The 144,179-nt window shown below is 43.9% G+C and overlaps 1 protein-coding gene across 1 annotated transcript; it reads right to left on the minus strand.

Annotated features, from left to right (window-relative positions):
• Window positions 1-10,824: 10,824 nt before the first annotated feature.
• LOC127184017 (60S ribosomal protein L36-like) lies at window positions 10,825-11,223 on the minus strand. The gene has a single exon (XM_051140228.1). The coding sequence runs from the start codon at window positions 11,194-11,196 to the stop codon at window positions 10,879-10,881; it is 318 nt and encodes a 105-aa protein (XP_050996185.1). The 5' UTR covers window positions 11,197-11,223; the 3' UTR covers window positions 10,825-10,878.
• Between the last annotated feature and the right edge of the window lie 132,956 nt (window positions 11,224-144,179).

Genomic DNA, 144,179 nt, shown 5'->3' on the forward strand with positions numbered 1-144,179 from the left:
CTATTTTCAGTTTTTTGAGGGTCCTTCATACCGGTTTCCATAGTAGCCATGGAGGTTTATATTCTTTTTTTTTTTTTTTTTGGTTTTTCGAGACAGGGTTTCTCTGTGTAGCCTTGGCCATCATGGACTCGCTTTGTAGACCAGGCTGGCCTCGAACTCACAGCGATCCGCCTGCCTCTGCCTCCCGAGTGCTGGGATTAAAGGCGTGCGCCACCACGCCTGGCTTGGAGGTTTATATTCTTACCAGAAGTGAGTATGGCTTTTCTTTTCACTGTTAGAATCTTTCTTCCTTCCTTCCTTCCTTCCTTCCTTCCTTTCTTCCTTCCTTCCTTCCTTCATTTCCTTCTTTCTTTCTTAAGACAGGGTTTCTCTGTATAACCTTGGTTGTCCTGCACTCACTTTGTAGACCAGGTTGGCCTTGAACTCACAGAGATCCTCCTGCCAATTACAGGTGTATGCCATCATGCCCGGTTATCATTTATTTCCTCTTCCTCTTCCTCTTCTTCTTCCTTCTCCTCCTCCTCCTCTTCTTCCTTCTCCTTCTCCTTTTGATTTTTCAAAACAGGATCTCTCTGTGGCTGCCCTGGAGTTCACTCTGTAGATCAAGCTGGCCTCAAACTCACAGAGATCCATCTGCCTCTGTCTCCCGAGTGCTGGGATTCAAGGCGTGCGCCGCCACCACCTGGCTGCCATTCTTTTTCTTGATGATAGAGGTTCTGACTGGGAAGGGATGGAATCTCTAAACGGTTTTAGTATGCATCTCACCAAATGCTAAGGACATCACACACATTTCCAGTTATGTGCTGGTCACTTGTATTCCTCCTTTCAAGAACTATCTACTCCATTTTTTTTTTTTTTTAGCCCATTTCTTGATGAGATGATTTCCTTTTTGTGCATGCCTCAGCTTTGCAGTTCCTTGTGTGTCTCGGATATCACACACCCTTTGATATTATATTTTGCAGATCCTTTGTTTATTCTATAAGCTGTCTTTACTTTGGTGGTTTCTTATTTTGTTGTGCAGAAGTATTTTACTTTCATGTAATAGCATTTGTCAATTCTCGGAAATTTCTGGTTCCATGGGAGCTTTGGTTCTGCCTGAATGTTGAAATGTTTTCCTTTAACATTTTCAAAGTTTCAATTCTTGAATTAAGATCCTTGGTCCATTCTAGAAATTATTTTTTTTCAGTCATAGGGGAGGGGAGTAAGGGGAAAATGGGAGGGAGGGAGGAATGGGAGGACACAAGGGATGGGGTAACCATTGAGATGTAACAAGAATAAATTAATAAGAAATGTTAAATCTAAAAAAAAAAAAGTTTGGTTGCTGTGTGGGTGTATTTCTGGGTCTTCTATTCTATTTCATTGGCCTGCGGGTCTGTTTTCATGCTGGTACCATGTTGTTTTTGTTACTATACATCTGTAGTTTGAGATTAGGTATTATAATAATCCTACAATTGCTTTCTGCTGTGAGCTGCTTTGGCTCTGTAGAGTCTTTTGTGCTTCTGATGAATTTTAGAAGTCTTTTTCTACATCTGTGAAGAACGTCATTGGCGTTGGTCAACTCTTTCTGTAATTTAATCTTTTCTTCTTTTCTTTTTTTATTTTTTTGGTTTTCTGAGACAGAGTTTCTTTGTGTAATGGTTCTGATTGTCTTGGACTCTATTTGTAGACCAGGCTGGCCTCAAACTCACAGAGATCCACCTGTGTCTGCTTCTGGAGTGCTGGGATTAAAGGCATGGACCCCCACGCCCAGATGATGAGGATGATGATGATGATGATGATGATGATTTTACTAGTTCCTTCTTCAACTTTTTTTTTTCCAGACAGGGTTTCTCTGTGTAGCCTTGGCTGTCCTGGACTCTCTTTGTTGACCAGCCTAGCGTTGAACTCACAGAGATCTGCCTGCCTCTGCCTCCCTAGTGCTGGGATTAAAGGTGTGTGCTACCATACCTGGCTCCTTCTTCAACTTCTTGTTCTCTGGAACTGCCTCTCTTGGACTCCCCTCATGTTGGGGCGTCGCAAGCTGAGCTGACTCCCTGACTTGTGGATGTTTCTTGATTTTAGGCTTCTGAGATGTTTCAGTTTTAGACAGTGGGTTTCCTCTCAGGATGGCACTTGTCTATCCCTGAGTGATATAGCGTGAGGATGGGACAGCGCTGGAGGAGACAGTGTCTCACAGAAGCCCAAACTGGATTTGAGACTCGTTAGGCTTGTGCGCGGGGTCCTGAGGATAGGCTAATGGGGCTTTCCACTTAGAAGCAACTTGTTTCCTCTCCCTGAATCTCCTCCACGTTGTGCCCCACCTTCTTTCTCTTTCTGGTCCTTTCTAGAATTCTTTCATTTCTTTGTGGATTTCTTTCTGTGGAAGCGTTTCCTCTGTGTCTCTCTTTGGAATAGAGTCAATTTTTCCCCCCTTTCTTATTCTGACTCTTCTCTTTTACCAGCTCACACACAGGCCGCCTCTATCTGCCATCTACCCAGAAGTCCGCTGTGGTCTTCGCCAGCCTTTTGTAACAGGGTCATGCTGACCTTATAGAATGAGTTTGCAACAATTTTATTTTTTAGTTTTTCTCTTGAGTTTCTTTTAGGCTATCCAGTTTGATACCATTTAATTGTTTATAGTGTTATTATTTTATGAGCCTATTTACATCAGGTGTAATGTCTTCTTTCTGGACTTCTTTTTCCTTAGTTAAATATTTGTCAATTTTGTTTATCTTTTCATAAAAACTTTAAGTTCACCATATTTTCTTTTCTTTTCTTTCTTTTTTTTTTGACAATTTCTGTCTATATTTTTTATCCTGCAAACTTGAGGATTAATTTGCTCTTCTCTCTTTCTCTATTCCCTGAAGTGTGTCATTAGAAGTTGTATGCATGTATGTATGCATGTGTATGTGTGTGTGTGTGTGTGTGTGTGTGTGTGTGTGTGAGAGAGAGAGAGAGAGAGAGAGAGAGAGGTATGTGTAGGCAGTTATTGCAATAAACGTCTTACTGCTGCTCTCGTTGTACCTGTGGTTTTTAATGATGTGGTTTTCATTTTCATTGGTCTCCATGCATTTTCTGATTTCATTTTTTATTTCTCTTTTGACCCAAATGGTTGTTCTCAAATGCGTTGTTTAGTTCACACATGTTTGTAAAATTTCCAGTTTTTCCTTGGCTATTGGTTTCCAGTTTCACTCTGCTGTGGTCAGTAAAGCTACTTGGAATGATCTCCATCTTGTGTAACACCTTTTTGTGTCCCAATACGTGGTCTATTCTGAAGTACGTTCCCTGAGTGAGTCAGGGGAATGTTTTCTGGGGCTGCTGAGTAGGATGTGTGTCTAGCTGTTAAGTTCATTGTCTACAGGGCTGTTCAGGTCCTCAGTCTTTTTTAAAAATTGGTTTCTGAAGGATGTTATAACCATTATTAAAAGTGGGTTGTTGAAGTATCTTACTATTATTTTCATGTCTATTCTTCCTTCAGTTCTAGCGATGCTTGTTGTGTATTTTTATGCCTTCTGTTGGTGCTAATAACAATCGATACGTCTTCCAGATAGAAGACGCATCATTACAGAATTTCCTTGCCCTTTGTGACAGTTTTGGTTTGAACTTTGTTTTGGTTGAGGTAAGTATAGCTTCTGGTTGCTATTATGTGGAATGTCGTTTCTCATCCTGTTACCTTCAGCCTAGGTGTTTCTTTAAAGCAAAAGTGCATTTCCCATAGATGATGTATAGTTAGGTTTTCCTTTTACGTTCTATTCAGCTACTTCGTGTCTCCCCGACTCCAACCTTGACTTTATTTGTAAAAACATTGTGGGACACCGCTCGTCTCTAAACAGCGTGTAGCCATGTCACCTTAGCCCATCTGCCTTCACATTGGCAGATAGAAACCTTTTCTATGGGGTCTTCACAGGAGCCTGGGCCTGAGTTGGAGCTTCAGCCTTTGGCTATGGTTGTCTGAGCCTGTGACCCTTGGACATTTAGCCACAGGCCTGTTTCCTAAGGCTTAGGTGGGCAGGGCAGTGAAAGCAAGTCAGCAGAGCTTACAGCTGGGCCCTTGGACATCTTGGGTTTAAGTGCCTTGGGCTTCACAAAGGCATTGATGGCCTCTGCACATGCGCACTCATTGCCTTTGCGTTGTTTGCCTGTATCTGCTTCAGGCCTTTCTCGTGCTTATTGACAAACTCCATGTTCCTCAGGAACTTGGAGTCAACCCCCTTATGAGATTTATTGGTGTAATTGGGATTTCTTGATGTCATTTCTGTGTCATTTTCAGGACTAGCTATGTGTGCCATATATATATATATATATATATATATATATATATGCAAATATATGGTATACACACATATGGTGTGTATATATCATATATCATATGTATACTATATATACACAGTTCTGAAAATGACACAGAAATGACATTGATATATGACATTATATATATGAATATATGTTTATATTTATAATTTTGTTTTATGTGTGTGGGTGTTTTGTATGCATTATGTCTGTACACTATGTATGTGCCTGGTGCCGGTGGAGACCAGGAAAGAGCATTGGATTCCCTGGAAGTGGAGTTACAGGTGGTTGTGAGTTGCCATGTGAGCACTGGGAATCAAACTTGAATCCTCTGGAAGAGCAGCCGGTGGTCTTACTGTCTGAGTCATCTCTTTAGGTCCATCTTTGGTAATCTCTATCATCATGACATATGGTTGGGTGATTGTTTAGATCTGGAATATATTGCCTAACAAAGCCTTAGTGGGAGAGAGAATTGGGTGAGGGCACACATGGGCATGGGGAGGGAACTGGAAATATTTGTCCCAGTTATTTTAGGTAGCTGTGTCTGATGGACGTAGGGAAGTTTAAGGAAAATAAAGCTAAGTGAATGGGTGAAGGAAATGGTGCACTAGAGTCGAAGTTCTTCCATGAGGTTAACGCAAAATAAGGACAAGTGACAGGCCTCTGGGTGCTCATACCCACAGTGGTCCTGGTGAGCAGAGGGAAGCGAGGATGGCTGAAAGAATGAATGGACGTTGTCAGTACACACCTATGTATCTGAGCGTGCAAAGACGGGTGAGTCAGCTATTAATACAAACAGTTGTGGTGGCAACTGTGTGTCCTAGTGATGGTCCTATCTTAAAAACCAACCACAAAGATCTATTTCCAAATGTTATTCTAAATTCCTGTGTATGTCCTCCTTTGCATTTCTTTAAGGAGTCAAATCTGTTTCTTACAGTGTTTATTGCTTTTAAACATATGTGAGTACAGCTGATATCTGTCCACTTCTCCCTAGAGCTAGTAAACAGACTGGGACCAGAACCATTATGCTGTCCTCATTGGGCCATTGACCTTGTGCAGGCTCTCCAAGGTCAGGGATGACAGTTGGATTTATGTCAGGATTGGCTTGTGTTTTGCAAGAGCTGGGTCTCCTGCCTGCTAACATTTGTAATCTTTCCTTACTATCTAGCCTGCTGTAAAATTACTAGTACAGCTTCCCCAGGCAATGACTTTGTGATTTCCTACTTTTTTTTATTGATCAATAAACAGTTTTAAACCAAAAAACCCCACAGTGAGAATAGAAGCTTATTTGGTACTTGTAACTACCTGCCTTGGAGAAGAAAGAAGGATTGGAAAGATGAGAGCCTCAGGCATCTGCTGCCTCCTTGATGCAAGCTCTGCTAGATGAAAATGAAAAGACAATGCCATAGGTTAACAAGATGTGTGTCTACACTGTGCTTAGTAACCTATTGCTTCCTATGGAATTAGCCCATTGTATCCATGACCTGTGGATGCAAGCATCCTCTTCTACACACTTCGGTCCTCCTAATGTTATGCACAGGACTTGAAATAGACTTATTATCTAAGAACTATCTGTTGAGTAAGTGGTCGAGTAAGCAATGTGGCTACCAGGCTGAAGACTAACAGGGTGAATTTACTTATGCATTCCACTGTGGCTGTTTTCTAGTAATTTCCTTGCATAGGAGATCACTGGGCCCTGTATTTTCTATTTCCCATGACATCAAGCTTAGGTTATGGTCATAAAGATCTTGTAGTTACTAATGATCATGCCCTTGGTAGTTACACTATCCAGTGCCATGTTTGTTTTCTTTTGGCTTTGTTTTTTAGGACATAGGCTTTAAAAAATAAGTTTCAAAAACAAAGCAATATTTTTAGTAAAACCAAATCAACAGGAAAGTGGATGATTTGTGATTTGAACTGATCATTCCTCATGGTGGGCTTATTTTGAAAGCTGAAAGAGGTATCAACCATATTTTAAAAGTCAAGGAACATTTAGAGACAGGATGCAAAGAATTATTATTTTTTAAAAATAGAATTACATTATTTTCCTTTCCAGATATAAATGTGAAGAAACAGTAATCTTCTAGGTCTCCTGTTTCCCATGGTGGCATCAACTGATCGACTTTGCTGTTGGTTTGATGGTCATGACCAGGGTTGGAAAATTCAATGGTGACCAGGGCAGGATCACAGGAAGAAAGGAAGGATAGCTAGTTTGTAGTTCATCAAAGCAGGAGCATTCTTTAGCTCTCATGTGTGTGTGTGTGTGTTGCATATGCGTGTGTGCGCATGTATACCTTTGCCATAGAAGGCATAAGGAAGTCAGAGGACAACTTTCAGGAGTAAGTTCCTGGAGATTGCTTTGTCCCTGTTTCCTGTCTTGCCTTAGGAGTGTTGGGGTTACCAATGAGTGCTACCCATCTGGCTTTGTTTGTTTGTTTTTTTGAGACAGGGTTTCTCTGTGTAGTTTTGGCTATCCTAGACTCACTTTGTAGACCAGGCTGGCCTCGAACTCACAGTGATCCACCTACCTCTACCTCCCGAGTGCTGGGATTAAAGGTGTGCGTCACCATGCCCAGCCCATCTGGCTTTTTACATGAGTTCTAGGGTTTTGAACTCAGGTTGTCTGGCTTGTATGGTAAGCTCTTTTTACCCACTGAACCATCTTCCTGGCCTCATAAATCTTTTAAGTAATAAAAAAAGTTCCTTTTGTTTGCTAAGCCTGTATATGGAGGCTGAGACCCAGCTTGAGACTATCTGAGATGAGAGAAGGAGCCCAACTCCAATTTGGACCTTGACCGTGAGTCCTGCCTACTGCTGTGCCTCTGTAACTATTCTAGATGACCGGGCCTCTCAGCCCCTGTGTTATCCTCCCTAGTCTATCCACAGGAAATAGATGTGTTCAGTTGCTGGTAGGTCCTCAAATGAACCTTTCCTCTAATATCTTCTCTGGCTTATTCTCTCCTCTGCAGCCTCTTCGGGTTGCCTGGCTGCTCAGGACCTTCCCAGGATGCTGACACGGTGCTGGAGTGTGGCTGGGTGTGTGGCTCACTGCCATGAGGGTCTAGATATAGTCCTACATAAGGGAGGTTACCCAGTGCCCATTGGCTCCATTTGTGATGCTTCCAGATTGGCAGACCTCAGTAGCAGTGAGGCATAAGGCCGTTTGCTCAGCCATGATGCAATTGATGAAAACCCTGTCCTTTTCAAAATGTCCCAGGAAGCCAAAATAACTCATATTTCCCACATAACATCTGAGCAGATTTATGTCCCTTTAAGAACACATGTAGTGTAAAAAGATAGAAGGGGAGCGGGCCTAAAGCTTTACATATGGTCGTAAGGTAATCCTAGCCGAGTTGGCGTCTCTCTGGAAAGAGCCTGCAGGGTATAATTAGAGTGGTGCTAGCCATCCCGACCGATCTATATTTGAGGCAAATTGTGGCTAAGACAAAATTGGAACCAAGGCTAAATTTATCAATAACAAGATTAAAAAAAAAAAAAAAAGAAAGAGAAGACAATTGAAGTTGAATTTTCTCTTTGTTTGTTTTAATGTCCAGAACATTTCCTAGCTGACTCATCGAACAACTTTGGTGAATTTTTTTTTTTTTTTAAATTTTTATTTATTTTGCAGTTAATTGGATTTCCAGGTCTTGCAGCCAGTCACCACGATTGATCCCTCAAAAGATGGATTTATTGCTTAGCCAGGCAGAATTCTGACAATCTTCCGAGGACAGAAAATAGAAAGCAGCCTAGACAGAGAGTACTGTGGGCCGTCATTGGGTCAGACCAGCAAGATATGTTACAGCTGGCAGGTTTATGCTAGAACCTCAGCACAAGCAGTCTCCCTGCTAAATGTGTGGCACCAGAGCCCAGCGGAATATTTTTGTAAGATGCTGTTGGTGATTCATGTTTAGGAGGAAATGTACCTCAGGGTGACATCCCGAGACATGTCAAATCCCAGACAGGTCAGATCTGCGAGTAGAGAGGGGACTAAACCTGAAATGGCTCACGTCTTTGTTGTCTCTAGCTAGATCAGAACCTTATTTTCCCCGGTGCGTGGCTCTCCTGAAGTGCCATGCTGGCTCAGTGGGCAGAAACAACACAGAACTAAGCCCTCAGCTATTTTTTTTTTTTTTTTTTTTTTTTTTTTTTTTTTTTTGTAGAGGGTTCTGGGAATTTCTTAGTTGAAAAGCAGCAGAACTTTGCACTCAGCTTGCAAATATCCGATATCTATGTCACCTGTCATCCGGTCACACATCCATTCCTGCAGCCATCCGTGTAATAAGTTTTGTTTCTACTGAGCCCCCTTACTGTATGCTTAGCATGTTACCTGGTGCTGGAAAGAAAGAAATGAAGAAGAAATAGTTCCTGTCCATGTGCGGCTTGCAGTCTGTTGGGCGAATGATTACACATTTGCAAGCCCAGGAAAGAAGTTCAGGGAGTTCCAAGAACAACTCAGGTAGACCCAACCTCACCTGGGAGCAGGAAGGACCTAGTCCCAGATGAAATTTAGAGGGATCTGCTCCCTTCAACTAGCCTCTCCACAATGGCGGTCTTCATTTGAGAGGGAGCCAAGGTTTTCCTTTATCCGAATATAAGTAAAGCCTTCTTCCTCTCCCGCCTGCCTCTGTCTATCAGAACTAAGCAATGGTGGGTGGCTGCCTTGCTATAACAGGCTCAGAACAAGTGGATTTGGTTCTCCTTTGGCTGGTCCTCATCTATTCCACAGCCCCAAAAGGTGAGAATGCGTAGGTCAGACAGGGTGTGGTCGGGAGGGAAGGGTGTTCTAGGAGATAGACCAGCATATACAAAAGCTATAGGGCAAGGTGTACTAAGATATTATCTTTCAAGCTGAAAGGTTGAGTGTGACTAAAATGAGGAAAGAGAGAAGGGACTCTGGCATAAGGTCGCTGGGACTAAGGCCATGGTGAGGTTAGGCTAGGGATTCTGTATCCATGCGAGTGGTTTTGGCCTGGATCCTAAGCACAGCCTTATTTTGGTTTGTGTCTGGCACTTTTCCCTTTGAAATCGTATGCTTCCATTGTGGTTGCTTTCAGTCCTGTCTGCGATGCCTTATGTGAACTTCCACTTTGCTTGTTTTCCATGCACAGCAAAACATTTTGCTATGTGTGAGCCTTACTCCTTGCCAGGGCTGGCTCCTCTGGCCTCTTGGGAACTGGTGATGTAAGCTCCATCTTGCCCAAGCTCTCTACTCAGGCATGTGCTCCGCAGAACTTACAAAGAAAGGGCAGTGCAGCCAAGAGTGGCAACCATGCCCAGATGAAGAGACCTCACAGACTCCTTTACAATACTATAATACATTTTTATTCACAGTTGGACCATGAAGGCACTCTTTTTATTTTTTATTTTTTTGAGACAGGGTATCTCTGTGTTAGCCTTGGCTATCCTAGACTCACTTTGTAGACCAGGCTGGCCTCGAAGTCACATTGATCCACCTGCCTCTGCCTCTCGAGTGCTGGGATTAAAGGTGTGCTCCACCACGCCCGGCTCATAAAGGCGCTCTTTAAAGAGTAAGGCTCACTCTCCTTTCTGTTGCCAGGGATACAGAGATGGCTTTGGATCAGGTTGCCATTTTGTACCATCTGACCAGGATGATAATATCCCCAGGAAGGATGCCATAAGGATGGGGCTGAGAGGTGCCACTCATTTCTGGAAATCACAAAAAGAAATATACTTTTATCTTATTCAAGACACTGTCGTTTCTGTCTCTGTGACCACAGGTGATGTATACTCTACCCAGGCAGTTCACAAAGTGTGATCTACCCATGGGGAATCTCTGACACATTTTCACAGAGTCCACAAGGCCAACTCTATTCTCATAAGCATGCTACAATGTTTGTCCCCTGCCACCACTTTCACTCTCATTTATTTACCAGTGGATAGTCCCTGTGTCTCCATCAATGACACAGTGACTCAGTCACACTATGGCAGACTGACTGCAGGCAGATTCAGAGATGTCCATTTCCTGTGGCTCTAGGTATTAAAAACTCTTGTAGCGGTACAAAGCAAGGTGGCACCCCTCAACAGAGGTGTTTCTGAAGGCAATGATTTCAAATGTTTTTTTGTTTTATTATGTGAGCATATATGTGTGTTCATGTGTGTATGTATGTGTACATCTGTGTGCACGCACATGGAGGTTGGAGGTCAATGTTGGGTGCCTTCTTCAGTTGCTGTCCACCTTAACTTTTGAGACAAAGGTCTCTCATTGGATCTGGAGCTTTACCAAGAAAGCTAGATTAGCCCCAGGAATCTTCCTGTCTCTGCCCACACTAGTGGGGATTGGAGGCATATGTCTAGTTTTTAATGTGAATGTTGGGGACCCAAATTCTGCTCCATGTGTTTGTACAGAAAGCACTTCAATGACTGAGTCATCTTCCACACTCCATTCTATTTTAAAATGAGTGAAGAAATAATTAACATTTTTTTCATTTCAATTTCATTTAGTAAATATTGAAAGTTGGCGGTCATATACATAAAAGCACTTTTGGGCTTGTCAGTCATTTTGAAGGACACAAAGACGCTCTGAGGTCAAAATGTTTTTTTTTTTTTTTTTTTTAAACTGTGCACAAACGTTTATTGAGGGAGGGGGCGTCAATCCTTCTTGGCCGGGGCCTTCCTCATGGCTGCCAGCACGTTGCTAAGCTCCTCCCGCTTCCTCTTGGCCCGGATGTGCGTGCCCACCCGCTTCTTGATGAACTTGAGCGCGCGCTTGTCCTTGGACACCTTGAGCAGCTCCATGGCGCGCCACTCGTAGGGCGTGAAGCCGCACACCTCCCTGATCATGTCCCGCACGAACTTGGTGTGCTTGGTGAGGCGCCCGCAGCGCCGGCTGTGCCTCGGCTTGCTGACATTCTTTGTCACTTTGTGGCCCTTGTTGAGGCCCACGGCCATGGGGTAGCGCAGGGCCATGGCTGCTGCTCTCCGATGGCGGCCGCGACAGGACGGTCAAAATGTTTTGAGAGCGGTCACTTAACTAGTATAGGCAGCTAGGCTTTCTTGCTGATCTACAGCCACCAGCTCTCAGGCCTGCGCACATGCTCATATCTGAACCACCTGTCACGGCCACTGCTTTCCTCTTCTGTACCCTGCCCTGGTTCTCATCTGTCCTGCTTCTTCCTGGTCCTCCAGGAATTGGCTGTGGTTTGCAGATTCACAATCCACTGGGCGCTTCTCTCTCCTCTGTCCTTCACTGGTTACACTGCCCATGGAGCCTCAGCTATGATAGTTTAGGCACCATGCTCTGTGTGGGCATCCAGCTCTGGCGTGGCTCACAGTAATGAGGTGGAGGGAGGCTGCTACAGACAATGGAACTTGGTACTCCTCCTCAGCACAATAGTGGGTTACTTGGCAGAAGGATAAAACAGAGAAAGAACGACAAATTTCTCCGTGGGGATGTGGGGCCAGAAGGCCACGGAGGTTCAAAGACAGACATGGCTGAGCGAATCTTAAAAATGAACATGATTGTATTGAGTGTGGACTTTAGCAGAAGGAAAGGCACCGAGATAGAGACCAGAACAGGGCTAGAATCACTGTGATTTTATAGGAAAGGGTGATTTTGGGAAACGTCTAAGTGGTTCATGATGGAATAAAAAGCAGAAAAGGGACAGAAGCTATTAATCCACGATAAACAATTTGCTTTCTGTTTTGTGGGTGGTGGCAAATTGTGAACTAGTTTAATACAGCCTGATGTAATTGTACTGGGCTTGAGCGCTGTACCGTGGTCCTTCACCTCCAGGAGATGCTGCGATCCTTGGGCATGTTTGGGAGCATCCTCTGTCAGATTCAGTGGTTTGTGAAAAACTCTTTGAAGAGAAAAGGGACAAGTAGTTCTGAGTATAAAGAACAAAGCGCATTTCCTTCTACCCATCTATCTGCAGGAACCCTAGATGTTGGTGTCTAGGGAAAGAAGGGCTCTAGAAATTACAGCTGTTTATTCCCTGCAGTTATGACTAATTTATTACAATGCTATGTGTCTGTGACTAATTGTAAGTACTTTTGATCCATTTTTTTTCTATTTATCATTTTTATTTATGCGCTTTTACGGTGCTTCTGTCACAAGTAGGGAGCTCCACAAAACAGAAGTTGGAGATCCCAGGTGGCCAAGTTCATTGCTGTGATGATAGCTTCCCCCTGCCCACTAAGACAGCGAGGCGAGAGTACCATGGATTAGAAGCCCCAGCAGCTGTGGCATCACCCAGGAACTTGCTAGAAAGGCAAATTCTATGCTGCTCCAGATCTTTCAATCAGGTCTATGTCAAGGCTCAGCAAATGATTTTAACAAGCTCTGCAGTCATTTGGGTGTGTGGCAAAGTGTGAGACCTTTCTAGGGCTGAGTAAATCCCTGAGTGGTGTGTGAGGAGTGAAGAGGGTAAGGACAGACCAGAAAAGACTGGAAACCAAGTGTCTATTTCAGAGGTTGTTGCCGTTCCCAGAGTGAGAAATCAGAATCTGAATCTAAGCCAGAAAACAAACAACAACAAATGCTGGTGAAGATGTGGGAAAAACGAAGCTTTATTCACTGTTGATAGTGCTGTAAACCAGAGCAACTAGTATGGAAATCATTGTAGAGGTTACAAAAAAACAAAAACAAAAACAAAAACAAAACAAAAACAAAACAAAACAAAAAAACCCCCAAAAAACCAAAAACAAAAACAAAAAAAACCCCTAAAAATACCGTTACCATATGACTCCACTATAACTTTTCCGGGTATATAACTGAAGGCATCCAAGTTGGGTATCACAGAGATAATGGTGCATAATGCGCTTTTTGCGATAGCCAAGTTGTGGAATCAGCCTAGATGCCAATCTGCAGATGAATTGATAAGGAAAATGTGGTACATATAAATACACATGGAATGGGATGTTACTCAGCCATAAAGAACAAAATCATGCCATGTCATAAGCCAGATCCAGAAAGAAAAATATTGCATGTTTTCTCTGATATGTACGATCTAGATTTTTTTTTAAGGGCTCTGGAAGTAGAGGGTATCTATTTGGGAGGGGATAGAGGGAGGAAGACAGGGAACAAGAGAAAACAGTGATGGTGATTAAAAATACATTGCATATCTGTATGAAAATGCATGGTAAAGTTCATTAGCTTTTACAGAAAGTATATACTAATTGATTATAGAAGAAAGGAAGGAAGAAAAGAAAGAGAAACCACAGCCTGAATCAGACTCAGCCCAATTGTGTCTGTAATCACTGGAAACTTTGAACACGTATCAGCACAATGACCTTGCCTAAGTCTGCTAAGTCAGACTTTTAGGGGGATGGAGCCCTTACTTGAGTTCTTAAAAATACTTTCTTCAGGTGACGGAAACGGGAAGCCAAGGTTGAGAGTCAGTGGCTTTCAAACTTGAGGACGCATCAGAATTTTCTGGAAAGCTTGCTGCATTGGAGCTACTGAGGTGTCACCTCCAGTTTCTGAGTGCATAGTCTGGGTCTGGACCTTGTGAATGTCCATTTTTCCAGATGCTGCTGACACTGCTGCTCCAGGGAGCTCTTTGGAGGGGGCACATTGCCTAATGTTTTCACTGATACCTTAGCTGGGGAGAGGCTGAGAGGATCAAGCCCTGGACAGGACATAACCCTCTGAGGTTAACTGAGCCAAGTTCAGCTGTGACCAGGGATATACAAATGTCATTTACATAGCTGAAGAAGTAAAATATTTACACAATTTTATGACTTAAAAAGTTAATGAGGCTTACTGCCGCTTTCATAAGCCTTTGTGATTTTAACTGCATTCTTAATACCTACTCTTATATCCAAAGATAAGTGTAGCTCTCACTCCTCATCAGAGGTCTCTTTTCTGCAGCAGATGGACACGGTCACAGAAATGTACAACTGGTCAAAAGGCAAAGAACAACTGAGCATAGTGCACCCAACCCTAACTGATGCATCTACAACCAACCCTTACATCTAAGGCTCAGGGAACATTATGGAAGAAGGGGCAGAAAGATCGGAAGAGCCAGAGGGCCAGGATATTTTCCATGAGAAAATTGTCTTCTGTGTGTGACAGGGAAACCACACCTGTGAAATTACAAGGGTATAGTCACCTAAATAAGATTTGTACAATGACACCAGTTGACACTTCAACACTAATGGGGGGAAAAAATCTCACAAGGTTCTAGCCCTTGATGAAGAGTTACAGGGAGTTAATTATTACAGACAATTATTTTTAGGCAATTAAGAGCCCCTAGATAGGTTATCTGATCCCAAGTGGTCAGCTCTAAACATATACACATATGAACAAAAACTAAATGGACTCAGCAGACTATACATTAAATAAAGAGATTATTGTGCTGGCTAGTTTTATGTCAACATGACACAAGCTAGATTGATGTGAAAGGAGGTTATGTCAATTGAGAAGATGCCTCTATATTAGATGCAGCTGTAAGGCATTTTCTTAACTAGTGATTGATGGGGGAGAGACTGGTTCATTGTGGGCGGTGCCATCCCTGGTCTAATGGTCCTAGGTTTTTATAAGAAAGCAGGCTGAGCAAGTTATGGAGAACAAGCCAGTAAGCAGCACTCCTCCATGGCCTCTCCATCAGCTCCTGCCTCCAGGTCCTGCCCTGTTTGAGTTCCTGTCCTGACTCCCTTTGATGATGAACAGTGATGTGGAAGTGTGAGCCAAATAAACTCTTTTTCTCTCCAGGTTGCTTTGGTCACGGTGTTTTATCACAGCAAGAATAAACCTAACTAAGACAATTATATTTAAAGACTAGGACATGAACATAAAAAGGAGTGGGGAGGGGATATGAAAGGAGTTGGAGGGGGTAGAAGATGAGTTGAAGTAATATAAATGCAGTATATAAGCATGAAATGCTCAAAAAATTTAATTTAATAAATTAATGTCTAGAATCTATAGACTCTAGAGGACATAGCTCCATGGTAGAAGGCTTGCGTAAGTCCCTGGATTCAATCCCCAGTACCACATAAACACATTTTTTTTTAAAGGCTTAAAGCTTGCTTTTTCTCTAGACGGTAGTTATTTGAGACTTGATTAAGAAGACATAATTTGTAGACATGTCTCGGCTTTTCTCCTTCAAAGATTTCCCAACTCGTGCACACACAGAACATGAATGCTCTGAGGGGAAAGCAAGGTTTGAGTTATCACTTCAGATCCATCTTCAGAAATCAGGTCTTTAGAATGATCACAGACACAGGGCACTCAATAATACACTCATTGCGCAAACAACTTCTGAAAATAGTCCGAGGCAATTTAACTTTTATTCCCTCTCTAGAGCTGTCACCATTTATTAATCTTAATTTCCCTCAACATTGCATATGTGATGAAAGACAGTTTTTTTCCTCTTCTGTTTCCATAATATTAATATTTAAGTGACAGAGTGTGATACTCAAAACAGCTGTGGAGGAGTGGCATGATACTCAAGAAAGGCAATTCTAAATGCTAAATGCTGTAGCAAGGCTTCTTGCTTAAAAAAAAAAAAAAAAAAAAGCCTGAAATAAAGACATGAAGGCACACGGGCGCTCCTGGCAGTATGGGGTGGAAAGATGACGATGGCTAGCCCAGTGGTGACTTCCGTAAGAGGAATGACACTATTTGGAGACTTCCTCTATAGTACCAAAGCATTCCTGGGATGGAGGCCCAAGGGCCCAAGGATGTGTACGTAGGTCGAGATGCTGGCAGAAGCATCCACCGTGTTGAACACTCACTGCTCACAAAAGAATCCAAAGCATGCTCTCTGCTGGTTTGTGGCTCCAGGGGAGAATTCACTTTGACTACTCTAGGTGTCCAGGCATTGGTGTCTGGGCTAGGCTCTGGTATACAGTAGTCAGGGTACCAAGATGGCAGAGGCACAACCCCAGCCTTGGAGAAGCCGGTGGAGAAGAGAAGGTTAGACAAAAGGCCAAGTCTTGTGGGATACCTTCCAGGGAGAGCTGCAAACAAAGTGCTAGGACACACCATGTGGAGAGAGACTAGGAAGCCATGAGGAAGAGCTTTTAAAAGCAGGATTTTATTTTATTTTACTTTATGTGTGTGTTTGCTTTGTCTGCATGTATGGCTGTGTACTGTTTATGTGCCTAGTGCCTGAAGAGGCCAGGAGAGGGCGCTGGGTTCCCTGGGACTGGAGGTCTCAGCTGGGAATTGAACTCCAGTCGGCTGAATGATCAGCCAGTGCTCCTAGCTACTGAGCCGTCTCTCTAGTCCCCTGAAGCAGGACTTTTAACAAACGAAGATCAGAAATCTGAGTGACAGGATGACTCTGATATACTAACTAGTTTCTAAAGCTTTTATCCTGCCCTTTCTTTGTGTCATGTCCCTGCTGGCCTCTGGGGCTACACTTAGGAGCATAGTCAAGCCTCCTCTCGGTCTCAAGGAGAGGAAGAAAACAGGGACGGCTAAACACAACACAGGGACAACCTTCCTGGAGGAGGCAGTGTGGAGGATGATCGATGAAGCTGAGCAGACCTGTCTAGGCAGGAATGAAGGCAGTGGAACAGGCAAGTGCCGTGGGAGAGGTGTGACAGACAGCACATACAAAAGCGTTCCAAAGAGGAATATGAGCCTCGTAGGGCCCAAGATGGCCAGAGGATGGAGTCAGGTTAGGGAGAAGAGGAGACAAAGCTGAGGTGCTATGGGAACCGTGTCAGAAGGGACCTGACTGAAGATGTTTGTGAAACAGACTCAGGATTTTTTTTCCCTCCATCTTGGAGAACCACCAGAGGGTTTTACCGTAAGTCCAGCATGACAGATTTGAGGTTTAGAGAGTCTGTTCTGGCTGGGTATGGTAGGGAATGTGGAAGGCAGACCCGGATGCAGTTGATCACATAGGAACACATGAAAGATCACAAGATAATAAGAATGGCTGGGAAGGAGGTTGACTATGAAACAAACCAGAATCAATACACTCAGCAGAGAGGGCATTTGGTAGGAGAGACAGGCTTAAAGAGATTCTTGTTTCTCCACTTGGTTCTATTATATGCATGGTGGTGTATGCCCAGTTATGAGATGAAGGAGGGGACGGCGTGGGGTGAGAGATGAGAAGAGGTGATGAGTAGACGTGTGGGATTTTTAGCTGTTTGATGAATGGTGAGATCAGTAGATCCAGGTGGCAGGAAATACGTTGTCAGGATAAGTTCTGAGAGTGTTGGAGTAAGTCGCAGAACTGAAGAGGCTACCGAGGATATGTGCTAGAGCAGGAAGACACTGGAAAAACGATACACACTCTCTATTAGTCCGTCTCCTTAACACTATACTGATGGCTCTGGACAGCTCAATAAGGCGAGAAAGGATATCAGAAACATAAGAGTGGGAATGGAGGTAATAAAAACAGTCGCTGTTTGCAGTTAGTGATAATTTACGCTGAAAATTCAAATTATCTACAAATTATTACAAGTAATAAGAGACTCTAATAAGGTGGCTTGGTATAAGAACAATGCCACTTACTTGGATTTCTCCGTATAACTATAAAGCAAACTAAGGAGAAAACAAGTGTATAAAATCCTGCTGATCGAATACAATGCATCTGGAGCAATCTAGTGAGAGATCTCTTTAGAGAAAATTTGGAAGACCTTATTAAGAGGTAGCTGTGGAAGGAAGAATCACTGCCTGAGGCTGGGGCCCCTGGTGGGTTTTTTTGTGACGGTGGATGGCCTCACACCCATGGACATATGGACAGCACTAGGGAGACTTGGTGGGTTATAAAAAACAAAAAGAAGTCGTGGGGGAGCTGTTGGGAAGATATGAGAAATTTGGAAGGGAGAAATATAGGGTTTATATGTTCATATTTCATTACATATGTATTTCATTATATATATGAACTTGTCAAAGAATTTTGAAAAAAATCTTAGAAATCCCCCGGAATTTGATTTCACCTATAGACACAAGATGCTTGAAAACTGACACTTTACAGTATGGTTTCAGACTTTACAGGAAGAGGCAAAGAACCAAGTAGTTAGACTATTTCTGAAAAATAGGAGCAAAAGGCAAGGCATTATGGGCCGGTGCATGGATAGACAGGAAGACAAAGGGAATAGAGAGCAACATGACGCATAGGTCAGTATGGAAAAAGGCCACCAGAAAGTGGTTATCCGCTATCTACAATAGAAGTGAAGTTGCTTGCTTCCCCCCGTATCCACTCGAAATCAATTGAGCATCTAGTGACAGTAAGAACACTGAAAGCAAGTTTTAAACGTAAAGATTTCATGATATACAGAACTCTGAGGGATTAACATTAAAATACGTAAATAATTCTTTCAAGTTAAGAACATGGGCGCATAACCCAGTAGAAAATTGGAAAGAACACACAGGCAACACTTGCCTGTCATATGTATGGCCAATGTGTGTGTACAGGGATGTCCAAGTAGCATTAGTGACCAGGAAAAGGAAAATCAGAACTGTAATGAGAGGTCATTTTATACATTTATTTAGGTAAAAACGCAAGTGCCCGACACTGCTAATTAGGAATACAATAACCTTGGGAAAGTGTGACATCATCTTCTGATGTTGGGGATGTGACTGTGTTTGGAAACAGATGATTCATGTCATCTCCAGCCTGCAATTTATCTCCTAGAGATCCTCAGAGAAAGTTTGGTCATGTGCAGTAGGAATGCATATCACAGCAGCATTGCTTACAATAGCAAAATCCTGGAAGCAACTTGCAGTGCCTAAGCCTGGGACACAGAGGAACAGCAGTAGCATAGTCACTGTACAGATGATCACAGAAGCCCAAGCAAGCGAGCCAGAGCAAGTTCCAACAATGTGGATAAATGATAGCACATTTATAATAAAGCATGTCTCTAAATGTTACTTAAGTCTCTGTGCTAAAATTAAGTTAAAATGCTAATGAAGAATATGTGTATACATATTAATGTTTAGTGTGTGAAACCATGTGCAAAGCAAAGTAAAGCAAAGCAAAGGAATTGACCGAAGATTCAAAAGGATGCTTATCCAACGGGGAAAGGAGGCAGGATGGTGGAGTGGGATGGAGGGAAGCATATGGCTGGGTGGAGATCCTTTTAGTGTTTGGATGATGCCTTCATGAATTCCTAATTACTTATTAAAAATAACTAAGTGAAAGCAGCCAGGCACTGACCAATGACAAGAGTGTCATCAATCAAGGCCTGTGATGAAACTAGTTCCGTGCATCTGAGGTCCGATTGCAGAGAAACAGTTTTTTTGAGTTAATGGATAAATAAACAGAAAGTCACCAGAGACAACAATGAGGGAGAGACTGGATGCAAGCAGCATGGCATCACACTGCAGCTACACACCACGATGTGCATCACACTGCAGCTACACAACAGGATGTGCATCACACTGTAGCTACACAACATGATGCACATTACACTGCAGCTACACAACACGATGCGCTTAACACTGCAGCTACACACCACGATGTGCATCTCACTGCAGCTACACAACAGGATGTACATCACACTGCAACTACACAAGATGTGCATCACACTGCAGCTACACAACAGGATGTGCATCACACTGCAGCTACACAACATGATGCACTTCACACTGCAGCTACACAATACGATGTGCATCACTCTGCAGCTACACAACATGATGCGCTTCACACTGCAGCTACACAATACGATGTGCTTCACACTGCAGCTACACAATACGATGTGCTTCACACTGCAGCTACACAACAGGATGCACTTCACACTGCAGCTACACACATGATGCGCTTCACACTGCAGCTACACAACACGATGCGCTTCACACTGCAGCTACACACCACGATGCGCTTCACACTGCAGCTACACAACAGGATGTGCATCACACTGCAGCTACACAACAGGATGTGCATCACACTGCAGCTACACAACACGATGCGCTTCACACTGCAGCTGCACAACACGATGTGCATCACACTGCAGCTACACAACACAATGCGCTTCACATTGCAGCTACACACCACGATGCGCTTCACACTGCAGCTACACACCACGATGCGCTTCACACTGCAGCTACACAACACAATGCGCTTCACACTGCAGCTACACACCACGATGCGCTTCACACTGCAGCTACACAACACGATGCGCTTCACAGTGCAGCTGCACAACACGATGTGCATCACACTGCAGCTACACAACACGATGCGCTTCACACTGCAGCTACACACCACGATACGCTTCACACTGCAGCTACACACCACGATGCGCTTCACACTGCAGCTACACACCACGATGCGCTTCACACTGCAGCTACACAACACGATGCGCTTCACACTGCAGCTACACAACACGATGCGCTTCACACTGCAGCTACACAACACGATGCGCTTCACACTGCAGCTACACAACACGATGCGCTTCACACTGCAGCTACACAACACGATGTGCTTCACAGTGCAGCTACACAACACGATGCGCTTCACACTGCAGCTACACAACACGATGCGCTTCACACTGCAGCTACACAACACGATGCGCTTCACACTGCAGCTACACAACACGATGCGCTTCACACTGCAGCTACACACATGATGCGCTTCACACTGCAGCTACACAACACGATGCGCTTCACACTGCAGCTACACAACACGATGCGCTTCACATTGCAGCTACACAACATGATGCGCTTCACATTGCAGCTACACACCACGATGTGCATCACACTGCAGCTACACACCATGATGTGCATCACACTGCAGCTACACAACAGGATGTGCATCACACTACAGCTACACAACAGGATGTGCATCACACTGCAGCTACACACCATGATGTGCTTCACACTGCAGCTACACAACAGGATGTGCTTCACACTGCAGCTACACAACACGGTGTGCTTCACACTGCAGCTACACAACACGATGCGCTTCACAGTGCAGCTACACAACACGATGAGCATCACACTGCAGCTACACAACGCGATGTGCTTGCCTTGAGCTCTCTTCAGAGGATCACAACTGAACCCAAGAAATAAAGAAAAAAATTAGGGACTTCCTAAAATTCAATGAAAATGAAGGTACAACATACCCAAACTTATGGGACACAATGAAAACAGTACCAAGAGGAACGTCCATAGCACTAAGGGCCTTCATAAAGAGATTGGAAACATCTCACACAAGCAGCTTAACCCAAGAAGAGTAGATCGCTGGAAATAATAAAACTCAGTGCTGAACAACCAACCAACCAACCTAAGTGATTAGGGAAGGTTATTCCTTACTTAAAATTGTTCCGGGACCATTCCTTAAAAAGAGGGTATAGCCTTCCAGGCCATCAGAGCTTTATGGGTGCAGGTCTTTTATACTTTCCTATTGTATTTTTGCCACAAAGCTTAAATGGGCTGCTATTTGATGAGTTTTAATTGAATTATATGCCATAAGTCACATGGACTAAAAGAGACACATCTAAGACACAACCTTGTTACTTAAAAATTTGACGGCTCCTGGTGGGGGTGCAGTGGGGAAGGACTCAGCTTTCCTTAGGGGACTGGCCACTGGGACTTTGACCATGCTCCAGTGAATGTACAGGCAGCACAAACTGGAGTTTTGTTTTTTGTTTTTCTTCTTCTTTTATGGAAGGGTGTGGTCACAAGGGCGATGGCGGGGGCAGATCTTGGAGGACTAGGAAGTGAGTGTGATCGTGGTGCATTATGTGAAATTCCTAAATTACAACAAAAATATTATGGTGGAAACCCCCAAAATTATTTAAAATAGCTAAAGCATTTAAAGAATGAGCAAACTCCCCAGTTTCAAACCTGCTATTTGAGAGTATTTAAAATTCTATACAAATCATTTATTCCCCCTCTTCTCATTGCTACCAACTAAAATTTAATCCCACTCAAATCCTGCTTCAGCGTTTTACTGGACACTTCTTTCCTCGCTCAGCTTAATCTTGTAAGGTCGCAGTTGGACTGCTTAGCTTGAGCCACCCACTGTGGCCTGCCCGTTTTATGTGACCAGCAGAGCCCCTGGTAATGGGATTTTCTCTGCTCACAGAAGAACAGGCTAACTGTGTTTGACTGCTGACCCAACTTTATGAGAACAATTCAGAAACAACATTCTTGTTATACAGCAAACTTGCCCTTTTACCTGCCCTAAACTTGTTCAAGAGAATAAGGGGTGAGACATGAAAACTCTCCCAAAGAAATTGGCTTTGAATGTCCATGCGCGTCACCCCCTCACGGCTTCATTTCAAGTAGGAACGTGGACTTTATGACTATAATGTAAGCTAATGAACCCCACTTCTCCAATCTGAGCTGTGTGTGTGTGTGTGTGTGTGTGTGGCGAGGGGGGGGGGAGCAGAAAGAGTCTTCTGGCTGTGGGTAGGGTCTCCTGGCACTTTTTACAGGCAAGCCAGTCAAGCCACAGCTGGAGGTTTCATCCTCACCAGAAATGCACGTGGACGTGGTAGGCTTGTGGGAGAATAATTTCCTTTACTTTCCCCATTTAATGCCTCCCCTTCTTTAGTGAATACACCCCCCCCCCGAGGTTCCTCTGCAAAAACAAAGGCTTCCTACAACTTGTTGCTCAGTCACCCTGACCTCATTGTTACAAATGTCTGTAATGAAATCCCTTTTAAACCTCACAGACTTCATCTCAAATGTTCTCTCATAGCAGACACAATTTCCTTCAGATTGTGACGATAGAGACTTACCTCGCAAAGTAGGCAAAATGCTCTTCCAGATCATGAGCCCCTTTGAGGGGCTGCTTGTCTTTTCACACCAAGCCCCGGACTCAAGGAACAATGAGTTTTGGATAAAGGAGGATGTCTAGTGACTTTGGTTATTGTGACAATTCCATGGCTTGATAGCCAAATCATAGCCTGTCTAACTTTTCTATCTCCCTGAGATTTTTACAGGGAAGCTAACTACATAGTGAATAGCAGCTACACTGGAATCCAGCGTCTGACCCAGGCAGGTGGCTAGTAATGGTGATTTAGGACTGATAAAAACTGTTTGGGAGAATGGCTTAAGTTGGAGGATAAAGTGAATCTCACATCCCCAGCACCCCTAACCCAGGTGTTCAGGCATGGCTATGTGGAGGTGAAAAAGAACAGATAAAGATGGCCCATTCCCAGAGATGCCCTGCTAACATTTCCCAGGCAATCCTGAAAGGAGCAGAGAGTGCCTAATATGAGCGGGTGGCTCATCTCTAGGTCCTGGGTCTGAGGCAGGAAGGGAAGGGCTCTTGACTCGTAAAGCAAAACCAAGGACATCTTGCCTGCTAGTGCAATGTGTTCCCACTGAGAGTCCTCATCAGTCAAAAGAGGGTGTTTTCTTCTTCTAGGAGAGATGAGGACCAGGAAAAAAAGATGGTGGAGCCTCCTTGCCCACAGTGGGCAGTACGGTGTGTGTTAAAAGAATAAGTGGAATCAGGTGGCGTTGCCGGGGAGTTGTTATTGTCATAAACTGCTGTTGGCATGCTTGCAACTGTCCATAACTGCAGTCCGAGAGGATGTGATGACTTCTTCCAGTGCTCTTGGGCACCAAGAATGCAATTGGTAGACTGACATACATGTAGACAGAGCAGTCATACATTTAAACTAAAACAATCAATTAAAAAAAAAAAGGAAAGAGAAATGTAGTCCCAAGTTCTTGTGAGATACCAAATTAAGCCAGGGCAGTTTGTGGTGTTTGATTTCCGTATTTTAAAAAACCAATAGACACAGGAGGCAAATCAGAAAAAAAATTACTAAAAAATTGGGAAGTATTTGGGAGCTGAAGTGTTATTCAAAGGAGAGAGTCACTGTGTATGTTTATTTGTGTGTACGTGTGGAAGTGCATATGTGTAAGTGGTCATGCATGTGTGTATGTAGAGGACAAAAGACAACCCTGAGTGGTAGTTCTAAGAAGGCTAGGCTGGCAGGCCAGTGAACCTCAGAATCCACCTCCCAATATGGCACCACGCAGGATTTCTGACATGACTTAGAGAGATTGAGCTCAAGTTCTTGCGGTTGCAAAGTAAACGCTTTGCTGACTGATCAATCTCTATAGCCCAGCTGAGAGTCTTTATCACAGCTAAGACACAGTAAAGTTCAGTTGGGTGTTTTAGTTGGCTTTAACAAAACTCCAGAGGCTAGGTACTTTATAAAGAAAAGAGGTTTGTTTAGTTCATTGGCTTGTGGGGTCTGACACCCACATCTAGTCGGGTCTGATGAGGGTTCTGTGCATGACAGTGGCAGAATTATGTGTAAAGAGCGGAGTGGCACTTATGGGAGAAGGGTTCAGGTGAGCTATCAGACTTCTTGAAAATAACCCAATTATTTTATTTTATTAATTTATTCATATTACATCTCGATTGTTAGCCTTTTCCCTGTTTCCTCCCATTCTTCCCTCCCTCCCTCCCATTTCTCCCCTTCTTCCCTCCCCTATGTCTGTGACTGAGGGAGACCTCCTCCCCCTATATATGCTCTCAGAATATCAAGTCTCTTCTTGGTAACTAGCTATCCTTCCTCTGAGTGCGACCAGGTCTCCCCATCCGGGGGACATGGTCAGAAAAGGAGCACCAGAGTTCGTGTGAGAGTCAGATCTCACTCTCCACTCAACGGTGGAGAATATCATGTTCGTCGGCTAGGTCTTGGTAGGGGTTCAAAGCTTACTGCCTATATTCTCCTTGGCTGGTGCCTTAGTTTGAGGAGGATCCCAGGATCCAGATCTGCCTGTCATAAAGTTCTTCTTGTAGGTTTCCAGGACCCTGTGGCTCCTACTATTTCCTCTTTCTTCCATGCTACTCTTGCCTAAAGTCTCAATAGGATGTCCTCTCCTCTGACCCACTTTCTTGGTAGGTAAAGATTTTCATGGCACGTATCCCTTGGACTAGTGTTTTGATATAAGTGAGTATATACCATTTGTCTCTTTTTGCTTCTGGGTGAACTCACTCATTATGATAATTTCTAGATCAATCCATTTGTCCACAAATTTTGGGAATTCCTCATTTTTAATAGCTGAGTAGTATTCTATTGTGTAAATATATCACAGTTTCTTAGTCCATTCTTCTACTGAGGGACACTTAGGCTGTTTCCATGTTCTGGCTATTATGTATAGAGCAGCTATGAACATGGTTGAGCATATGTCCCTGTTATGTGGTAGGGCATTTTCTGGGTATATTCCAAGGAATGGGATGACTGGGTCTTGAGGAAGCCCTATTCCCATTTTTCTGAGAAAGCGCCAGATAGCTTTCCAAAGTGGTTGTACTAGTTTGCATTCCCACCAGCAATGAAGGAGTGTTCCTCTCTCTCCACATCCTCACCAATATGTGGTGTCATTTGAGTTTTTGATCTTAGCCATTCTGATGGGTGTAAGATGGAATCTCAGTGTCGTTTTGATTTGCATTTCTCTGATGACTAACGAGGACGAGCATTTCTTTAAGTGTTTCTCGGCCATTTGATATTCCTCTGTTGAGAATTCTCTGTTAAGTTCCAAGCCCCATTTCGCAATTGGGTTGTTTAGTTTTGTGGTGTTTAATTTCTTGAGTTCTTTATATATTTTGGATAGTAAACCTTTGTCAGATGAAGGGTTGGTGAGGATCTTTTCCCATTCTGTAGGCTGTCGCTTTGTTCTCTTGACAGTGTCTCCTGCCTTACAGAAGCTTCTCAGCCTCATGAGGTCCCATTTATTAATTGTCGACATTAAGGCCTGGGCTGTTGGTGTACTGTTCAGGAAGTTGTTTCCTGTGCCTATGTGTCCCAGGCTCTTCTCCACTTTTTCCTCTAACTGAATTAATGTCTCTGGTTTTACATTGAGGTCTTTAATCCACTTGGACTTGAGTTTTGTGCAGGGTGACAAATAAGGGTCTAATTGCATTTTTCTACATGTAGACATCCAGTTAGACCAGCACCATTTGTTGAAGATGCTATCCTTTTTCCATTTAATAGATTTGGCTTCTTTGTCAAAAATCAAGTGAGCAAATGTGTGTGGATTCATCTCTGGGTCTTCGATTCGATTCCATTGATCCACCAGTCTATTGCTTTGCCAGTACCATGCTGTTTTAATTACTGTTGCTCTGTAGTACAGCTTGAGATCAGGTATGGAGATTCCTCCAGAGGATCTTTTGTTGTATAGGATTGTTTTTGCTATTCTGATAACCCAATTCTTTAAGACCACCACTAATCCCACCTGAGAGTGGTGACCTTTGACCTAATTACCTTCTTTAGGCTTGTTCTCTTAAAGGTTCTACAATCTTAGCACTCCACACTCTACACCCAACTCCAGCATATAATTCTCTAGGGGACAAACCATATCCATACCCCAGCAGTCTTTTTTTTTTATTATTAATTTATTCTTGTTACATCTCAATGTTTATCCCATCCCTTGTATCCTCCCATTCCTCCCCCCCTATTTTCCCATTATTCCCCTCCCCTATGACTGTTCCTGAGGGGGATTACCTCCCCCTGAATATGCTCATAGGGTATCAAGTCTCTTCTTGGCTACCTGCTGTCCTTCCTCTGAGTGCCCCCAGGTCTCCCCCTCCAGGGGACATGGTCAAATGTGAGGCACCATAATACGTGAGAAAGTCATATCACACTCTCCACTCAACTGTGGAGAATATTCTGACCACTGGCTAGATCTGGGAAGGGGTTTAAAGTTTACCTCCTGTATTGTCCTTGGCTGGTGCCTTAGTTTGAGCGGGACCCCTGGGCCCAAATCTGCCTATCATATTGTTCCACTTGTAGATTTCTAGGACCCTCTGGATCCTTTTATTTTGCTATTCTCCCATGCGTCTCTCATTTAGAGTCCCAATAGGATGCCTTCCCCTCTGTCCCAGTTTCCTGGTAAGTGAAGGCTTTCGTGGGACATGCCCCTTGGGCTAGTATGCAGATATAAGTGAGTATATACCATTTGATTCTTTCTGCTTCTGGGTTAACTCACTCATTATGATCATTTCTAGCTCAATCCATTTATCCACAAATTGCGGGAATTCCTTGTTTTTAATAGCTGAGTAGTATTCCATAGTGTATATGTACCACAGTTTCTTTATCCATTCTTCTACTGAGGGACACTTAGGCTGTTTCCATGTTCTGGCTATTATGAATAAGGCTGCTATGAACATAGTTGAGCAAAGTTTCTTGTTGTGTGCTAGAGCATCTTCTGGGTATATTCCAAGGAGTGGAATAGCTGGGTCTTGAGGAAGCCCTATTCCCATTTTTTTGAGATAGCACCAGATAGATTTCCAAAGTGGCTGTACTAATTTGCATTCCCACCAGCAATGAAGGAGTGTTCCTCTCTCCCCACATCCTCGCCAGCATGTGGTGTCGCTTGAGTTTTTGATCTTAGCCATTCTGATGGGTGTAAGATGGAATCTCAGAGTTGTTTTGATTTGCATTTCCCTGATGACTAAGGAGGTTGAGTATTTCTTTAAGTGTTTCTCAGCCATTTGATACTCCTCTGTTGAGAATTCTCTGTTTAGTTCCAAGCCCCATTTCTCAATTGGGTTATTCGGTTTGGTGGTGTTTAATTTCTTGAGTTCTTTATATATTTTGGATATTAGACCTTTGTCAGATGTAGGGTTGGTGAAGATTTTTTCCCAGTCTGTAGGCTGTCGCTTTGTTCTCTTGACAGTGTCTCCTGCCTTACAGAAGCTTCTCAGCCTCATGAGGTCCCATTTATTAATGGTTAACATTAAGGCCTGGGCCGTTGGTGTTCTGTTCAGGAAGTTGTCTCCTGTGCCAATATGTTCCAGGCTCTTTCCCACTTTTTCCTCTAAATGGCTTAGTGTCTCTGGTTTTATGTTGAGGTCTTTAATCCACTTGGATTTGAGTTTTGTGCAAGGTGACAAATATTACCCCAGCAGTCTTAGAACTGCATTAAAATTTAGGATTGGAAAGACGACAGAAAGTCAGGATGCTTGTGTGCACAACCCTGCTCAGTGCACTGTGTCTTTGAAAGGATAAGGAATATTTTCTGAATGAACGACCAAACCATAGCATTGTCAGTTGTGAGGGTCTCACAGTCGGAACACCTCGCTTTGCATCTTGAATAGTGAAAAATGATGGCCATTGATTGGCTGAGCACTCTCATCTTTTTCATTCCTTAGCTCTATACACCACCCAGTTTGATTATTTATACTAAAACACTTCTTAGCTGTGTCTGGAGGCCACAGGTAACCTCATCCATGCAACGCCGACACGTGCTCACCCCCCTAACCCCCACCCTCTGGATTTTCCCTAGAAACATTTAGGCTCCGTTTTTGTTGGTAAATTGTTGTCATTATTTCTTTTGATCACATTGCTCTCTCTTTGAATCACCGAGGTTGTGTTACACCGCTGTGAGTGATCCACGTGCTGTGGACCAAGAAAGGAGAACAGACTTCCAAGCACTCATCAAGCGGGCTCCCTGAATGATGTCCCATGCTTTAACTGGAATTTGTGTAGTATTCTAGTGGAAAAAAGAAAAAAGGATGGGGGTAGAGGGGACGGTTCCTTTGGTTTTCAGGCTGTTAACTGTAATTAGCCTGGTTTCTGAGATGTAATTATCTTGCAATCTCAAAGCAAACACCCCGGAGGAAATTGCTCTGTTAAAGGCAGCATGGCATTAAAAATAAATTATTACCCTAGTGCCTGCTATTGCGGCTTATGCTTTGCCATTTGTCAGGGTTTTCCGTTAGTGAGCCCTCGTGTAGGGCTGCAGTTGTGCGGCCGTGTTGCCACTCCACGGTGGGCATGGGGGGCTGGGCTGGTTTGCAGCCGTGCTGTGAGGTCATACAGCTGTGGTAGTCGAGGTAAGGCTGTGCCGTCCACGTTCTCTTCACCAATCCCTGCCACTAGTGTGGCTCGTGTGGTGAAGAGAAGACTGTGGGAACGATTTAAAATATTTTTTTTTTATGTTTATTTACCTACAGTAAGTGTGTTTTGTGTGTCGGCAGAGGTCAGAGGACAATTTACAGCGGTTGGTCCTCTCCTTCCGTCGTATGGGCTCTAGGCTCAGACTCATGTCATCAAGCTTGGTAGCAGGTGTCCTTAAGCACCATGGACCCTCTCTGTCGCTGGATGGTCACAAATAGCTAGAATCAGCCATCATAATTCAAAGCTTCAGCAATGCAAATGACCCACAAAGGAAAGTTCAAATTGCCTGGAAGCGACTAGAAGGAAACAAGAGAAATCCTAACGATTTTAGGGGCAGACGCAGAGGGATTAGGGGCTGTTGTTGCTGGGAGTCGTGGTGGCTAGAAAGCTCGCGAGGTTTGGAATCAGAGGCACGTGGGCGAACGTGTGCTACTGTTCACGTACATTCCATAACAAATTCCTCTGGCATGCAAGTAGAGGCCCCTGCTCAACTTATGTTCCCACAGAGCTTCTCTACCTAGAGGGGTGACAAACGTTTCTAATTTCTCTACTGCATGGAAAACTTAAAAACTTTGGCTTATACAAAAGATTTTACGAAAGTGTGACACAAGCCACTATTTATGGTTGTTGTGACCTTGATTGAATTACCTCTTCTAGATTTCTCAAGTATAGAAAAGATGACAAGCATGAAAATAACAACAATAATAAAACAAAATAATAAAATTATTATTATTTTTTAAAAATACATTTTATTAATTTATTCATATTACATCTAAATTGTTATCCCATACCTTGTATCCTCCCATTCCTCCCTTCCTCCCTCTCTAATTATTATTATTATTATTATTATTATTATTATTATTATTATTATTACTATTATTATTATTCCTGGGGTTATTTCAGCACTCAGAACTGCATCTGGAAGCACGTGCTCAATCAGCAGCAGGAGTCTTGATGATAATGATGATTATGACCAGGACAATCGTCGTCCTCAAGTATTTACCTGTGGAGAACTGGGAGGGGCTTGAGAAATTGATTCCCCTCTCTTACGTGGCTGAGAGTTTGGTTGAAGGGCTAGGGCAGAGGCACAGAAAGCCAATTTTACCTTGCTTTTGTGTGGGGGTCTGTACAGTAAAAGTTCCATGGTCTCTAAGGTGATTTATTTTGGCTGTTAATTCCATGGTAAGACTGGCTTTTTATTTATATTGTTAATATATGAGGAAGGAAGAACACTTGAGGAAGATGGACAGAAAACATGGGAGCTGTCAATAATCCAAAGAATGCTTGGACTCGCTAGACAAAGTTTCCCATCTTTCAAGGAGCCAAGCTAATTTGTGTTAGAAGCAACGTGAGTAATGGAAATCCACAGCTTTTTAGTGCAAAAATCTAATTTTTATCTAACATCTTTACCTTTTTCTTGTTAAATTTCATCTGCACCTCTGATGTTTCGTTATATGAATTATGAAATGGAAGGCCAATTAAGTCTATGTGGGTTTATATCTTACCATCAGGAATATAAAGTTAAATCTGTTCCTGGTTATTAGCATAGATTATTAACAAAACATACCCCGCCCCCAAGTTTTATGATTTAACTTTTATTATTATTTTTTTTGCAATGTTGGGGATCAAATCCAGAGCCCCATACATAAACAAGGGCTCTACAGTGGCCCACATTCCCAGTCCTAGGTCAAGGTGTTAAATACTGGCATCTGCCCAAAGAATTCCCTGGGATGTGTTAATTCTGAGAGAAGCTTACCAGTCATGGACCTCACCAGTGCTCTCAGTTGAAGGTGAAGGGAGAGTGCAGTAAGAAACAAAACTAAAGCCATACTAGCATTTACCATAGTTTGAGAAGATTTTCTTGGTGTCCAGCCTAATACTTTCTTTCCCTCCTTCCCTCCCTCTCCACCCCCTCCTTCCCTCCCTCTCCACCCCTCCTTCCCTCCCTCTCCACCCCTCCTTCCCTCCCTCTCCACCCCCTCCTTCCCTCCCTCCCTCCCCACCCCTTCCTGTCCTCCCTTCCTCCTCCTTCCCTCCTTTGGTTGCCTGATAAGTGAGCCAGAGTCAAACTTGCCATCCATTGCTCAAGGAAGGTAGAGGAAATGGCTACAGGGATTTTCATTTGCAGAGATTAGTCCCCAAAGCCCTTTCTGATAGGCAAAGTAACCAAAACCAAAATAAAACTATCTGAAAGTGTGAAGCCAGCCAGAACCAACGCCACTCAGTGCCCAGCGACGCTTTTAGGAATCACGGGGTGGAAAGGTCTGTCTAGGAACTGAAACACAGATGCTGAAATGCATGTGGTGGGTGGACACTCCCTTTAGCTAACCCGGGAGGAGTTGCCAGGTTAGTTAGGCATGGGGCTTCTACTTCAGAATCACAAGGAGATGAGGCAGAGGTGCTGGGCATTCCTGCAACAGGGGATTGGAACCAAGATTCAGTTCCAGGCAAAGCTCTCACGGTGTGCACTCCAGGCGAAATGGTGCACGGAGAGCCACCTACCAGGGAAACAAAAACAAAGGAAAACCAACAGAATGTCCTGTGAGGATGCTGAGCTGGCTTGGCCTAGCAAAAAGTGGCTATGAGGATTCATAAGTATAATCTTGTTACACTTTTTCTCATGGTCCAGGAAATCCAGTCAAAGGCGACTCGTAAGGCAATGGGCGATGGATCCAGGTTGTATGGGATTCCTGCAGCCAAAGCTCTGCCAAATATGAGATCACAGTCCCCAAATTACAGCATACACAAGTAACCATTCAACCACAAGTCAGAGTCAGCAGAGCAATGGGAGAATTCCCCAAAGCATTGCATGTGTTCTCTAAATAAAGCATGAGTAAAGAAGGCTTAGGCAGCGTGACTAAACATAACCAATCACTATCAGTCAGTTTCGGGAAAAGAAACAACAGAGGTTAAGGCATAAAGTAACAGAAAATAAAAACTCTGAAAAATGTAAAGTAGCAGCCTGAAGATGGCCAACAGCAACAGAAAAGTGAACCAGGAGATTCTTAGAAGAGGGGAAAAAGGGGACCATGAAAGAGTAAGAGATGTGCAGAGGAGAAAGAGAAAGGCCTTGGGTTTGCAAGGTGGGTTTTTTGTTTTTGAGAGGATGTTCTATAAAGAATGCCGTAGGGGCTGGGGAGATGGCTCAGTGGATAAAGGAGTTCAGATCTCCCAACCCATGTAAAGGCCAGGTTGATGGTGCCTGTCTGCAATCCCAGCACTGGGGAGGCAGAGACAGGGGCTCCACAGGCAAACTGTCTAGCTACCCTAGTTGAGATTGGTGGGTTCTAGGTTCAGAGAGACTAGTATATAAAAAGGAAAGCAGTAAGCGAAGAGCCTTGGTGCTAACTTCAGTATGTAACATGCACACTTGTACAATGCACCCTCCCAGTGTCATGCACCCACATACATGTGAACATGCATGCAACAAACACACACACACACGCACACACACACACGCACACACACACACACCATAAACAAAGGATGAGGTAAAGAGATAACAGAAAATTGAGAATTTTCAAAATGTTAAACATAGAAATCCTCAGAGTCAGGAAATATAGTAAATTCGAATCATTTTTCATTTTCAAATAAAATGAATCTCATTTTTAGGTACGTCTTAACGTGGCGGGGCACAGAGGTACTTGTGCCCACAGATCAAGTAGGAAGGCCAGGAATGTTAGACACACAGGGGTCTCTCTCTTCTTAATGAAGGGGAGAAAACACTTCTTTTCCTACCTAAAAGACTACGAGTGGCTTTTGTTAGTGACCTGGTGACCTTTTTTTGCTATCTGTGGAGGCACACCTCACACACCTCTTCCTGTAGAGGTAGACCTCACTCATCTCCTTAGGGGAAATGTCACAAGTACTTTGTGGACTGCTAACTTCTCTGCTATCTCAGTCAGAGACCACATTAGACTCTAGGCCTTTCACTATGGAACTCACCCTCATACGTACAGGCACTTTGTAAAGGAGTTTCTACAGAGTCACACCTTGAGCTTTACTGTGCTCCTGGAATGACTGTTGCCTGGGGACCTTTTCCCAAACTGTGCTGTGCTTTAAATATGCTGGCAATGAACCACCTGGCATTAACTTCATCTCTCTCACATCACTGCTTACATTGACACCTGCAGTGTTCTCCTCATTAATGAAACCAGGAGACCTCAAAGACCAGGAGAAAACTTCAAAGCAGCCAGAAGACAAAAATGGCCATCTCTGTAGGGAAGAACACTAGATGGGCAGCATACTTCAGGAATGGTAGAAGTCAGGACACGGCAGAATGATATCTTTAACACAGGAAAAGGTAATCATTGCTGACGTAGGGATTGGTGTCTACCTCTGTTATCATTCTATAATGGAGATGGGTAGCTCAGCAAACATTGCCAGTCAAGAGCTGTGACTGGGACTTCTTACTAAAAGGCTTTTGCTGAAGGATTTTTTTTTTTTTCTAGGCATTTAGTTCTGACTGCACATCAGAATCACAGGAGGAGACTTACAAAACGCCAGTGGTCTTGAGTAATTGTTTCGAGGTTCAGAAGGAGCATTGGAATAAAAAAATTTTTTGGGGGGGGGTGTGTTTTTGATGTGATGCATTGATATAAAGGAAGACTCAGTTCCTGAAGCATGTAATTGAACTCAGGGAAGAATAATGAACAAGTAAGTTCTAACGGTATGGGTCATCGAAGTTCTCATTGTCTGAATGAAGAAATAGCAAACAATATCAATGAAGAATCAAAAAAACAAAAAACAAAAGACAAAAAAAAAAAAAAAAAACCACCAAAACCCACCCAGATTACAGGTCTAAAATAATATGGAAGAGGGCAAAGCACTTGAGGCTCTTTTTATCACTCATGAGGAAGGGAGAATTACCGATCAGCAGCAATTAATTTAATATAAATGAACAGGAATTTAATATGTAGTTTCTGAACTGGAAGAGATGCTAATCTGGCTGGGGAGTGAGTGGGGAAAAGTATAGAATGTAGGGAGGTCTTACATATCTAGTGGCATGCGTTAGACATGGGGTGACAAGAGCAGAGGCAATGGAATTAGAAAGGGTGGGGGAGTTCCAGGAGGAGATACTGTGGCTTTAAGAATGCCTGGGACCTAGGGATGTGTTTCATAGGAGGGTGTAGTTGGAGAGGGTAGAGAGGATACTGCACATCCCCAATATAGCATTATCTTGAGTATTTTAAGCTATATGGTGCCCAAGGTACATAGAGGCGCTTGGGAGGATACAGGCCTGCAGAGGCAAGTCTCAAGGAGTACAAAGATGGCCACCAGGTGAGAAGAGAAACTCTTTGGGAAGAGTACGCTTCAGCCCTTGCTGCTACAAGCAAAAAGTATGTCAATCAGAGGTTAAGAGCTCAGCTGAACAGTCTCTGCATTTCTTTTTTTTTTAATTAATTATTTCTTAATTAATTCACTTTACAGCTCATTCGTAACCGCCTCCATCCTTGCCTCTTGGTCCCACCTTCCCTCCCTCATCCCCCATCCCCCCCCCCTACCCCTCAGAAAAGGGGAGCTGCTCCCCACCAACTGACCCCAGCACATCAAGTGGCATCAGGACTGAGAGAATCTTCTTTTCACGGTGGCCTGGCAAGGCATCTCCTGCAGAGGGAAGTAATCTAAAAGGATGCAGCAGAGTCCTTGTCAAAAACAGCCATGGCTCGCCTTACTAGAGGACCTACATGAAGGCTCAGCTGCCTATTGGGTACATCTGTGTAGGGGCCTTAGGTCCAGTCCATGCCTGGTCCTTGGTGAGTGCTTCAGTCTCCACAAGCCCCTCTGGGCCCTGGTTAGTTGGCTCTGTTGGTCTTCTTGTGGAGCTCCTGTCCCGTCCAGGTCTTTCTATCCTTCCCCTGACTTTTCCACAAGGCTCTCCACACAGCACCCAGTGTTTGGGTGTCAGTTTTAGCATCTGTTTTGTCCATCACTGGGTGGAGCCTCTCAGCGGACAGCTGTGCTAGCTTCCCATCTGCAAGCATAGCAGAATGCTGTTAATAGTGTCAGTGGATGGCTCTCTCCCATGGTTTGAGTCTCAGGTTGGACCTGGCATTGGTTGGATCTGTTTTATTTTTATCCCTACACATCTTGTAGGCAGGGTAAATTTTAGGCTGAAGTTTTTGTGGGTGGGTTGGTGTTCCCCTTCCTCCACTAGGAGTCCTGTCTGGTTAGAAATTGGCCTCTTCAGTCTCCATGACTCCTGCTACTAGGAGTCTCAGCTAGAATCACCTCCATATCCTCTCAGGAGCCTACCCTGCCATAGGTCCCCAGCTTGTCTCAGAGATGCTCCCACCCATGGTTTCTCTTCTTTCTGCAAGCCCCCTGTCCTCCCACCTCCGCTCTCCCCACACCTGATTCTCACCCTCATTTCCCTCAGGACTCCCTCTCCTATCCTGTTTGCCTCTCTTTAACCACTTCCGCTGTCTATTCTATTTCCCCTTCTCAGAGAGATCCAAGCATCTTCCCTTGGACTTTCCTTGATATTTAGCTTTTTTGAGGTCTATGAATTGTATGTAGTATGGTTATCCTGTACTATAGGTTAATATCCACTTATTAGTGAGTTCATGCCATGTGTGTCTTTCTGGGTTTGGGTTACCTCACACAGGATGATCTTTTCTAGTTCCATCCATTTGCCTGCAAATTTCATGATTTTCTTGTTTTTAATACTTGAGCAGTATTCCATTGTGTAAATATATCACAATTTCTTTTTTTAAAAATTTTTATTAATTTATTCTTGTTACATCTCAATGTTTATCCCATCCCTTGTATCCTTCCATTCCTCCCCCCCCCCATTTTCCCATTATTTCCCTCCCCTATGACTGTTCCTGAGGGGGATTACCTCCCCCTGTACATTCTCATAGGGTATCAAGTCTCTTCTTGGCAACCTGCTGTCCTTCCTCTGAGTGCCACGAGGTCTCCCCCTCCAGGGGACATGGTCAAATGATACCACAATTTCTTTATCCATTCTTTGGTTGAGGGACATCTGGGTTGTTTCCAGTTTCTGGCTATTATAAATAGAGCTGCTATGAACATAGTTGAGCAAATGTCCTTGTTGTGTGCTGGAGCATCTTTTGGGTATGTGCCTAGAAGTGGTATAGCTGGGTCTTGAGGTAGCACTATTCCCAATTTTCTGAGAAAATGCCAGATTGATTTCCAAAGTGGTTGCACAAGTTTGCACTCCCAGCAGCAATGAAGGAATGTTCTCCTTTCTCCACATTCTCACCAGCATGTGCTGTCACTTGAGTTTTTATCTTAGCCATTCTGATGGGTGTAAGATGGACTCTCAGAGCCATATTTATTTGCATTTCCCTGATGAGTAGGGGCATTGAGCATTTCTTTAAGTGTTTCTTGACCATTTGAGATCCCTCTGTTGAGAATTCTCTGTTCACCTTCTTTTACTATTTCTTATTCTAAGTGCCATGTAAAACTGAAAGAAGGCTGTTTTAGGTCACTTGATTGATTTGCTACACAGCATTGGGATAGTAATGGCAAAGGGGACATTCTAAAGAGTGTCACTTACATTCATCAATAAAAAGGGCATATATCTGTAAGTCTAGAACTGGGGAGATTGAGGCAGGAGGATCACAGGTTGAAGCCAGACGTGGGCTGCCTTAACAAGAGCCTGTCTAAAATAAAAAAATAAATAAAAATAAAAAGTTTGTTTCTTTCTAGGTACGATTACTCTAGGGACCCTGCATCCCACTGCCAGGAACTCATATCACTATGTGGCTTCCTTCATCTCTCCTTGTACTTTTTAATTGTGACCTTTCTAGTCTTCAACTTTCACCCTCAGCTTACAAACTTAGCTCAGAACATGTCCCTATAGTTTTGTCTTTCTCTCCATCTATTGGAATGCTCTTTAGTAGTCTAATTTCTATGATGCCATCATTCTGAGTGGCCTTCCTTCCTTCCTTCCTTCCTTCCTTCCTTCCTTCCTTCCTTCCTTCCTTCCTCCCTCCCTTCCTATTGTGCAGAGGGCTCTTCTGGCAATAAGAAACCAATCAGAATGACATGACTCTTGTTTGTGCTTTCAGATCTACCACATGGTGTCAGGAGGTGGCAATTGGTGAAGCAGTTGCATGCATAATTTGACAATAGCTGAAATAAGTTGACAAAGGAAAGGAACATGGTTCCACGTGAGCAGAGCGGGATGGACAGAAGATCAGGCATTGCCAAGGTTGAGACCATGTTGGAGAAGCAGAGGGAGAAGCAGTTGTAGGTCTTGTCTTCGGTTTTTGGTGGCTGCTAGCAGACCTTGGTTTTGATTGGCTAGTGCCGGTGGAGCTCCATGCTCTCCATCCTTATACAGCTATCTTCCCTCTCTGAGTTGCATCTTCAGATTCTTTCCTCCTCCTTATGTCTGCTTGTCTCTGTGTCTCTTCATCTATTCTTTTAATGTCACTACTCATATTGAATTAAGAATGTACCCTACTCTAACATGACTTCCTATTAATGAATTACATTTGTGATGACCCTATTTCCAAAGATGATCATATTCTGTGATTCCAGGAAGGACATGAATTTTGGGGAAAGGAACATTACTCAACACGACACATCACTCACCAGGAAATGTTAATGATTCTACTTGAAAAATATGTCCATGCCGTGATCACTGATCTTCACTTCTATCATGACCAGTCTGGAACAATCCACCTGAACTGTTGCAATAACCTTTCTGCTGGTCTCTCTGCTTCATCCTAAAGATCACATTCTTGGTTCAAAACCCTCCCATCTCTGGAAGTCCTCCCACTGGCCTGTTTGTCTGTCTGTCACCTTCTATCCTTCTACCCCATGTTGGTTAGTTTTTCTGTTCAACTGGGTCATCTAGGATGAGGAAATATCAATTGAGAAAATACCTCTATCATATTGGCCTATAGACAATCCGTGGGGAAGATTTTCCTGATTAATGATTGCACTGGGCTGGGCCAGCCTACTGTGAGCAGTGCCACCCCATGCCCATGGTCCTGAGCAGGCCATGGAGAGCAAGCCAGGGTCTATAGGTTTCTGTGTTGAGTTCTTTCCCTGAACTCCCTCACCGTTGGACTGTGAGTTGCTTTTGGTCAGTGTTTTATCATGGTAACAGGAAGGCAAAGTAGATCACTCCAACCATCTTCCCACATTTATCTATCCCAGCCTTGTACTTCTTGCCCTCTTTGAACATACTATGGTGCTGGCCCAGCTTCTCTGGGGTGTGCAGACACCATTGGGCACTGGGCTGACTAGCTGGTGGATTAGCAGGATCTCAGTCTGCTGGAGAGTGTGGGAGAAACAGCCTTCTCTGAGATGGTTTTCAGCGAAGCAGCTCTCTTTTATTGGGAGGTATAAGGGCTATATAAACCTTGGGGAAGTGGGTAGGGATTTTTGAGGGGAGTGTACATCGTTGCCTGGGGCTGAGGTGCTGGGGATGCTTCATTTGCACGAGAAGGAATTCCAAGTGAGAGCTGGACATGTCCTTATAAGGAAATAGGAAGTTTTAACTTGAAACTGGGCCAGCAGGCTATGTGACTACCTCAAGGGTGATGGGGTGGGGGTGGGATGGAGTGGGAGGGTGGGGGGGGGGTAAGGGTCTGGGTAGGGGTGGTGGGGGGAGGGAGTGGGGTAGAGGTAGGGCTGGGGAGGTGGGGGGGAGGGGAGGGTAGGGGTGGAGTATGAGGGTTTGGGGATGTGGGAGTGTCGAAAGGCTACAAGCATAGGGCATGTAGGCCCAGAACAGGAAGGAAATGGTCCTTACTCTTGCTAGTCTTAAAATGAGATTTTCAGGGTTTGGACAAATCTCTACCTTATTCTTTCTCTGGGCTAACTTCCCTGGTCTCATGACTCATGGGTTCATGTTCCTGCCTTGAGGAGCCAATCTGGCAGCTGCATTAGATTGTTAGAACTATTTTATAATCCTTTACTAGAAAGTATTTTGTGCTTTCTAATTTCTTCTTCCTTCAGTGAATTTAGCTATTCCTTGGCTTGACAGCATTGGTAGAAGCATAACATGTTAGAGTTAAGCTGGGGTCACTTTGCTGGCTTCAGCTGTGTGCTAAGGAAGCCCAGCTCCCCAACTCCTTTCCTGACAACATCTAAGAGCTACGTTGACACAAAATTAGGGCTTTCTCCCTCAGTTGCCAAAAGGTTGAACTATAATAACCCAGCATGAATTCCCTAGTGCTGGGGGGTGCCCAATGAGAGTTTGCTGTGCAGACTTTCAAGGTTTAGCTGTGAGTAGAGACTGAGAAGTCTAGAGAGACTGCCATTTTTTTGGTGAGCTCCACGCTCTCTAGGGCCTTGGGTTCTGGCCCTAGACCATGTGACACGGTGATTCTACCTCTGAGAGAAATGGAGCAGTTCCATGCTGAGAGGCACTCTGTGACCTTACATACAAGGCTGGTAGGAAGTGAGCAGTTTTATCTCCTTCCTTCTCTCTCTCTCTTTGCCATTTGTAGTTCAAGTTTTATTTACTAAAATCTTATTATTACCAGCCTAGTGGCATGAATCAGAATTAGTGAAAACCAAATGAAAGACATTTCTGGTCATAATGCAAGTGTTTTTTAAGAGAATGTAGGGTTTTTTTTTCCTTCTTCTTCTTCTTGCAGCCAGCAAGGCTGGCTAAGTGCTTCTGAGCTGACATTCGTCTAAGCCTGCTTTAATGAACAGATAACTCATTTATAATTAGCAGTGCCAATTAATTGGCATGCAAACAATTAAAGTGATTAAAGTGCTAAAGTTCTTAAGAACAGTTTTTCCTAAGTAGGTTATAGACAAACCTTCCCTGACCCTGTGTCTTGTTTACATGATTAAACTGCTGAAGAAGCCTTTCTCCATGGATGTTACACAAAGAAGTTTTAACTCAGCCTTGGTCAGCCATCTCTGGTTTGCAATTAGTGATAGAGGATTTATCACACTCTGAATTGCCAAATAAACACTTAAACATATAAGTTATGTGTACTTGTGGGCCCTTTATATATTAATACCCACCCTCTACCCTTGGCCAGTGTCTCGGTGAATTTGAAGCAGCCAATATCTCATATAGGTCACTTTCAAGTATATCTATCTCATAGACTAGGAAAAACTGTGGAATTTTTTTTGCATTATTTCTGGTTTTTATTTGTGTGTGTGTGTGTGTGTGTGTGTGTGTGTGTGTGTGTTGTGATATGTGTATTCATGTGTGGGGAAAGTCCAGAGACAGAGGGTGTATGTCCTGTTTTATTGCTCTCTGACCTATTTTTTTTATTTTAATTTAATTTTATTAATTTATTCATATTACATCTCAATGCTTATCCCATCCCTTGTATCTCTGACCTATTCCTTTGTGACAGGGCCTGCCACTGAAGCCGGAGCTGGGCTGGTAGCCAGCAAGTCACTGTGATCCTCCTGCCTCTGCTCCCTCTCTGCCCGTCACTGGGGTTGCAGATGCAGTCCCTCCCAGACTTCTACATGGGTGCCAGGATCTGAATTTGGAAGGCATGGCTGTACTGCCTGAGCCACATCGCAGCCCACGTTACTTTAGCTTTTTGAGTAAATGCCATGTGTATTTAAGGTGTGCAGTATCACATTTTGAGGCATTTTCTCCTTGAGAATGTCTGTGTTTTTTCCTCTTGAACTAAAGCAGATTGTTGACTTGCCTGTAACCAACAGAATGTACCAGAAATGGCATTATATAATTTCTGAGGCTAAGTCAAAAGAGACATTGCAATTTCTACCTTGTCTACTGACACATGCATTTAAATAGTATTTTTTGAGAATTTCATACAGACTGTATTTACATAATTTCTACCCTTCCTTTTCTCCCTTCAACTCCTCATGAGCTCCCTACTGCCTTTCAAATCATGACCTATCTTCTTTAATTCTATGTTTATGTCTACTGTTGAGTCCATTTAGTATTGCAGCTACACTGTGAGAAGCCCCAGGTCACATGGAGAAATGTGTATAGGTGTCCTGGTTGGCAGCCCCAGCAGGGAGCCTGCTGGCAAGCTGAATCTGCCCCTGAGATGAGCACAAATGGCTGGCACCTCCAAGCTTCATGCTTCTCATGGTGAGACCCTTGTCAGGACAGGGCAGAGACAAGCTATCTCACTTGTGCTCTTTCTAAATTTTGGGCCCACAAAAATCTGTGACCACAATAAAATGGCCATTGTTTTATGTCTTTTTTTTTTTTCATTGTGGTATATGATTTTTTTCTTTTTTAATATTTTCAAAAAAATTTTTTACATATAGTTATATTCTTACACATAGATACAATAAACTACATACAGCAGGGAGAATCATGAAACAATCAGGAATTATATAGATGTTACATTCATAGTGTTTTGTCTATTTGTATTTGGCAGCCTTGAAGAAAACGTCTTTCCTATTTTGGTGGGTCTACAACTCTGAATGTAAATCAATATCTATCATATCTCATCTCTATCAAACTAAAAACATCTATCAAGACCTAAAAACATCTTAACCCCTAAACAACTAAGCTTAATTGTAAAACTAAACTATCTGGTCTTCAACTCCATCAGAGACTTGAGAAGGAATAAAATTAATTACCTGAGTAAACAGGAAGTGCTGGTTAGAAGTTTCCAAAATGAAAAAAAAAAAAAAAAAATTGACAGAGACAGTCTGCTGCCTGAACAGTCACCCAAAACTCTCTGTAACATTGGGGCATCATCTTCAGACTTCTGACCCAGTATATCTGACATATATATTTGTGAAACAGGAACTATTGAGGGGCTTGCTTACCCTGTATTGGCAGAGTTTGGCCATCAACTCTGCCTGCATTCAAGCTTGCCCATTTGAAGCCATCTCCACAAGGAGGTTCTTTGATGCTTATCATCTTCTTTGAGGTAGGCTGGGTCTTGCCAGGAGTCAACCTGTCTTATTGTAAATGAATCTTTAAATTAGTAAAAACATCTTTAAATGACATATTTTTCAGGTCTCTGAGATTTTAAAGACCTTATCTAATAATTTGACCTTATCTATCTATAGTCTCATATCTATCTGCTAATCCTAGGATGTATATTCTTGTCATATAAATAAACTAATAATTGACATGACCATGAGTTGATCAACTAACAATTAACTTGTATAACTTACTTATCCTAAACAGCCTGCAATAGCACTTTCAAAGTATTGGAGGGAAACCTTGATTCTACTTGAGTTGTATGGGTGCCATACCTCATATTAGAGTAGAAATATATATGTATATATATATATATATAATGTGTAGGAAGAATAATATTAAATTTGAATTCTATAGCAATGTATCAAAATTAAACTTATTTTGCATCAGTATACAAAATTCCATACCGATGAATTAAAAATAACCATTTTTGTGAGTGACACTTAAGGCCTTAAGTTGAGGAGTAGATTCAATAATCTACTTTTTGTCCCTATCATTCCTATATATTTATATATCCCCTTTTCTGCTTTTCAACCCCTATCTCCAATGTTGTCTTTCACCAGCAGTAATTGGAAGAAAGGGTTTATCTTTTACACTTCAAGTTGTAACAAAATGCCCCACCTTGATTTTTCCCCCATGAACTTTTTTGCGGGGGGGCAGTGAAAGTATTCTATTTGCCCTTGAATGTCTTTCATTGTGCTGTTTGCACTTTTTAGTTTTAAATAAAATCTCCCCAAGCTCATTGGAAGGGTTGGAATTTGGATCTTCTTTGGTAAGTTTTTAACTGGGGGTAGGGTGGGGAGGAGCAGAGGTTAGTCTCAGCTGTCCTGATGGTTGAGACTCAGGCCTACATTAGAGGCTGTTGTGAGGGTTTGGGAAACTGTAGGACACTTTCCTGACAGAGTCAGCCCCTAGTTAAATGACCAAGAAGAGTCAAAACTTTCAGAGACACGTTACGTATCCCCCAGCCTGTTTCCCATTTATCTAAATTAGAGTGTGCAGTATTCTTAGAGAGTACGTGTGGGCCCCGGGCACAGACACATTCGTTATCTGCTCTTGTTGTATAGACGACCCTATGTTCTCAGGGGGTACCATTATTGCATAAGGGAAACAACAGCAATAACCAAACATACTCAATTCAAAGCAGACAGATAATAAAAAAAAATCCCCAAACCCTAATCATGTCTATTTCACCTATGGACATTTATGTAAAAGATCATGAGTCCAGGCATTAAGCAGAAATCTACTGGGTATGCTGATCTGCTGCAAACCTGCAAGTTTGAGGAGAAAGGCTCACCTTTCTTTGGCTGGGCTTCACCCAGAAATGGAGGGAAACTGATGCAGAGACCCACAGCCAAACATTAGGCAGAGCTTGGGGGACCCTGTGGAAGAAGAGGAAGAAGGATTCTGGGAGCCAAAGGGGTCAAGGACACCACAAGAAAACTCATAGAATCAACTGATCTGGGCTTATAGGGGCTCACAGAGACTGAATCAACAACCAGGAAATATGCGTGGGGCTGACCTAGGTCCTCTGCATATATGCTACAGTTGGGTAGCTTGGTCTTCTTGTGGGACTCCTAACAGTGGAAGCAAGGGCCGTCTATGACTCTTTTGCCAGCGTTTGGGATGATTTTTCTCATACTGGGTTGCCTTGTTCAACCTTAATATGAGGGGAGGTACCTAGTCTTACTGCAACTTGATATGCCATGTTTGGTTGATATCGGTAGGAGGCCTGTCCTTTCTGAAGAGAAATAGAGGGAGGGAGGGAGGGGGAGAGAGAGAGAGAGAGAGAGAGAGAGAGAGAGAGAGAGAGAGAGAGAGAGAGAGAGAGAGAGAGGATGCAGGTGGAGGTGGGGTGGGGAATGGGGGCCAGAGGGACTGGAGGACAGGATGGAGGGGAAAATGTGGTTAGTCAGTTGGTCAGTCAATAGGGATACACACACACACACACACACACACACACACACACACACACACACACACACACACACGTATGTATTTAAAGAAGCTGTAGTTTTTCCCACAAACAAGAACTCATTGTTCCACAGCATATGCCTGCCATTTCTGAGGTTCCATGGTGCTACAAATAAGCAGCCCTCTCTCCAGAAGCCTGTAGAAGCTAGAGCACGTGGCCTTCCAAATCACAAGTAGTGACTTTGGTTCTCACTGAAATAAGAAGGCTGCCAGGTTTGGCTGCTGACAAGTGTCATCATTAGAAATGAGCAGGTAAACAGCTGCTGACCATTTCCTAAAGACCAGGCTCTGTCTCTAAGGGCTCCATAAGCTTATCCAGTCCTCAGGAAAGCTTTGCAGTAAGTGTTCCAGTGCCTCTGTGCCACTGTTATATCAGTCTATGTTGCAAGCGAGTCATTGTTTTAGATTTCAGGGTTTGTAGCTGTGTGATATAGCTAATTACTTTTCTCCTCCAATAGCATGAAAATAAAGCCATCAGATAATGGGGAGACAATGCCCAAAATTGATATCTTATGCAACCAAATAAAACCTCAGTTCTAGGAAAAAAAAAAAAAGTGTTCCAGTTCCACTGTGATGCTACAGGCAATGACTTTTCTAAGGAAGCCCAGTGATTTTCTATTTCTTTGCTTGTGTCTGGGGCTTAGCTGAGACCACTGGTCCTAACACATGCCACAACGGAAGAAGTTTTTAGTACCAGGCTTGCTGATCCCCTTCTGTCTACTTCTGTCTAGTGTAGCATGGGGTAGGAGTGGACACACTTAGTATTTAGCCACGATTAAGAGAAATGCTAAGAGACAGCGCTAAGAACAGGGGATCCATTCAGAATCTCCGCGCTTGTGCAGGAGTCGACTGGGTTTTCCCACATAAGACAGAATCCTGACACCTACTTAGCACCTTAGTTTTACACACAGATTTTCAAATTTGACAATAAGATAGGAAGGGTGGGCATTTACATATCCACTTGTGTTTGTGGAAGCAGAGCTCTCTCTTTCCAGGAAATTGTCTTCGTTGCTCTCCATCTTCCTTTCCAGTTCTTTTCCCTTTTCCTTTTAGCTGCTTCCCCGCCAGAGAACAAGAACAAGAAATGCCATTCTGGGAAATTGAAGCCATAAGAACGAAAGCACACTGCCTTTGGGCAGTAAGCCATAAGTCACTGAGATTGGTAGATGGCTGTCCTTGCTCATGTTCCAGGAAGCAGCCGTCACAAATGTAGCCTTTGTCGAACAAGAGTAACCTGGGAAATTGTAACATGAGATCACCTAATGGTAGCAGCTTTTGAATGATAAGGTAACTGATAAGGCCTATTGAGAAAGGAGCACTGAGACTAGGAATTTGAAAGATTTCCTTTAAGGTCTGAAGGCAGCGTGATCTGACTTTGGATGACCTACGCTGCTTCTTTCGACTGAAATATTCCCTCCAGTGGAGGAAAGCAATTCATCAAGCAACAGAGCTGGAAGTAATTCGCTGAAAGAACATCCAGTGGGCTGGCCCGTGCTCTCTAGTTACCCAGAAGAGATCTTGTAATTTGGCCTGCCAAGTGCAGACAGTAGGCCAGGTTCTCCAGTGGTGGCCATCTTTCTGGGAACCCACGTGGGCACTGGTCTGTTACTCTGTTGACTGTAACTCCTATTCCCCAGCCTACTGTTGCCTGACTCTCTCTGCCACAGGTGATAGAGATCATGAGCCTGCTCAGTTGCCAAGCAGATACTGTGCTTCTACTCTGAGGTCCTCACCTGTAAAAGGGTCCTCACTGTGAACGCTGGGAGCTAACAGGGACTGTGATCTCGTCTAATACCCTGTGAGTCTGCATATTTCTGGAAAGATGTTTCAGAGCTACCCAGTCTTAGAGACTCTCAAACTTATTTAGGCTTGCACCACAAAGAAAGATGGAGTTGCTCCTATACGGTGCCCGTGCTGGTTAAGCTTTTGTCAACTGGATACAAACAAGAGTCACCTTGAGAGAGGAAATTTCCATGGAGGGATTGCCTTAATGAGATTGGCCTGTGGACATGTTTATGGGAGTTTTCTTGATTAATAATAACACGAGAAGGCCCAACCCATTATGGATGATGGGCAGGTGGTCCCGGGCTGTATAAGAAAGCAAGAGGGACAAGCCAGTCAGCAAACAGCCTTCCTTCATAGTCTCTGCTTTAGTTCCTGCCCCCAGGTTCCTTCCTCAAGCAACTTCCATCAATGTTGGACTACGACCAGCAAGCCAAATAAAGTATTTTCTTTTTAAAGTTGCTTTTGGTTAGTGTTTTATTAGCAATATAAAACCAACCAACCAACCAACAACCAACCAACCACCAACCAACCAACCAACCAACCAACCAACCAATAAAACAGGACGGTACCTGAGAGGCTCTTCTGAACATAGACTACACTAAGGTTTTGAAGGAAGGAAATCACATGGGTAGAACAGCATCTTAGGAAACAAGAACACTAGGGAATTAAGAAGGGAGATCCCCTTAGGGATGAGTTATTATCGTTCTGGACACTGGGAAATTGGTAAGAATGACAGTGAACTTTGGCTTCTTGGGTGCTCCTTAGAGACGCCTCCTGGGGTCTACTCACTTCACCTTGAAGAGTGACCCATAGCCACTGAGCCTGACAAAGAAGTTAGGCTAGAAAGGCAGATCCCTAATCACTGGATTTAGCACTCCCAAGAGTCCATTAAGAAGAAGTCACAAAGCAAATGGACCTAGGATTCTGGATTACTGGAAATTAGCAATCTAGGCTTTGGGGGAAAGAGTAGAGGCTGGAGTATTTGATTGTTGAAGAAGCGCATTTACGGTATCTTGCTGGCACAGAAGGTTTGGTGAGCACAGACATAGGGGGAGGGAAAGTGTCGCTTGCACTGCTCTTGGATGGAGGTAGGTGGCGTCTACGTGGGATGGTGCCTGCATCAGGACCCTACCACATTGGTCAGGATTACATGAGATCATATATGCAATATATTATCTTTATAGTGTTAACAGGTATAACTAGCAACTCTAGTACAATGTGCTTTAATTTTACTCAGTTGGTGGTCTATGGTAGAGTTAGGTCTTTCATTGATATTTCAAAGTCAGAAGAGCTCATGGAGCCAAGGCATAAATAAATGCAAGGTTAGGGCCAGGCAAGTATCATGTACATGTTAATCAGGGTGATGCTGGAAATTAGGGAGGATTGGAAACCATGGGAACCTGGAGGACTTAATGTCATATGCAGTAGCAGCAGTAGCCCTACTTTAGCTGATAGTAGACCCAAAAATTATAGTTCTTTTGATTATTTAAGAAAAGTCAGAATACAGAATTTTTTTTTTTTCAAGTTGGCTTTTACAGTTTAAAAATTATCATACGACAAACAGGATGTGTTCCGGCTTTATGGAACATTCTATCTGTCAGTCTGAGAGATACTCTTCTCTGATACAGGAGTCTCTTCTATGGCTCTCCTGCCTGGGCTATTTAGCAAATGCACATGGTATGGCATTTTTGTCTTTCCTAAGTCCTGCATCACTGGCAGCATCATCTATTATCTAACATTGTAAATCTGAAGCAGGCCTGGGTCAATAAGGCTGGGGTTACAGCCACTTGCTGGTTTTATTTTTCCTGTTTCAGCAATAATTGGAATACACACAGATCTTTGTCCTCCACCTAACACCACTCTACTCCAGGTCTGATTTTGTATTTGAACAGTTGGAGGAATTATTCGTTTCTCTTGTTTACCTCCATGCCATTGATGCCAGATCAGTGCCTAATCCCATAAAACCTATGGAAAGCAGGATTTGCTGTTATGCTGAAAATCCCAGGCAGCACTAAAATGTAAATACAGGCTATGGGACTTAGGTGGTTACCTAAAACCTCACACTTGGGATGATGTACTGCTCTGTTGTCTTAACATTTTTGATATATTTATATTTTTTAATATTTTCAACTCACACCAGCCTTATAGATTATAGAGTTGTGCTGCACAAGCGTAGCAGAGTTGGAACTTGTGGTTTGAATATGAAGTGTCCTACTAAATGACTAACGTGTCATAGACTTGGCTTCCCTCTAGCACTGCTTCTGAGAGGTGATTAAATCACAAAGGAACAGATTTCATCCATGGACTATTGGGATGGTTGGAAGAAGTAAGCTAAGGGGTGTGTGCATTTGAAGGGAACATCTTTCCCTAGTCTTTTTCTTCTGTATCTCCTTGCTCCCTGGCTGCTGTGGAGTGAGCAGTTTTTCTTACATTCTCCTGGTATACTGTCTCATCTTACATCCCAAGCAACGGATCCAGATGACCTTGGACAGAAACCTCTGAAACTATGAAACTAGACAAAATTTTGTTCCCATAACTTATTTGTGTCATGTATTTTGTTAGAGAAATGAAAATTCAGCTAGTACAGAGTCATGCCCAATAAACAGATTTTGGGGTGGAGACCTTCTACAACTTGTGATTTTATGTGTGTAAACTGTAGAAACTAAAGAACATAGAAATTATGTTCTGACCATTAAAAGAGGGAAGTTTTCCCTACTGCTTTATGGCAAGTGGGGAAGGTGGGTTTGTTGTGATATGACCATCTTCCGAAGTCTAGAATGAGGGGACATAAATAGGCATGGAATTAAGTGCGCATGACCAAACACAATAGAGGAATCTGAAGACAATATCCCAGTGGGAGGAGAGGAGATCAAAATTATTTCCTGATTATTTTATGTAAGCAAACTTCTGTTATAATTGAGGAACAAGAATAAGAATAGATTTGCTGATGAATTTTAGTTAGCTCTGGAAGATTAGAACACACTATCAAACAAAGCCCTGGCTGGAGCTCTGTGAGCTTCTTTGGGGTTGGTAACACAATCAATTCTAATTTTGTTGCCTCTTTATCCATTATATATATTATAATGATGCAGAAATCTCAATTCTTGGGCTTGGAGGTTAGTGGGACAATCCAATAGAAAAAGCCTTAAAAATGAGGTCTTGGGCTACACGCATTGCTTGTAGGCCACAAAGAAATCAAGCTGGAGCTGGGCTTTACTTTTCTCTTTGGCGGATAGCCCTCACCATGCCAAAAACATTATATAGGCTGCTGGGGAGAGATTTTATTAACAGTGTTAGTCAGTTGTGGGCCATGTGTGCAAGAATACCAATCTGCCAGGTAAGATGACTCCCTTGTACATTAGTGGCAAATCTGTTATGGGGTAATCAGCTTATTTCTGATTAAATTTTATGCTCACCCCCACAGGAGAGAATTCGTAGCTGGTATCATCCAAAATTTTTGGCCAGGAAGATCTTAGGCTCCACTTGGGGAAGCTATTGTTGTTGTTTTGCCAAATGGGCATGATGTACCTGTTAAGTTGCTATCTAAATAACTTTAAATAACCACGGTTATGCCTGTAGATTAGTGATTGTGGGGCTGGAAAGCCATGTAACCAGGGGAGTAAGAGTGAAGTTGAGATGCGTGCAACCCTTGAAAATTTCATCCTGAGACCAGCAGGAGTAGACTGCTTCCTCTCTGCTCTGGGCCAGCATGTCCCAGCTCAAGTATGCCTTACAACTCCCACTTCTGCTACTCTTTAGGTGGTCATGTAGCCTGGTGGCCAGGAAGCACCTTGAATTCCCCTTCATGCAAATGAAGCATTCCTGGTACCTTGGCCTCAGCCAATGTTGTACACTCACCCTGAAAACCCCTACCCACTCTCCAAGGTTTATATAGCCCTATTGTCCACCCCCAATAAAGAGAGGTGTCTCACTGAAAACTGTCTCTGGAGAAGGCTGTTTCTCTCACACTTGTGCCAACAGAGATCCTGTGTAAGCCACCTGCCCTGGCTAAGTTTCACTTCCTTCAGTCCAGCCTGGTTGACCATGTGCCTGGATACCCTGAGGGGAAAAGCAGACCTGGCATGGCAAGGGACCAATTGTGGCCAAAGAAGATTCTTTTTTTTTTTTTTTTTTTTTTTTTTTTTTTTTTTTTTTTTACTGATCACTTATGAATGCAGAGTCAGATAACTGGCCAAAGTACTGAGAATAAAGTGACTACTGATGTCTTGGTCTTAAATAGGTCATCTACACAATTCTTCCTGCAAGACTGAGGGAACATCTCAGAAGAGGGGCCAGAAAAAAAATCAGGAGCCGGGCCCAGGGGTCCCGCTTAAACTAAGGCACCAGCCAAGGACAATACAGGCGGTAAACTTTAAACCCCTACCCAGATCTAGCCAATGGACAGGACATTCTCCACAGTTGAGTGGAGAGTGGGATATGACTTTCTCACGTACTCTGGTGCCTCATATTTGACCATGTCCCCTGGAGGGGGGGACCTGGTGGCACTCAGAGGAAGGACAGCAGGTACCCTATGAGCATATACAGGGGGAGGTAATCCCCCTCAGGAACAGTCATAGGGGAGGGGAATAAGGGGAAAATGGGAGGGAGAAAAGAATGGGAGGATACAAGGCATGGGATAACCATTGAGATATAACAATAATAAATTAATAAAATAAAAAAAAATCAAGAGCCAAGACTATTCAAGGGAAGAATAGTCTGAAAGGCTGACCTCTGGATATGACATAGCTGTGGCACTTTTGAACTCACAGCATCTTTGATTACCTTCACAATATGTCCTCAAGGTATGGGCTGCCAATACTCTGTCACGGAAGGGAGAGGAGTTCATGGGACCCTATCTTCCTCCAAGGAGACTCTTTCAGGGGTCTAGCCAATGGTAAGGTTCCCCATGATTCTGTAAAGAAATCCTCATTCAAAAGATGTTTCTTAGAAAGACATTTGTACTTTTTCTTCTGAGAACTCTGTTCAGGCCCATAGCCCACTTCTTAACTGAGTTGTTCATTTTCTTAGTGGTTTTTTTTTTTTTTTTTGAGGTTCTTGTATATTCTAGCCGCTAATCCTCTGTCAGATGTGTAGCTGGCAAGGATTGTTTTTTCTTTCTGTAGGGTGCCTCTTCAGTCAGTAAGGAGTTTCCTTTGCAGAAGCTTTTTAATTTCATGAAGTCCCACTTATTGATGGTCTTATTTCCTGCGTGACCATAATCCTATTCAGAAAGTTCTTAGCTCAGCCTATATCATGAAGCACATTTCCTATCTTTCTTCCCAATGCAAACCAAGACTACTGTGAGATTCACTTTCCCCTAGTCAGAATGGCTAAGATTAAGAAAACAAATGCTGGCAAGGATGTGTGAAACCACATACACTGTTGTCAGGAGTGCAATTTGGTGCAGTCACTGCAGATTCAGTGCGGCACTTCCTTAGAAAACTAGAAATATATCTATCATGTAGCCCAGCTATTACCACAACTGGGCATATACCTAAAGGACTCTATTTCCCGATACAGATGCATGTGCTTATCCATGTTTATAGATGCTCTATTCACCGTAGTTAGGACATGGAAAACAACCAAGATGTACATGAACTGGTGGACGGATAATGAGAATATGTGGTACCTATATACAATGGCATTTTATCCAGCTGTAACAAAACACAAGGACCATGAAATTTGAAAGCAAATGTATGGAGCCGGAAATGTCCTGAATGAGGTTAACGCAGACTCAGGAAAACATCATATGTTCTCATTCATAAGCTGATCTCAGCATTAAATCTTTTATTTCTGTGTTTAATTTGGAGTACCCGTTGAATCCAGGAAACTAGAAGGGAACAATTGATAGCAGAGGGGGGAGGGGGGGAGAAGAAAGATCTAAAGGAAGGTGGTGGTCGTAGAACCCCAGGTAATGTGAAAGGGGAAGAGAGAATAACGAGGAGAGAGCTTTAAGTGGGGGGAGGGGGAGGGCTGGGATTAAACTCTAAGGATGTTAAGAAAAACACCCTGTAATGAAACGTTTTATTTTAGAAGATGGAATGTCATATAAAAGGTCTAGTTGGAGTTGCCTTACACAGGGGGCTATGTTCATTCCAGAAGCCAGACTTTGCCACATAAAAATCCCAGTGCCAGGTGTGAGATGCCCTCCCTTGAGTTGGAGGTGTCCTAGAGACCATCTAAACAACACAGGATATTGGAACTGCTCTTGGTTGTCTGCTAGAACTTGATAGTAAGACCCTATTGCTGAAAATACCATACACGTTGATCATAGGACATTGAAAAATCAAGTCAATACTAACCAGGAAGCTTCATCTCTCTTGATTAGCTCTCATAGTACTGGCAGGGGGGGTTCTATGCAGACTACTGCGGGAAAGGTTAGCAGTAGTCTTATCCAAGCTATGAACTTTGTAAACTACAATAATGACTGGCTTGACACTCTGTGCCCATGGCTTCCAGAGTGGCACAAATGATATGAGAACATCCACTTGCTTTGTGCCACACAGGATGGAGAGAACATGTACCTCATTCTGAAAATCTAGCCAAGAACTCATGGTTGGGGAGCTCACAGGCTCCAGGGGCGAGTCTAGTCCTGTTATTCTGCTAAATGGACATTGTATTGAAGTAAGTGCCCTCTAGATCTGCGTTTCTCCAGCCATAGATCAGGGCAGTTCTCAGACTCACCAGAGAAGCTTCTTTGTGCAGTAGATGGTGATTAATGCAAAAACTCGCAGTTAGTCAAAGGGCAGACAATAAATGACTGTGGCATGCTCAGCTGCAAATAGGACATCTGTATAGCAACCCCTCCCCAAGGCTAAAGGACCATCTTGGAAGAAGTGGTACAGCCTAAGAGGAAGGGGCTGTACCGATAAACCTACAGAGATGTAAGCACCCATAAATTCACAGCGGCTGTTTCTGCCTGCACACAATTATTAAGTCAGGCAACATTCTAGCATGGAATGCGAAGGGGGCCAAGCTATGGACAGTTGATGGCTTCTGGGGGAGGGAGGGATAGCCAGTTTTCTTTAAGGGGTGGGGTGGTTCCTGGTAGGTAGACCACACTCCAGTGGATGCTGCCACAGCCAGAAGTATATGGGTAGCACAAACTGGAGTTCATAGGTTATAAAAAAAAAAAAAAACAACACCAAAAAACCCAAAGAACACAAAGTTCAGGGAGGTTATGAGTGTTGGGAAGAATTTGGGAGAATTAAGGGGTGAATATGGTCAAATACACTATATGAAATTCTCATTAACTAGCTAGCTAACTAACTAACTAACCAACTAACTAATTAACTAACTGTAGAAGAAAAGCTAATTGTGAAGGGAAAAGGAACCAATGAAAATGGGAGAGGAGAAGCCGAACATGGTGGTGCACACCTTTAATCCCATCACTCTAGGAGGCAGAGGCAGGTGGATCTCTGTGAGTTCAAGGCCAGCCTGGTCCACAAAGTGAGTCAAGGACAGACAGGGCTACAATTGAGTAGGAATATGATTGAAATATGTTAGGAACATGCATGAAGATGTCATAATAAACCTCACTATTATGTATAATTAATATATGCTAATAAAATAAACAATAAAAAACCAGTTCTTATGCTTTGGTTTTGGGCTTTTATGGAAGGGTTTGAGGAGTACAGCATTAAACATGATGTGAGAAAAAGAGGAAATCATGTTAGTGCCTTCCTAAGTCACATATAGCTGCAGATCATGAATTTGTTCTGCAAAACTGGCAAACTAGCTCAGGTGACCATTTGACAATGACTACAGCAACCTATCTATCTGGGTTCTAACAAGAAAGCAAGCGTCTCTCTCATGACAATCCTACCATTACTAAATTCTAATGCTCAAATCTTGGGATCTAGAATTACATTAACTGTGTAGATAAATTTTAGAGAGACTTGACATCATTTATGACAGCAAGTTCTCCCATCCAAGAACACAGACTGTTCCTCAACTGGTTCAATTATTATTTTTATGTCCTTTGGTGAAAATTTATGATCCTTTTTTTAAATTTAGGCCTGTTTATTTCTTATTAACTTTGTCTCTAGATGTTTCATTTTTTTCAATGCTATTTTGAATGCAATCGTTTCCCATTATGTTTTCTAACTAATTACCTAGTTCTTACTGGCATACTGAAAAGCTATTTTTATGTATTTATTTTGTAATTGCTACTGAACTATTTTATTAGTTCATATAGTTTTATATCTTTGGGGAGTAACTAATCATGCAATATAGAATATGCAGCATAACTGTGCAAGTAGTCCTTCTAGCAGCAATAAAAAGCATACTTGGTGATTATACATCTTTTACATGGAGGCAAGATACAGTGGAACATTCTGCATCTCCGTTCTGTTAGGAGACAATCCTTCATGGCTCTGCTTTACTTATGCACACATTTTTTTTTTATTTTGCTTTTTGAGATTGTGTCATTCTAGGTAGCACCAGCTTACCCTGAACTTGAGATCATCACTCCTCAGCCCCCTAAATGCTGAGATAATGGGCATATGCCACCAGGCCCAATTCTATGTAAATAATTTGGCCTAGGCACTTTGTATTATCCTTAATTTCCTGTTCAAGATTGTTTGTAGATAGAGTAAATTATCTCAGAAGAAAACGGTGGTAGTGACCTTAACGGCAAAGGGCAGATTCAGAGTTCTTAAGATCAAAGTTCTTCTATAATACCTCATCATAATGATGGTATTCTCAAGACCTCTTTCCACCCTCAGTTAGGAACTGGTACCACAATGCAGACAATAATGCTGTCTACTGCTAATGATGCAACCAATAAATTGTCCTTTATAGCTTGCTTATTCAGAAATCTTTCTTCTACCAGCATCTGTAAAATGTGCCAGGATAACTTGCTAGCTAGCAAATAGGGTATAATCTCATATTCTCATGTTTTAGGTATTTTTGGTGATGAGGACAGAGACATGCCTTTATGGAAAAGGAAAGATGAAGACCTGGTAGTTTTATAACTGGCACCTGGGGAAAGCATATTGTAGTAGAGGTTGTGGCTTCTTTTTATTTATTTTTCTTTTTTAAAAAAATTTTTTATTAGTTTATTCTTGTTACATCTCAATGTTTATCCCATCCCTTGTATCCTCCCATTCTTCCCCCCCCCATTTTCCTATTATTCCCCTCCTCTATGACTGTTCCTGAGGGGGATTACCTCCCCCGTATATGCTCATAGGGTATCAAGTCTCTTCTTGGCAACCTGCTGTCCTTCTTCTGAGTGCCACCAGGTCTCCCCCTCCAGGGGACATGGGTCAAATGTGAGGCACCAGAGTACATGAGAAAGTCATATCCCATTCTCCACTCAACTGTGGAGAATGTTCTGACCATTGGCTAGATCTGGGTAGGGGTTTAAAGTTTACCGCCTGTATTGTCCTTGGCTGGTGCCTTAGTTTGAGCAGGACCCCTGGGTCCAAATCTGCCTATCATAATGTTCTACTTGTAGGTTGAGGTTGTGGCTTCTTAAAAAATAAAACAAAACCAAAACTCAGTTACATGTGGGATATGGGGCTGGCTTTGTCCATAGTTGTTAACTATAATTACCCTGTGTGGTCTTTGCTAGATGAGATAGCTGAACTCAGAGCTGAGGACTCTGAGAGGGATAAATATCAGAGCCTAGACACAGAGAGGATGCTTTGAGAGAACGCTTTAAGGAGATGCTCTGAGGAAGAAGAAGGCTGCAGGTGGCTTGTCCTGCTGCCCCATTTGCTGTTTTGCTGGTTAGCTGGACTGCTAGCTATCCTGACAACTGAGATTGGTATTGCCTCAAAGAAACTGACAACCCTAATGTGTCTCTTCTAACTTTCTTTCTCTCCTACCTAGTGTTGGAGGTTTGGAGGGAAGGTAGAGGCATAAGAAATCCCAATAAATTAAGGTAGATAAAAAAGTAGCGTTAACAGTATATGAAATTGGTATCAAACATGTTCTTTAAATAGTATGGCCAATTGGCCAATAAATGGTCCTCCACTTTATTGCCCATTAGTGAGAATAAATTAGGGGTGGGGTGGCAGAAGTGATTCCAGAGTGAGTTCCAGGAAATAACTTCAAACTCAGCAGGCTAAATGACGTCCTAATTGGTGCTAATTGTCCCCAGGCAGGGGATTTTACTTTTAGGTGCAGTGGTCAGGCAGAAAACAGCTCTGTTGGAGTGAGTAGTGCTAAGGTTTGCTCTGAGCAGCAACATGGTTCCACTCCACTCAGATAACAGTTGCAGGAATGCACACCTATTTTAGGCATAAAGGAGAGAGGTCCTATTAAAATGTGCAGGAGTCATTAATGCTATGCTGAACACTTAGAAGACAAAGGGTGAGTGTGCCAAGGTAGGATGACCACAGCTGGGAGTTTCATGGCCCAGCTTTGTCAAATTTAGATCCAAAGGGAACCAAAAAGGGAAGAGATATTTGCGGCTGCGAGTAGGATCTGCGGCAGGAGGAGCTTCTCGGAGGATCTTCCTTCATCGTCTAACTCCTCTCCTCATCTCCTTCCTCCTTTCCGCTTCTTCATTCTCTCTCCTCCTCTTCCTTCTTCTTTTCTTTTTCTTCCTCCTCCTCTTCCTTCTTCTTCTCTTCTTCTTCTTCTTCTTCTTCTTCTTCTTCTTCTTCTTCTTCTTCCTCCTCCTCCTCCTCCTTCTTTCTTCTTCTCCTCCTCCCCTCCTCTTTCTCTTTTTCCTTTGATGAGTTCTAGCTGCTATAATGGAGCTTGGTCCCTTTAGGAGGATTTCCCTGATAAACACAAACTCCTGTGGGGTTCCATAGTTGCAATATTTGGACTGTAATTACCTAGTGAATGGTGAATTGTACATTGGGTGTACAGTGTTAATAAAGGTGACTGGCTACAGAATAAGAGTCTAAACCAAAGCAATCTAGATGTATTCTTGTGAACTGCTCAACTACGCTGGAAAATCTGAGCTCTTTTGTTGAAATCAGGCAAGGGCTAAAATGATGTTCTGTTGGTAATGGCGTAGCCCAGGGGTCAGCAAGCTTTCTCTGTAAAGGGCTAGATAGTAAATATTTTAAGCTTTGTGGACCATGTTTTCTCTGCTACTGAAGCATAAAACCAGCCATAGGCATTATGTGGACAAATGGATGTGGCTTTGTCCCAATAAAACCTTACTTACAGAAGTAGGCAGCAAGCTGGCATGCTCCACAGGCTGTAGCTTGCTGCCCCCTGGCACAACAGATGTCTTGGGTTAAGGTGGCATCTTCAGAGAAGGCTGCGTCTGTGTATGGCAAGCTTAAGTCAGCAAAGGGGTGCAAATCCCTTGGCTTCAAGCAAAGAGGGATGTGTATAAAGAGATGCTCAGGGAAGAAGTGTCCAAGGCCGAGGTAGCTTGTACCAACCATCAGGGCTTTGTTGTCTGAGACAGAGCATTAGGTGGGTAGAAAATGCTGTTCATTTGTGTGAGCCATGATGCTGAAAATCAAATGCAGATGAGAAACAGTTCTGCCCTCCTGTCTTTCTGATCCCTATCTACCTAATTTCAGAGAAGGATGATTAAATGTGGGCAGCATTCTGTCAAAGAGGAGCACATGGTGGGGAGTTTTAGGAGAGGAGTGGCCCCGAGCTTGTAGGACTGATGGGCATGAGTGGCCCCGAGCTTGTGGGACCGATGGGCATGAGTGGCTCCGAGCTTGTGGGACTGATGGGCATGAGTGCCGACGTTACTGTCTTCGGATCTGTAGAATAAAGAAGCCCCGGATTCAGCTGTTTGTTTATGGCACTTGGATAACGATTATGTTGGGAAATGCTGAAGATTTCTTTTTTCGTTTTTAATGCTATTAACATCTGGGGATTAAGATTGGTTCATTCTAATGTGGAACATCTTCATTATATATTGGAAGGAGTCCCTAAGTGCAATTTGCTCTAGTGTAAGTTTAGTGTGTCACCTTTCTTCTACGGCCTCCTTTCTTTCTTTCTTTCTTTCTTTCTTTCTTTCTTTCTTTCTTTCTTTCTTTCTTTCTCTCTCTCTTTCTTAACAGATCATGTAGTGCTGGAGGGTATTAGGTTGAATATCTTTCTAAAATTCTTATGTTGAAACATAGACTCACCCAATGTGATTGTACTTAGATACAAACCTTTGAAGAAGTAATTAAGGTGGTCATGGTGCATATACCTGTAATTCCAGTTACTTAGGAAGCTGAAGCAGGGGACCAATGAATTTTGAGAGTTATTCGGGGGAACTTAGTGAGACTTTGTCATAAAAAAGGAAGAAGCAATGAAAAATAAAGACAGTTAAATTACCAGTGTTCATCCTTAGCAGAAGGAAAGAGACCCCAGAGGTATGCCTGCACAGATCAAAAGGCCAAAAATACAGTATAAAAGAGACAACCTACAAACCAAAGAGGAGCCTCAGGAAGCGTCATAGTTACATAAGCCCTAGCAGATGACTACAGCTGACAGGTCAGAAATCTCAGACTCCGAAGACCTGATGCTAGTTTTATCACACTTATGTCAGCAGGGTTGGCTGATACACATTGGCATGTTACACATCTCACAAAACGAAGATTCAGTAGAAAAGAGCAATTAGGAAAAAAATTCTAGCTCTTCCGATTTCACCCCCATCTTTAACCCATCACACACACACACACACACACACACACACACACACACACACACACACACACAAATTTAAAAAAGAAGGAAAAAAAAAAGGAAAGAAAAAAATTGGCTCAGCATCTTAGCTTCATTGTGGAATTCTCAGAACAGAAACACTAGAGGTTCCATCACCAGCTGGTTCCCTGTTGTAAGCTATGTTTTCTTCCTCAGTGCTACTTCCTAGAGGAAAACTGATGAGTCATTTGAGCATACCTTACAGGCATGTCTCTCTAGGGTCGTAGTCAAACAACAGATAAGGTGGTATTAAAGTCTTGTCACCTGACGGCAGCTGAAGCGCTTAAGAATACTACTACTTTGAGGCATTTAGATCAGCCTCAGCTTGTTTATTTAGGGTTGGTGTGGCTACAGAACTGCCTTAGATCTTCTAGTGGGCTATGGAGTCTGTGCAATCGCTAGCATATCCTGATATGCTTGGATTAATATTTGGGTCAAGTTGAAAGCTTAATACAAAAACTCAAGGAGAAAGCCAAAAATGGACCATGATGATTTATGATATTTGTTCAACTAATTGAGTCTGTATAACAAGACGTTCAGCTTTCAATAATGACACAGACACCTTTTATTAATATGAAGGCTTGACTTAGCTTAGACTTGTTCCCAACTTGCTCATATAACTTAAATTAACCTGTTTGTACTAATCTACATTTTGCCATGTGGCTCATTACCTCTTCTCAGTCTTGACACCTGTTTTTTTCCTCTGTGTCTGGTTGGTGAATTCCCTGCACCTGATTCTTTCCCAGAGTTCCTATCTCTGTACACAAGTCTTGCCTCTCCTCTCCTGCCTGTTATAGGCCACTTAGCTCTTTGTTAAATCATTCAGAAGGTGATGGAGAAGATGTTTACAAAATACTGAGACAGGTGATGCTTCGTAAAAATAACAACACCAAAATCTGGCTGGTACAGAAATCAGTATTTGAATAATACAAAGACAACCTTTACACAGTGTACACAAGAGATTATCCCAACATCTTCCCCAATACAAACCTCTTCCTCTAACATCTATAAACTATATATAATAAGAACAATTATGAAAACTATCAGGTAAGAATCACATTCACAATGCCTAGTCCATTTGCATTTGGCAACCTTTGATAAAGTATTATGCTATCTATCCTATCTTGGTGAGTCCAAAGTTCTGAACCTAAATCACTTTCTATCATAACTTGCATTACCAACCTAAAAACACCTTCTTAGACCTTAAATAATTTTCTTAAATTCTTCATGACTGAAGCTTTTATGTCTCTCTACTTTGATAAACATTACCTCTCTATTGTTTTTTCTTTTCTGAATCTGATAATAAGGAGAACTGTAAGACTAACCATTTAGTCTTCAACCCCATCAAAGACCTGAAAAAGCTAAATATTACCCAAATAGACAGGAAGTATAGTACAAGCAGCTTCCAAAACTATAAAAATGACATTTACTGTTGGCTGCCTGGTAAATTGACTCTCTGCAGTGTTGGAGGATCCATCATTGGCTTACATGCCCAGGATATCTGACAGACTTTTCTGTGAAGCAGGGATTATGATAATTTTCTTGGACTATTTAAATCCAAATCACTTTGTAAGGTTTGAAATAAATTACTTGACTTTGAATAATCAATCCAATTATGAGCCCTAGCCAATTAATATCTCCCTACCATTTAAAAAAAATCATTAAGAATCTGTAATTGGTCTTTCCTGATTTGTGCTTTTTGTCAACCTATCCTAGATAATAGAATCTCTTCTTTGTATTTTTTTCAGGAGCAAGTTGTAATCCCTAGCAAGACAAAATTATCTTTACTGATCCAGAACAGTGCTGTTTAATTGCTCTGTGGATGAGTTTCTCCACTCCTGACCTCTACTGCCAACTTGAATTTGATATGGAGGCCTAAAAAAGCTCCCCCTAGAGAATTTTCCAGCAAGGTGTTACCTTGTTTGTCCCTTGATGATCTGCAAGCATTAGTCTAATGCTGGCATTTGCCACACCTTCTGCATATTCCAGAAGGCTCAGGCCTTTTAGGGTTACATTGGCTCTGCTTACAGTTCCTTTGGAAATGAACTTGCTTGCCACAGCCACGACATTTGACAGCTTGATTTTCCTTAAAACCTTCAGAGATTGCTTCTCTACTAAAGTCGCATCATAAGTAGGAGATCCAGTGTCAGCTGTATCTCTAATCCATTCATTTATTGGTGCTGATCTTGCCTTTACAGACCTTATCAACTTTTTGCACACAGAATTAGTATTTTCAAAAGCCAAAGATTTGATTAATACTTGCCTATCTTCTGAATCTAATACTCTTCTATTTACAGCTGAAGTCAATCTTAGTAAGAAAAAAAAAATCAGTGAATGCTTCCTTTGAACCTTGCATAATTTTAGTAAATGGTTCAGCCCTTTTTCCTGTTTCTTCTACCTTGTCTCAAGTACTTAAAGCTGCCATACAACACAGTGCCATGGTGGTATTATCATATCCAACCAGCAATTGTACATCAGCATACTGACCTTTACCTAGAAACTGATTATGGGAAATAGTGATACTTCTAGTCCTATTTCTCTGTTCTATCTCCTCAGCTACTTCCTTCCACCATGATTGCCATTGTAACTGAGAATCTGATATTACTTTTGTCAAATCTTTCTAGTCTTGGGGGATTACTCTATTGTGTCTCACCAAAGAATTTAATATCTGTTTCGTGAATGGTGAATGCATACCATATGAAGGAATGGATTCTTTAAAAGTTTTAAAATCTGGCATTTCTATAGGATGGCCATGTAAATTCTTTATAATGTTGGCGGTGCCTATCATCTGCTGATATTTGTTAGTATCTGGATAAACTAGGGTTGGTTTTCTAACAATTTTTCCCTGACCTTCTTCAGTTTCATTATAAGTGTGGTAGACTCTCGTCTTAATTCTTCTGTCTCTGTCAAGTATCTTTTACATTTTTATTTATAAATCTTTCTCATTTTCTTCTAATGCTTGTCTTTTATCAATCTGCTATATATATATACATATATATACGTGTATATACATATGCATGTATGTATATTATACATATGTTTCCCTGTATCTCTAAAGCTTTTTTTAATTTGAGAGGGGCACAGAAATCCATTATGGCTATTAAGAATAAAATATAAAATTTTAAATGATAGTAATGATAGTAATCATAATGATAGTAGTGAAAATTATGATAGTAATCATAATTGGTATTGAGTCAATCTCAATTAAGTAATTTATCTTTTCATTTTCTATTTTTAAACCATCTAAAAGTAATACTATATAGGGTCCCAAAGACCTGTTATCATATTTTCATCCTTACATGACTTATTCATTTTAATATTAATCTCTCTCTTTAAAGACTTCCTAAGTATCTTACCAAATCTGATGACTTCTCAGCTTTTCCTGCCATTTCCATATGTTGAACCTGGCATGAATTTTCTGTCTGATTTCTCTCTCTGTGTGTATTTTTATTAGCGTGCCTCTGTTGCTCCAAGATTCTCCACCCTGCCATACTTCTGTGGGTATAGGTTCCTTCTGTGGCTCAGCTAGCACATGGCACTGGGTTCTGGCTTTGCCCTAGCCACTTGACTCACAGGGAAGAGTCAGCTCTGCCACTCAGTGCCCATAGCAGCTGACTAAAGAAACTGTGATTCTATGCACTGGAGTCTTTTCTACCCACTGTGTTGCCAGCTCACGGGTACCCACCCAACTCTGTCTGCAGCCACTATCTGCAGCAATATTACTCAGGCTGGTGCATGTTCCATGGACTTCCATCATCTGTTGTGGGCACCAGCTGGGAGGCACACTTACCTGCCTCAGCTCTGGGAAGTTGCTGGGTCCCTGCCGTAGCAGGCAGTTTTATCTAGTCTTCTGCTGAGTTCAGAGCAGTGTGCAGCTGCTAGAGGAACATTTTCACTGCTTTCCACCCAGGACTTTTCTCAGACTTTAAGCTTAGCTATAGGTGTGCCATGTTGATTGCCAATTATAACCCAACTCTGCCTATGTTTGTATTATATGCCCTGCGTTTGGCACCAATTATAATGAGGCTTTCTTTAGACTGCCAACTCCCAATAATGACACAGAGACATTTTTTTTATTAATATGAAAGCTTGGCTTTAGCTTAGGCTTGTTCCCAACTTGCTTGTATAACTTAAATTAACCCATTTATACTAATATATGTTCTGCCATGTGGCTCATTAACTCTCAGTCCTGGCACCTGTTTATTCCTCTGTGTCAGGCTAGTGAATTCCCTGCACCTGATTCTTTCCCAGAGTTTCTATCTCTGACCAGAAGTCCTGCCTATCCTCTCCTGCCTGCTATAAGCCATTCAGCTCTTTATTAAACTAATCAGAAAGTGATGGAGAAGATGTTTACAAAACACTGAGACAGGTGATGATTCATAAAAATAATAATAGCAAAGTCTGGCCTGTATTTAGCCCTCTGCTGGTGCAGAAACCAACATTTGAACAATAGAAAGATTCCATTTACAGTGCACAACCAACAAGTTTGGGACTCTGGGGATGCTAGTTGAGATCAAGACTTTGGGGCTTCACCCTGTTAACTGGAATCTCTATTCATCTTTTATGTCACCTGAGATAAAAAAAAAATGGGTTTAACTTTAGCCTGTTTTGATCTAAATAACTGGAATGGCCAACAGAGTAGGCTGCTCATGAGACAATATTCCAGATGACTGATGCTGAGAAGTGAGCGATGGATATTGTTTGATATGGTCCTCCATGGGTCTCTTCACAATCCATAAGTAAGGTACCTTGTGTCCTTTGAATTAGATAATCTTTCTGAGAATGTACAGAGACTATCCTTGGATGATACCATTTCTGTTTCCATGTGAAGTTTGGTTTGACTATAATCTTAAAAGACAGAGAAGACATGTTCTCACTGTAGAGAAAAATAGCATTGCCTAAGCCCATTATATAATATTTGGATCCTCTATGCTCAGAATTACTCTTCTGTGATGCAGCCTATTATTTTCAGTGGTCAGCTGGGCCCTCTTCATGCCAGTACTTAAGAGTTGAGACATAGGGAATTGTTATTAAAATATGAAAATTCTGGCTACCATTTATTGTAAACAATAAATGATCTATTGTCTCAGACCCAGGAATGCTATGGTTTCTACTAATATGGTATGAGGTTAACCCTTTATGTTAGAAGAAAGATAAACTATCAACCAATTCTTAGCTCATATAGTGTGGAAGAGGAGAGTGGGCATGTGAAAATTCAGGGCATAAACTACTAGATTAGTAAGAACAGGTGGGCAGAAGATCATAGGGTCATGGGCATCCTAGTGGAGTCTATGGCAGAACACTTTTGGTCTAGGTGGGCCATAGTACTTTTCATCTAATATGAAACACTATTAGCTCTTACTTCTTCCAGATTTTTTTAGTAAGAGGAGTTTTGTTAGATGTGTTTTCTCTTTGGCTAGAGATTGTCCAGAGTCCTATGAAGAGATCTAGAAAAATTTTATTTCCTTCCAGGCTTTCCTTTTGTGTCCCTCTCTTTTCCCCAGACATCTCTTTTCAGTGAAAGCCTATTTTCATGGAAACATCCTTTAATGGTTAATTGTATCGAAGGAGTCTGATTCAAATCATTAGCACACTATTTTTTCTTAGAGAGTATTTTTTGAGCTTATTTGTATTGTGGGAAGAAATAGCTCTTGTATGTGGAAGACATTTACAGCATTTTTGAGCAGGCAGAGGTATTTGGAATACTTTCTGGCACAGTCGACTATGTATTCAGAAACTTGGCTTGTCCTATGTGACTGGTAAGGGTACTGATGACTTGTTCTCTGGTACGTTACCACCATGAATAATTATTGGTTTCCTTAAGTAAAGTCACAGTATCCTAAAACTGGGAAGAAAAGATCTTCAAATACATCACCTTTTAAAACTCCTTTGCAAATATCCACTGGTTGCAATGCCTTAGGTCTTAATTTTTCATGCTGAGGGGCTCTTTTCAGAGATTTGTACAGCATCAAGAGAAAGGATTTTAAAGTAACCTTCATTCTAATTAACTTGGCCCATTTTTGATGAAACGGGAATGATAAACTTGGTGATTAATTGAGATTGCTAAAGGTGATGGCAGATCTGGGTCTAAATGCTCCCATAAATTCCCCCCCCCCCTTGCTTGGAATGAACACATCATGGGCTAAAGGGCAGAGGTTATTAGAGTGAATGAGGTTCTTGCCTTTTATAGGTTGATGGTGTCCTTTCACTTGGGGTGGCAGTTAGGAGAGAGGAGAAGAAATCTTCATTGCTCTCACATTTGGACTGTATGGCGCATTCCCTAATGTAATGTGAAATATCATCATCAGAGAAAAGAAAAGAGTAGAGTGCCTGGAAGCTCAGGACTGCGCCTGCCAATAATATCAGAAACCACTCAGGGAAAGTAGTTGCTCTGTAATGCTTCATCTTGGAAGACTTGACAGCTCTGAAAGGCACAGGGGAAGAATGCCCTTGGACCTACAATATTTTATATTTCCTTGTAAGAAATTTACATTTCATTCCCCTTTCTTTACCTTTAGACCACTTCCTCCTCTCACACAGTTTTCGGTTTTGCATTTATGTCATTGATATCCATACCCATATTTATTTCTATCCATATCTAAACTCTGCATGAGAGAAAACATGATGTTTGTCTTTCTAAGCCTGCTTATTTGTCTTAAAATGACAATCTACAGTTCTAACATTTTCCCCAGAAATTAGGGAAGACCTAAATTTGTCTTTAGAATTCAATAAGACTCCATTGCGTCCATTGTATCCATTATATCCACATTATATCCATTATATGCACATTACACATTATATCCATTTATTTGTTGATGGGCATCTCGGTTATTTATGGGTTGCACATCTTGGCTATTGTGAATTGTGCTGCAATGAGTGTGATTTATAAGCATGTCAATAGTATTCAGACTTAGATTCCCCTGGATCTATAGGGATAGATAGCCAGGAAACGGGTAGCTGGACCATATGTTAGCTGCACATTTAGTTGTTTGAAGAATCTCCACACTGACTTCCATTATGGCTGGACCAGTTTACAGCCCTGCTGGTCTATCAGGATTCTTTTTCCTTCTTTATTCTGACCAGCATTTTGTTTTCTCGATTTCATGATGACAGACATTCTGACTGGGTTGCAATGAAATCTCAAATAAGTTTTATTTTGTATTTTACTAGTGGCCAAGAACATTTTTTTTTTCAAATGTCTATTTCCTATTTATATTTTTTCTTTTTAGATTTGTTGACTGGATGATTTTATTTTGGTTTTTAAGTTTTTGAATTCCTTGTAGATTTCTCCTGTTCTTCTGTCCCTCTCGTTACTCTGTGGTTTCCTTTGCTGTACAGGAGCTTTTAATTTTCATGCAATCATATGTGTTAACCCTTGGAGTTATATGCTGTGCTATTGAAGGCCTTTTAAAGAAAGTTTCTGCCTATACCTATATCTTGAGATGTTTCCCTATTTTCCTTTAGCACTCTGGGAGATTCTGGTCTTGTTTTAAGGCCTTTTGGCCATTTTTGTACAGGTGGAGAGACAGGGAGTCTAGTTTCATTCTTCAACACGTGGATGTTCAGGATTCCTAGCATTACTTACTGACTGGCTTTGGTGCCTTTGTAAGAAATTCAGCTGGCTAGCTGTGTGAACCTCTTTCTGGGTTCTCTACTGTATTGTATACACATCTGTTGTTAGTCCCATGATGCTTCTGTTCTAAAGCTCTGTAGTATAATTCGAAGTCAAGTTCTGGATAACTTCAATATTCGCCTTTCTGCCCAGCGTGGCTTTCCTTATTTGGTGTCTTCCATGGTTTCATATGAACTTTTATATTTATTTCTTTGGTTTGGTGAGGAATGTACTTGTTGCTTTGAGGGGACTACAGTGAATTTATAGGTCAGTTTCATAATTTTGTCATTCCACAAGTATGAAAAATCTTGTCTCCCTCAATATTTTTCTTCAATATTTTAAAGTTTTTACTTTTGAAGTCAGTTTGTGTCCTTTGCCAGGTTTATTCCTAGATACTTTTCTTTGCCGAGGCTGTTCTGGATGAGATCTGTTTTCTGCATTTCTTTATCAGTAAGTTAGTTCAATACCGATATACAGAAAAGCTAGTCATGTTTATGTGTTGATTTTTGTATACTGTTTCTTTGCTGAAAGTGTTTATCATATTGAAGAGTTTTCAAAAAATGCAGAGAATTTCACACATGTATGCAATGGTTTTGATAATATAAGCATCCTATTTTCCCCCAACTTCTGCCAGACCTCTCCACCAGTGTCGTCCCTCTCCACCAGTGTCCTCCCTCTCCATCAGTGTCCTCCCTCTCCACCAGTGTCCTCCCTCTCCACCAGTGTCCTCCCTCTTCACCAGTGTCCTCCCAATTTCTTGTCTTCCGATTACTGTCACCTAGCTCAATCTGTCTTCTCCTTATATACATGGGCATAGGACCATCCATGGAAGCATGGGCATGCTCACAGGGACTCAAGAAGAGAAAATGGACTCTTTCTGCCCCAGCATCCTTCAGTGGCCAAAGCTCCTCAACCATGGGTGTGCTTTTGTGAGTGTCTTTCCTGGGGAAGCCTGTGAGGCCTTTTCAGATGGTAGCATCCGAAAACAAGGATGTTCTGAATTGTTTTCCTTTTAAATTCACCCTTTTCTTTTTCTCTTGTCTTGCTGATTTAGTCAAGACTTTAAGCACTGCACTGCACTGCACTGAGCAAGAGCAGAGAGAATGGAAGAAATGCTTTTGTTTTCCTTCACTTAGTATAAGGTTGTTTATAGACTTGGTGAGCATGGCTTTTACTATTTTGAAGTGTGCTTCTGCCATGCCTACATTCTGTGGGGGCTTTTATCATGAAGGGGATGGTGAACTTTGTTAGAGACATTTTCTGCATTCTCTTGAGATGACCATGTGATTTCTGTCCTTGAGTCTATTTATATGCTGTATAATATTTATTGATTTATGCATGTTGAAACATTCTTATGTCTCTTGAATAAAAGCAACTTGATCATAGCTTATGCTACTTTCAGTGTGTTCTTGAATTCGATGTGCAGGTATTTTACTGAGAAATTTTACATCTATGATCTTCAGGGAAATTGGTGTTCTGTGCTGTCTGTATCTGGTTTTGGTATCAAAGTAATACTGGCACCACAGAATAAATTTAATTCTATTCCATCTCTTTCTATTTTATGGAATAATTTGGAGTGCATTAGTGTTAGCTTTTATTTATTTATTTAGGTTGAGAAGCTATTACTACTTCAATATTGTTGTTCGTTATAGATCTATTTAGGTCGCTCGGATTCCTTAATATAATTTTGGTAGAATTACCATGTATAAAAGTTTGTTAATTTCCTCTAGATTCTCTTTCTTTTTTGGAAGATGTTTTGAAAACATCTATAATGGTCCCTGAATTTCATTGCCGTCTGTTATGATCTGTTTTTTGTTTTCAACTTTGATTTTATTAATTTAGATATCCTCTCATACTTTTGATTATTTTGGCTTAAAATCTACTGATCTTGTATGTCTTTTAAAAAAGCCTACTGTGTTTATTGTTTTTTTTAAGAGTCCATTCCATCAACTTTGCTCCTGATCTTTATTATTTCTTTCTACCTATGGTACTAATTTTGGATGTGCTTTTTTTCCCCCAAGCACCTTGAGGCATATTGTTAATGTACTTATTTGAGCTGTCTCTGATTTTAAAGTTTTATCATTTATTTACTTAGTGTGTATGTGCATGTGGCCGTGTATGTGGGCATGTGTGTGGGTGTCAGAGGATGACTTTCTGGAGTTGGTTCTTCCTTTTCATCATTTGGGTCCTGGGCATTAAGCTTAGATTGGCAGCAGGTGCTTTTACCATCTCACTTGCCCCTCTTTGAAGTTTTAATTTAAGCACTCATAACTATAAGCTTTCTTTTGGAGCTGCCTTGTCTGTCTCTACTGTGTCTTTTCATTTATATTTGACTCTAGTAACTTTTTGTCTTTTACTTTTGGGTTTTTAAAGATGAAGTTTTACTCTGGCTGTCCTGGAACTCACTCTGTAGATAAGACTGGTCTTGAACTGAGACCTGCCTGCATTTTCCTCCTGAGTGCTGGGACTAAAGGTGTGCACTGCCATGGCCCAGCTATCTCTAGTAGCTTTTAAATTTCTTCCATGACTTCTTCATCGGCTCATGTATCACTAAAGTGTGTATTATTTAAAAGTCATCAACACTCTCATCAGCAGTTTTATCCAGCTTTAAACCTGTGAACTTCAGTAATGACAAGCATGGAAAAATATTCGCATGGATGCAGTAGTGGCACAGTGTTTTGGGGGGTAAGCAACCACTTTCTGAATGGATGTAAGGCCCACTCCACAGTAGGAAACACACACCTGGTCCTGTAAGTTTGGCCAAAGACCAATGGTTGGGGCATATACAAGCCCCAGGGGTGAGTGGACCACCACTATTCTAATATTCTTCTAAATGGACTCAGCATCAAACTACCTTCTAAAACTGTATCTTTCTACTTATAGTTTGATACAGTTCTCAGACTTTACCACAGATGTTTCTTTGGGCAGTAGAGGTTGGTTAATGTAGAAACTCTCAACTAGTCAAAGAATGGAAAACAAGTATCAGTGGAGTGCTTAGCCACAGATGAAACAGCCGTAGGACACTCCCCTCTCTAAGATTCATAGTTCATCCAGAAGAGAGAGTGGAAAGATTGTAAGAGCCAGAAATTAGGGAAGACAGGAGAAAACCAGTGTCTTCTGGGCTTCATTTAGAAATTCACGGTAGTTGTGGTTGCTTGCAAAGACCCACACAAGATCAAGTTAATCAATATGCTAGTATGAAGTGAAAAGAGGCTCACTAAGAAGCTGTGAACTGTTGATGGCTTATGGGAAAAGGGGAGTCACTTTTCTTTAAGAGTATGCCTTCTCCTAGATGGATGTAGTTCCAGTAGATGGGCTTACAACCAGAAGTATGTATAGCACAAATTGTTGTCAACAGGCTATTTAAAAAAAAAAAAAAAAAAAAAAAAAGAGGACACAAAAATTTGGGGGGTAGAGACTTGGAGGTGGTTGTGAGAAGAGCTGAGGAGAAGAATTGGGGTGAATATAATCACAATTATATGAAATTAAACACTTAATTAAACATTTAAAGATAAATTAAAAACATATTTACCTATACATTTATATTATTACAATATATACAATAGACTACATACAGTAAGAACTACCATGAAATAATCAGGAATTATATAAATATTAAATCCATAGTGTTTTGCCTATTTGTACTTGGCAACCTTGAAAACATCTTTCCTATCTTGTAGATAGGAAATCAATTGTAAATCAATGTCTATGATATCTCATCTCTAGCAACCTAAAAACATCTATGGAGGCCTAAAAACATTTTTGCCCCTAAACAACTAAACTTAATTGTAAAACTAAACCATCTGGTCTCCAACCTCATTGGAGACTTGAGAAGGAATAAAATTAATTACCTGAGTAAACAGGAAGTGCAGGTTAGCAGTTTCCAAAATGAAAAGAAAAAAAAAAAATGGCAGAGACTGTTTTCTGCCTGAACAGTCACCCAAAACTCTCTATAACATTGGGGCATCATCTTCAGCTTTCTGGCCCAGTATATATGACATACAAATTTGTGAAGCAGGAACTATTGAGAACTTGCTTACCCTGTCTTGGCAGAGCTTGGCGGTCAACTCTGCCTGCATCCAAGCAGAATTCTGTCTGTGGCAGAAATGAGGACATTTTGCCCAGTGGCTTGTTTGCCACATTTGAAACCATCTCCATAAGGAGATTCTTTGATGCTCATCATCTTCTTTGAGGTAGCCTGGATGTTGCCAGGAGTTAATCTGTCTCATTGTCAAAGACTCTTTAAAATAATAATAACATCTTTAAGTGCCATATTCTGTGGGTCTCTGAGGTTTTTGAAGATCTTATCCAACTATTTTACTTTAGCCATCTATAGAATCATATCTATTTGTTAGACCTCGTATGTATATTATTGTGATAAAGATAGATTAGTAATTGATATAACTATGAGTTGATCAACTAACAATTAACTAGTATTACTTAATTATCCTAAGCAGCTTGCAATAGCACTTTCAAAGTACTGGAAATAAACCTTGTATTATAATTGAGTTGTATGGGTACAATACCTCACATTAGAGTAGGAATATATGTGATGTACATGAAGAATAATCTTAAATTTGAATTATATAGCAATGTACCAAAATTAAACTTATTTCCATCAATATACAAAATTCTTTTTTTTTTTAAAAGATTTATTTATTTATTATTATGTATACAGTGCTCTGCTTGCATGTACCCCTGCAGGCCAGAAGAGGGCGCCATATCACATTACAGATGGTTATGAGCCACCATGTGGTTGCTGGGAATTGAACTCAGGAGCTCTGGAAGAGCAGGCGGCGCTCTTAACCACTGAGCCATCTCTCCAGCCCCCAAAATACAAAACTCTATACCAGTGAATTACAAATAACCATTTTTGTGAGTAGCAATTAAGGCCTTAAGTTGAGGAGTAGATTCAATAATCTACTTTTTGTTCTATCATCCCTATATATTTATATATTCCCCCTTCTTTCTTTTCAACCCCTGTCTCCAAACCTAAGAAAGAAAGATAAAGGAAAAGAGAGACATCCCTGAATCCAACCTCATTTTCTCTCTGAATAAGACAAATAATAACTTATGATCAACTCCCAATGAAAATAAACATCTATAACCCTCCAAAAAGCCCCCCAAAACCTACCCAATCCCCCTCAAGGGAAATGGGGCATCGTTCTCTTAAAGTTTCTTCTGGCTGATTTGGGACACATAATACCTTTGTAGGGGCCCACAAACAATTGGAGAAAATGGCTAAACAACCTAGGAATAGCATTTGTGGTCCAGTTTCTAAATGTTGAGATATTCCAGGCTTAATAGAAATCCTGTGTAAGACAGTCTGAAATGCTGGATCAACTGGGATTGGACGCTTTCTTCAATGCTGTCCTGGGAGCTGTGCTGTTTTGATGAGGAACAGCAACTGAAGCATTTAGGGTGATAAAAAATTTTTAAACTTAAAAAGTATGTCTTTCAATGCTCATGTATTTGTGTATATTTTGTAGCGTTTCTTGTTATTGATTTCTAGTTTTATTTAACTGTAACCAGATAAGATAGAATTTAAAAAATTCTTTTGTGTTTGGTAAGATTTGTTTTATGCAATAAAAGGTGACACATTTTAGAGAAGTTTCCATTGGCTTCTTAGAAGAATGCTTATTTCATAATTGTTATCTGTTAAGTCTAGTTGATGTATGGTTCAGTTTAACCTTAGAGTTTCTTCATTGTTTTTATTCTGCATGAGCGATCTAATGAAAAGAATACATTATTGAAGTCTCCTGCTTACTGTTGTGTTAGGACCTATATGTCTTTTTTCTAATCAGTAGTGTTTGTTTCATGGAATTGGGACTCTAAAGGCTTGGTGCATATGCATGTACAATTGTATCTTCTTCATTTGTTATTCCTTTTCTTAATATTTAGTGGCTTTATGCCTTGAAGTCTACTTTATCAGCTATAATAACTGTTATGTTAGCTTGTTTTAATCTATCATTTGCTCAGTATTCTATCATTTTACTTTCAGTGTCTGTATGACTTTTCCAGTGAAGGTGTTTCTTTATTTGTGTTTATGTGCATGTATGTACTTGTGTGTGTACATGGGTGCATGTGTGTGTATGTGTGTAGAGGCTATAGGTTAATGTCAAGTGTCCTCCTCATTCATTTGTGTAACATTTTGAGACAGAATTTCTCACTGGATATGGAGTGTATTGATTTGAATAGATTAGCCAACCAACAAGTCCTGGCCAGGCAACCCTCATGTGTCTACCTCTCCAGTTCTGAGACTACATTGCATACTAAGACTCCAAAATGAAATAAAACAGCATCAAAAGCTCCAAGAGAAGACCATAAATAAACCTATGAGAATGATATCAGATCACTCAACCAAAACTATTAAAGCCAGAAACACACATAATGATAAACTCCAGGCCCTGAAAATAGCATGTGGCTTTTTACAGTGGTTCTGGGGCTCAAACCCTGGTCCCCCCACGTGTATGACTGGCACTTTACTGACTAAGATGCCCCTATTAGCCCCACCCTTGGAATATGGTTCTTGGAGAGAGAAACTAGCTGGATGTTGTTTTTGATTATGGTCATCTAACCTGAATCTTTAAAAAATTTTTATTTTTGTCAAGATGGCGTTTTTCTGAGTGGCCTTGGCTGTCCTGGACTCTCTTGGTAGACTAGGCTGGCCTTGAATTCACAGAGATCTGCCTGCCTTTGCTTCCCTCAGTTGGGATTACAGGAGTGCACCACTGCACCCGGCCTAGTCTGCATCTTTTAATCAGAAAGCTAAGGGTATTTAGATAGAGGGATATGACTTACAGAGATTTACTGATTCATGTAATTTTGGGGTAGTTTTCTAATCAACTGAATTATTGTTTGTCGTGTTTTTCTCTATTCATATTAAGGATTTGCTAGTTTACTGAGCTGGACATAATTGATTATTTTTAGTTTATTTTTGTATTTCTATTTCATGAATTTTTTCTTTGTACCCCATTGTGATTGAAACATTTTCTCTCTTCTTGTGTAGTATTCGATTAAAGTTCTTCTACAATGTTCAATTGGTGCTAATAAATTACTTCGTTTTTGTTTGTCTTGAAATGCCTTTATTTCTCCATCAATTTCAAAAGATAAATTTGTAGACTTTAGTAATCTTGGTTGACAATTATTTTCAGGGCTTGAAGTATATCATTATATGCATTCCTGGCTTTAATAGTTTCTGTTGAGTGATCTGATGTTATTCTGATAGAGTTGTGGTCCTAGTATTTTGTGGTCCTAGTATTTTGATTGATAGACTATGGAGAAGGTCTTCTTTAGTCATATCTGTTTGGCATTTTAAATAATGATTGTGTCTGAATGGACACTCTTTTCCTAGATTTTGGGAATATTCTGCCACAATTGTGCTGAGATAGAGTATCTATCTGTCTGTCTGTCTATCTATCTATATCTCAGCTCCTTTTTCCCTTTTTTATTTAATTAATTTATTCAGATTATAACTCAATTGTTATCCCATCACTTGTATCCTCCCATTCCTCCCTCCCTCCTGCTTTCACCCTATTCCCCTCCCCTAGGTCTATGACTGAGGGGGACCTCCTCCCCCACTATATGGTTATAGGCTATCAAGTCTCATCTTGGTAGCCTGCTTATTCTTTCTTTGACTGCCATTAGACCTCCCCACCAAGGGGAGGTAGTCAAATATGGGGCACCAGTGTTCATGTCAGAGTCAGTCCTCACTTTCCACATAACGGTGGAGAATGTCCTGTCCATTGAGTATATCAGAGTAGTTCGATGTTTACTATTTGTATTGTCCTTGGTTAGTGTAATAGTTTGAGCAGACCCCCATGGGCCCTGATCCACCTGTCACGATGTTCTTCCTGTAAGTTTCTAGGACCCTCTGGGTCATTCTATTTCCTCATCTCCTATATTTCTCTTACGTAGAGTCCCAGTAGGATGTCCTCACCTCTATCCTAATATCCTGGTAAGTGAAGACTTTCGTGGGACATGCCTTTTGGGTTAGTGCCCAATTATAAGTGAGTATATACCATGTGAGTCTTTCTGCTTCTGGGTTAACTCACCCAGTATGATCATTTGTAGTTCCATCCATTTGTCCACAAATTTTGGGATTTCTTTGTTTTTAATAGCTGAGTATTATTCCTTAGTGTAAATGTACCACAGTTTCTTTATCCATTCTTCTACTGAGGGACACTTAGGCTGTTTCCAGGTTCTGGCTATTATGAATAAGGCTGCAATGAACGTGGTTGAGCAAATGTCCCTGTTGGGTGGTGGAGCAGCTCCTTTTTCATCTCCATAGATTCTTGGGTTTAGTCTCTGAATTGGTTACTAGAAGTTGTGGGCATACTGATTTTCCCTGTTTACTGATGTCTGAAGCTAACATTTCCTTGACTTTGTCTTCCATCTTTGATGCTTTTTCTGTTTGTCAGATTTATTAGCAATATTTTTCACTGAATATTATTTAATCTATTGTGTTCTTCATTTTTAACATTATTTGTCTTGCTTTCTATAAATTATTTTCTGACTGATTTTTATCACCTATCACTCTATTATCTAGGTATTACTTCATTTATCTGATTGTATTATTATTTTTTTTTTTTGGTGTTTTTTTGAGACAGGGTCTCTCTATGTTAGCCTTGGATGTCCTGGAGTCACTTTATAGACCAGGCTGGCCTCAAACTCACATCGATTCGCCTGCCTCTGCCTCCCAAGTACTAGGATTAAAGGCGTGCATCACCACACCCTGCTTGATTGTATCATTTTTGAAGTCACCGATCACATATACAAGTGATAACACATTGTAACAGCAATACCGTCAAACTAAAACACATACAGAAATATGCTTTAAATTAATTAAAGACAACTGAGATACCATCAATTACCACAGAGTAGAAAATAGCAAGAGAATGGTAGAGTAAGCTATGACATTAAAAATTAATAAGGGTACAAGTGCGTAATAGTAATAGTATAATAAAACAAAGGAAAGTGGTCTGGAAAAGGAAGAATGGATGGAAGAAAGAAAGAAAAATTTAGATGAAACTGAAAGGACAACAAACAGAAGACAGAAGACTTTTAGAAGAGAGAAAAACAAGAGATTAAAAACACGAGTTCACAATAAACTAAAACGGAAGGAACAGCAAGCAGTAGACAGAAGAAGTTTAGGAAAAAATGAGAAAGAAACCATTAAGAGAAAAAAAAAATATCCTGGCTGCATAATGACCAAAAAATGAATAAGCAAAAATCAGTTAAACATAAGGAGAATTTAAAATATTTAAACATATTGAAAGTAAACATAATAGCAAGAATGTAGTGGGAAGGAATGGAGGAAAAACTCAAGGGACAAGAGAAAAAAACAAACAGACAAACAAACAAACAAGACACAACAATGATGTATTGGTGGTGCGGGCTCCTGTAATGATGGAGTCGGCCAGGTGCAAGGGCTGGTCAGGGCTTCCCTTGCTGCTGACCTCTATCAGACTGCTCTCACTCACTCCAGGTCCTGCCCGGTTTGGACATCTTGGGATGGAGTGCCAAGAAGAATACCCTGAATGTCCTGGGGTATGGGGGAGTCAGGCGGGGCACTGGAGCACTTCCTGGTGCTTTTAACCTGGCGCAGCAATAAACAGCCTGTGGTAGAAGAGGCTGCAGGAGTATTTGCTGGACATATGTTTTAGAATCCTCAAGTTTGTAAGTGAAAAACTGTCCAGCAGAGAGAAAGTTGTGCTTTATCACCCACTGAAGCCAAAATGTTTTGTAGGTCACCAGGGCAACTCTGCCTCATGGTGGCTGATGGTCGGTTCTGTGTCTCTGGGAGGAAACAACCCTGGCGCAACAGTTGCTTGGATATGAGGCTATATCCCATGTTTCCTAGTAAATCTGATATTGTTTAGGTAGCCAGATATCAGGCATTGGGTCTGTCCCTGGTTCAGATAGGTAATTCTTCATTAGCACAAATCAACCATGTTTTAATGGTTAATTATATTTTTCTTGTCAGTGATTATTTTAGAAAGAAACACACGCTTGACCAGTGAGATAGAAGCAAAGTCTGTTTGTTGGGGCAAAGTGCTTCTGGGACTGTTTTCTTTATTTTTAAAATGACACAGAGGAAGGGGATTCTCTCTAGCCCCGTTTGCATTGCTGTGTGAAGCTAAGATGTCCGGAGCTGCCGCATCCATCTTACCACCATGAGAATTCAAAAATAAAGGGGAGCATGCTTAGAATGGCAGAGCTGAAAGACAGATGGGAAGACTCTGAGTCCTGTATGAGGTGACTGAACCACTGGACTGTGTGGAGTGTGCCTCAGTTCCAAACCTCATGGTGTGTGAGACAGTATCTTTAAGCCTTTTTTTTGAACTAGAGGAAGCCAGAGTGTTGTGTAGGTCGCCACAACAGCCCTTTGTCACAGAACTTCATGGGAACCCATTTTCACTTGTCCACCTGCCTGGTTGTCTGGCTGGGGGGCGGGGCAAGGCCAGTTTCTCACCCTGCAGCAGTTTTCTTGACTGACGTTGCTCATCCATGAGAAAGAGCAAGGGCCCTAGTTTAAGGATGGGAACACCTCCAGAAACGTTATTGCACAGAGCCTTTTGCCTTTTGTTTCTCAAGTTGGAAAAACAAGAAGATAACCCCCCCCATATATTTCTTAATTTCTTTTCTTCCCTAGTTCTCACATCTCTATGTATCTCAAACATGATAATTTTTATGAGCAACCGAGTTATACATAATACATCTTATGTTCTTAAATGTATCAACTGATCTTAGATCTTTAAAGGATGCTAACAAACAACAGAGAGGGCCCAATTTGTAAATTAATTTTGGAGTATAACTCTCTTTTTAAGTGGGTTGCCTGAATTCAGAGGTTGATTTTTTGTTTTTTGTTTTTTTAAATTCCAGAAACAACTGGCCTTAAAGTGTGGCCTACAGAAGCCTGCATAATCTACAACGCACTGCAGCCTTGTTCCTTAGTAACTATGCCAACACAGTTATGGTTGGCTGTGCATGCTCTGACCAGACTCTATTCTGGTCTTTATGTTATCTCAATGGTTTAATTTTCAGGCCTTCCTGTCAAAGGGAATCAGAGATCAGATATGTTGAGTAACTTTCTCAAGGGCACACAGCATGTGTACAGTGAAACCAGGATCCTGGGGCCTCCCTAGCCCCATAGAGTTGGTTGTTTTCACACTCACCCTGACCTCCTGATGGCTCTCAATTACCATCTTCACTAAGGTTTCTATGGAAAAACGCATTCTAAATTCTGCTTGCTATGCCAAGAGCACATTTCTCAATGCTGGCAACTGAAGTTCCCTTTGCCCTTCCAATTCCCCCTTTTTTTTCTCTCAGTAGATTTTGGGGAGAGAGAGCATGAGAGAGAGTGAGACAGACAGACAGACAGACAGACAGACAGACAGACAGACAGCACTTTGGCATGAATTCCATACTGTTATTCCCAGGAAGCTTGTACCCAGACCTGGCATTTGCATGCCCTCACTCCACCCCCATCCTATTGGGTAGCTGAGCTGGAGGTAATGGACACACTCCAGATTTCATTTTTGCTGCTTTACCATCCAGCCATTGAAATAGACTCGAGAAAAGGGCCCTGCAATTTTTTTCAAATCCCCACCTCAGACCAAAACTTAACTTTGTCAACATTCAATAAAATGTGGTTTTTAAAACAGTGAGATTTCTGGTGGCCCCTCATCCCTCCCAGTTGGCAGCTTACTAGGTGAAGACCATCAGAAACTTCTTTATGCCTCGTCTCACCCATCCCTCTCAGCCCCTCCCTCTGGCTCTAGAATGGACATTCTTTCCCCACCAGGCTACCACTAGCTTGCTCCTTCTAGAAACGTTGATGGCTTGTAAAAGCTGTCAAGCTGTCTAATGCCTCCCGCTGGCCTTTATCACACCAATGTGCAGTCATGATTTCTTAAGCAAAAAGAACTTCTAGCCCAGGTTTTGTTCCTTCTTTCAGTAGCATTTTTAGCCTCCTCTTCGTTCTTAAAAGCAAGTCTCAATTCCTCCTGCTGCCTGGCAGCTCTCTTAGCTATGCATTCTTTACTGCTAGGAGGAGTACCTTAAGGGTATCTGCTAGGAGGAGTACCTTAAGGCCATCCTTCCTGCCGTTGGTTATGATTAATATTACATCGAGGTCTCGTCATTGTAGCATTAATTACATGCTGTTGGTGCGGTTGTTTGAATCTGGCTTTATGCTCCCCCGCCCCTTTCATTTCTTAGATTTCATCCCCAACTTTACTACTTTTCAGCTTGTACTCAAGGGGTGCAGGCAGGTTTACCAGGGAAACTCCTGAATCCAGAAGGTGCTGGTTGCTGATTGGCCAAGAGGAGGAGCTTCCATCCTGTGTTGATTCTCATTCTGTCATTTTCACGGATAATTGGGAATTGGCCTTATAAGGTGGAAATAACGTGAAAAACAAAATAGGAAGACATTATCAACATAATAGACACTGACAATATATACAACCAAATGAACGCTTGGCTAAGAAATTACTCAGGATTTTTAGGAACGAGTGATTTAAAGTTATTGCTAAAACAAGTGAAAAGTATTCCCTTTGGTAGCTGAGCATCCGTGGTCTCCATAGACCTTTACTGCCATTAGTTGATTAATTAATTCATTAACACTCGTAGAGTACAGGATATCGACTCCATATGGCACTGAGCAGGCAGTTGGATTTCTTTAGAAAATTTCTCATAGACGAAAGCACAGAAATAGTAAATAATTAAGCTCTGAGCTGCCTGGTTGTGATCTTTTATTGATCAAGGCAAAGATTTGAGAGCAGGAAGGCTTTGGGCACTTTCTCCAACCTGACTCTATTTGCCCCGTGATGACATGCTACTGTGAGATGCTTGTTCTTATTATAAAGCCTTTAAGGAAGAAAACAAGCTGGCAACATGTTTACAGCCAGAGTTAATCCTGTCTGGGGTTGACTGCCCCCACCATGAAGACTGAGCATTTTCTGGTGGGTTCCCAAGAGGTTGTGAAAATGAGATGACAAGTGTGCTGCCTCCTTCCTTCTCAGTCCTGGTTTCATTAAGCAGGGACCTAATGCCTTTTTTTCCCTAATAAAGCTATTAGGCCAATGACTTATGATTTGTGCAACTCAGTGAGACCTCCTGGGAATGAAGGTGGGGGCCAAGCAGACGTGCCTGAGCATGGATCAATGACAGAGAAAGTGGCTGAAGCCTTTCTGCCTGGTGGGACTTTTGTTGCTTCCCTCCAAGGGCACCAAATTGTTTGCCCCAGCACTGGACTCTGCTCACGGTATTAAGAAAGCTCTTCTTCTCTGGGTCTCCAGAGGGATCCAATGGAAGGGAGAAGAGGGAGGGAGGGAGGATGGGCAGCTGTCTCCTGGGCTCAGCCTTCCCCAGTCTCATCCTGCTTCAGTTCACGTTGCTCCTGCTACTTCCCTTCTTCTCAGCAAAGCTTCTAGTGGCACTGAGCTCCACTCACTGTGTCCATGGTTCTGTCTCCTGGACACATCCCACTCTGGCCTTTCATGCTTCTCTCATGGCTGCTCGCTGATCCCAAGGTCATTTCATGTGTCTGCAGGCCAATGTAACAGGTAGCCATGCAATTCCTCTGCTGCTGGTGTGGTGGGGTTGAAAACTGCCCATAGCTCTTCCATCATATTTGAGCCCTTGGTACTTCTGGAAAAGCTCATGTGTGTGTGTGTGTGTGTGTGTGTGTGTGTGTGTGTGTGTGTGTGCATGCCTGCGTGTGTGTGTGTGTGTGTGTGTGTGTGTGTGTGATGCATCTGTGTGCATATGCATGTATGAGGGAGGTTGTCTGTATGTGTGCATGTGGAAGCAACAGGTCTATTTCAAATATCCTCTTCTATCATCCTTCACATAATTAGCATTATCAATCATCATCATCATCACCACCACCACTGCCACCACCACCACCACCATCATCATCAAATGACTAGAGACAGAGTCGCTCAGTAAACCTGGGAATTGCTGTTTTGATTAGCAAGCTCCCAGAATCTTTTTGTCTTTGCCTTATCAGTGCTGGGGGGGTACAGGCACATGCTTTTATATGGCTGCTGGGGATGGAAACTGAGGCCCTTAAGCTTGCACTAAGCATTTTATACACTGAGCTGCGCCCCGCCCCCAGCTCCATCAAAGTGGTCTTAAAAATGCAAATCTGGTGTTTTTTCCTCTTCCTCCTCTCTCTTCTCCCCCTCCTCCTTCTCCACCCCCTGTTGCTCTCTTTCTTTCTTTCTTTCTTTCTTTGGCAGGGACTCATATAGTCCATGTTGACCTCAGACTCAATAAGCAGCCATAGGCTCTCCATGTGGTGCATGCTAAAGTATGTCACTTAGGCATCTTTTGCGTCTCTCATTCAACTTGAGAGCCTCCTGCCTCAGTTTCCCAAGCGCTTGCATACCAGGCGAGTGCCACCATAGCTGATGGAAAGCACCTTTGTTTCCAGCTTTTTATTTTGCCCTCCACCATTTATTTCCTCTGCTCTCACCACACTCCATAATTTGGCATCTCAATACAGGCCCCTACTAAGCCGCTGGCTTGTTCCTGAGAACCATCACATGTATCACTTCCTCCAGGAAGTCTTCCAGGCCAGCCTCCTGCTGCCTAGCCAACTCTGGCGCCCTTTTATGTGCTCCCACAGTCCTCAGTTCTTCGTTCAATTACAGCCCTTCTCTCAGGTTTTATAATTGTATTTCAACGGGCTGTGTGTTTCCTGCTGGACTGTGAAGTTGTTCAGAGGAGAAAGTGCCTTTTATCTTGACCCTATGGGGCTTGACTCACTGCCAGGCCCAGAGAAGGATGTAGTAATGATGTCCTAATGGACCAGCATTGAGCCCCCACCTTTGCCAACGCTGCCGGCCTGTGCTGCCACTGTCAGCCGCCAGCAGTAGGCATATTTTGCCTCACCTGGCAGCTTCCTGTACCTCTAGACATCTACTCAAAAAAGTATGGGGCTAGGGTTTGATCTCATCCTGCCTGTTTCATTTTGGCTCCAGGGAGCTGGTACTGGCATGTGCTAATTGGATGATGGCACCGAGTCCAGCTGGTTTTGTAAACGTGGGCACAGGCAGCGAGCAGAGCACAGTTCAAACAGAATCATCTTGGAAATCCTTTGATTCTCCCAGCTAAGCAGTCCGACCCTGCCCTTCTGGGAACTTGGCATCACTCTCCTATGCTATTATTGATGAGACTCCGCCTTAGAGACCCACTCTGGAGTGGAGACTACAGTGGTTGCTGCTGCTGTACACTTAGACTGTTTAACCCTGGAAGGCCTCGCTCTGCCCATCATCACAGTGGGCATCATGTAGATTAGTCACGTGGTCGGCCAAATGCTCGAGGCACAAGCCTTTCTGACAGAGTCTGGTTGAGCTTGGAAAGGCAGCAAGATCCGAGGGCGAGAGTGTGGGATAGGGGGAGCATTGTCTCCTTAGGTGTCTGGCTACCCTGAGGGAGAACTGTCCAGGTTGTAGGTGCTGATTATAAATGAAACTCTGGAAAGACCTCTGCTTCTCCAGCCATCCCTCCCATCACCACCACCCCCCGCCAGTCCCCACCTCATAATTGCCTGGGTAGATTCTATTTCCCACAGTCCAGGTTGTAGCAGCCATAGGTGTGGGAGGCCAGCTAAGAAGGATCTGAGAGCAACTTTGCCTCTATGGGGCGGGGTGGTGGTCCTCGTGTTGACCCTGTGTGAGTTCATGTCCACACATTGTGCTTGTCAAAGGGACAGCTTTCCCCCGTGGAGCTCTCCTAAGATCAAGTGTAACACTGGAAGGCACTGGTCCTTTTTTTTCTTTGGCAGGTGTGTGTGTGTGTGTGTGTGTGTGTGTGTGGTGTGGTGTGGTGTGAGGGACTCTGGAGAATCTAGGAAAAGCGGTGACAACAATCCCTTGAAAAATGGTTCCTCACACATGCTTTGTTGTGATCTAAGTCATTTCAGGAGACAAGGTTGCCTGATACAGAACCCTTGCTGTGTTACCCTGTTCTTTTCTGCACCAAAGTCTCCTGTTCCGCTGCTGCCCCAGACACTGTCATTTCTCTTTCACTGTTCTTATGGCAGGCAGCCCTTGAAGACGCAGAGCAAAGCACAGCCTGTTGTAGAGTTCTGGTTCTCCGAAGCAGGTTGGTGTGGGTGGTTCCCTTGCCTCCGTTCATTCACTGAACGACCCTGAGGCCTGATTGATTGAACGGCTGTGCTGAGCATCCATTTCCTTGCTGGGAAGTGGGCATTGTCCCCGCACCAGCCCTGTGGGGGTCATTGTGAGAATTCAATAGGGTCCTGCTTGTCAGGGCTTCTGCAAGGACAGACTTAGTGGGAACACAGGGCTTGAACCCTTCATTCTCTGTCCCTTGTGCCTAGTCACAGGGTCTCCGTACAGTAGATATTTAATTAAAACTGGTGGGAAAGGAGGTAGAATCAGGTGAGATACATTTACACCTATGAAAGCCCTGCCAAGGTGGCCAGGCAGGTGGCAGTAAGGGAGAAGCGATAGTGTCCCCATCATTCTAGGCTTCTGTGTTTTCTTAAAGCTGGACGGCTGGCTTCTTAACTGAGAACTTGGGTAGTATAGAATGAAAAACAAAAGTAATGTGAAAACAATAGCAGATCAATGTAGAAGCCTTGGCTTTGGAGGCGGAACTGGGTCCAAAACTAGTCTCTGCCACTCACTGGAGAGTGAGCAAACCTTCCCTTTTTGGGCCTCCATTTCTTCAAATGACATATGGGGGCGGGGATTGACACTTGCCTTGTCTGATGCTCATGCATACTTGACTAAGTCAAGAGTAAAAAAAAAAAAAATGTTGAGCCTACAGAAGGCATGAGAGGGGTGGGGGCTTTGGCTGCAACTGTGAATGGTGGAAAGCTGAACAAAATCAAGCCGCGGCAGGAGGCGTGTACTGCCTTCAGCTGGCCTGAGGTCAGCCCTTGGCCGCCACTGCAGATACGGTTGCACAGTGGCACGCCTGACATAAGCCTCCTGGTCGAGCATGCTTGCACTTGGTTTTTTGCTTCACCACTAGCTCGCTCTGTAAGTCAGTCAGCCTCTCCCTTCCCCAGTTTCTTTCTGAAATGAAGACGATAGATCCCACCTAGTGCATAGAGTTACTTAACTGTGGGGACACAAGCGATGCACCTCGTCTCGGGAACACAGCAAGTATCCACTCAGTGGAAGCTTTATGACAAGCCTTGTTTGAGAGTGAAGAAACGGGGTGAGGGGCAGGGGTGGGGGAGTTATCTATGCTGCAGACCCCATCTCATGCTGAAAAGCTCACCTGGGAGTAGAGTTCAATCTTAGATTCTTGAGAAAGTATCACGTTTTGCCTTTGTTCTATAATTGTATCTCAACAATGTAGTCGTAAACTATAGATGGGCCAAGTGGGGGAGAAAGGCCAATAGTCCCTAAACCCAGAGATTCTCTACAGTCCAGGGCAGCATGCTCTTTGCAGCTTGCCTTATGAGAGATGCTCTGTGCATTCTTCCTGGACAGCTGGTCCCTTCCCTCATGAGTCCTTGGAACTTTTGCCAGCTAAGGTTTCTGTCCTAAGTAGAGGAAATCCACCTCAGGTATCCGAGGGTAGAGGTCATGCGGACCCAAGCAACCAATCTCCTCCAGGAGAGCCCATCCCCACCCCAGGGAGATTGCCGGGCTTCGTTCAGATTCATCGTCACTTGGAGCTGCACCTTTTCTCCAGGCTGTGCAGGGATGTGCATCACCATGGAAACGCTAGAGGTGAAATCACTCAAGTGTTGGCAAGCAGGGTTTCTCTCTGGAGCTTGGAAAAATGGAGAGCAGGCTCGTGGTGTCACAGAAAGGAAAGATGCCCTTAAAACAACCCGAAGCGTTCTTTATTCCATTTGGGGAACTTTCCCTTTAAATAAAAGCTGAACAATAAATGAAAAGAAAAACGTTTCCACTCCCTGGATCTGCCACCCCAGAGAGCCCACTTGGAATGGACATGCTGATCCTTCTGGCTTTCCTAACCTGCCGCACCCTGTAGACTGGATAACACATTCTGCCTGGAGTTGCTATTTTAAAGTAATGAAGCTGGGGCCCACAAGTGTGATGTTTTGTGCCTGTTGGCCAATTTCTGGTTCTTTGTTTAATTTGGGGGCCTAGAAGATATTTGCTAAATAAGTGTTTGCTAGGCTACTGGTGTCTAAGGTCAATGAGGGACGTGTTCATATGCCCAACAGTTCTTAAGATAAGCTGTTTTAGTGCCTGCTCACGGGCAGTTTGCCCTCGGACTTCTGGGTGCGTGCAGCAGCTCCTGGAAGTGATTTTGACAGCTTTGGCTTTGGGCAGGAATGATACTGATGAGGAGCAGGGTATTGGAGAGTGGGTGTGGGTGCCAGGACTAGCACTTGGGCTGGTTAGGGGACCTAAGCATACCCTCAGCCTCCTTAGAAGGCCATCCCTGTTGATCACCTGATAATTCTACATGATTCTTTCTGGCTCAGTTTTATTCTGCTGGAGATAAAGAAGCACTGATATTAGTCTCCTTTTAATTAGAACAGTTTGGAACACATTGTAAGATGCCCATCCCCCTTCTACCCTCCCCCACTTCCTGTATTCACTGAGTGCTTGTCAGGCCTCAGACATTATGTAGGGCTAAGTTATAGTCTTCCTGGAAATAGCCACCGGTCAGGAAGTTAGAGTGAATATGTCACGGATAGGGATGCTTCTTTGCAATTTTAGTTTTCCTGTTTTTATCAGGGACTTTGATACTAAGTCAAGATTATAGAAACGGACAGATAGACTGACAGACAGACAGGCCAAGTGACCCTGAAGTTAAGGTCAAGGTTTCAGGTTTTTAAATCTCTTGAAATATCATTTGCTCTATTCTACTCTGTGTTGTTAAGGACAGGCTTCCTCTTCTCGGTTTCTCCTTAGTTGCTCCACACTAAGCTTCCGGCCAGGACAATGAGGAGAGCGCAGTGGTTCCCATTAATGTAGCTGAACAGGCTCAGGCAGTGCTGTTTTGCCTGGATACCTCCTCATGTGGTGGTTCAGTCAACTCTATATGATGTGGTTTGGAGGCTGAAGGGGACTAAGCTCTAGGAGGCTGGTGGGAGGGGGAGAGATTCTGCAGCGGGACCCAGGATGTCCACAGAGTCAGGACAGGTAGTATAAGGACCTTTGTCGAGCGTCAAAACAATGTTGTCAGGATTACAATGATGAGCAGAGTGAACATATAAAAGAGACAACATGGAGGATGTCCAAGTGGGCATCTTGGAGGTCTTATCAAGATGATAAGACTAATCTTTCAGAGAAGAGTCTAGAAAAAGCCATTAAAATAGGGAGGCCAGAGATTCCCCTACCATTTGTAAATGAGGGCTACTGGTCCACAGCTTTGGGCAAAACCTTGTAAAATGGTCCTATACCTGGTTTGTGGGGGCCCTTGGTCACGCTGCCTTTCCACTGGTGTGTAAATCCTCAGGAGGGCTACTGTTTCAGCAAAGACAGATTCGTTCCTTGCCAAGGTGTCAGGGACAGGGATGCAAGGATGCAGGAGGACAAGAAACGGTGTTGCAAACTACACCTCTGTTATGCAGTCTGACCCATCTCTGTTTCCAGAAGAGGCTAAAGTTCAGCCAAGCTGTCCTCTTTCTTCCTGCGGCACACACCCCACGGCATTTCCCCAGCCCCACTCACAGATGAATGGCTAAATTCCAGCCCATAGAAGATAGGCAGAGGGGACATGTAGTTCCAGGACTAGCAGAAAATGTCCCAAGGACTGTCCTCTGTGCTCTTTCCTTTCCTGGTGGCTGGTGCAGACCAACAGAGTGGCCTGCCATGTGTTGAAGGCAGTAGAAACATGTTTTAAAAACAATCGGGGCTTCTAATCACTACTCAAAGGAAACTGGCTTGCCAGCAAAGAACACTCATTCTTTAGAGCTTTCCTCAAGCAAGAAACAAGAGGATGTCAGGTCTAAGCTGCCGTGTGTGTTTGGATTTTTCCCATGGTTGTGGTGTGGTTTCTAAAGCAGGGACTTTTGGGTCACACAGGTATCAGCTCAGATCTCACCGACTCCACACATCAGTGTTGGGGTGGTCAACACCTTCTCTCTCTCGCCTTCCAACTCCTCACCTGTATAACGGATATGCAAGTCCTTCACAGGACTGTGCATTCCATGAGATTCTGTGCCTGAAGCATTCATCGTCATAGTTAGGCCTCCACTCAGAAGCAGATCTGATTTCTGTTGTGTTTAATGTTGTGATTTGAGCCCCTTCAACTAAGCTGGTCAGTGGCCCTGAAGGTATTGTCATTGGTTCAGATCCAATGACACTCGGGTGGGATGCGAGTTATACAGCTGATATCTAACTGACATCCACATGGGACACTTGCTTCTTGGGTTGAGGGTACTAATGTCCCTTTCCGTTGGTTAGCAGGCCCATAGTTAGGCAGGTTGGCATCAACTGGATGTCTAGGTCACTAGAATATTGGGGTAGCTAACACTGATTTATTTAAGACATCAATCTTTGTTCTAGGCCTTGGTGGCTGAGGCTACCTCCAATGGCATTGGCAGATGGGAGTTGATTTGGGAAGCTTGATGAATTCCCAGGGGCTTACCTTTTTTTTTTTTTTTCCATACAATGTATTTTGATCATGTTTTTGCCCTCTCCCAACTTCTCCCAGATTCTCCCCACCTCTCTACCCACTGAACTTTTCTCTCAAAACAAAACAAAACAAAAATCCAAGAAACAACACACACACACACACACACACACACACACACACACACACACCCCAAAAAAACAACAGGAAAAAATCCCCACAAAAACACAAAAATGGAAATCAAAACAATCAAAAGACCAACAAGATGAAAATGCCAAAACAAACCAAAATGGAATAGTTTACATAACAACCACTGAGCTCACATGTTGGTACCAGCCCTGCCCTGCAATGTGGCTGAAATACTCCGTAACAGTTCATTGGCGAAAACGGATTTTCCCCAAGGGGCTTTTGAAAAGCTTGGATGGAACACTTTTAACTTTCCTTGGTTTATGTGTTATATGGTGAGTGTGGTGAAAGTTCTAGATTTTTCTTTCTAGAGAAACTTCCATATACATACTGACAGTGTTTGTGTATTATCTGGGAGGTCTCTGTGTTATTGAGGCTTTCTTTGTTGTGACAGATACCTGACATAAGCAACATAAACAACTTAAAGGGAAGAGTTCACGGATAGCTAAGCGCCCTTGTTTTCATTGCCTGCCTTAGAGCAGAAACATGGAAGAGCGTGACAGAGGGGGTGTTCCCAAGGACACCCCCAGCAAGCTTTCCGTTTCCGTTGGCTCGGTGCAGGCCAGCACAGTGGTCTTCTAAGCTCCACGTGGAAGGCAGACATATAACATATTCTTCAACGGCATGCTCAGCGACTTATTTTTAATAGGGTCCCCATCAACCAGTAGCCCGTTCAACATAGGCTCATCAGCGCTTGACCCAACGATGAGGTTAGCGCCTTCTACATCCAACACCACCACTAGCTGGGGATCAACCTTTCAACAGCATGCCAGTCTCTTGAGGGAGGACTCTTTCTATCAGCTCCAAGAAGCGAAAGCCCCTGACTGATAGAATTGCTTTGGAAAAGTGCCCAGCATTCCTGAGGAGATACAGCTCTCTTTCTGGGGGAGGGAGTTCCAGGCAGCATCCCCTCCTGGGCCCCAGCTAAGTGAGAAAAATCCGAGCACTTTTCTCATCAAGCTCAAATCAACTGTGTGAAACCTCAGAGGGGCCTTCTCTGTGCCTTCCTACTCCTCTCCATCGGAAGAGAACTACAGGTTCTGAACGTTAATCAGTGTCATCCTGAGTCTGCTGATGTCCCGAAGAACTTAATTGGTTCTTTGGAGGAAAATGAGTCACCATCAGGAGAATAAGCCGCCGGGCAGGATCACACAAGGGGAAAGGGAAATGAAACGGCAGGCAGAAAAGATCAAGTGTGCCCTTACGCTGCTCCTCGGCTGCAGTCCCAGATGAGCCCACTTTTGCTGATGGGGCTTAAAGAGGCTTTTGGAAGCACGGAGACAAAAGGTATTGCCTTCTCCTCCTCCTCTTTGTTTCTTGCTCTCTCTTTCTGCATGTGGAGCCATACCCATGGCGGAGGGGGAAGGGGACAAACCGTCCGCCCGACTGTCAGACTTGATCATTGCTGACCTTATCAAAAAACAGAATCAATACACTCTCCTCCCAGAAGCCTGGAAAAAAAAAATCATAAGGAGTTTGAACCGAAGCAATAGAATTGCACGAATCAGGAGATGAGCCAGTAAAATCCTTCCATGCCCTTTCTACGAGGCAGGCAAGACCAATAACGTCACTTAGAATTCTGTTCCCGTGTGGAGACGCATCCAAAAAAGCTTTTGATAATCAGGGCCACCTCCTAGCTGGATGGTATTCTAGGCCTGGTACTGGGGTGCTTTGAAAGAGGCCTGAAGGAGAGTGGGAACTAGAGGCTGGGATGGTGGTCTTCACCGTGCCCAGCACCCCTCAGTAGAGCCTCTTCAGGTCTGGCCCCAGAGAAGTCTGTAGACCTTTGACATTTGGAAAAGCCAAGCTGCCTCATGTCTCCCTCTCATTTCTTTGTTCTTAAAACAACAACAACAACAACAACAACAACAACAACAACAACAACAACAAAACCCAAAAAACTAAAAACAAAAAACCAAACTTTTCTCCAGATTTACATCCTATTTCCTTTTGATTTTCTCTCCCCTCCTCTTTTCTTCTCTTCCTTCTTCTCCTCAGAAGACATATGACTGGAAGGAAGGTTGGATCTGAATGCCCATGCCTGACGTCCTAGCTCTTGAGTGGCACAGGTAGGTTGGATTACACAGTAAGGCCCTGTCTCAAAAACCAAACCAAACCAAACCAAACCAAACCAAACCAAACCAAACCAAACAACAACAACAACAAAACAAAACTCTGATCAAAACAAAGAAAGTTCTCAAAAGACTGAGAGAAAGGACTAGAGGAATAACTCTGGGTTGACTGGGAGTTGAACGGGATGCTCAGCTGACAGCCCAACCTTCACAGGAAAGACAGAATCTTACACTGTGGTGGTTCAGGCTTAGGAGGAGAGTCCATTTGCTTGAGAACATCAGGTTGCTTCCGGATAGCAATGGGACCTGGATTCCTCTGTCAGTGTCTTCCATCTCCCTCTGTCCCTCTCAGCCCTGCTAAGGACAACCATTGTCTAGAGAACTGTGGTTTCGTCTACTTCCTAGCAGCCCCACAATCTCGGGATCTACAGTAGCTGGAGTCAGTGTGGCTCAGGGGCCCAGGACTGTCAGTGCCATCAGAAAGTCTCTGGACTGTCCTCGCCCATCCAGTATTTCTCCTCCTTCAGCAGTGTGTTCCTTACGGGAAAGAGTTGACCTCATAGCCAAGCCTAGGAGTTTACACAGAGTGAGGTAGGTCACAGACAAGAATTCCAGAAGGACTCAGAGCTTCCTAGGAAAGCAAGCTAAATTCATAGGTTGATTAAAACAAACAAACAAACAAACAAACAAACAAGCAAACAACCTTATTTATGTATTTATGTGTGTGTGTGTGTGTGTGTGTGTGTGTGTGTGTGTGTGTGTCTGGGTACATATGTGCCCTGTCTTCTATGTGAGGTCAGATGACAAGCAGGACACTTACAACATGAGTCCCGATACTGATCTCAGGTGGTCAGGATTGGCACAGCAGGCACCCTTACCTCTGGAGGCATGTCATCAGCCCTTTAGCTGGCTTTACCATTGCCACCTATACAGGAGCATTGTAGCCAATCCTTCTGCGGCCCTAAAGATTTGTTGTGGAGCAAGAACATGGGCAGGCGGCAGAGCTGGTCTCCTCCCAGGCCACTCTGCATACTCACACATGGCCAAGCCTGTGGGCATTTGCTGTCCTCAGCCTGGAACGCATCTCATTCGGATGGAATTAATTGCCTTGCTTCCTGAGCTCCCGAAGGACTTTATACTTGCCTTTAAAAAACAAAACAAAATAACTGCTCATATTGCGCTTTATTGGTTGTTTGCTTGGCTGTCTCCTCTTTTGCAAGTGATTCACCTGTTCCACACACAGGTATCTTTGCCAGGTATGGAGAAACGCGAGGCGCAGCACAGGTGGATTCTGGCCCTCACTGAGCCAGGTGGAAGGATGAACGACCTAGACAACACCAGGCACAGAGAAAGCCCACATCAAATATTCTTGAGGAATGGCGTTTAGAAAGGCCGGGCAGGGAAGGGCCAGAGTCTGGCAAGTGTAGCATATTTAAGGAGTTGGTGTTTCAGTGTTGTCTTATAGCGAGTCTGGACCTGGGAGGAAAGAAAAATAGCCAGAAACAGGAAAAATCTTGTTTGTCAAGCTAGGCTGAGGTAGAGGTCCCAGAGGGTCAAACTGCTGCAAGGACAGCATGAGTGAGGAGGAGCCTGCCATCCACAGGGCTCAGCCAAGGGCAAGGCTACAAGTGTTCTGCCAGCTGTTCTCGCCTGTCATCGCTGTGGACAGACACAAGTCTTGGGACTCATGGCTGCCAATGCTGGGGCAAGGGAACACTTGTCAGGAGAGTATACAAGGACCCACAGTGACAGGCAGGCCCTGGTGCCAACTTTATTAATTGAAGGGAATGTAGCCCAGCTGATGTTTAAAAATCACATGGGCCACTGGCCGGAAGTCATGCCTGAGCAAGCAGCCTGGATGAAGCCGGATGGGTTGGTGTTCTCTGTATAGATGGAGAGAGTAGGGTGGGGCAGCAGGGGAGTGGCAGCCCAGGCCTCAAGGGGTCACTAGTATAGGGAACCCACACCTATCGTGCCAGAGTGAGGCCTCTGTTCCCTGTGCAGGCTAATGTGCCCCTTGGTAGATGAGGCCACCTGCATGCCAGCTGTTAGCATTTCCTGGCAAAGCAGTAGGAGCCAGCCCCTCGGAGCAGAGGAGTGCCAGTGCCTGACCTCTCTTCTCAGGCTCTCACTCCCCACACAACCAGGCTCCCACACTGGAGCATTCTGGGAAACTCCTCATGCTCCAGGATGCCATCGGCCTTTGGGTAGGGAGCAGGGATGCGCAAGGCAGGCACCAGCCACAGATGGCCCCAGCGTCTAAATAAGCATTTCATTAGTTTGGAACCTGGGGAAAAAATAGACCAGGTTATAGGGAAACATAAATGAGAAAGGAGAGCGTGAGTTTAAATCCTGGTAGTTATGTTCAGCACCTTCATAAAAATAAGCAGAGCCCTCTTTTTTTTTTTTTTTTTAAGGGGCCACTGTTAATTAGCTGTGGTGCCCATTCAGCCCTTGTCTAGTTATAATGTGGGTAGGGAGGGCTGTGTTCCACATATCCTTTTTATTCCTTCTCCTGTCATACTGAAATTGGCTCTCTCAGTCCCTAACCGTGCTTTATGTCGTAACTGAATGGAAACAGCTTTGCTTCTGTTTACCCTTCCTGCCGCCCTGGAAGGCTGATTCCTTCTCATTCCTCTTCCTGGAGGTCAGAGCTCAACTCTGATTGGAGAGGGCATCCGACTGCATCTTCACAAGCTGTGCCTTTGGCCTTCCCTTTCCCTTCCCCAATAGATGGTGCCTGGCAGTGGTATCTGTGTTCTCTGTATGACCCTGTGGTTTGTTCTGAGCTCTTCTTCGTCTTTCCCTGGGGGAGAGCAGGAGACCTCTGCCCACCACCCCAGTGCAAGGAGTGCAGTCTGCTCATCTTCCCTGATAGACACAGTCTGCTCAAGGGGGAGGTTGTTTATTTATTTATCATCTTTAAATTTTTATTAGCATATATTAATTATGCAAAACAATGAGTTTCATTATGACAGTTTCATACATGCATATATAATATGCTTATGTTATATTCACCCCTCATTACCTTCTCTTTCCTCCTCCCTGATCTTATTTCTTGTTCCTTGTCTCACATAGTTTATCTTCTATTCTCCTCTGTTCCTCTGTCTCAGTATTCCTCTCTTCCCTCTCTCCTTTCTCCTTCTCAGTGTAGATTCCATGTAGGAGAACACACACACACACACACACACACACACACACACACACACACACACACACACACTATTTGTCTTTCTGAGTCTGTCAATTATTTCTCCTAAATGATGATCTTCAATCCTATCCATTTTCCTGCAAATGACAAAATTGTACTTTTCTTTATGGATGAGTAAAACCCAAGAAAGACTTTAGACTGTGATTCTGAAAGCCTCCTGACTGTGATGATGCTCATCAGGTGACTAAGAAGGTGGTGGGCACTGGGGACATGGTTTGACCACTGCCCTGAGCCTCAGTTACCTCATCATTAGATGGGGCCTGGAGGGGCTTATCATCTTGGGGTGATGGTGTAATGACCTTCAAAGACCCTTCAGGACAGCTGGGGAGCTCTTAATTCTCTACTGGTTTTGAGTGCTATGTTTCTGGGTCTGAGTCAGTTTGACTGTTTTGAGTACTAGGTGATGCTTGTGAAAGGCTCTTCTGGCTCCTCCATATAATGGCCTCTGTCCTGGTTTGCATTCTATGTACCATTTTACTTGTTGTCATAAATATATATTATATTTATATAATATAATATATAACATATATACTATTATTCAATTTAATTGATAATAAAGGCCTAGGAATGCTAAGTGAAAGGTCCAAGGTCCTGTATCTGATAATCATGTGGCTTGAGCTTCAGTTGATTTGCAGGCTTTGACGTCCATCCACACCCGCCGTTACTCTACTCACTTCCAGCTCTGGAGATCCTGTGAGAGACTCTAAGTAATCTAAACAATTCCTCAGGGCAACACTGTGTAAAGGTACAGTTTTCTGCAACGACGGAAATGTCTTCTTCTTTTCCATCCAGCGTGAAACCATTAGTCATTTGAAACATGGCTAGTGTGACAGAAATGAGTTAAACATTTTTAATTTTGTGAATGTTATGGGAGTCACCAACCTCTTTCTAATTGAATTGAAGGCCTGCTTCACAAGACAGATCTCGTGCCTGCTATTGTTAACAGCGACTGGTTGGCTGGGCCCTAGGACATAGGGGAAATCTAGTGTCATTATTCTATTAAATGGACAGAATAATAAACTGCTCCTAATTTCTTTTCTTTTTCTTTTTTTCTTTTTTTTTTTTTTTAGTTCTATAGATTAGTGCATGTCTTAACCCTCATCTGTCTTTTGGGTTCCATTTCCCCACCTGCTGGTGGACCCTGAGGGAAGGAAGCAGGAAGTGGGACAGCTGGGAATGAGGAGAATGCAGGCCATGATAAGCCCATGAGAAACAGACTTCTTGTGAGATAGCTCCAGTGACACAGCTCATTTAAATGGGGGAAACAAAGTCTATTTTAACCTTTGGGGAGTGTACATCATTGGCCAGGGCCAAGGTACTAGGAATGCCTTATTTTCATGAAGATGAATTCCAGGTGGAAATCACAACTTACAATAAGTCCTGTGACCAGTGGCTACCATATTGGACAGCGGGGCCTAGAAGCTGTGTATTTCTGATGTGAGTCTTCAGGGAGATTCTATGAGCTCCTAATCCATGGCCTCCCTCAAGTGCCTCCCACATCCTCTCTACAGATGGGCAGGCCCACAGTTGGCTACTTTTCTGTAGCCCTGTGGTAAACTATACATGATATGTCACCTTCTGTTTCCTGACACATGGCTAGATCTCTAGGAGCATTAACTGGACTCATGGCTGGACGGCCCTCTGTCATCTTATTTCCTTCCCAGCTCCCCTTTAGCTTTTTACTTTCCATTTTTAGTCTCTGGGCCTCCTAGTCTTTAGCTCATCTCTCCTCGTTTTCTCCTCCTGTTTTGCAGACTATAATGCCACCCCCCTCACCTCTTAGTCACTGCCTGGGAGGTATTGTGGATTCTGTCACAGTACTGTCACTGTCGCTAGTGTATGTTCTGTAAACTTTCTTGAAGTAGCTGGCATTTTGGCTTACAGACATTTCTCTTCCAGGTTCTTGGCAGTTTGAGGGCTAGCTAGTTGCACATTTTTTCTTTAAATTTTTCTTTTTGTTGTTTGGCTGTGGGTCTCTGCATCTGTTTACACCCACTGCTGGATGAAGCCTCTCTGAAGACAGTTATGCTAGGCTCCTGTCTGTAAGCATAACAGAGTATCATTAATAGTGACAGGGCCTGGCTCTCTCCCGTGGGGTGGGTCTCAAATTGGCCAGTTATTTGTTTGCCATTCTCTCAGTCTCTGCTCCATCTTTATCCCTACACATTTCTTGTAAGTGAGATAAATTTTGGGTTGAAGATTTTATAGGTGGGTTGGTGTCCCCCTTCCTGCACTGCAAAGTCTTACCTGGCTACAGGAGGCAGCAACTTTAGGCCCCATATTCCTCTCTGCTAGGGTCACCCCGATAGATTCCCGGGAGCCTCCCCTGTCCCAGATATGCCCCCCCACCACTGATTTCTGCTCTCATTTTTGGTCTGTTTCCCACCCCCACCCCTGCTCTTAGAGAGTTTTGTGAAAGAATGGGAGGAAGAATTTAGGAGCCAGAGGGGTCAAGGACACCACAAGAAGACCTACAAAGTTAACTAACCTGGTCCCATAGGGGCTCACAGAGACTGAACCACCAACCAAAGAGTGTGTACAGGCTGTACCTAGACCCCCTACACATATGTAGTAGATGTATAGTTTGGTCATCATGCAGGTTCCCTAACATGGGAGTAGGGGCCGTCTCTGTTGCCTGCCTTTGGATCCTTTCCCCGTAGCTGGGCTGCCTTGTCTGGCCTCAGTGGGAGAGGATGTGCTTAGTCCTGCTGTGACTTAAGGTGCCAGGGTGGGTTAGTACCCCTTGGGGACTTCCTCTTCTCTGAGAGAAAGGAGAGGTGGAAATGGAGAAAGAGCAGTGTGAGTGTGGGACTGGGCGGAGAGGAGGGAGGGGGCTGCGATCAGGCTGTAAAGTGATTAAATAAATAAATAAACAGGAAACAAACAAAGTAGTCTTTTTTACTGATTATAAAAGTAATGTAAAAAAATAAAAGTAATGTATACTGATAGCAAAAGTTTTGTAAAATGTGGAAACTTAAAGAATAAAATAAAAATCAGGAGCCACAATGCTGTTTACATATAATCACTTTTATAATTTGAGCTTTTTTTATTCTAGATGCAGAAGGTTTTGGAGTATGATTTTTTTATTAGCACAAATAAGCTCACTTCAAGGTGTTTCTTCCATTTGTAGACTTGTCTTATTTTATTAAATTAACAAGTCCTAATCTGAAGTCTGAGGACCACAGAGTACTCAGCCTTTGACTGAGTTTCATCTCGACTTATTTAGAAGTAACAGCATTCCTGTTTCTCTATATAACCACACAAAGCCAATTAATCTTTTTGTTTTGTTTTGTTTTGAGACAGGGTTTCTCTGTGTAACCTTGGCTGCCCTAGACTCACTTTGTAGACCAGGCTGGGCTCGAACTCACAGCGATCCGCCTGCCTCTGCTTCCTGAGTGCTGAGATTAAAGGCCTGTGCCACCATGCCCAGCTCTTTTTTTTTTTTTTTAACAATTTATTTACTTACTTAGTATACAATGTTCTGCCTGCATGTGTGCCTGCCTGCCGGAAGAGGGCACCAGATCTCATTATAGATGGTTGTGAGCCACCATGTGATTGCTGGAAATTGAGCTCAGGACCTCTGGAAGAGCAGACAGTGCTCTTAACCTCTGAGCCATCTCTCCAGCCCTGCCAATTATTCTTAAGATATTTCTTGCCAGATATTTCAAGCGCCGCAAGACCAATATTTCTCAGAAATAATGTGGTTTCATTCTTGAGGCCTTCAGTGTGAACAGTATTCCCAAGGTTTCTAGTGTTTCTGGTAACTTTACTTCTCATCCACAGAAATTATTCAAAAATTTCAGAAAAGGTTTTTTATCCTTCGGCTGAGTGAGTAAGCATATTAGTCTCCAGGTTGACCTTAGAGGCTTGTCTTTTTCTTTTTTAAACACTGTCTGGAAAGCAACCTGATATAATCTTAACATAAGAAAAATACTGTTTATTCCCTAAACTATTATTTGCCAATGTACCATGAATATTTTGTCAGTACATTTATTTAAAAATTTCTTCTGAAACAGCTATAAAGCAGTTTCTTTTTTTTCTGATAATTTATTTGGATTACATGCCGATTGTTATCCCCTCACTTGTATCTTTCCACTCCCCCTTTTCACCCTATTCCACCCCCCCAAGACCTGTGACAGAAGGGGACCTCCTCCCCCACCATATGATCACAGAGCCTAGCAGGTCTCATGAGGATAGCATTAGCCTGTTTCCCCTTCCTCTGAGTGCTACCAGGCCTTTCCACCAAGTAGAAGTGGTCAAATAGGGGGCACCAGAGTTCCCTGCTCTCCCTACGACTGCAGAGAACGAGATGTCCATTGGTTAAATCTGAATAGGGAGTTCTAGGTTTACTACATGAATTGTCCTTGGTTGGTACAGCAATTTGTGCAGGCCTCTCTGGGTCCAGATCTTCCAGCCTTGATGGTCATCTTGTGGGGCTCCTGGACCCTCTGGGTCCTTCTATGTCCCTACTCTTCCATATCACTCTCACCTGGACTCGAGGTAAAACAGTTTTTTATGTGTATATAATAGCTCACTTGATTGATGCCTCAGTATGAAACTTAGGTCATTCCTAATATTTTGTTATAGGTAATACAAATAAAAAGTTAGTTCATTTCTTTTTCTTTTTTCTTTTTTCTTTTTGTTTTCTTCCTCCTCCCTCTCCTCCTCCTCTTTTCCTCTTCCTCTTCCTCCTCCTTTTCCTCTTCTTCTATTGAAAATACATTCTTTTATCACATAATATGTCCTGATTACAGTTTCCCCTCCCTCTGCTTCTCCCAGTTCCTCCCCATCTCCTCTCCTGTCCAGACTCACTCTCTTTCAGTTTCTCATTAGAAAACAACAGGCTTATAAGGGATCGTAATAAAATACAACAAAATAAAATATAGTAAGATAAAACAAAGATTATCACATCGAAGTTGGACGAGGCAAGTAAACAGAATGAAGAGAGTCCAAGAGAAGGCAGGAGAAGCAGAGACCCACCCGCACTCAGGAATCCCATTAAAACTCCAAACTGAAAGGCATAATTTATACACAGAGGACCTCTGTGCTGGCTCCGTGCATACTACCTTAGTCTCTGTGAGTTCATATGAGCTTTTGATGGACTTCTTACAATTGTATTTTAAAGAAAATTCTAGCTTAGTGTTATTAAAGTTGGTTCTAAGCAGGTTTACAAGTTTTATTCCTGTGTGTAGAGTGTGAGACTGTGTTGGAATGAAGTGAACGGAGCAAAACAAAAACAAACAAACAAAAACCCAATCAAACAACAACAACAACCACCTGACCCTTTTGTGCCCTAGGCTAACTCCAAACTTACCCTCTAGCTGAGGATGACCTTGAACTTCCAACTCCTCCTGTTCTCCTGCCTCCACTACCTGAATTCTGAGGTTGCAGGCCTGTATCATCATGCACAGTTTCGTTTAGGCAGGGCTTTCTGCATTCCAGAAAAGAGCTTGACATCCTTAGCCCCTCAAAGCTGTACCTCTGAACATTAGATTAGATATGTAACTTACTTTCAGTGTGTGATAACTTAAGACTCAAACTTAGCAACTTCAAACCACCACTGTGTTTGGATCACTAATTATGGAGTGGTAATTTGAGAAAGACTTTCTTGGATGTTCCTCCATGGGTGTGTGTGTGTGTGGGGTCTCTGATGTGGTCACAGAAAGGAACTGGCTGGGGCTGTAATCATCTGAAGTCTTTGTAAGGCTCAGTGTCCCCAAAGGCACAGTTGCAAGGCTGCACTTGGCACTCACTGCTGCCTGGAAGCTCAGCTGGAGTTGTCTTCACGCCACTTGTGACATAGTAGCTGGATTTTCCCAGAGTATTCTGAGAGACGTAGGAGGAGTTTCATGGTGTTTTCTGACTTAGCCTTGGCATTCACACAGCGACCTCTCTACTGTGCCATACAACTAGTAGAAACTGTTATGTCAGCCCGGATTCAAGGAGAATGGCTGTAAATTTCACATTTTCATAGGAAAAAAGATAAAAACTCAACACTATTTAGGAATTGCTGGCCCAACTGGATGTCTACACGTAGAAAAATGCAAATAAATCTATATTTATCACCCTGCACAAAATGGAAGTCCAAGTGGATTAAAGACCTCAACATAAAACCAGACATACTAAATTTGTTAGAAGAAAAAGTGGGAAAGAGCCTAGAACTCATTGGCACAGGAGACAACTTCCTGAACAGAACACTGATAGCTGACAATGCTCCCTACAAAAACTCCTACTACCAGGCACAAGAAATCTTTCAAATAGTTGGTCAGGGTAGACCAAGTGTTTTCCAAAGCAATATGTATTATTAAAAGTAGCCCTTGGACTCCTCTCAGGAGCTGAGGGTGGGGCTCCTATTGCTGAAGACACTGAGCATTGAGGACACAGGACTCAGAAGATCTGAGCGATCTTAGCTAAAAGCCTTTACCCTACTCTCTCACTTCCATGGTTCCCCAAAATACTACATAAGCTGCCAAAGGAGGGAAGCAATTAAACAGTCCTACCCAGCTGCAACACCTATGAGCCACAATCACCAGCGTGGCAAGATATGCATCAAGGTAGAGTCAGTGGCATTCACGTGTTGGTGGCAACCAACAGCTAATTGGATGTAATGTGTACTCAGCAGGAAGAGATGGCAGTTGGTACTGGAAACCTAGTCAGCTTCCTAGGGTTAGTAAAGTCACCTTGGGTTATGCCTGTTACCTTGGCAGAGCAACATAATTCCTTACCACATTCTAAGTCTCACCCTTAAACGACAGATAAGTGTGGCTGCCACCCACCATCAAAAGTGCTTCTCTTTATAGCAAATGGAGACCATTTTTAAAAAGCCACAACTGAACACAGTGCAGAGATCAACAGATTGTGGGGAGCCATGGATAAATTTACACGCAGCCTCAGCATCTGTGGCATCAAGGGAGAAGGGGTGAAAAGGTTGTAGGAGTCAAAATACCAGGAAGTCTGATGTGAAACAGTCTTCTTGTAGAAATGGCTGCGTAAAACAAGACCATAGCAGTGGCAGAATCACTGGACGTGTTGATGTGGAAGGGACAAATTTCCCCAAGTCTCACCCCTAGACAAAGAACTCCAGGTAATCAGTGTCTGCCGGGAGAAGGAGTAATGTCTTCCAGGGATGAGCCCCTTTGTTGGCTGTCCAATGGACAGTGATCAGCTTTAAAACCATATATACACAATCAAAAATAGACTCGGAAAGTTGTGTGTGTACACACATATATGTATACGTATGCAGCAATAATAAAAGAAGAAGAGGTTATCAACTTGAGAGTTGGGGGAACATAGAAGGGGTCCAGTGAAGGGTAGTAGCTTTAGGGTCTAGAGAGAAGAAAGGGAGGGGGAATATGATATAGTTATGATGTAATTGCATTTCAACTAAAACATATGTGGTAGTCTGAATAAGAGTGGCCCTCGTAGGCTTCTGTATTTGAGTGCTTGGTCATCAGGGAGTGGCACTACTTAGAAGGACAAGGAAGTGTGGCCTTGTTAAGTAAGTATGGCCTTGAAGGAAGTCCCTGGGGATGAGATTTGAGAGGCCAGTGGCTCTCTCTCTTCCTGCTGCCTGCGGCGCTGGGTGTAGAAGTCTCAGCAACTCCTCTGGCACCACGTCTGACTGCATGCCACCATGCTCCCCTCCATGACAATAATGAGCTAAACTTCTGAGACTGTCAGCAAGGCTCAATTAAATGCTTTTTAAAATAAGAGTTGCCACGGTCCTGGTGTCTCTTCCCAACAATACAACAGCGGCTAAGACAACATAGTAATTATTTTTAGTCATAAAAGTTGCCACAGGATACACTTTACATATAAGTACTGGCTTTTAGAGTGCCAGTCCACCACCAAGTTCCCAGGGGTTGAAGGATCATCTAAGGAGGCGTCTATGTTGGTTACTTTTCACTGCCAACTTGACTGGATTTGGAATTACCTAAGAGATGTACTCCTGGAAGTGTCTGTGAGGGTGTGGCCAGAGAGGAAACTGAGGACGAAGACCCGCCTTGAAAGTGGGCAACAGCATCTCACAGACTGGAGCTGTGGACTAAGTTAAAAAGAAAGGAGAACGTGAGCCGAGCGAACAGTGTTCCTCTGTCTGTGCTTTGTGACGTAGATATGGTCTGTTACCTGGTGCCTCTACCGCCGAGCTTCTCTACCATAGTGATTTTAAACATTGAACCAAAAGAAGCCCTTACTTTCACAAGTTGCCTTTTTCCAGGTGGTTTGGCCACAGGAATGGAAAAAGTAACTAAAACAGCACCCAAAGTCCATGCTGGATACACAAGATGGCTGTTACTGGCCTGCTGTGGGGTTGATGAATGTGGGTGAGCACAGGCAAGGGTTCAGGGTCTGTGGCTCCATCGCGGATCTGGAATGTTCTGGCTGATGACTTCCAGGCCTCTCTGACACGAGGAAGGGATTAGAAAACACAGCCAGATATGTGGGATTGGTTTATGATGCTTCCCAGGAGATTAATCTGCAGGCTAAGCAGAAAGCCGGTCTTTGTGGCCATCCAGGCAGTGGCTAATATATTACTATCATGTCTACACAGCCCGGGAGCTCCATCTCCGGGATGAGGATGAAGGAGCAACAGGTGATTCATATGATTCTAATGGCTGAAGCCTAGGTGATAAATCCTTTGTTTTTAGGACCTTGGATGTCCATGAATGATGTGGTTGACCTTGAGCACGGTTATAGGGAGTCCTGAAGAGCCTTGGTGGTTACATGGTTTTACTGGTTACATGGCACCCAGGCCCCTTAGGTATCAACAACTACAAAGCTCAAATATAGTTTTGTTCTCATTGGAAATGATGGCCCAGCTACTTCTTAGGCTCGTGTGTCTGAGATGTGTAACTTTTTGGGTTTCTTGGTGCACACTCTTAATTTATTTTCATCATCTTTCCCTCTGGAGTTATTAGCTTTGGGCTAAGAGTGGTGCCCACCCTCTTAGTTGCCTCTCGCATTTTAGCCCCTACTTGGGATTTAGGGTTAGATTCTTAGTGAGTTTGGAAGGGAGTTTGGGATGTCGGCTATGAAATAATTCTTCAACATTTATGTTTCTACCCTTTCCCAAACAGGCTTGATTCAAAAGGTGTTTCACCTCCTATCTCGAGCCTCAGCTGATGCTTGCGAAAGGCAGGGCAGCCATTATAATCTGTTTCACAGGAAAGGGAAATTGAGCCATGGAGAGGTGTCACTGTTAGCTTGTAAACCTCAGAGCTGTATTGGAGCCAGAGATTTCTGATTCCACTAGAAGTCATTCAGCTGCCTCCTTTCTCCGAAGACCTCATCACTGTGGCGTTCCTGGGGCCCGCAGGTGGCAGGCAGACTGGCAGATGTTTTCCTGGACTGTGTTGGTAGTTCAGAGGGCCAGAGCATCTAAGCTCTGGAGCTTAGAAAGAAGCACCTGCTGTGCACAGGAACACACCACACTATCTGAATAGCTTGCAAGTTTTGGCTGAATTTGGCTTGTGAAGGTGACACCTTCTTTGGTGGGAATGCTAAGACCAGTAAGGCTGCGTACAGTACATCTGTCTCTAAAGGCAACAGCTGTGCTCCACTCCTCCAGAATGTATGTTGGTGGTTAAAAAACAAACAAACAAACAAAACAGAAATGCAACAGAACAAACCTTTATTGCCCATTTTTAAGGGCTGCTGGAAAGGAGGTCTGGGGTACTGCTTAGAAGTCAGTCTGGGAAGGAATCGGCACCGCCCTTTGGCAGAAAATACAAGGCACTATCTGGAGTAAGACCTCATGTCTAGCCAACAAAAATTGTGCATGCTGACTGGGGGCTCCCCTAATCCTATAGAGACACCACAATCTTGCCACGATGGGGAAGACAGGTAAAAGGGAAAACTGAGAGATTTAAGAGTTCAGGAGAGAGCCTGGAGACACACTGGGCCACTTGCATATTTTCCATGAAAAAAAAAATCCATAATCCAAAATTTGTTAGAATCACTTGCCATCTAAGTTCTGGTAAGAACAGAATAGATCGCAGACTATCTCCTGCTTATCTGGCCAACTCGCAACTTCCTGGACTTCCAAGGGCTTGGGAGGGGGGGGGGAGATAGTTCCTTTTCATTCGTCATGCCTTCTGCAGTTCCGGAGACCCAGCATCAAAGCAGAGCCAGGCATCGTCTCACTTCTAATAACGGCACGCTTTCAGTGTTGACTTCTTTAAGTCCCATGCCAGTTCTCTTCCTTTGCTGAAATGCTGCATTAGGAGTAAAATTAAGGATGTCTACAATCGGTCTGATCGGCTCTGATCGCTTGGTGCAGACTGGACCACGCAGCTTAGATAACCTTTCTGTGGTCCTCACATGCCCAGCTAGGTCGGAAAGCAGTACGCCATTATTAGCCACCCGCAGAGGACTTCCAATTCTGTTTTCCTCATGAACTGGAATTGCCAAGCAGACATTTTGGTGGAGGAAGAGGGCAGGGCCGGAGGTTAATATCAATGAACATTACAAGGGAAAGAAAACTTAGTTGGGAACATTGTGAGCCACCAAGAATTCTCTAAAGGCACCAAAAGCCTAAAGGAGAAGGAGGAAGAACCACGGAAGAACAGGAGAGGTGAGGAGCAATGGCACCAAGGGCTTCCGCCGAGTTACTCAGAGCTCGCTGGGCTTCCTATCAGGCCTTCCTTGGCTCAACCAATGGACTTCCCTCTAGTCATATAGTCACTGGACTGTTTTGCTTTTTGCTTTTTTTTTTTTGTTTTATTTTTGTTTTTGTTTTGTGTGTGTGGTTGAAGAATCTGGTTCTCCTTTGGTCTGGGAGCACATCTGTTACTCCTCAGAAAGAAGGCTCCAGCAAACCTCTTCATGGGGTAGCCAAGGCCCAGGTCTGTGTGACCGGCTCCAGCTTGCAAGGGCTCACTGCCCTGATTTACTTGCTGTCTAGACTGTGATTCTGTTTTTCATAGTGAACTCTGAGAAGGTGCCGTAAACTTCTTTCGGTGGTTTGCCATTGGGATCTGAGGTTCTAATTTCGACTTCCAGATCCCTGAATTGGCAGCTGATGGGGCAAGGCAGGGATTTCTCTAGCTGGGCTAAGTAGTCAGACGTACCCCAAAGGTAAGAGTGAATATTTCTGAGACAGGCTTTTAATCTAGTAGTGAGGGAGTAAAGAAGAGAAAGAAATGTATATGTGCTTTGCAAATTGCAATAGGATAAGGATTTTTTTTTTATAGCTCCTTTCCCCAAGAGAGAGTTCTTGATGAGTGGGGTATCCTGTCTAGAGAGAGAACGCCATCCTGTGCACTCATCCTCCTGCCCCCAGCGCTCGACACCTGTGATAGAGGCCAACAATAATAATTTACATTTACTGAGAACACACTGCCAAGGAACTCAAAAACATATTATAAATGTCATATACCGTGACAGGCACTGTTATCCTGTGAGAGATATCGCAACAAATCATCCAATAATTAATTTACAGATACCAGAAAACCGGAGGGTACTGGATGAAAACCAGGGTGACTGTGCAAGGAACCAATTGCATCAGATCAATTTAATTTCCCCCAATGTCAGAATGACAGGTCTGGAAGATAAGGCAACAGCAATAGACGTAAAATATTCTGACTTCAGTAAGCCCTTTAGCTCTGTTCCATATGATGTCCTCATAAACATGCTATGAAAATATGGCGTAGCCTCTGCTATTGTTATTTAGCTTTTGATTTATCACCATTCTCTTTCCCTAAAGAGTTTGAGTGGAGTGGTCTGCACTAAAATATCTGCCGCTGGGGAAAGCATTGGAAAGGCCCAGCTCAGGACCGGGCCTGGAATTAGTCTTGCTCAAATAACACAATTACAGAGATAAGTCACAGTGACACAGTCCTTTAATATTTACAAAATATTGGGCCTCGGACTAAAGTCTGTAGATTCTAAACTCAGATCGTCTCCTGCTCTTCCCTGCACACCTTGAAAAGAGCTGTTCACTCATTTATTCCAGAAAGACTTTTTTTCCTTTTTTCTTTCTTCCAGGACTGTTATTAGGAGTCTTAGGGCAGTAATATTTATGGCAGACACTGGAGGAAGCTGGTTTACTTAAGATAGGTCCAGCCTGTGATATTCTTTTTATGACAATTCCCCCCCAACAAAAAAGGCAGTTGCTGGCAACCGTCAAAGGCAGATGTGATGTTGGGAGTTTGTCAGGCAAGGGCAGAGTGGCAACACAGACAATGCTTTTCCATTCTTATGAGCTGGGGTGAAGATGCGGGGTTCCATAGCTCCTTAAAGGGCTCCTGGTGCTAAGATGGGTCCTTCAGAGCTATCCCTGTTGCTGGGTATGTGTTGGTCATGGGAACACTGCCTGAGTTGATGATAGGCATGTATGAGGTCACAAATGACTGGCTGTGGATTCTGTGTCAGGGAAAGGCAGGGCATCTTCCTTCCCCACCACAGGGAAGGGGCTGACATGTGTTTGACAGCTCCTACAGTGCTGTCCACCAGGAGGCCAAAATCCATCTTTTGTTTCTGGTGCCTTCAGGCTGGGGAGACCCTCAGCAGTGCAAGCTGTCTGAGGGCCAAGGAAACATATAATCATGGGTCAACAAAGGAAAACTTATCACCACTTAATGGAGTTTAGTAAACAAAGAAAACAGGTGACTCTTACTGAGGTAGAATGAAATGACAGACAGAACACTTCAGTCACACCGAAGTAAGGACTCTCAAGGCAGAGAGGAGAAGGGCATTGATTTTCTTAAACAATAGAAAGCTGTTTCCTAGGTTTAAAATAACTGAATGGCAGCCTCTAAAGGGACTGGTCACTGCCGGAAGCACAGCCAGAGCTCTGGGTGGTCATTTGTGCGAAAAGGACATAAGCCAAGTGACAGCTCAGAGGAGGGAGAGAGCTGGGGAGATTATGAGCAACACCCCCTCACCCTGAAAATGTAGCCTAGAAATGTGTTGTGAAAAAACACGGGGCTCTAGAAGGGTAGATGGGGAAATAAAAATTAATGAAATAATGGAAGAAGTGCCCCTTGAAAAGAGAAAAGAAGGAGATAGGAAAGGCAGGCATGGTCTGGAGTAAGGAAGGGGCTCACTGAGAGTCCCAGGAATGCTGTCTCAGACATATTCTGGGTATAGTGAGGTGACTCCAAAGAAAAGGAGAAAAGTTGGCAGGATGTTGGTAGAAATAGCACATTGTCTACACAGGAAAGGCTATATTTGCAGAATTGGAGGCCATACCTCTACACCATGATCTAAAAATTCCGTGAACCCCTGGGGTTATCCCTCTGGCTACTTATGACACCCTGTCACTGGTGTGTACCTCACCCACATTCCACACACAAAGTCAAAAATTGGAGGGGACCCTTGAGACAATTACATGCATCTCATCCTCCCATCAACACATTAATTTTTTTCCGTTTACTAATGTGTATGTGTTGCTGGTGTGGTGAGAGAGAGGAGATAAATGCAGGAAGTGTGTGTGTGTGTGTGTGTATGTGTGTGTGTGTGTGTGTGTGTGTGCATGTGTGCACGTGTGTGCATGTGTGTGTTGGGAGTGTGTGTGTGGGGGGTGTCAGGAGGGCTGTTAGATAGGCTCCAGAAGGTTCTATGCTTATTTGCATATGGACGTATTTACTGAAAACTGAATTGGCCCTAATAAATACAATCTCATATATATATGTGTATATATATATGAGAGGGCCCCAGGAAAACAAAATTGGGTTGTAATAGGATTTCCCAGTGGGAGAAATAAACTGTAGTGTGACAGTCCATCCCTGAGAAGGTTGCATTTGAGGTTGCCAGGTTTAGTAAATTAAAATATGCGATGCCCAATTAAATTAGAATTTTAAATAAGTAATGTAAAAACAATATAAGTATGTTCTAATTATTGTGTGGGCATCCTGTATGCAACCTGACAGGAGTGGTGCTACCTCATCCCGCAACCACACAGGCCTACACGTTCTTTTCTTTTCTTTGTATAAATGTTTTCATTCGATTCTTAAACTCAGTGTGGGAATTAAAAACACACATACACACCAAAAAAGCAAGTCACAGTATTGGAAGGAATCACTTCACAGAACTGGGCCTGTAAGCCTTTTTATAAGCACACCTCTTCGTAGTTCCTGAGATAGCAGAGAAGCAGGCCAAATCTTTTAATTTGATGACTTTTCTTCCATAAGAAAAAAGCATGCACATCATATATTTACACTGGTTCACCCAAAAGACAGCAGGTTTACAGTTTAAAAAAGAGGGTGATTTGTATGCCAGAGACCAATTCAAATCTGAAACGGGAGACAGTTACTCCCCTAGAATATCTTACAGTTATTCAGAGACTGTTTTTATAAAACAAATATACTTGAGACACATCCCAGTCAGGTGAGATTGCTAAGATACATATAGAACTGAAAAAAAAAAAAAAAATCTCAAACAGAGTCAATTTAATTTCTCAAGTCCTAAAATTTGTGGTATCTCTATTTGTGGTCTCTTGCCTACTGACTACTGCGTAACTGCAAGGAACTTGTTTTTTTCTGCAAAGAAGGTCATCGAAGGACTCCTATCCCTGATAGCCATGTTGGTGGAGCACACGGACAGGGGTGGGACGGGAAGGATGCGTCGAGTTGGGAGGAGCTGTGGCAAAAGTGCTGAATGATACTTGGGCTCAAAACCCCTGACACTAGGCTGGTCTGGTCCCCATCATCTTTGGTGACACTGAAATCAGCCTGCATGCCTTTTAGGTCAAGACTCTCAGAGCTGTCAACTGTGCTTGTCACTTGGCTAGCACCCGGGGAATGTAACACAAGAATTTTCAGTGGCATTCTCCTGGAGCAGACAGTTGAGGTCTGCGTTTTCAAGGGAGCTTTTGGGGTGTTCTTTCCCTTCCGTATGTACCTTCAATAGGTGGTAAAAAGAATCCTGAAGTGAAAGGTGGGGCCAGTGTCAACGTGGGAGCTCGTGGTTGAGTGGCTTCTAAGTGTCTGTCTCCAGGTTTGAGACAGATTTGAGTCAGGCTTTGCCTTATGGCATTTAAATTCGGATTATAAAGTGTATGTGTGTGTGTGTGCCTGTATGTTAATATAGAGTTCATTTTCATTGAGTATTTATCATGTGTCAGCAGCTATGTTAAGCACGCTAACTTATTTACCCTTTGAAATGGCTGCTGTGCTTTGTTTTGTTTTTAAGATGGTCACATTAAGATGCAAGAGCCTTTACACAATTGGTTTAACTCACTGTACAGCTTACAAGTGGCAGAGCAGAATTCTAGCCCATATATGCTTGACCCTGCGGGTGCTTTTCTATTTCTCTGTCTGCCTTCCTACTTTACAATCAAACGCAGCGAAGAAAACTAAGATAAACACAGCGTTGGTAAGTTACCCAGGTATGGGAGGCTGCTGGGAGTGGGCCCAGTGTGGGCCAGCTGGACTGAGGGAGACAGCTTAGAAAAAGAGACTTGGGGACAGGCTTCTGGTTGATACATTGGGTTTGAGTCGGTGAAAGGAACAAGAATGGAACCCTGGGTGGTGGCGGTGGGCGCTCGTGGGATATACGTGAAGGTTTCTACTCAATGCCCCATCAAATCAGAGGAAACACCAGGGAGAGGTGATTTGGCCCAATGAGGGAGAGCATTCGTGTCCAACGTGTCACACAGAGCGACCAAGAGAGCATTTGTCATAAGGATGAGGACAAGGATAATTCTGTGCCACCATAGGACAGGGGAGATGTTTAGAAGGTAGCTGGACAGGATTTGAAGATGGGGCCACATGTGTGGGGCGACAGAGTTCCCCGGGAATGCCCTCATAGGGAAGAGCTCAGCACCAGCAGCCTGTGTGCAGATCTTGGAGAGGAGGTTTTCTGTCTCCCAGTTGGTGCACAGACCATGCAGAGACATGTTATAACAAGGGATGGCAGGAACGTGTCCCTCGAATGCCTTTGAGGACAGCATAATGCCTTTTACTGTCCTCTACATGCTGGCTTTACATATCACCCCTCACATCCTTCCAGATCTCCCACCACCACAGGTTAGTCACTGACCTGATCCCCTACACCGACTGTGGGCAAAACCAAGCCGTCACCATGCAAGGTGGCTGAAATAAAATGTGTAATTGTGCTCAGAGACACCTTAATTGTTTATTAATTACTCCATAAATCACAGTGACACCTGTGTTTGTGCTCTTGTTAACTCACTCTCACGAGGTGGGGGAGGGGAGCATGTCCTGCCGTCTGGGAGAACTGCATGGCTGCCGAACAACTGGGCCCTTAGCTGTGGAAGAGAAGCACCTCATCGGGGCTAGAACAAGAAGGTGCTGGATGCTTCTCACTATTGTCAGTCTCGACTGAAACCCCACCCGCCTCTGGCCAAGAGTAAAGCATAATGCTGTGTATTTATGAGGCCTTGCGAAGGTAGAGGGTATGTGTGGGGAGACTCAACTCCCTGGAAACTATCTCCTCTGCCTAGAGTAGTGGTCCTTAACCTTCCTAATACTGCGCCCCTTGAATACAGTTCTTTCTGTTGGGGTGACCCCAACCATAAAATTATACTCACTGCTACTTCATAAATGCAATTCTTCTACTGTTATGAATCCTAATATAAATAGCCATGCTTTCCAATGGTCTTAAGTAACCCCTGTGAAAGGATTGGTTGGTTCGCCCCCAAGGGGGTCGCGACCCACAGGTTGAGAACCATTGTGCTAGAGGCTGGTGAAGGGAGGGATTATCGTGTTTGTTGTATGGGAGCAGGGAAGAAACAGACTTGAGTGTTTATGTAACTTCCAAGGTCAAACAAACAGCCAGTTAAATGGCAATGCTGGCGTTTGGGCTAAGGTCGGCTAGACCTTTAAAAGATGGAGCTTCTGGTGTGGGAGTCAGGGAGAGGCCCAGGGTCAGGACATGAGCTCTGCTATGTCTTTTTATGGATCTTCATGTTTATCCAAGGAGAGGTGAGAGGTCGTCTGAGTAATCCCTCTCATGCATTTTGAAGATTGTATCTAAAACAGAAGCCGAATCTGCCCACAGCTTCTTGGCCAGCGTATTCTGGTACCCTGCCATTTGGTTTGGTCACTGTTGGAATTCCCCCTCTAACTGATCTCCATCCCAGAAAGTCGAACCTCTGTCTGCTCACATCTGTTGGTAGCTGTCAGTGACCAAGCCACTGGCCCTGGAGAGTGCCCGACTGCTCCAGATGGCTAATAGAACATTATTGCCACAATCCTTCTTAATGCGGCCAATGCGGAACCACTGTCTGGAGACACCTGTGTGGTACAGCAACCAAGGGCTCCTGGGGATAGCTGCCTGGACTTTCCTCCGGGGCCGGAGAGCACATCTTTGGTTCTTGAGGAGCACTCAGCTTTTGGGAAATCACTCCATAGGGCTGAGATACGATTGCTAAAGAGAGGAGAGAGAAGTCCTAGTAGTGGCTGGAGCAGCTTCTATCTACGTTCTGAGTAAGAAAAAGGGGGGGGGGGTTTCTAGAGGTCGCAGGTGGGAGGTATGACCCATCCTACTCTCTCCCAGTTAGTCCTGGTCTTCCTTCAGGGCTCAGCCTCAGAAGACTTCCTTGAGATTGGGGAGATGGTTCCATTGGTAATGCGCGTGTCCCGCAAGCATGAAGACCTGAGTTCAGCTCTCAGGACCCATGTTAAAAAAAAGAAAAGCCGGGTATGGTGGTGTGCCCTTGTATTCTCAGTGCTGGGGAGGCAGAGACAGGCAGGTCTTGGGCTGCCCTAGTCTGTTCAGGGAATTCCAAGTGAAGAAGAGACCTTGTTGTTGTGGTTGTTGTTTTGTTTATTTAAAAGTGGTAAGCATCTATAGAATGACACTCCAGCATCCTGTGGCCTGCAGAGGCTCCCACTCACGTGTGTATACAGATGCACATGTGTGCACGTGTGTGTGCACACGCTCACACGCACACACAGAGAGATAGAAAGATAGAGATAGATATCAGCTAATTCTATAATTGTCTGTTCTTTGCAATTTAGTTTTTTTTTCCTCCAAATCTTTTTCTCTATTCATGACAAGAAAGTCAGCGTTGGGTTTATTTGTTTAGCTTCTACCCTATCCACTGTGAGGGCTGCTGTGCATGGGAGAGGTTTTCTTTGTTTAGCACCATGCTAGCTGTCTGCACAGTGCTCAGTGGATAATAAATTCTGAACAAATATTTGTGGGATGAACAAATGAATAAATGAATATTGTAATTGTGCTATGATGACGGTCCCTTTAAGAAGGCTTCTCTCAGTCTGAGCAGATAAGGATATCTCATGATGCGCTTGCCAGTAGGTGATCTGATCTTGGGGTGGCGGGGTGGGGGGTGGGGAGTGGGGAGAGAAAAGACAAGGACAGGGTTTCAGAAGCCAGCTGGAGCCAGCTGAGACCAGCAGAATAGCTAGATTTTGAGGTCTGGAAGCCCGAGGCACGGAGGCCTATCTCTGCCTGGCACACAGCAGCCACTGGATACATGGAGCGATCAGTGAACAGCGAGCGAAGTTAGGAGGGATTTGCTTACTTCATGTGTGGGAAGTAAGTTAATCTATGAGAGAGGAGGCTGCCTGCCGAGAGAGGCAGGGGAGGGTATGAGTGCAGCTCATGCTCTGGAGGTAACTTCAACGCAGGAAGAAGTAGGCCTTTATCTTCCCACTTCTCTCCTTCTCCCTATCCTTCTGCTGAGAGGCACCAGGATGCTTTCTTGGACCCTAGGGACTGTGGATCTGGAAGATATTACCATCCCACAGGTTGTCTTAGGAGGCTGGCAACCCCCTTCTGCCTCTTCATGCCCTGGTCCACTCTTCCTCCACCATGTCCACTCTTCTCACAGGCTGTGAGAGGACAGAGCCTCAGATGGATGAGATCTTTCTGGAGACACTGAGCCAGGCCCAGGGCTGGTAGAGAACTGTTGACTTTCAATGACCTGGGCAGATCTGTGTCTGATCTGAGACCAGGGATCTGAGAACTCAGAAGAATGGGGCAGGTGACAGTCTAATGCTGCAGGTGACCTTACTTCAGCTTCAGTGCACTTTTGTACATGAATGGATTGAAGAAAGCAATGGTCCAAGGAACGTTGTTTGGGTTCAGAAAAAAATAAATGTTAGTAAGCACATACTAGAATATTAATAGAGCAGCCCTTTTCCAGAACTTTCTCAGGACAGACCAATTTAAAGACAATTGTCTGGCATGCATTATACATTATATCTGGGAAAGCATGAAAGCAAGGCAGAAGGCCATGTCCAGGTTCGGGGTGCACTGACCAGATTGGGGTCTATAGCTATGATCAGGCATCCAACAAGAATAAGCATATCTTATAATTTGAGTGTAAATGTTTGTCACAGGAGGCATGAAATCACATCTAAGAACAATCCAGGGAACAAAGTGTACCTGAGGTAGAGGCCCTCTAACTTTTCTCCTGGAGCCTCTCTCACAATCCCCCAAAGCATTATTAACCATGCATCATTCTTTTGACTGTGTCCCGATAGGCAACGACCTAAGGGGTTGCATGAGTGCAGGAGAAAGCTGGGGTGCTAGCCTAGGTCTGCTGGATTAAATTACCATGGCATCAGGACAGGCCTCACCAAGAAGAGCAGAGTGGGTTAGCAGAGGGGCAGGGGAGCGTGGAGGGGCAGGATGACTGTAAGGGCAGGATGGAGGAGAAACGGAGGAGCTCAGGAGGCCGGAACCAGAGAAGACAAAACAAAAGGAAGCCCATGGTACCTTAAGGAAGACTGAGGAGGACGGACCTGGGAGCTATGCCATTTCCTTGTAGGCTGGACATAGAAGGACTTGGACGACACAGTGAGCACTGAGAATTGGGGAAGTGGTGATAACTCTTGGCTGGGAGAATGGGCTGTGTATACCTCATGGAGGGAACAGAGAGGTATAAGCTAACCCATACAATTGAAGCCAGTGGACCCCCTCCCTACCTCATAGTTGAGAACAAACCACCTGGCTTATGAGTACAGAGGAAAGATAGAAAGATCATTAGAACCCACCATGGATTTGCTAAATTAATCTCATACTCTGACCAGGGCACTACTGAGTCTTCCGTGTAGACATACCCGGAGACATGGCATACCTTTGTGATTGTATTACTGCCGGGATCAGGACTGCAGAGACCTAGGCAGTGTCCACTGTCTCCAGATAAGATGGATAGAACAGTTCCCAGCATTCATTGTTCTTTGAGTGTGGATGGCGATGCAGGTTGAGTGAGGCCTCTGGGAAGCAGGCACTGAAGTGGAGTTAGAAGGGTTTGTGGGGAAGACTCACCTGCAGAAGAGAAGGGAAGAGGGGGTAGGACCGAGCAACACAAGCTGCCAAGAGTCTTTTTAGTCTGAGAGGTAGGGGGGTTCAGAGACAAAGCTGAGTGTTGGAAGGGTCAATTGTTGGTAGAAACAGCTGGGCTCTTGACCAGTGTGCCCAGTCGCTGGTCAGGATGGGTGATACACATAGGAACATTCCTTCCAGGTGGGCAGCCCATTTTCCCTGTGTCTAGTATGTGACACTATTAGTAACCACATTGGCACCATGAAGTAAGCAAGGAGAGGGCTTTAGTAAACAGGACATCTGGTTACTATATTTCCAGAAGATGACTCCGTGGTCAGCCTTGAATTTTTATTCTCTTCTGGTTCTATAGTGTTAATGATTTTTTAAACTATTTATCTTATATAAAATAGTAACATTCACTGGGCATATATTTATGTGTCAGGTTGGAGCCGAGCATTTTGCACAAGTTTACTCTATTAATACTCCTAGCCTCATGGGGCAGACACCATCATTTTAGTTATTGTATGCTTTATTTTACATACTTATACTTATTTACTTATGCATTTTATATACTCACTATGTTCTCAAGTAGTGTGCTTATTGGCTTATATAATATTACTGTTTATAACAGCTCTCAATTTATAAGTGAGGAAGCTAGCATGTGGGAAGGTTATATGGCTTTCTCAAAGTCATATGTCATTTAAGTGGCCAAACGAGGTTTTAAACGAAGACGTTTGCTTTTACAGCCTAAATGCTTAACTAGTTTAGATTTGTAGACTTTTGAGCCGCATAGTGTGCACAGTGAAAACCAGAGAAGTTGTGTGCCTTCTTGTAGCCACATAGGAGACCAAGCCTGAGCCTCCCTCTGACTCCGCAGTAAAGGGTTTCTTAATTACTACCAACCTCGTACATGCTTTTTGTTTTCTTGTAGATAATAGAGAACGAGGTAAGAAAATTCTACAGCCAAGATGTAGTGGTGGTTCAAAGTGATTCTGACGGGCTAGAGTGGGTCTTAAAGCCACTACGACGAAAGCTGTCAGAGGTCTATGTGGGCTTGTATATTTAGGTTCAGAAACACCAGGTGGACAAATGCCAGTCGGGGATGACCTTGCATGTTCTGGGGACGATGGTCAGAGCCAGGCTGAATGAACAAGAGGGCTCTCAGATCACTGTGGGTGGGGAATAGGGGTGAGGGTGGGATGTGGTTCTTCCCTGGGTATCCCTACTCACAGGGCGGAGATGGGAATGCAGTCAGGGACCCCTGGAAAAGGCATTTGAAAGCAAGGCTGCCAGTCGTTGCATCGTGAATGGCTGGATGGATGTGCTGCAGACTCAGTGGGGTTATGATCAAGTGCACTGGGGTCTTCAGACCAGCAGCACTGGGAGTTCCTAGTCAGAAAAGTACTTCCACCTTTAACAAGGTCCCCAGGGCTTATGGGGAACCATTAAGTTAGAGAAATACATGCTCTAGGTCAGTGTTTTTTCAGTCCTGAGTACACATTAGATGTCCCGGACCATGGGCTCTGTTTGGAAAACTTGATTCAAGTTCTCTCTGTGGGGACCCAATTTTCTTTCTTTTTCCATGTCTACTTTGCCTTTTCCTCCTTTCTTACCCCTTCTTCTTGCTTTAAAAACAAAACAAAACAACACACAGTTTCTCATGTACCCCAGGCTGACCTTGAACTTGCTAAGCTATAGAGGATGACGTTGAATTTCTGATCCTCTTGCCTCCACATCCCTGGTGATGGGATTACAGGTGTGCATCACTGTGCTAAATTTTTCTTTTTCAGTACTGGAGATGGAACCCAGGGCTTTGTGCACTCTAGGAAAGAACTCTACAAATTCAACTGTATGTCTCTGTCCCTCTTTGTCCTCTGTTTCTCTCCCTCCTAACTGTACCTTGAACTTGATTGAACATCAGAATGATGGAGAGTTTGCTGAAACAGCACCCCAGAGTTTCTAACTCAGCTGGCTAGATAGGGTCCAGGAGCCTACACTTCTGCCAAGTCCTCAAGTGATACTATTGCTCCTGGTTCTCTGAGCTCACCCTTTGAGAACCCATGGCATGCACACACACACACACACACACACACACACACACACACACACACACACACACACAGAGAGAGAGAGAGAGAGAGAGACAGAGACACAGAGAGACAGAGAGACAGAGAGAGAGAGAGAGACAGAGACACAGAGAGACAGAGAGACAGAGACAGAGACAGACAGAGAGAGAAAGAGACAAAGACAGAAAGAGCACTAGATAGGACTTCTAAAGAAAATCATCATGTGTGAGGTAAGAGGAGGAGGAAGAGGAGAAACAGGAAGGAGAAGGAGAGAAAGAAGAAGAAGAAGAGGAGGAGGAGGGAGGGAGGAAGAAGAGGGAGGGAGGGAGGGAGGGAGGGAGGGAGGAGGAAGAGGACAAGGAGGAGGAGGAGGGACCACTTTAACTATAGAGGCGAGCTAAGAATAAGGTTCTTTCTGAAGTCTCCTCCATCAGCTCCTTCCTGCTTTGAGTCCTTGTCTTGTTTCAGATGTGTCTTCTGTGAAGTTCTGGGTGTTCTGTTTCTCAGCAATCACCGTTTAAGAATTTGCCTGTGATCACATCAGGGCTCCCTTTCAGGGGCTCCAGCCATTGCTTTCAAGATGAGTGTGTGCTTCTCAGTGCAGCCTTGGTGGGCGGGGTCAGCACCCGCTGGACCTTTCTTCTCCTCTTCTGGACTCTTTCCTCTGGTCATCGTGACATACTTGCCAACCTTCACTTATTTTTTTTTTTTTCCCCTCTGTCACATTCCCTGACCCTGTAATGTGTTTGAAGCCCCTTCCCTCTTCTTCATCTCACAGCTCCTACCCAGTAGATTAGATGAATTCCATTATAGATGGTGTCTTAGTTAGGGCTTTATTGTTGTAGAGACACCATGACCATGGCAACACTTATAAAGAAACATGTTTAGTTGGGGCTGGCTTACAGTTTCAGAGGTTTAGCCCATTATCATCATGGCGGGAAGCATGGCGGCATGCAGGCAGACATGGTGCTGGAGAGGGAGCTGAGAGTTCTACGTTCGGATTAGCAGGCAGGAGGAAGAGAGAGACACTGGGCCTGGCTTGAGCTTCAGAGACCTCAAAGCCTGACCCCAGTGACACCCTTCCTCCAACAATACCACACCTACTCCAACAAGGCCACACCTCCTAATAGTGCCCCTCCCTATGAGCCTATGGGGCCATTTTCATCCCAACTACCACAGGTAGGCTGTCTTTTTATTTTTGCATCTCTTTCTGTCCCACCCTTGGTCACCTACCTCCAACTTCTGGCTCAGTCCAAGCATTGTTTCCATCACCCAGAGTTACTCTGATGGTAACTCCCTCCCTGGTCTTATATATGACATAATGTTGTCATAATTCTCAACAGGGATAGGCGCATTTGTTTCCCTTCCTCCGCGTGACCTCCTTTGCACAGAGACATGGGCAGGGCAAGTATGCTGGGAGACTACTTGGAGGATATTGGCTTTTGCACCCCTGGAGCTTCACACTCACACAGTGTCTGATGCACAATAGACGATGTCACTTTCCCACGGTTGGAGAGCACCTGGAAGCTGGTGAGTAAATGCGGCATTTGAGAACCGGTGCACTCTGTTCCAGCCCGCCATATCGTATCCATCAGCCGCCTTCTTTCTGGAGTTGTGGCCTGCTCCTGCTACAGTATGGATGACAAAGGAAAGCTGCCTAGTCACCGTCCTCTGCGAGAGCACCAACCTGGTCCATGCCACAATTCTTGCAGGAGATTGTTGGTGTCTTTATGTTCCCCGTTAGCAGTGTGATTCCCTCACTTTAAGAAAAAAAAAAAAATCATTTGGCGTTATTTTTGATTAGACTGGAGATTCCTAATTCCTCCATGGAGAGCCGGTGGGGGGTGGGGGGTGGGGGAGGGAGGGCCATTAAAGGCCAATATTGAAAGTTTCTTTTTCCAGGTCTCTTGAGTGTGGCATCCAGCACAAGGGGACAACCTAAATAGATATAATATCAAAACTCAGCCTTCCACCATCGCTGGTGGTTGGGAGCCGGTAACTTCCGCTGCTCTCAAGTCACAAACCAAGTCAGTTTCTGAGTCAGCTATTGGCTGGACAGCCAACAGTACAGCCAACAGAAAAAACAGCCTAGAGAGTGGGTTGGGCAAGAGGCCTGGGACAGAAGTCTGAGACCATTATAATATTGCTGCACTTCTAAGTCCCTCTGATCCCCAAAACTGAAGGACCTCCCCTTTCATTCTCTCTGAGTTCACGGGCAAGGAGGGTGGCCAGTAGTAAGATCCCGTTGTCCACAGACAAGGAATCCACGGGCCATAGTGGATCTCACAGTATATGAAGGTACGGCTGGATCTGAACCCAGCCTAGCTGCCTCATCCACGTCAGTATGCTGCCTCAAAAAAAAAAAAAAAAAAAAAAAAAAAAAAAAAAAAAAAGCTCAAACATGTACAAACCCATGCAGGGTGCAAATGCAAACGCTTCCTTCTGGAGGCATAAAATAGCCAACTGGTGATGGGAACTTGGCAGGGACGGAGAGGGATGAGTCAGGGGCGGCTTTCTGAGAGAAGAGATCTGTTCTGGATGGCTGAGGGAGAGGGGGCCATGGTAGGCAGCTAGGGAGGGGGGAGTGCTGGTGGGAGAGCTGCAGGTGGGGCATTGGCACTGGGACCGGCGGGCTGTGGATGGAAGCAATGAGACAGGCTGCATGGTACCCTGGTCTGTATGATGCTGTATACACAGCTAGAGCTGCGAATAGGGTGTGCAGGATGTGGGCATCTGTGGCTATGTGGCACACAGGTACAGGTATGTGCATGCATGTGTATATGAGATGTGGTTATTATGTGTGTGTGGGATGTGTATGTGTGTGGGATGTGTGTCAGGGCAGGTTGCGATGGCGCACGTGCATTTAGTGCAGTTCTAGCTCATCAGAAAGCTGTTGATGAAAGGTATTTAAGATTCTTCCTCTTCTCACCTGAGCACAGGTAGCATTCGGCATGCTCCCCCTCCCCCCCCCACACACTGTACTCGGTGACTCAGAAGTAGCATTACGTAGTGCATTTAGCTAGTTTAGTAGGTGTGTATGCTGCAGCACACATGTAGCTCACAGTCAGCTTCGGCTGCCTTCAGGGACTCAGGCAGAGTTATTGGGAGGCTGCCGTTTCTATCCTCAGCTCCACTGTCCTTGCCGTTGGATCACGTGTAGACTCTATCCATGTGATGGTCCACAGCCCAAATCCTCAGGTTCATATACTCATAACTTTAAGCCTACTGGAAAGAAAACTTCTTCTTTTTTAAAAACTGTATTTTCAACAACAACAACAACAACAACAACAACAACAACAACAAAAATACCCAAAGTTGAAAGCTTAGGCCACATAGCTATCTCTGACCTAACCACTGTGGTGTATGGATAGTAAGTTTGATTGGCATCTCAGGTTACGCCCCCCTCTCTAAGCTGGCTCAGAGTAGGATCCGAGCTCTGTGTGTTCACTTGCTGTCAGGTATGGGGAGGAAGGCTGTTAAAGAATTGTGTCTTAGGTCTTCACAGCCTGCTTATGAGGTGGGTACCACTTACCTGAGAGAGTGCCACTGACAAAGGAGGAGGCACATCTGGATAGACGTGCATATATCTTGTGACCTCTGCTTCCGGTAAAGCAATGATACCAGCTGAAGACAAAGCGAGGCTCTACAAGGAACCTCATTATTGTGGTAGTGTTGTGAGTGCTGGGCCCAGACATTCTAGAAGCAGCCCCTGTATTTGCTGTTTGGATTCCAGATGGGGATGATGAGGTCTGACCTGCTGAGATCCCAGCACGGACCTGTCAATCAAACCAGATCAAGGGGGAAATGGGCTTTGGGAAGGTTCAAGTGCTGAATACAGTTGGAATGTGATGGTGCCAAGGGCTGGCTACTGAAATAGTGACATCTTTTACTGGGTATACAGTAAGTGGCATCTGCTCCAATCACCCCAGGCCAATCTGGCTCCTCATTCCCTTGGCCTTTGGTCTGGGACCAAAGGGAGAATTCTTGGCCCTGGTTATAGGGACAGACAAAGATGAATGGACTGGAGAAATGGGTGGAGCTCTGCCACTCCTTGTCTCCTGCCTCTTCTGCTGGACCACGAGGCCACCATGACCCAGCTGCCTCTGTGCTCCTCTCCTCTCCCTCTCTGATTCCTGGTGTCCACCTGTCCTGGAGCAGGGGACAGAGGGGTCGGTACTGTATTATACTACACTTTTTGGTGCACCCAGTGGTTTTGAGTCACAGCTGAAGTAGAGACTCAAAATTCAAAATTCGAAAGTAAGGGCGGAAGACTGAATGACAGCTTCTGATCAGGCCTGTAGGAGAGGGAAGGCTGGATTTTGTTTTACCTGCTGTTTCTAAACTGTCATATGTACTGTGCTGTATGGTTAGGACCTCTCGCTTGGGAGCCCAAGACAAACCCGTGCTCTGTGTTTACACTGTGAACACTTTAGTCATCACACCTGCCTCAAATGATCATCCATAAAATGGGGATATTTTTAAAAATTTTAATTTTATTAATTTATTCAGATTACAACTCAATTGTTATCCCATCACTTGTATCCTCCCATTAAAATGGGGATATTGATGGTGTCCACCTCACACATTTTTCAAAGGATTAAGGAGGGGAGTAGCAGGGCGTCATTTGATTTCTGACCTGCAGATAGCTACGATTTAAAAACGTTTTCCCTTTTTATATAGCTATTATTATTATTATTATTATTATTATTATTATTATTATTATTATTATTATTATTATTATTTTTATTATTTTTATTTTATGTGTACAAGTGTTTTGCCTGATGTATGTATGTGCTGCCTGTGTGCCTGAAGAGGACAGAAGAAGGCATCAGATGCCCTGGAACTGGGATTTTAGGCAGTTGTGAGCCACCATGTGGGTGCTGAGAAACGAACCTGGGTCCTCTGCAATAGGAACGAGTGTTCTGAACCACAAAGCCATCACCCCGGCATCTTCCCATTCCCTTTCCTGCTATTTGTCTTGCTTTCATCACACCAGCTTTCCCCTTGGAATGAACACCACACAGCACTACTTCTGGAGGTGCTGATGTGGAAGAATCCAGAACAAGAAGTTTGAAGCGTGTTCCTCTACGAGTTCTGGTCTCAAACATTTTGCCTTTTCCATTAAAATATGTGACTTGGGTTTTAGCCCAGACACTATGATTATAACCCCTCCTAGCAGACAAATCATTCTTAAATAATTCTTTTCTAGGCGATTCTTATAATCTACCCCTCCTCTTGGAAGTCTGCGGTGGCAGCTCATCCCCTCTGTACTGAGCCTACAGCTCCTTAGTCCTTTGTTCAGTTGTCTTGTCTCTCTCCGCCTCAGCCACTACCTCTGAGCTTCTTTCCCACTTCCTGCCTGCACAGTCTCTGGCACAGCTGAGTCTGGGGTGTGCATCTTGCCATTTTCTCTGCCATGCCCATTTCTACTTGTGAGATTCTCCCAGTGGATTTTTTTTTTTTTTCCAAACCAGATTCCTCACCTTCATGATCCAACATGAAGCTCCCCTGTAGAGCATCATATGAGTGATTTGGGGAGGACAAATGGAGCTTTGGCCTTGGCCTGGGGTGTGCTACTTGGAGTGTGTGCACATGCAAGCCGTGCAACCCAGCCGTTTTCTAGACATGCCCCTCTGGCTTTCTTCTCTTATGATAATGAATGCAAATCTTCATACCTGGTATTTGTTACTCAGGAGAGTAATTTATTTATTACCCAGTGTGCTTAGCTACAAGTCATCCTCTGCTTAGCCCTTTAGGAGAGACTGATTTGCCTTTAGGGATCATGTTAGGCTACCCTCAACCTTTTCCAGGACTTTAGGAGCTGTTCCCAGAGGATCAGGGTGATAAGGGGCAGGGTTTGCTCAGGGGGCTACCTTCATAACCTGCTCCTTCACTCGGCCATGTGTTCTTCGGCAGCTCTTCTTCACCTTTTTAAGCCCCCGTGCAGCCAAGGGAAAAGGATGATACACTAGGCCCACCTCGTAAAGATGTGGTGTGAATTCGGTCGGATAACATGCCTATGGCGCCTTGTACAGTGTCTGGTAGTAATGGTTCACCAACGTGCACAGCACTGTAACTCTGCAAGGCTTTCCAGGCTGTCTTTACTTTCTCTCTCAATGCAGAATCTCTCATTCTCCTATTAGGGCCCGCGCATCCCACTCATCTCTCTTCTATGGCCGTTTGTCACCATGCTCTCTGGTCACCTCCTTACAGTGCGTTTCCTCTACAGTCACGTCAGCTGTGAGAGCACAGGGAACGCATTCTTCCACACACGATGAATGTTTGCAGAAGTTAATATACTGAAAGTGGCTTCTCTTGCCCTGTTCCTCTATTTTTAAATTTCAATTAATTCATTCACTTTTAAACATAGATAATCCTTCCCAGTGGTTCAAAATTCACAGGGAATAGATGCTCTAGGAGCAAGAATTTGCCTTTTCTCCACCTAGATGCAAACAATGGTTTTTATCTGTCCAGAGCCATCATATCTATGTATGGAAAGGTATGTAAGAATTCTGCCAGGATTTTTTGATCTCTGCTTCTTCCTTCCTTCTTTCCTTCCTCCCTCTCTCCATCCCTCCTTTTTCTTTCTTCCTTTCCTTTTTGCTCCCTTTCTCTCTTTCTCTGTTTCTTTCTTTCTATCTTGAGATAGTTTCTTATAGCTCAGGGTGGCCTTGAACTTACTATGTACTGAAGGTTAGCCTTGAACTCTCCATCCTTCAGCTAGTGTCTCCGGAGTATGGCTCAGCTTCTGGAAGCATATTGTTACTTAACCCTTGAATGATGTGAGACGTGGACTATGTGTCTTGGTTTCCTCGGATATAAAATGCATATGTAGTGGTCACTGCTTGTGACGATTGCTGAGGTCATATGTGCCAAACATTAGGAATAGTGCTTTTGTGGAGGAGGGTCTCAGTGGTGACTGCTACAATGAGGGCAGGGTGCCATTCTTCCCATGGTTAGCACAGGTGAGGACCATGCTACCTCCTTCACACTCACCCTCTCAATCAAACAGCAACCCACAAAGCAAAGACTGTTACTTAGGGTCCTTTGGGTGGAAAAATCTCAGAGATGATGTTTGTGGTTGAACCACAGGAGACTGGATTGTCCCTCGAGCCTTCTTGGTGCTATTCTCTTCCTAGGGCCGCGATCTGTACACGGTGGGTAATCAGTAAAAGCTGCCTGTCCTGCCCAGAGCCTTAGGGCTTTGATTTGAAGGCATCTGTTCCTGAACAGGCTAGCTAAGGCTCTTGATTTGTCCTGGCTTAACCCTCAATTCAGGCCAGGGCCATATGCTTAGAATCTGCCATTCCTGCCTGGCGCCATCTCTAAGGGAATCTGCCTTCCAATTATGATTTTTTTACCCTCATGTTTATATCAGCAGAAACTAAGGGGAGAAGAACCAGCCTTTAACTAGGATTTTATTACCCATTGACCTCAGCCGTCTCCATCTATTTCCTTCGAGTTCTGCCCATTAGTTGTCAGGGTAACGTGGTGTAACTCCCTGTTGGCTACACTTGGCTGAGTTTAATTCTCCCTTGCTTCCCTACTGGCCAGACATGGCTGCCCGGTGTACTTGTTCCAAGAGCACTGCAGGGCACAGCCATGGAGAAGTAGAACTGGAGCAGGAGATGTGTTTGGGGGCGGGGGCGGGGGGGAGATGGGTAAGTGCCCAGCTCCTTATTCTCAGCAAGTAATTACAGCATTAAAGTGTGATTTGCGGGTCACTGCTGGAAAGCGGGAAGTTGCGCACCAGGCAGAACTGCGCATGTGGGAAAGGCTGGGATTGGATGGCCTCAGCCAGGGTGAAGCTTTGCTCAATCCTGCCTTGAATGCCTGAGGTTCCTCTGCACCTGCTGTCTCTGGACCCGTCTCCTCCCTGTCTGCCACCATCTCCCTGTCTCTGAAACAAAGAGCGTGTGCATCTGTGTTTTGCTTTCTTCTTACCTTGTCGCATTTCTTGTCCCCACATCTCTAGTCTTCCCTTCCGAAGTGTCCACTTTGCCACTTAATGCGTCTCTACTAAGCCTTGAAATAGCTTGCATTCTACCTTTTCCAGGCAAGACCAAAAGTGGGGCTAGGTCCTAACACTCAAAGGTCCTACTTCTACTGAACCAGATCCACCGTTCATGCCTCTACCAGGTTTCTACAACACCCCCACACCCCCAAACAGGGCCATTGATTAGAGACCAAGCGTGAGCCTGTGGAGGCATTTCACATTCAAATGACATGAAACACCATCCTGGACTTAGATCTATTTATATGCATGTGTCCGGTTATCTGCTGAATACACTGCCCTCCATGGGTCCCTTGTGTTTCCCAGCCTGAGATAGATTCTTCCCCCACCCCACCCCCACCCTTAACACCCACATTCAAAAGGCATGAGTCTTCAAGGACCCTCACCATCCATTTTGCCTTCTCTTTTGGTTCTTTATGAGTCAAGCACGAGGCCAACGGCCTCAGTGTCCTTTAAATATACTCTGCACTGCATCTCATAGGCATGTCCCCATTCCAGCTGGAGGCAGCTAAGGCAAGGCCAACCTCTTTAGCCCTTTCCTAGGCTTGAACATCTACCTTTGAGGAAGTAGAAATCAAATGTGGCAGCTCTCTTGTCCTGCCTTTCTTCCCCAAAACTCTGTACTTCCTGCAAGTGGATGGCAGACAAGAGTCCTCCTCACAGTGGTGTATCTCCTGCTGTTGGGGTTTCCAGGCAAAGGCAATTTGATCTCTTCTTTCCCAAAGTGCACTATGATCAGAGAGGGTGCTTCCTAATGACTTCATCTCTTAAACCGGGGGGGGGGGGGGTTACTTCTAGAAGGATGTCTCTATAGCAGGGTGCTAGTTCTCCCAGACCGTATATTTAAAACATATAGAAGAGATATGGCATCTTAAAATCGAACAAACTGGTTCCAGACCAGGACTCCTTCCAGTGGGGTGAACCTTATAGAAGAGACTCCCCCTGGTCCAATCTGACACTGGTCATTTGTTTCCTTGCTTTCGGATGCTCTGCTCAGTCCCCCAGAGATGCTGACCCTCTCTTTCAGTGTTTAAAAGCCATTTCTTCAGCATTCTTTCCAGTCATTGGAAAATGGATTCTTTCCCCTCCAGCTTTTGAAGGAAAACACATGGGTGGGACAGTGACGGCCGACCCTCAGTTACAAGGCTTTAAGAGTTCCGGAGAGGAGCAAGAGTTGGATTCAATCATATATTGATTTTCAGCCCAGGAAATTGTGGCTGCTTCATACAAGGGTAACAAGTACTCTGCTGTGCTTTTCAGAGAGAGAGAGAGAGAGAGAGAGAGGCAGTCAGCCTTTAAACAGTGAAAATCTCTGCTGTGCAGAGGGATTTCATTTAAATCCAGTTGTAAGCCAGCAATGAGTTTAAAAACAAAGCAGCATTAAAAGCCACAGCCACACCCAGAACCCCATGTCCACAAGAAAACAGATGGCGTCATTTAAGCCAAACAAGGTGAATCTTAAAGAAATCAAATTCCTTTGAGGGTAATGGACTAGATTTAGCTGATCTTTCTTAGGGACTACACAGTTAGCCATCTTCTTTTCAGACATGTTAGAAGAATTTAGTACCAAAATTGTCCTTTAATGGGTACCTGAGGAACACATGGGCAGAGCGGCCTTCTCCTCTAGAACACGCGTCTGGGTTCCTGGGCTCATCTTCACAGCTGATGTTTGTCTTAGGTACACAAGATTTTCCAAATTGGGGTGCACCTCTCCTGATTGTACCTTGCTTTGGTTTTGGGGTGTCAGGGGGAGGTATCACATGCTATCTGTCCAAGCAAAGGAACTGAGCACAGCCTTGAGACCTCTGGGAACTGCTTTTTCTGCTGATGCAGCTCTAGGGAGAACCCAGCTTCCTGCTTCTAGCCCCAGGCTGTGAACCATTATCTTTTATGTCCTAAACATTACTGAGAGGATGCTCTAGACCTTCTATTATAGTGTGGGTCTGCACCATGCTCCTGAAATGCCCTGACCACTGGTGGCTTAGGGACTTATAGGTATATGAATATATACATGTGAACATATATGAAAAGTCATAAAGCATTGACTCCTCATTGTGGGAAGTAAAATATCTCAGGCTCTGTCTTCAAACTGGAGATCTAGAAAGCTGCCATGATCAAGTCAGTTCAAGCTGGAAGGCCTAAGAACCAGAATGCAGGTGGCATATGCCCCAGTCCAAATGCACCAAAACATTAGACACCTCTCAGCTCAAACAGAGAAAAGAGGCAGATTCCTTCTCCCTCTTCCTGTTGTTCTAAGTTAGGCCTTCCATGAACTGGATGGTGTCTGCCCACTCTCTACTTTACTGAGCCCACCCATTCAAATGCTAATCTCACCTGAAAGCAGCCTGGCAGACATATTGAGAGATAATGCTTAACCAAATTTCGAGGGTCCGCAATGGGATGGCCATCTGGTACCCACAATCACATCTGAGGATGCTGTGTGTCTGGGGTCAATTTTGTAAAGCCCTCTGAACTGAAGGTCACTCTTTCTTCATACCTCAGGGAGGGCTGGTTCTTACCACTCCAGCCTCCTCACTCCGCTGTCACCACTTGCATCAAGCCAACCTTCTGATGAGTACAGAGAAAGTCCCGTGTGCCTCTAAATTGATGTTTTTGTCTGGAAAGTGTTCTTGTCCATGGCTGCTGCACAGCACCACTGCTAGGTCTACAATGGGTTTTCTAAAGCCTAGAGCGCTCACAGAAGATGGTCATGGTTTGATAACTCTGAGATTGCAAGCTCCATCCCCAGCAGGCCACTGACCTCCTAGGGACCCTTTGGGGGAAGGTGCGGGTCTTGTTAGCTTTAGGAGATGCCCAGTCTAGAATGCTGCTCCCTCCCCCCCCCTTAGCTTCTAACACCTCCAAAGCAAATCCTAGGACAGAGTTTTAGATGGTCAACATGTTTATCATGATCTCTCAGGACTGCTGTATGGAGGCACAAAAGTACTGTGAGCTCGGAGATTCAGCATAGCACCAGGTGTTCCCGCCCAACCCCCAGATCTGGGTTCTTGTTGGGTCTTAGATATCAAGAAGAACTATTAGAGAGCCCTGCCCCATGAGAAAACCCATGCTGTCTGGTTCCCCAACCCCATGCAGCCAGCGTAGTCTCAGGTGCTGACCTAATGAGGTCTTGTGTGTACAGTGAGAGCCTCCCAGATGTATAGTCCAGGGAAGACGATGATGGGTGTGATCCCCGATGGGATGCTTATCCAGGCTGAGTCCAAGTCCTGGAAGGAGGCTGCCTTTGTCCAGAATTAGGAGAGTAGTGTAGTTGCTAAGGCCTAGAGGATGCTAGGTTGCTAAGGATGCTAGAGAAGGGTCTCTGAATGAACCAGGCAAGGAGGAAGCTTACAAGCGTTCTTGAGTGACAGCGCTCAAAGGGAGTTGAGCATCAGGAAGTGGAAGCATGTCCTGCAGGGTGTTCTCAGGTGGCACAGCGGGCCCTGAACGCACACTGTAGTGCAGTGTATTGGTCTCTGCATTTTTCCAAGGATGGAGAATGGATAGGCAGGGATGAGTCATGGCAGAGGCTGGATTCCACCCTCCTCTTGTATGGGGATAGAATCTTAGCAAGACGGAACAATCCTCCTTTCTTGTTTCCTACATCCCCCAGCCAGCATGAGAGAACCATGATTAACTATTGTATGGGGGTGCTGATGGCCTAAGAGGATTGCATGTACCCATCTCATTTAAAATTATTATTATTATTATTATTAAATTCATTTTACATCCCAATTGTAATCCCCTCACTCTTATCTTCCTGTTCCCACCCTCCCTCCTTTTTCCATTCTATTCCCCTCCCCATGACCTCTGACAGGTCCTTCTCCCCTACTGTCTGACCCAAGCCTATCAGGTCCCATCTAGATAGCCTGTATCCTCTTTCTCTATGTTCCAATAGGACCTCCCCCCTATGGGGCAGTGATCAAATCTAGGGCATCAAAGTTCTTGTCAGAGGTAGTCAGTCCCCTGCTCCCCGCAACAGCCACATGGAGAATGAGCTGTCCATTGGCTACATCTGATTAGGGGGTGTAGGTTCTCTGCCTGCTGTGTCCTTGGTTGGTGTATCAGTTTGTGCAGGCGCCCCTTCCCCCATCCAGTCCAGATCTGCCAGCCTTGGCAGTGTCCTTGTGGAGCTCCTTACAACCTCCTCGCTCCCATCTTTTCATCCCCCAACTCTTGCATATAATTTGCAGCTCTTCACCCAGAGTCCAGCTGCATGTCCCAGTATCTGTACTGATCCCCCACTGGGTGGAGTCTCTCAAAGGACACCTATGTTAGGCTAATACCCACTTACAAGTGAGTATATACTGTGCATCTCTTTCTGGGTCTGGGTTACCTCACTCACATCGATCATTTCTAGTTTTCTCCATTTGCCTGCAAATTTCAAGATTTCCTTGTTTTTGATAGCTCAATTGTATTCCATTGTGTAAATATACCACAGTTTCTATATCCATTCTTCATTTGAGGGACATCTAGGTTGTTTCCAGATTCTGGCTATTAAGAATAAAGCTGCTATGAACATAGTTGAGCATATGTCCTTGTTGTATGGTGGAGCATCTTTTGAGTATATGCCCAGGAGGGGAATAGCTGGGACCCATCTCATTTTGAGGGAAGCTGGGAACGGCAGTCCTGCTTGGCTTGGAGCCAACCATCCCTTGAGGTTTTCTAGGTTTGCACAAATGTTCCCACTTTTCCACCCAGTGGATCCTAATCCAGGCTGACAGGGTTGGGCTGTCTTGCTTTTACAGATAAGAGAAGAACATCAGTCATCCTTCCTGGGTGTGGGTTCAAGACGTTCCTTTGCCTGGTTTGTGATGTTTAGGAAACGTGAAACCCTTGGAGCTGTAGGTTGTCACCTATAAAAGCCTGATTCTGCTTGTGGGGAGAGCGGGGACTGTCTCTGACATCAACTCTGGTGCCCTCTATTATTTGATCACTTCCCCTTGGTGGGGAGGCCTGGTAGCACTCAAAGGAAGGGGAAGCAGGCTATTCAGATGGGACCTGATAGGCTGTGATCATATGGTGGGGGAGGAAGTCGGCCCCCCATCAGAGATCTAGGGGAGGTGAATAGGGCAAAAAAGGGAGGGGGGGGGGGAAACAGGAAGATACAAATGAGCGGATAACAATTGGGATATAATCTGAATAAATTACTAAAAAAAAAAAGAGCCTGCCTCTTTGTAATAACCTGTCTTGTCCTTTGTGAGTTTAACTTCTTTAGAGTTAATCTGGCACGTGGGCATCTCTCTGTTTGCTGTCAAGCCACAGTTGCTCTTCTTTTTCACACAGTGCAACTTTGTCATGGCTTTTGCATTTTCTATTCTTGACTCTCAAGACACAGAACTCTTACGCTTGGTTGTCTCTTTCTCACTATGGGATGCCACCTGATGTCACTGCTTAGAGAAGCTTTTCTATCCTCCCCACCTAGAATCTTCTATCTCATTATCCCATTTTATTTCCTTTGTTGCATTTGCTGTCATGGGAAACTGTCTCACCTATTCAAATATTTGTTCGGGTCTTTTTTTTTTTTTTTTTTTTTTTTTTTTTCTATTTGTTTCTCTACACAGAATAATATTGGAGCCTTGCTGGATTTTGCCATTGCTAAATATCTGGCAGTTTCTGATGCATAATAGGTACTCAACAAATATTTGTTCACTAAACCAATGGGGGTGGCCGTTAACAACCATCTTGCTTAGTTCCCAGGGTGGTTGAGGAAATACAATAAAAGGTTATCTAGTCTGAATGTTCTATGGTGCTGGCCTGTCTGTCAGGAGCTATATCTCTCTGCCCAGTGCTCTCCGAACAGGCATTAGAGCTCTTGGAGTTATAAGTGACACAATGAGAACAGCCTAGTGTGCTAACACAGTCAAGAATGAGAGAGCTGTGTGAAAAAGGCCAAGGTGTTTACATCATAGTTGCTGATGTTGGCAAGGACATTTATATGGAGCGAGGAGATTCATATTTTAGACCCATTTAGGTACCATGCAGAAGTCCTAGGCTTGAGTTGCTTGCTTTGGCCCCTCAGCGTCCTCACTGTATACATGGAAAGGCTCCCTCCATCCTGTGGCATATGGTTCCATAGTCCCTGCTGCTTCTTCTACTCCCCGCTTCTCTCTTCTCCCTCTCCTTCCCTCGCTCGCCCCTCCTTTATTTCCTTCCTTCCTTTTTGCCCCACTTCATGTCTATATGTTGCCTGTGTGCACCTGTTTGTATGGGGGTGTGTGCATTGTGTCGTATGTGCAAGGAAGACAAAGGCTAACCTCAGGTGTTCTTCCTCAGGAGTCTTGATTTTTGCTACAAAAATCTCTAATTTCCCTTTGGGATGCCTAGCAAGCCCTGGGGCTCAGTCTGTCTCTGCCTCTGGGATTACCACGCTCAGCTGTTCCACTTGGGTTCTGGGGATCGATCTCAGGTCCCCATACTTGCACAGAAAGGACTTGACCAGAGTTATCTCCCCAGCCCCTCCCTAGGTTTCTTGAGGGTAGCTGGATTCAAGGGAATTGTTCCAAAGGTACTAGCTCCATAGCGTTTTGAGAGAGTTTAGCCAGATCGGCCCTGGTTTCCTTCCTCTAAAATATGGACCGAGAGACATGTGAAAAGCTCCAAGAGCTACTTACTGCCGAAGTGGTGGCATGCGACGTTGGACAACCTCTTTGTGCAAACATGTACACAGCAAACTCTGTGTCCTCGTGTATGAGACGAGGAAGCTGAACGAACAGGCTGTGAGCTGCTTTCCAGGAGTCTGGGTTGCAGGAAGGCTGGGACATGATCTGTTAGTTTCCATCTACAAACTGCTAGTGACATAGCCTAGACAGATCTCCGGCTGGAAGCCATAAATCTGGTGGCTGAACCTGCTGGGAAATAAAAAACAGTATCAAAACTCATATTTGCATACAGCCATAGCTATTTGCATAGAGCCATCACATTTATTTCCTTGCAGCAGGGAGGAGGAGGCTGCACAAGAGGCAAACAGCTCCCGAGCCCCTCTCCTCCCCCATACCAGTCTTTCAGTGAGCGCTCATAGCTGATGTGCCTCTGCCCTATTAGGGTGTTCTTGATCACTGCGCTCAGGAAGCTCCATCAAGTCAGGGGCAAAAGGGACTGTGAGCAACAATGCGGATAAGGATGGGGTGAGGAGGACGCAGGATGTGGGCTGCTCAGAGGTGAGGCCTAAGAAGTGGGCTGGTAAAAGCCAGTGGCTAGCAGTTCTGAGACAGGACTGTCCACCAGGCGGGATGAGAAAGCTCCTTGTGGGACACTAAATGTTTTTCCCCTTGGTTATTTGTTATGGAGAGATCGCAACAGGTCATTATCAGGTTAGCACTTAGCCATCAATTAACCAAAGTCTACCCTTTTGGGTCATTTCTCATAAATCAATCTCTCCATTTCATTATTTGGTTGTTTCTTTTAACAGCTTCTCCTGCACTGTAATTTATGGAGCCCCCGCCATCCAAGGGCAGGGCGAGCCCCACAGTTGCTTTGAATCAAAGGAAAGCCTTTCGTGGAGCTTTAAAGGGCCAGCTAAAGTAAACTGCACCCACAAAAAGCACTTCTTTGGTTGTAACCTCTCTGATTTTGGGCAATACGCTCTTCTGCTGCCATCAGCCCTGGTCCCCAGGCACAAAGGGCAGAGAGCTCTGTGGTGAGGCTGGGCGAGCCAGGGCATCCAGAGCAGTTGTACATTTCCTAGCTGGAATACCATTGTGTTGTTTCCTCTTCATATTTATTACCACTTAAGATTCATTTACATTCCCTATGTGTCCACGGTGATCAGAGCAACACCTCCCAAATTAGCATCATTTGCAAGTTTCATTAACATGCTGTTTACTCTCGCTCTTTCAGATCATTAATAAAGGTGACCCCCATGCCCCCTGCCTCCCCCAACTCAATATATTTCCATTTGTCATCGCCCTGTGTTTGCAGACTTTGAGCCAGTTTTAAATTTATGTAGCAGCGCTCCTTACTAAGCCAATTTGAATTAATTTCGAGTGTAACACTTTATGCCACTATATCAAATGCTTTTCTTATAGCTGCATGCTTTCCATTGATAGTATTCTTGCTGCCTTCTTCATTGGTATTCAGGTTGAAGACGCTCAGTTCTGCCTGGCGTTTCAACTCTCTCAAACCCACCGCAACCTCTGTTCTGAGTAGGGACTTTTCTTCTAAGTTTTCCAGTTAGTTTTGAGATGTCTGATGTGATGAAGGAGAGGATTTGGGTAGCTACTTATGGCCTTCAGTTCTCATCTTCTTCTCTGACATCTGCTGTTGCATTGGACGCTTTGGTGAAGTCCGTTCACACCCTAGAATGCCTGATATCTGGACCTCCTGCTTTGTAGGCTCCAATACCTCCACCCTTGTTTGGAACTGAGCGTGTGTTTTGTTTTGTAGCCTGGACATCAGAGTTGACGGTTGTCATCGCTACGATGGTGGTGGTGGTGGTGGTGGTTGTTTTTCTGAGACAGGTGCTGCGTAGACCAGGTTGGCCCAAAGTTTGATGTGTAGGCGAGGGTGAAGTGCTCAGTGCTGGGGGTTGCAGGGGTGTGCCATCACATTTAGCTTGACATGTCAGTCTTTGTTTTGTCTTTAGGCAGGCTCTTACTGTGCACCCCTGCGTGTGTACCCCTAGAACTCGCCTTGTAGACTAGGCTGACCTCAAACTTCACAGAGAGCTTCCTGAGTCCTGAGGTCTGGGATTAGAGGTGTGAGCCACAGCACACGTGTCAGTTTTGTCTTTCTTTCTTTTTGGTTTTTCGAGACAGGGTTTCTCTGTGTAGCCTTGGCCGTCCTGGACTCACTTTGTAGACCAGGCTGGCCTCGAACTCACAGCGGTCCGCCTGCCTCTGCCTCCCGAGTGCTGGGATTAAAGGCGTGCGCCACCACGCCCGGCATACATGTGTTAGTTTTAATATCTCTTTCAATCTTGTCCTCTTATGAGTCTTAAGGAATGCTGCTGTGCTACTGAATAGATGTGCTAAGTTGCTATGCTACTCATTTGTGCATCCTCCTCCTCAGAGTTAGTAAACAGCACTCAAATGTCTAGCTGGTGATGGGTGCAGTCTTGAGTTTACTCATTCCATATGGGTCTCCTGAGACTTCACTTTCATCAGGCACTGAGGCTATCACAACATATAGAGCCTTTTACCCTTTACACAGTTCCGAGAGTTAGAGGTGAGCAGGCATACAGTTATATAACGAACCATCAGATTGTGATGTGTGTCAGGAAAAAGAATAAAGAGGAATAAATAAAGACACCGAGAGGTTCTACAGCGCTCAGAGACTTTTTTTCCCCCTTTTTGTTGCTGACCTAGTTTTTTCAGCTCTAAATCTTGTATCTTAGAAGGAGCATACTTCCCAGAAGCCCGGCGGGTAATAGTAATGACTGACATACACTCCCACTGTAGCTAGTGTTAGCCAGGTCTCTTCCTGACACCTCTTACATGCACAGTTGTGCAGTGCATGCGTGTGCCGATGGACTCAGCTCTTGGGAACCTTCAAGTCCACAAGTCTTTGAAAAGACCCAACGGCTAGTGTATCTTTTTGAATTTTGTGAAGGAGAGCAAACAACTGTTGGACTCTGAGTTCATCCAAGAATGGTCTCAGGCACAGAAAATCTAGAACAGTGGTTCTCAGCCTTCCTAACGCTGCAACCCTTTAATACAGTTCATCATGGTGTGGTGACCCCCTTCCATAAAATTATTTTTGTTGCTACTTCATAAATGTAGTTTTCCTACTGTTATGAATTGTGATGTAAATGTCTGAAATCAAAGATCTGCTGTAAGACCCCTGTGTAAAGGCTACTCAACCCCCACAGGGGTTGAGACCCACAGGCTGAGAACTGGTGCCTTAGAGGGTCTCTTGACACAAGGGTACACAAACAAGGAGAGACCTTGAGCATTGTGTAGGTAGTGACTGTAAGTCAAGCTTTAGTCTAGAGACATAAGGGGCTAAGAGATCTTAAGCTTTTCCCTGGGACCACGCCTACAGGGGCTCCACCGGCTGCACTGAGACTTGCAACAAGAGACCATCATTACTAAGTGAGGTTTTATGTGGTGATTTTCATAATGTTTAAAAAATGTTTTTAGAGACATGCTTATTTTTGTTTGTTTTTTTAAACCTTTTTCGTTGTTGTTAAAATTATTGTTATAACATACCAAAATAGCCGAGTGTGGTGGCAAACACCTGTGATCCCAGAACCTAGGAGGTAGATTCAGGAGGATGCTAGGTGTCAGGCAGTCTGGGCTACGTAGTAAGGTTCTGGCTCGAACAACCAAATCCAGCCAGGCTTGGTGACACAGGCCTGCAAGCTTAGAAGACTGAAGCAGGAGCCTTGCACATTCAAGCCCTGTGTGGGCCCTAGAGTGAGTTGAGTTCAAAGCCAGTCAGAACAGCTTAGTGAGGCTGTGACTGAAAACTGAAAAGTAGAAGTTCTATCTTGGAGTCTTGATTAGCATGTGTGAGCAAGGCTGAAGGCTGTGATACCTTCCGCTGTTAGGCTCCACTTTGCTTTTAAGACAAGGTCGCTCACTGAACTTAGAGCTCACTAGTTTGCCTAGATTGACTGGCCAGCAAGCCCCAGGATCCTTTGGGCTCTGATTCCCAGAGCTGGGGTCACGGGAACATGCCACCATGCCCAGCTTTCCACCCTGGTGCTGGAAACCTAAACCCAGTCCTTGCGTTTGAATGGCAGGCAGACACTTTGTGCATGGAGCCATTTCCCCAGCTGGTTCTCCTTTGTTTTGAGGTTCCTTCTAATTGTGATGGCTTCCTTTCTTCCTGTGCAAACCCCTGCTTCCTTCTTAACCTGTTTTTAGAAGCTGTCACTTCCTCCAGGCCCAAGGCTTCGCACACTGTCTACTGCCACTCTTACTCAGGACCATTGCCCTGAACTCATGAATCTCACCCATTGGTCCCAGGCCTGGGGCAGGTGTGCAGGGGAACCTTGTTAAACTAAACTGCACTCAACTGTGGATCCCACTTGGCTGTCGAGTAGACTGAGTTCTGGGATGGTAGGGGTATGATCAAGCCATCCAGGGTCACGGAGGTGGGGTGGATGTGGGAGAGCAAGGTAGTTGGCCCCTAGTTCATCTGATCTGGATAGTTTCCCTGGGCATTGTAAAGTACTGTCAGCTCACAGGCGACATTTTTGTTAAAAACATTTCTGATTTGCAACTAATGGCTTTTTTGTGCTCTTCTGTCCCCACTCACCCCCACACACCATGGTTATCAGATGACCTATTTTTGTTGGTGGAGTTTATTCTTGCAAAAAGTTCTTATTTATTTTCAAGTTAAATGCGATCTGACTTTTATCCCCAAAGGAACAGAGATTTCAAACCCCTGATTTGAGCAGGATTTTTGGCTTGAGTTTAGGCTTGACTCATCTCTTTGATTAAAGGCTTATCTTCTAAATAACACGTCTTAATAGTTACTCTTTCCCTTCCCAGACCTTCTAAATTTAGATAAATGAGCCCAATTATCACTTCTAGAATGTTCAGTTCCTACTCTGGTCCTCGAATTTGGTCTCTAAGAGATGTTGATCTTCTTCCTGTGGAATTATTTAAATTCTGCATTTTCCTAGTCAGTGTCCTCACTGGGAGAGAAGAGGGCAGTGTGGGGAGGGGGAGGGGCCAGTTGAGTGCCTGCTTACTAAGAATCACAAGGATGGGCCCTGGACCTCCCGGAAGCCTGGATGTGACCTGCAGGGACCTTTCCTCCACTAGGCAGTAAGATGTCCTAAAAGGGCAGTGGATGAAGGAAGGAGCCCATGAAAGTTTCATGTCTATGGACAAGGAGGCGAGAAGACAGAAGGATCACTGCAAATGTGCTGGAGGGATTTCTGTTTGTTTGTTTGTTTGTTTTTTAAAATCCTTTTCTTTGTTGTGTCTGGAAGTGATCTAGCAACCACAATACAGAGAAATGAAGCATCCGTGTAACATTTCAGTGTGTGTTCGTCAAAAACCTGCTGTAGACAAGGTATAGGCTACACTGTTACCACAGGATGAAGAGGAAGGCTTGGCTTTGCAGTGATGGGGGAGGGAGGTGTGTGCTTCCAGCAGTCAGGGGCAGGAGATTTGCTCCCAACAGGCTCTCAGAGCTAGGGAAGATGGCCTGGGACTTGAGATAGCCTACGCTCTAGACACAGGAGGAAGTGGGAGACTAGGGAAGATGGCCTGGGACTTGAGATAGCCTAAGCTCTAGACACAGGAGGAAGTGAGAGACTTTTGCACACACATCTGCCTCTTTCCGTTGAGCTCCCCAGCCCCACTGACCTAAGATCCTCCTTCCACGATGAGCCTGTAATGGGATTCCCCAGGACCTCAGGAGACGAAAGTCACATTGGCTGCCATGGCCATGATGATAATCTTGATACATTCAAGAATGTTCCATGGATATGAGGCTCATGAGCATGAGGACAAATGGACTTATAAGGAGAGTGGCAGTTGATTCACTAGAATCAGCATCATTGAACAGCTGGAGTACCCTAGCACCCACCAGTGTCAGCACAGAGGAAGTCGGCTCTAGGAAACTCTGCATGGAGGATCCTCAGGCCGGCCCCTTTTCCCAAGGCTTCTGAATACCACCTACTTGCATGTGAACTATTGTACAGGACTACATGTGGCTATCATTTCCATCTGATCCCTAACTGGGGTACAGAGTCTGGAGTCCAGGGGGCTTTATTCCATTCCTTGGCTCTTCTCTCTATCAGCTGGGGTTGAGGAGTCATTTGGATGCTGTCCTCTTCTAGAATGGAATAAAATAAGGGCACCTTCCCGTCCAGAAAATACACGTGGTTTTAGGAAGTTAAAACAAGAAACACAGTGAAGTCTGTGCTTGGAATGGCCATGTGATTCCTGGCCCTGCCAGGCTGTTCCTTCTGGGAAAGATACCCTTTTTTTCTGCACCCCACTTCTCTTAGCTGACCTCTGATCATAGAAACACTATCCTGTTGCAAGCATTTGCTTACTGATCTGTCCTTTCTACTCAGACTGCACAGCTCCAGGACACGGGGAACGACTATCTTCTCTGTCTGTCGGCCACAGTGCAGTTTTAACAGAATTTTATTCAATCGATAAAAATGTTAGTTAATTTATTTTTAAATCGTGCTTTAATGAGCTAACTCCTGGTCATTTTTATCTATTCATCAAAGGCGGACTTAGCTCCTTTTACTACGTGTAAATGAAAGTGATAAAATGGAATCCTTTACCAGCATCTTCCGACTGTCTATTTGGCTAGCCTTCCAGCAAATTAGTCTGAATTTATGAGGGTTCATCTCCCTCTGTTGGGGGAAGCAGGAAGAAGGCAGTTGTGTGTTGCAAAGCCAGCCAGCACTGTGGCCAGAGGTGAGCCGTCTTCACCTAGAGCCTCCTGGCCTCTCCAGTAGGCTCGCCATGGCACACGCTGACCTAGATGGATGTACACATCTTGGCTTTTCCTATGCAACACATTTCTGTGGCAACAGGCTGGTCCCCCGGGCCTCTCTCCTGGACCCTTTCAAAAAGTCTCTTATTCTTTTTCCAGCTCTTGCTTTTGTTATTTGCTGGCAATAGCCATGAAAATCTGTCTTCTGAAGTTTCTCTTCCTGGCTTCTGGCTTTTCCCTTTGTTTTGTCTCCTGTTCCGGTTCCAGGAGATGCCCACGTTGTTTTCCACCCTCCCTGCCTTCATTTATATTGCTGGAGGGGAAAAGAGGGGATTATGTGCTTTCACCGGCTCCAACTCAGCTGGTACTAGACATTGTGTAGATGTTATATTAGCAAAGAGGATTATTAGTAAAACGAGGAGGGCGATTGTCTAATTCGCACCTGGAAAGCAGATCTGATGGCCCTTGTACAGATCTTTAATGAAATAACATTGTTTAAGAAGTTTCCAGAGAAATTCATCACTAATTGATTTTTGAGCTGTGGAAGAAGATACCACCGAGACATGAGATATTTGCCTCCATCTGGCCTGCACTCTCTCAATTCCTTAGTTACTTTTCCCATGGAAAATCAATAGTAGCTTCCCAAACGGACTTGCGGACACTAAGGCCCACATAAAGAGCTTTTGGGGGCGGGGTGTGTAAGGATGGGTGTTCAGTCTGTTTCAGCTTTCCTTCTTTGGGGGCCCTGCTGTGAATTCTTGGTGAAATCTGTGGGTGCCTATGGTAGGGCTGGAAGATTTTATTTTGTGAGCCAAGAAAAAGGTAGTGGGTGGGAGAAATGGATTTAGGCAGCAGGTTGGATGTCCTCAAACATCTCAGTTCTGTAGCAGGCACGTAAGTACAACCCTCCCTTGTCTCCAAGGATGTCCTCAGCACTGCTTCTTCATATATGTTCATATAGTCATCGGTGGAGACCATGGGTAGATTTCTCTCATTCATATGTAAAGTATAAATTAAAAGCACTACACATAAAATGTTGTTTAAAAATGTTGGCCTGAAATACGTAAGTGAACTATAAACAGTGCCAACTATTCAAAGCCAGCTCCATGGCAGGTTTTCTAGCATTTGCCACTACCTGTCTCTCGTGACAATTCCTGAAGCTCCTACCCCTGAGCCTTGAACTCCTTGGCAAGAAGCTTCCTGTCTTCCCACCTTGCTGATAATGCGTCTCAGCAGCTCTCTCCAAACTTAAAGGTTATGGGGATCGGGAGATCTCAAAAAATTACGATGGCTTAGTGGGCCCTATCTCAACTCTGGCCCGTGAACATATTAAGGTGGGGTGGCCATATTTGTTGTGGTCTCCCTCAACTAAGAGCAGTCTGGCCACACCTTTTTCTGCGTGCTGTTGATGCACCAGGACTTTCCTTTTGTCAGAGCTCATAGCTATCAGGAAGGAAGTACTGGACAAGGAGGCTCAAAATACAATGAACTCCTAGAGGGTAGGTACCTCAGTCAATCTTGGGTCCCAGGGACGATTTTCTGAGGTAGGGTTGTTTGGCTGAGTCTTAAAGAAGGGATGGGTACACATCCACTCTTGAAATTTCTTCAAATTGACTCATATGCACCCAGTGGTGTCCACTCTGTCCTTTGTTATAACATGATTTTTAAAAAATAAAATGATCTTTTCCCCCAACCATTCTCTTGAATTATATTTAAGTTTACCCTGCTGCCTATTTCTCCCTGCAAACTTGCAAACTCTGGCTGTTATGGGTCCGGTGGTCTGGTTTTCAGTATGTAGTTGATAAAAGTTCCAAAATTAGTTCTTAAGATGTTATTTACATTTTAAAATTTCTAGAAATCAGTACAAGGGGCTGGGTATCAGACACAGGGACAGGTGGATGGGAGAGGGAGGGACTGTTGGTGTGGGAATTTCTTTGATTCTTTGTATTATGTTTAAGGAGCTACAAGTTGAGGCTAATGTAAAGCTACCTTTTCTGGGTGTTTTAGACCTTGTTGGCCACCATAGGGGCCTGATTACAGTCGGGTGCAGGGGTAGGGGTGGGGCTGGGAGACTACCTGTCTCTGAATTCTAGTCTGGAAACTTTGGCCAAGGTAATGGTGGCTAAGGTCTTGGCTTCCATGTGACAGAATTCTTGCCTCTCTGAAAATCACAAGGGCTGAAAGCCACCTCTGTGAGCTTCTATATTGCTATCATTCTGGAAATACCTGCATCAAATGCTCACTCCTTCTGGTTGTCCCCTACCCCTTCATTGTTGGGATTAAAGACATGTGCCACTATGCCCAGCCCAAGAGTTGCTTGGGGACCCCAAGTCATTTCTATGACATGACATATATTGAGCTCTGTACTTGGATTTTAGTTAATCCCCTCACCAGCTCTGTGAGGCTAATGCTGATATTCTAACACATCCGATAAACAATCTGAGGCTTTGGGAGGTAAAGCTGTCTTGCCTGAGGTCATACAACTATGCAAATTTTGGGGGTAGAGTTTCTTTCCATGTTAGTGACTGTGCCCACTTTAAACCTTACTATTTCAGTGGACTTGAGTAGTCTGTGCACTGTTGCCATAGTGGAATGAAGGGGAGGGGAAGCTGATGGGGTTTGAGATCTGAACAGTCCATGGTATTATTCCTTGTGGTTTGAACAGGAGGCAGTGTTTGGTAAGGCTGGGAACACAAGGAACTTGCTATTTATGGGAGCATATAGCTAAAGGGGTTTGAACTAGAGAGACAGCATGGGGAGAGAGAAGGAAAATGGGTAAGTTAAAAAGATGACTGAATAGTTGAGAGCATGGCTTTGGAGTCATAGAAATGGAGAAGTAGGGAACTGTTTCTTTATAACTAATATAAGAGAACAGTAAACAGGGATGTACTGGGAGGGTCTAGCTTTGCAGGTGACAGCAAACTCATGTAGATGTCCATTAAAGGTAAGGTGACACACGGGAGACTGGTGAGATTGGGCCATTGTCAAAGGTGGGAGTTAGGTTAGCTTCTAGGAAAGAGTTCTTGGACAAAAGGTATTTCTAATACAAGCAGAGGTGCTCAAAGCCTTCAGGACATGAATCCAGCCACTGGGCACCAGCATCCTTTCAATGTTTGGGGAAATGTCTTGCTCTCTGCATCTCTTTCTTCTCAAGAGGGGCACCAGAAGTGTTGTGTAAACTGAAGACCTGAGGTACCTGCAGCTGGGAGCACCTGGCTCAGGCTTCAGTAAGGAGGCCACTGAGGCCAGGAGGCAGCTCTGCAGAGAACTCTTCTAGACAGGGAAAGGCAAACCGTTTGGTACTCAGAGACAGAAATTGCTGGCAGGAACACACAGTGCCCAGGGCTGTTGGTGATGCAGGTGGTTCCTGTTTCAGGAGCCTGATGGTGGGGACCCTTGGGAAGCAGTGTGGAAGATGGTGCACTCTTTCTATGTTTCCTGTTTCCAGGGCTTCCAGAGCATCCTCAGAGAATGATCAGCATGTTTCGCTACATTCCTTTTCTCCTTAAATAGCTCTGGAGAGTTCTTTTGTCCACAACTAAGAAGCTTGACTGGCACAGAAGGTAATTCAGAGAGCTTCTGAAGATGTCTGGAAATAGAAAAAGCACTCATCTGTCAGTCCAGCACAATCAGAACACGCATTGGTCGGGGCTCATGGTTACAAGCAACAGAAACCATCTTTGTCATTTCAATAGAAGAGGAAGTGTTTGGAGAGTCAACGCATGCTGGAGAATTAGAATGAGAGCTTGCCTTAAGGATCCTCTTGTACCAGGGCAACTGGGCCAGGAATAGCCTTTGATGTTCCAGGGTACCACCTCGCCTGCCATGAGACACCAGGAACTCGAGCCTTTGTGGCTGACAGGAAGAAACCTGACTGTTGAGGGTCTTGATGATACTCACCTCGAGGTTTGGCTTCCGGAGTATGAAGATAGAATCTCCACTTTTAGGATTTCCGAGGTTGAAGATCTGGGCTCTGTATCTCACTAGTGACATAGAGTAGCATTATGGCAAAGTAGAGAGGAAATAACCATGTCTATGTCAGAGCTTCTTGGGGGATATAGCCAGGTACATCCTTGTTAACCTTTGCATTGCTACGTATGAGTGTGTTTAGGCCTAAAAGATTTCCTCATGGACATTGAAAAGTCCTCACAGCCTGCCTCATTATGAAGTAGACCCTGTCTTGGGGTTGTGTGTGTGTGTGTGTGTGTGTGTGTGTGTGTGTGTGTGTGTGTGTGTTTGTGCATGTGCACATGAGACAGAGAGAAAGAGAGAGAGAGAGAGAGAGAGAGAGAGAGAGAGAGAGAGACAGAGAGACAGAGAGACAGAGAGACAGACAGAGAAAGACAGAGAGAGAGAGAATATGAGAGGGCGTACCTGGCAACCTGATGGTGATTACTCTCTTGACCTGGATCCTTTGCCTATGTGCAAAACATCTCTTTCTTAGTTGTGCTGGTAGCCTCTATAACTGTTGGGGAGCAGTCGTAGATATCAAAGTTGATCTTGCCCTGTTTATTCTCCATGTGAGCAAAGCACTATCCCTTCCATTACCTGTGTGAGACAATGCCTTCCTTAGGGACCTCACCATCCAGAAAGCATGCAGAGGCTTGACATCCTAAGACTGTTGTCTCCTTCTTGTATGTAAGGGGTACATTTGCTCAATAAAAGCATATGCCAATAGCTTTCGGTGCTACAACACATTGAGCTATAATAGAAAAATGGTAGGTGCCACGGTTTGAATTTTGAATGTTTCCTAAAAGGCCATGCGCTAAAGAGGTGATTTTAGCTAATGAATTGTTGGGAGGTGATGGAAACAGTAGGAGGTGGGGTCTAGCCGAAGGAAGCTAGGTCGTTGTAGACTTTTATGTATTAATATGCTCTGAATTGAAACATCCCATTGGCTAGGGAGGCTCAGGAAGTAAACAACTCACAAGTCTTAGGAAGTCCTTAAAACTTAAAAGATTCATAAAGTTCTTCTTTCTCCAATGTCATCTAAGTAATAAGGACTGCTGAGGAGAGAGAAGAAAGTGTGACTTAGTAGGCTACATGTACATCGGGCAGTGAGCTCTGTGAATTCAGCTTAGGTGAGCCATTTAGAGGTAGGTATTTTTGGTGATGAGAGGGTGAGCTTTTTGGTAATGAAGTTGCCTTTGAGCTATCCTTGTTCATGGAAGTAACTCCTTACCCATACTTCTATAAATAACCCCAATGAACTCATTGGTTTACCAAGTTTGACTATGATGGAACTGTTGCTTTGGTCTGTCATTGGTGCTCTATGTGGACTGAGTAGATGTTTGTTCACAGCTTACCAGAGAAAGCCACACTAAGGTACATGACTTTATAGAGAGTATCATATCTCCATCCCCCTTTCTCTCTTTGCTTTCTGTTACCATGAAATGAGTAGTTTTGCCACACCATCCACCCCCTGCCATGATGTTCAACCTTATCACAGGTCTTAAAACACAGAGCCAATCAATCATGAGCTAAGTCCTCTGAAACCATGAGCCCAAATGAATAATCTTTTAAAATTGATTTTCTCAGGTGTGTTGTCACAGTAATGAAGATATAAGTAACGCAAACTTCTAGCAGCTAAAGAAACCTACATGTCGCAAGACTCAATGGTATAGTAAAATAGTCACTTATTCCATCCCGATTTAATTATTCACTTATATAGTTGATTCTTTTGTTTTGTTTTGCTTTTCGAGATAGGGTTTCTCTGTATAACACTGGCTGTCCTGGAACTCACTCTGAGATTTGCCTGCCTCTGCCTCCCCACATGCTGGGATTACGGGCATGCGTCACTATGCCCAACTAGATTCAATTAAAAAAAAAAAAAAAACCAAACAATTGGTTTCTCTTTTCTATTCTGAAGTAACACTATAACAGTAGAATCATATGCATCAAAATTTATTCTTTCACCCTTCTCTCTGTTTTTCCACTCTGAAAGCAGTAACAGTCCTTCTGAGCATGCAGCAGTCAGAAGAGGATATTGGATCAAAACTGGAGTTATAGATGGCTGTGAGTCACCAGGGGGTGCTTGGAACTGAACCCTGGTCTTCTGTGATGATAGCACCAAGTACTCTTAACTACTGAGCCATTGCTCCAGCCCAATTTTTAAAATTTCCCCTAGTTTTAAGGTGGTAGAAGTCAGTGATGTCTTTTTGGAAGGGATGTGTATGGAGGGACTTGAAATTTTTTCTTTAATTTTAAGTTATGCATATGTATATTGTATCAGTATATGCATGTGTGTGAAATGCCTGAAGAGGCCAGAAAAAGGGTGTTGGAGCCCCTAGAGATGGGGTAACAGGCAATATGCACTGCCTCAAATGAGTGCCAGGAACTGAACCCCGTTCTCTACAAGAGCAGTTTGTGCTTGTGCCCCCTCAATATCCCATCTCTTCATCCCTGTGTTGAAGGTTTTAATTGAGATGACTGAGATGAATTTAGCCTTATAAATGAAGTTTGCCAGAAGACCTTTCCAGCTAGAAGGAAAGACTTCTGAGAGCCTGGAAGTGTAACACTGTTCTTGGACATAACAGACGGGGAGTTACTAGAGAGTGAATACTCTTCAAGGAGGGAGATGATGGGGGGGGGGCGGGACCTGGAGATCCCAAGCAGCCCATTCTAAGGATCAGGGAGAGTCAGATGTTGTTGGCTGAATTGGGAGTGGGGTCCAAGAATTTGCATGTCTAAGAAGTTTCCAAGGGTGGTGGTGGCTGATGACCACAGGTTGAACTGCTTCTCTCAAGAATAGACAGGAAGGGAATAGTTCTGAGGCCTCAGTAGGAGGCCATGGCACTCACTGGGCAGGAGACACTAGGCTCTGGTTGCATTCGAGGTTAGGATTCCAAGCATGATGGGAATAGGGTGGAGTAAGTGAGATCTGATGCAGGATGAAGTGCTCTGTGTGACGGTGTACGAGGGGCATGGGGGTGAGAGGAAGGGGTGTTGGGAAGACTCTCTTGTCCCGGGCCCTGAGAGAACAAGTAGAAACCAGCCATTTCCTAGTCCAGTCCTTTTTCTTTTTTCTCTCTGGTGTGCAACATATAAGCCAAAGAGAGGGCAAATGGCCAGTATTGTTCTTTGAGACCGAAATTCCTGCCTTTCACAACACAATATAAACTTTTGTAAGTTAATTTGGAAACAAAAGAAAACAAAGCCCTTGGTCCTCCCAGCAACGTCTGGATAGTCTCACTGTCTTGGCTTCCTCTTCACTGGCCTGCTTGTGGCCCAACATGCATGCAGAGCCAAGACCACTAAAGAAGGTCCCTTCTACCCACACAGTCCTGGACAAGGTTCCTGAAAGAGAGAGAGGTCAATCTTACCAAAGGAGTTCCATATCCTGTAGTTGATTTCTTTTCAGCCCTAACCCTTGGTCGCAGATTTTTTTCATGGCTCAGAGACCCTACCAGGGACATATTTGCTGAAACAATGAGACAAGATTGGGAAATTAGGGCATGCTCTTTGAATTCCCAAAGGAGAGAGATATAGAGTGCGGACATCCCTTTTCACACTCACAGACACTGGAGTGCACTGACTGCAATGAAGATCAATCTTAACCCCCCAAAGGCCCCTTTGTCTCTCTGAAGCACTTATTAAATGCATCCGTGTTTCTCCTGGCAGCCCAGAGTCATCTAGAAGGGGAACACAATGGAATGTCAGTCAGTATTTGTTACTGTCAGAGCCTTCTTGCAGTCCACTTTGTGTTTCTTGTCTTTTGGGAGCCCATTTTATCCACTTTCTGTGTGCAAAGACATTAATCTTCCCCCTGGCTTGGGTGCTATGTATTGCTGACAGCCAGGGTCCTGGCTTCGCGGTGCTCCTAGGTAGGGGCGCATAGTAATGTGACAGAGCTTTGATTAGAAAAAAGGAAGAGTTAGCCAGTCCTTAAAGAAGCCAGAGGAGGAGGGTGCAGGTGTCTGTGGCCCCAGAAGGTGCTGGGATCCATGGAAAAGGTCAGTCTGATTTTGAATCATCTATTGTGCACCCTGACACCAAAATATACTCACTCCCATGCAGAGTCACTTGATAAAGAGGCTAATGAAGTGGAAAGATGTCAACAGCTAAGCGAGCCAGGCTCTCGGGGATGCATGCGCCATGATCCAACCTTCCGTTGCCATGGATACCGGGAAGGCTTGGCTTCTTTCTTCCTCTCTTTCCTTTTGGAAAGTCTCTCCTTGGTAACCTTGACCCTTTCACATTGGCAGGCAGAGATAAGGAATTCCATTTTCCCTTATCTGGTCATGGTTGGCTGGTAGACTCTGATGGGTCTGTGATGGGGGAGGGGTGCTGGCCAGGGGCTCCAGAGTGCCTTAATTCAAATGCATGAAGTGGAGGGTGGGAGGCAATAGAAAAAGAACAGTTAATTAAGGCTGATATTGCAGAGAAGGTTGTTTTCTGAATAATAAATTCTGCAGACTTCAAAAACAAGTGCAATTAAAGGAGTGCAAAAAGGAGAGGCAGTTGAAGGGCAGAGGAGGACCAATTTGGTCACAGGATAGTTTTGGGGAGTGTGAAGTAGGGGATAGAGGCAGATAAGAGGCCATCACCATGCGGCGATCTTAATAATACTTCTAATAAACACTGTGCTTGATGAGAGCTTAAGTCCGTGCTGCACATACAAATGCCTTTGTCTTAAGAGATGGAGTCAATGGTGTCTGAGCAAAT

Source organism: Acomys russatus, chromosome 32, assembly GCF_903995435.1.
Source record: "Acomys russatus chromosome 32, mAcoRus1.1, whole genome shotgun sequence".
Lineage (NCBI taxonomy): Eukaryota > Metazoa > Chordata > Mammalia > Rodentia > Muridae > Acomys > Acomys russatus.

What these genes read in the sequence shown, in the direction of transcription:
- LOC127184017 (XM_051140228.1), bottom strand. Translation starts at nt 11,196, where the DNA reads ATGGCCCTGCGCTACCCCATGGCCGTGGGCCTCAACAAGGGCCACAAA.